The sequence below is a fragment of the Orcinus orca genome, unplaced genomic scaffold (genome assembly GCF_937001465.1).
Source record: "Orcinus orca unplaced genomic scaffold, mOrcOrc1.1 scaffold_50, whole genome shotgun sequence".
NCBI lineage: Eukaryota > Metazoa > Chordata > Mammalia > Artiodactyla > Delphinidae > Orcinus > Orcinus orca.
Genome location: NW_026044104.1, coordinates 146,722 through 290,900, shown reverse-complemented (window position 1 = coordinate 290,900; position 144,179 = coordinate 146,722).

The following is a 144,179-nucleotide window of genomic DNA, read 5'->3' as shown; positions in this document are numbered from 1 at the left end:
TCTCAACTCTCCAGGTTTAAGGGATTCTTCCTTCAGCTAAATCATGCATGTGGAACCCAGAGTATGATCAACCGTGTGATCGGGAGACGTGTTCCAATATGTCTCAGTTCTCATCCCCTGGTACTCCGGTGCAACATTCCAGACACTTTACTAACACTCTCCCGACTTGGAGAGTCAGTGCCTTTAACCTCCTGTTGGGCCCAGTTTGCAATTTCTGCGGAAGATGAACAGGAATAGGGAGAACCAATGAGAGACTAGCTGGAGGTGTCTGGACGGGCAAATTTAACTCTCATTTCCCACCAGGAAGAGGAATTAACCGAAGGCTCAGCGTGCCGTGCTGGAACCAGATTAGGGCCTGAAGCAATCCTGCGGTGTTGCGGCCAGCTCACAAGAAAGCGAGTTGAACAAAGGAGCTCAGGGGCACTGTAATTCACAAACCTGCAGAGTTATAAATGACAGCTATCATCCAAAAATATACTGAAGTAAGGCTGCCAAGAGGACTTGAAAGCGGGGCAGAATTGCAGGAAACCGATTTCAGGAGGTAGACTGGAATTGCATTTAAAGCAGAGGAAAAGAGGCAGGACGTCGACAATGATGCACTTGGCAAAAAGGGCGTATGCGTTTTTTCCTGAATATATTCAGGAAAAAACGCATACGCCCTTTTTGGCCAACCAAGCAAGCTTGCAAAGGAAATCTGCACTACAATGAAGTCTCACTTGCCCCCGGTCAAAAGGACCATCTGAAAAAACTGTAAAATCCAGAAAGGCAGGACAGGCCATGGAGAACTGGGAGCCTTGTTATGCTGATGGGCGGGATGTATATTGCAAACAGCCACTCGGGAGAAGTGTATGGTGTTTCCTGAAACATCTAAAAAACAAAGCAACAGAGCCTATGGCACTTCCACTTATGGCCCTATAGCTTAGGGAAATTAAAATCAAAAAGACACAGCCACCCCTAATTTTCGGACGGCTCCGTTTACAAGAAACTCGTTTACGGAACTAGTTCAATATCGCAGAAAGTGAAAAATGGATAAAGAAATTGTGGTACTTACGTACAATGCAATATCACTCAGCAATGAAATCCATGTCATCAGTCCCGTAGAAACATAATGAGTGGATTCAGGTATCATGATTCTAACTGAAATAAGTCACACAGGAAAAGAAACATCATAAGATATCACTAATACACGGAATGTAAACTTGGCTACACAGGAACTGGATTACAAAAGAGAACAGGGTCTCAAATGTAGAAAACCAACTTATGCTTGCTTAAGGGGAAAGGTGAGTTGGGGTGCTGCATAAAACCAGAGATTGAAATGAGCACAGATAAAGTTCCTTAAGCCAAATATGTAACAGACAAGAGCTACTCCTTGCTCAACGAAATGGACTCAACACCCCATATTAAACGCCTAAGAATGTACCTGACTAGTAAGTATCTTAAAACCTATGGATCGCTATGTCTCCGAAAGAGAATCAAGCGTGTGTACAGGGCCATAAATGCAGCAGTGATAGGATTGGAGAGTTTCCGTGAGCCAATGAAGACCCTTTGAAGTCATATTGCATGGTACCCATTCCATGGGTCTCAACTCTCCACGTTTAAGGGATTCTTCCTTCAGCTAAAGCATGCATGTGGAACCCAGAGTATGATCAACCATGTGATCGGGAGACGTGTTCCAATATGTCTCAGTTCTCGTCCCCTGGTACTCGGGTGCAACATTCCAGACGCTTTACTAACACTCTCCCGACTTGGAGAGTCAGTGCCTTTAACCTCCTGTTTGGCCGAGTTTGCAATTTTAGCGGAAGATGAACAGGAATAGGGAGAACCAATGAGATACTAGCTGGAGGTGTCTGGACGGGCAAATTTAACTCTCATTTCCTACCAGGAAGAGGAATTAACCAAAGGCTCAGCGTGCCGTGCCGGAACCAGATTAGGGCCTGAAGCAATCCTGTGGTGTTGCGGCCAGCTCACAAGAAAGCGAGTTGAAGAAAGGAGCTCAGGGGCACTGTAATTAACAAACCTGCAGAGTTATAAATGACAGCTATCGTCCAAAAATATACTGAAGTAAGGCTGCCAAGAGGACTTGAAAGCGGGGCAGAATTGCAGGAAACCGATTTCAGGAGGTAGACTGGAATTGCATTTAAAGAATAGGAAAAGAGGTAAAACGTCGACAATGATGCACTTGGACAAAAAGTGCGTATGCGTTTTTTCCTGAATATATTCAGGAAAAAACGCATACGCCCCTTTTGGCCAACCAAGCAAGCTTGCAAAGGAAATCTGCACTACAATGAAGTCTCACTTGCCCCTGGTCAAAAGGGCCATCTGAAAAAAGTGTAAAATCCAGAAAGGCAGGACAGGCCATGGAGAACTGGGAGCCTTGTTATGCTGATGGGCGGGATGTAAATTGCCAACAGCCACTAGGGAGAAGTGTATGGTGTTTCCTGAAACATCTAAAAAACAAAGCAACAGAGCCTAGGGCACTTCCACTTATGGTCCTATAGCTTAGGGAAATTAAAATCAAAAAGACACAGCCACCCCAAAGTTTGTGACGGCTCTGTTTACAAGAACCTCGTTTACGGTACAAATGCAATATCGCATAAATCGAAAAATGGATAAAGAAGTTGTGGTACTTACGTACAATTCAATATCACTCAGCAATGAAATCTGTGTCATCAGGCCCGTAGCAGCATAATGAGTGGATTCAGGTATGATGATTCTAACTGAAATAAGTCACACAGAAAAAGAAACATCATAAGATATCACTAATACACGGAATGTAAACTTGGCTATAGAGGAACTGAATTACAAAACAGAACAGGGTCTCAAATTTAGAAAACCAACTTATGCTTGCTTAAGGGGAAAGGTGAGTTGGGGTGCTGCATAAAAACAGAGATTGAAATGAGCACAGATAAAGTTCCTTAAGCCAAATATGTACTAGAGAAGAGCTACTCCTTGCTCAACGAAATGGACTCAAAACCCCATATTAAACGCCTAAGAATGTACCTGACTAGTAAGCATCTTAAAACCTATGGATTGCTATGTCTCCGATAGAGAATCAAGCGTGTGTACAGGGGCATAAACGCAGCAGTGATAGGATTGGAGAGGTTCGGTGAGCAAATGAAGACCCTTTGAAGTCATATTGCAGGGTACCCATTCCACGGGTCTCAACTCTCCAGGTTTAAGGGATTCTTCCTTCAGCTAAATCATGCATGTGGAACCCAGAATATGATCAACCGTGTGATCGGGAGACGTGTTCCAATATGTCTCAGTTCTCATCCCCTGGTACTCCGGTGCAACATTCCAGACGCTTTACTAACACTCTCCCGACTTGGAGAGTCAGTGCCTTTAACCTCCTGTTGGGCCCAGTTTGCAATTTCTGCGGAAGATGAACAGGAATAGGGAGAACCAATGAGAGACTAGCTGGAGGGGTCTGGACGGGCAAATTTAACTCTCATTTCCCACCAGGAAGAGGAATTAACCGAAGGCTCAGTGTGCCGTGCTGGAACCAGATTAGGGCCTGAAGCAATCCTGCAGTGTTGCGGCCAGCTCACAAGAAAGCGAGTTGAACAAAGGAGCTCAGGGGCACTGTAATTCACAAACCTGCAGAGTTATAAATGACAGCTATCATCCAAAAATATACTGAAGTAAGGCTGCCAAGAGGACTTGAAAGCGGGGCAGAATTGCAGGAAACCGATTTCAGGAGGTAGACTGGAATTGCATTTAAAGCAGAGGAAAAGAGGCAGGACGTCGACAATGATGCACTTGGCAAAAAGGGCTTATGCGTTTTTTCCTGAATATATTCAGGAAAAAACGCATAAGCCCTTTTTGGCCAAACAAGCAAGCTTGCAAAGGAAATCTGCACTACAATGAAGTCTCACTTGCCCCCGGTCAAAAGGACCATCTGAAAAAAGTGTAAAATCCAGAAAGGCAGGACAGGCCATGGAGAACTGGGAGCCTTGTTATGCTGATGGGCGGGATGTATATTGCCAACAGCCACTCGGGAGAAGTGTATGGTGTTTCCTGAAACATCTAAAAAACAAAGCAACAGAGCCTATGGCACTTCCACTTATGGCCCTATAGCTTAGGGAAATTAAAATCAAAAAGACACAGCCACCCCTAATTTTCGGACGGCTCCGTTTACAAGAAACTCGTTTACGGAACTAGTTCAATATCGCAGAAAGTGAAAAATGGATAAAGAAATTGTGGTACTTACGTACAATGCAATATCACTCAGCAATGAAATCCATGTCATCAGGCCCGTAGAAGCATAATGAGTGGATTCAGGTATCATGATTCTAACTGAAATAAGTCACACAGGAAAAGAAACATCATAAGATATCACTAATACACGGAATGTAAACTTGGCTACACAGGAACTGGATTACAAAACAGAACAGGGTCTCAAATGTAGAAAACCAACTTATGCTTGCTTAAGGGGAAAGGTAAGTTGGGGTGCTGCATAAAACCAGAGATTGAAATGAGCACAGATAAAGTTCCTTAAGCCAAATATGGAACAGACAAGAGCTACTCCTTGCTCAATGAAATGGACTCAACACCCCATATTAAACGCCTAAGAATGTACCTGACTAGTAAGTATCTTAAAACCTATGGATCGCTATGTCTCTGAAAGAGAATCAAGCGTGTGTACAGGGCCATAAATGCAGCAGTGATAGGATTGGAGAGTTTCCGTGAGCAAATGAAGACCCTTTGAAGTCATATTGCATGGTACCCATTCCATGGGTCTCAACTCTCCACGTTTAAGGGATTCTTCCTTCAGCTAAAGCATGCATGTGGAACCCAGAGTATGATCAACCGTGTGATCGGGAGACGTGTTCCAATATGTCTCAGTTCTCGTCCCCTGGTACTCGGGTGCAACATTCCAGACGCTTTACTAACACTCTCCCGTCTTGGAGAGTCAGTGCCTTTAACCTCCTGTTTGGTCCAGTTTGCAATTTCTGCGGAAGATGAACAGGAATAGGGAGAACCAATGAGAGACTAGCTGGAGGTGTCTGGACGGGCAAATTTAACTCTCATTTCCCACCAGGAAGAGGAATTAACCAAAGGCTCAGCGTGCCGTGCCGGAACCAGATTAGGGCCTGAAGCAATCCTGCGGTGTTGCGGCCAGCTCACAAGAAAGCGAGTTGAAGAAAGGAGCTCAGGGGCACTGTAATTCACAAACCTGCAGAGTTATAAATGACAGCTATCGTCCAAAAATATACTGAAGTAAGGCTGCCAAGAGGACTTGAAAGCGGGGCAGAATTGCAGGAAACTGATTTCAGGAGGTAGACTGGAATTGCACTTAAAGCATAGGAAAAGAGTCAGAACGTCAACAATGATGCACTTGGCCAAAAAGTGCGTATGCGTTTTTTCCTGAATATATTCAGGAAAAAAGGCATAGGCCCTTTTTGGCCAACCAAGCAAGCTTGCAAAGGAAATCTGCACTACAATGAAGTCTCACATCCCACTGGTCAAAAGGGCCATCTGAAAAAAGTGTAAAATCCAGAAAGGCAGGACAGGCCATGGAGAACTGGCAGCCTTGTTATGCTGATGGGCGGGATGTAAATTGCCAACAGCCACTGGGGAGAAGTGTATGGTGTTTCCTGAAACATCTAAAAAACAAAGCAACAGAGCCTAGGGCACTTCCACATATGGTCCTATAGCTAAGGAATATAAAATAAAAAAGACACAGCCACCCCTAAGTTTGGGACAGCTCTGTTTACAAGAAACTCGTTTACGGGACAAGTTCAATATCGCAGAACGTGAAAAATGGATAAAGCAGTTGTGGTACTTACGTACAATGCAATATCACTCAGCAATGAAATCTATGTCATCAGGCCCATAGCAGCATAATGAGTGGATTCAGGTATGATGATTCTAACTGAAATAAGTCACACAGAAAAAGAAACATCATAAGATATCACTAATACACGGAATGTAAACTTGGCTATAGAGGAACTGAATTACAAAACAGAACAGGGTCTCAAATTTAGAAAACCAACTTATGCTTGCTTAAGGGGAAAGGTGAGTTGGGGTGCTGCATAAAAACAGAGATTGAAATGAGCACAGATAAAGTTCCTTAAGCCAAATATGTACTAGACAAGAGCTACTCCTTGCTCAACGAAATGGACTCAACACCCCATATTAAACGCCTAAGAATGTACCTGACTAGTAAGCATCTTAAAACCTATGGATCGCTATGTCTCCGATAGAGAATCAAGCGTGTGTACAGGGGCATAAACGCAGCAGTGATAGGATTGGAGAGGTTCGGTGAGCAAATGAAGACCCTTTGAAGTCATATTGCAGGGTACCCATTCCACGGGTCTCAACTCTCCAGGTTTAAGGGATTCTTCCTTCAGCTAAATCATGCATGTGGAACCCAGAATATGATCAACCGTGTGATCGGGAGACGTGTTCTAATATGTCTCAGTTCTGGTCCCCTGGTACTCGGGTGCAACATTCCAGACGCTTTACTAACACTCTCCCGACTTCGAGAGTCAGTGCCTTTAACCTCCTGTTTGGCCCAGTTTGCAATTTCTGCGGAAGATGAACAGGAATAGGGAGAACCAATGAGAGACTAGCTGGAGGTGTCTGGACGGGCAAATTTAACTCTCATTTCCCACCAGGAAGAGGAATTAACCGAAGGCTCAGCGTGCCGTGCTGGAACCAGATTAGGGCGTGAAGCAATCCTGCGGTGTGGCGGCCAGCTCACTAGAAAGCGAGTTGAAGAAAGGAGCTCAGGGGCACTGTAATTCACAAACCTGCAGAGTTATAAATGACAGCTATCGTCCAAAAATATACTGAAGTAAGGCTGCCAAGAGGACTTGAAAGCGGGGCAGAATTGCAGGAAACCGATTTCAGGAGGTAGACTGGAATTGCAGTTAAAGCATAGGAAAAGAGGCAGAACGTCGACAATGATGCACTTGGCCAAAAAGGGCGTATGCGTTTTTTCCTGAATATATTCAGGAAAAAACGCATACGCCCTTTTTGGCCAACCAAGCAGGCTTGCAAAGGAAATCTGCACTACAATGAAGTCTCACTTCCCCCTGGTCAAAAGGGCCATCTGAAAAAAGTGTAAAATCCAGAAAGGCAGGACAGGCCATGGAGAACTGGGAGCCTTGTTATGCTGATGGGCGGGATGTAAATTGCCAACAGCCACTGGGGAGAAGTGTATGGTGTTTCCTGAAACATCTAAAAAACAAAGCAACAGAGCCTAGGGCACTTCCACTTATGGTCCTATAGCTAAGGAATATAAAATAAAAAAGACACAGCCACCCCTAATTTTGGGACGGCTCTGTTTACAAGAAACTCGTTTACGGGACAAGTTCAATATCGCAGAACGTGAAAAATGGATAAAGCAGTTGTGTTACTTACGTACAATGCAATATCACTCAGCAATGAAATCTATGTCATCAGGCCCATAGCAGCATAATGAGTGGATTCAGGTATGATGATTCTAACTGAAATAAGTCACACAGGAAAAGAAACATCATAAGATATCACTAATACACGGAATGTAAACTTGGCTACACAGGAACTGGATTACAAAAGAGAACAGGGTCTCAAATTTAGAAAACCAACTTATGCTTGCTTAAGGGGAAAGGTGAGTTGGGGTGCTGCATAAAACCAGAGATTGAAATGAGCACAGATAAAGTTCCTTAAGCCCAATATGTAATAGACGAGAGCTACTCCTTGCTCAACGAAATGGACTCAACACCCCATATTAAACGCCTAAGAATGTACCTGACTAGTAAGTATCTTAAAACCTATGGATCGCTATGGCTCCGAAAGAGAATCAAGCGTGTGTACAGGGGCATAAACGCAGCAGTGATAGGATTGGAGAGGTTCGGTGAGCAAATGAAGACCCTTTGAAGTCATATTGCAGGGTACCCATTCCACGGGTCTCAACTCTCCAGGTTTAAGGGATTCTTCCTTCAGCTAAATCATGCATGTGGAACCCAGAGTATGATCAACCGTGTGATCGGGAGACGTGTTCCAATATGTCTCAGTTCTCATCCCCTGGTACTCCGGTGCAACATTCCAGACGCTTTACTAACACTCTCCCGACTTGGAGAGTCAGTGCCTTTAACCTCCTGTTTGGCCCAGTTTGCAATTTCTGCGGAAGATGAACAGGAATAGGGAGAACCAATGAGAGACTAGCTGGAGGTGTCTGGACAGGCAAATTTAACTCTCATTTCCCACCAGGAAGAGGAATTAACCAAAGGCTCAGCATGCCGTGCCGGAACCAGATTAGGGCCTGAAGCAATCCTGCGGTATTGCGGCCAGCTCACAAGAAAGCGAGTTGAAGAAAGGAGCTCAGGGGCACTGTAATTCACAAAACTGCAGAGTTATAAATGACAGCTATCGTCCAAAAATATACTGAAGTAAGGCTGCCAAGAGGACTTGAAAGCGGGGCAGAATTGCAGGAAACCGATTACAGGAGGTAGACTGGAATTGCATTTAAAGCATAGGAAAAGAGGCAGAACGTCGACAATGATGCACTTGGCCAAAAAGTGCGTATGCGTTTTTTCCTGAATATATTCAGGAAAAAACGCATACGCCCTTTTTGGCCAACCAAGCAAGCTTGCAAAGGAAATCTGCACTACAATGATGTCTCACATCCCCCTGGTCAAAAGGGCCATCTGAAAAAAGTGTAAAATCCAGCAAGGCAGGACAGGCCATGGAGAACTGGCAGCCTTGTTATGCTGATGGGCGGGATGTAAATTGCCAACAGCCACTGGGGAGAAGTGTATGGTGTTTCCTGAAACATCTAAAAAACAAAGCAACAGAGCCTAGGGCACTTCCACATATGGTCCTATAGCTAAGGAATATAAAATAAAAAAGACACAGCCACCCCTAAGTTTGGGACGGCTCTGTTTACAAGAAAGTCATTTACGGGACAAGTTCAATATCGCAGAAAGTGAAAAATGGATAAAGCAGTTGTGGTACTTACGTACAATGCAATACCACTCAGCAATGAAATCTATGTCATAAGGCCCATAGCAGCATAATGAGTGGATTCAGGTATGATGATTCTATCTGAAATAAGTCACACAGAAAAAGAAACATCATAAGATATCACTAATACACGGAATGTAAACTTGGCTACACAGGAACTGGATTACAAAACAGAACAGGGTCTTAAATTTAGAAAACCAACTTATGCTTGCTTAAGGGGAAAGGTGAGTTGGGGTGCTGCATAAAACCAGAGATTGAAATGAGCACAGATAAAGTTCCTTAAGCCAAATATGTAATAGACTAGAGCTACTCCTTGCTCAATGAAATGGACTCAACACCCCATATTAAACGCCTAAGAATGTAGCTCTCTAGTAATTATCTTAAAACCTATGGATTGCTATGTCTCCAAAAGAGAATCAAGCGTGTGTACAGGGACATAAACGCAGCAGTGATAGGATTGGAGAGGTTCGGTGAGCAAATGAAGACCCTTTGAAGTCATATTGCATGGTACCCATTCCACGGGTCTCAACTCTCCACGTTTAACGGATTCTACCTTCAGCTAAAGCATGCATGTGGAACCCAGAATATGATCAACCGTGTGATCGGGAGACGTGTTCCAATATGTCTCAGTTCTCGTCCCCTGGTACTCGGGTGAAACATTCCAGATGCTTTACTAACACTCTCCCGACTTGGAGAGTCAGGGCCTTTAACCTCCTCTTTGGCCCAGTTTGCAATTTCTGCGGAAGATGAACAGAAATAGGGAGAACCAATGAGAGACTTGCTGGAGGTGTTTGGACGGGCAAATTTAACTCTCATTTCCCACCAGGAAGAGGAATTAACCAAAGGCTCAGCCTGCGGTGCCAGAACCAGATTAGGGCCTGAAGCAATCCTGCGGTGTTGCGGCCAGCTCACAAGAAAGCGAGTTGAAGAAAGGAGCTCAGGGGCACTGTAATTCACAAACCTGCAGAGTTATAAATGACAGCTATCGTCCAAAAATATACTGAAGTAAGGCTACCAAGAGGACTTGAAAGCGGGGCAGAATTGCAGGAAACCGATTTCAGGAGGTAGACTGGAATTGCATTTAAAGCATAGGAAAAGAGTCAGAACATCGACAATGATGCACTTGGCCAAAAAGGGCGTATGCGTTTTTTCCTGAATATATTCAGGAAAAAACGCATACGCCCTTTTTGGCCAACCAAGCAAGCTTGCAAAGGAAATCTGCACTACAATGAAGTCTCAATTCCCCAGGGTCAAAAGGGCCATCTGAAAAAAGTGTAAAATCCAGAAAGGCAGGACAGGCCATGGAGAACTGGGAGCCTTGTTATGCTGATGGGCAGGATGTAAATTGCGAACAGCCACTCGGGAGAAGTGTATGGTCCTTCCTGAAACATCTAAAAAACAGAGGAACAGAGCCTAGGGCACTTCCACTTATGGTCCTATAGCTTAGGGAAATTAAAATCAAAAAGACACAGCCACCCCAAAGTTTGGGACAGCTCTGTTTACAAGAACCTCGTTTACGGGACAAGTTCAATATCGCAGAAAGTGAAAAATGGATATAGAAGTTTTGGTACTTACGTGCAATGCAATATCACTCAGCAATGAAATCTATGTCATCAGGCCTGTAGCAGCATAATGAGTGGATTCAGGTATGATGATTCTAACTGAAATAAGTCACAAGAAAAAGAAACATCATAAGATATCACTAATACACGGAATGTAAACTTGCTACACAGGAACTGAATTACAAAACAGAATAAGGTCTCAAATTTAGAAAACCAACTTATGCTTGCTTAAGCGGAAAGGTGAGTTGGGGTGCTGCACAAAAACACAGATTGAAATGAGCACAGATAAAGTTCCTTAAGCCAAATATGTAATAGACAAGAGCTACTCCTTGCTCAATGAGATGGACTCAACACCCCATATTAAACGCTTAAGTATGTACCTGACTAGTAAGTATCTTAAAACCTATGGATTGCTATGTCTCCGAAAGAGAATCAAGCATGTGTACAGGGGCAAAAACGCAGCAGTGATATGATTGGAGAGGTTCAGTGAGCAAATGAAGACCCTTTGAAGTCATATTGCATGGTACCTATTCCACGGGTCTCAACTCTCCAGGTTTAAGGGATTCTTCCTTCAGCTAAAACACGCATGTGGAACCCAGAGTATGATCAACCGTGTGATCCTGAGACGTGTTCAAATATGTCTCATTTCTTGTCACCTGGTACTTGGGTGCAACATTCCAGATGCTTCACTAACACTCTCCCGACTTGGAGAGTCAGTGCCTTTAACCTCCTGTTTGGCCCAGTTTGCAATTTCTGCGGAAGATGAACAGGAATAGGGAGAACCAATGAGAGACTAGCTGGAGGTGTCGGGACGGGCAAATTTAACTCTCATTTCCGACCAGGAAGAGGAATTAACCAAAGGCTCAGCATGCCATGGCGGAACCAGATTAGGGCCTGAATCAATCTTGCGGTGTTCCAGGCAGCTCACAAGAAAGCGAGTTGAAGAAAGGAGCTCAGGGGCACTGTAATTCACAAACCTGCAGAGTTATAAATGACAGCTATCATCCAAAAATATACTGAAGTAAGGCTGCAAAGAGGACTTGAAAGCGGGGCAGAATTGCAGGAACCCGATTTCAGGAGGTAGACTGGAATTGCATTTGAAGCATAGGAAAAGAGGCAGAACGTCCACAATGATGCACTTGGACAAAAAGGGCGTATGCGTTTTTTCCTGAATATATTCAGGAGAAAACGCATACGCCCTTTTTGGCCAACCAAGCAAGCTTGCAAAGGAAATCTGCACTACAATGAAGTCTCACTTTCCCCCAGTCAAAAGGGCCATCTGAAAAAAGTGTAAAATCCAGAAAGGCAGGACAGGCCATGGAGAACTGGGAGCCTTGTTATGCTGATGGGCGGGATGTAAATTGCCAACAGCCACTGGAGAGAGGTGTATGGTGTTTCCTGAAACATCTAAAAAACAAAGCAACAGAGCCTAGGGCACTTCCACTTATGGTCCTATAGCTTAGGGAAATTAAAATCAAAAAGACACCGCCACTCCAAAATTTGGGACGGCTCTTTTACAGGAACCTCTTCTTCAGCACAAGTTAAATATGCCAGAGAGCAAATAATGGATAAAGAAGTTGCGGTACTTACGTACAACAGAATACCTCTCAGCAATGAAAACTATGTCACCAGGCCCGTACCAGCATAATGAGTGGATTGAGGCACGGTGATTCTAAGTGAAAAAAGTCACACAGAAAGAGAAACATCATAAGGTATCACTAATACATGGAATGTGAACTTGGTTACACATGAACTGAATTACAAAACAGAACAGGGTCTCATGTTTAGAAAACCAACTTATGCTTGCTTAAGGGGGAAGGTGAGTTGTGGTGCTGCATAAAAGCAGAGTTTGAAATTAGCACAGATACCGTTCCATAAGCTAAATATGTAATAGACAAGACCTACCCCTTGCTCAACAAAATGGACTCAACAATGAGGTATCACCTCACACCTGGTAGAATGGGCATCATCAGAAAATCTACAAACAAAAAATGCTGGAAATGTGTGGAGAAAAGGAACCCTCTTCCACTATTGTTGGGAATATAAATTCATACAGTCACTATGGAGAACAATATGGAGTTTCTTAAGAAACTAACAGTAGAATTACCATATGATACAGCAATCCCAGTTCTGGACATATACCCAGAAAAAACCATAAATCAAAAAGAGACATTCACCGCAATGTTCATTGTATCACTCTTTACAATATCGAGGTAATGGAAGCAACCTAAATGCCCACAGACAGACGAATGCATAAAGCAGTGGTACATATATAAAATGGAATATTACTAAGCCATGAAAAGGAATGAAATTAGGTCATTTGTAGAGACGTCGATGGATCTAGAGACTGTCATACAGAGTGAAGTAAGTCAGAAAGAGAAAAACAAATCTTGTATATTCATGCATATATGTGGAACCTAGAAAAACTGTACAGATTAACCATTTTGCAAGGCATAAATAGAGCAACAGATGTAGACAACAAACGTATGGACAACAAGGGGGGAAAGCTGTTGGGGGGGTGGTGGTGGGAGGAGTTGAGAGACTGGGATTGGCATGTATACATTTATATGTATAAAATAGATAACCAATAAGAACCTGCTGTATAAAAATATAAAATAAAATTCAAAATTAAAAAGAAATAAAAATTAAAAAATACAACAGAAAAAACAATTATTCCCTTCACATACATGTATTTATATGAATAAATTATTTTCATGCTTATATCTGTAAATACAAAAAAGAGGAATAAAATCTACCTTGAACCAAAAACGAAAAAGAGAAAAAAAACACAGAACCCACCAGTTCCACAGAGGAAAACCGTATCAGGGCACTTGCTCCAGTTGTAAACAATTCTGAAGTTGGTCAGTGGTGGGGAATCGTCTCCCATTCAGCCAGCAGCCCCCATGCAACAAGCGTCCTCATTGCAAAGCTGGGGCACCGTGCCGAGGCATCTGTGAGTAAACGTGAGCTGAGCCCCAGGCCAGTTGCTGCTGAACTATTCCCACCCGTCCCAGGTAAAACACCTGAATATATACAAGGACTTGAAAGCCTAGAGGAAGGGCCATAGAGCCACACGAGTGACAGCATACCGGCCGACTTGGTGCCTGCAGGCCAGCCAGGATGGTCCTGGCCCTGGGTGCTCTTCTGGAAGATTTCCATTTCCCTGCCTGAGATACCCGTCCTGTCCCTGCCCCCACTGCTTTTTTCCTTCCTCACCTCTGCCCAGGGAGAAATTCCAGCAGCAGGTATGGGTGACACATCCTCTTCTTTAGCAGGTGGCAGCCTGGCAACTGCTGCAGAAAGTCCAGCAGAGCCCCACTCACACTGGGCCACCCACAAAGCCATGGCCTCTCACTCCCTCCCACCAGCCCAGCCCCGAGACTGCTGACAGGGCAGAGAAAATGGCGTCAGGCATGGCTGCAGGGCCTCTTGCTGCCTGGAGTGGTATTTATATTGATCTCAACCCAGGCACACCTGGGGAGGGCTGGCCGGCACGGTAAGGCTGCCCAGGTCAGCCAATCATCATCCCTCAGGGGCTCACAGTCGCAGAAAATGGAACTTGCTGAACCGGCCAGGTCCAAGGAACAGGTGTGGGCTCCTGAGAGTCAGGATAGACAAGGGGCTGCAGCTTTGGCTTGTTTTCTAATCATTTTATCTGGCCCATGAGTGGGAGACAACTTCAAGAAAACCCTCTCCTAATGAGAGGAACCCAGGAGTCAGGGAGAGGAGGGGTGGGTGGTGGTTGGAGACAGAGGCCTGGTGCCCCGGGTGCAGTGGAAGTCTCTGGAAGACCAGGTGGAGGGAGGCTGCACAGAGTGATGCCCAGGGTCACAGACCTGTCGCAGCTGCTGTTTGTTAGTTCAAGTCCTGCTCTGAGGTGCTCTGTGTCAGCTCTGAGTGACAGGTGAGCTGGGGGTGCTCTGCAATGAGGGCTATGTGCACAGTTCCTGTGTGCCCAGCCCTGCCACGGTACCTGCAAGGGTAGCTCTGTATCCTGGGAGGGGCCTGACCACGAGAGCCCCGTGGGCTGGGGTGGGGGTGGGGTACCTGCCCAGGTGAGCTCCATATTCTGGGATTGGTCTGACCACGAGAGCCCCATGGGCTGCTGGGGACCTGGTAAAGGATGTCAGGACAGTCAGTGAAGCCACCGAGGATATACCTCCAGCTGCTCCTAATTCCTACACCCTGCTGGTCATTCTACCAACCACCAGGACATGGTATTCTGTATTAGTCTTCAATGATGCCTTCTTTTGTATTCCATTAGTCCCAGAGTCACAAGAAATTTTGGCTTGTGAGTGGCAGGACTCAACATACAACTAAAACAATACTTCCGGGCCGTCTTGCCCCAAGGGTGCAAAAATTCCCACACCATCTTTGGGGAAAGCTTAGCTAAAGACCTAAAAGTTCTACCTCTGGGAAAGGAAACCCTCCTTCAGTACGCAGACGACATTCTGATCGCCAGCCCTACTAAGGAGGCCTCTGAACTACCAAGCCAATAAAGGATAGAAGTTGTCCAAGAAAAAGCTCAAATATCACAGACTGCGGTGACCTGCCTGGGCTTCGTTCTCACAGAAGGTCGGAGAAGCCCATCCCAGGAAAGGGAAGAAACCATTTTCAGCCTTACCCCTTTCTAAAACTAGAAGACAGCTTAGGGGTTCCTGGGGAGGCCAGGGTTTTCTGCTTCTGGATCTCTAACTACAGTCTACTAGCTGGGCCTCTATATGAAACACTGAAAGGAAAAGATGATGATCCTTTTGAATAGAATCCAGAAGTGGCCTTTCAAGAATGGAAAGAGCAGTCAATTCAGACCCTTGCCCTGGAACTCCCTAATTTAGCTAAACCCTTTGACCTTTACATTCCCGGTGAAAGGTGAATCGCCATTGGAGAATTAGTGCAAAAACTGGGACCACTTGAAATGGAACAATGCAAGAATGCCATCCAGGTAGGATAAACTACGGGCACCAAGGGGCTTGGCCCACTGCCACATCTGGCCAAGATACTGGCGGTATCTAAAAACCTGGAAATCAGCAGCCCAAAAGGCCACCTCCCTCCTAAGGGAAAAGGACCCCACGTGGTGATCCTAACCACCAACCATGCCCTGAAGTTGCAGGGTTCGCTCCGTGGGCACACCAACCTCGAGTGAGGAGGCCCTCCAACTCCAACATCCAGAGAGATAACCGGGGGCAACAGGGCACCATGACGACTCATGTGAACATCACTTGACCTGGAGTTTCTCTCATAAAACAACAAGAGTGTGTCCCAAAAGAGTAGACTACTGCTTGCAGGACTTACTGCACCCAGAGGGGAGCTAATAATCTTGGCGGGGGAACCGTATATCACACTGTCACCATAGAAAAGCCTACAGACACCGTGATGATGGTGGCCAATGAGACAGGCTGGACTCCTGTTTACTTCAAAAGGCTGTTGACTCAGTGGCCATCATGGTCCTTGATCACCACTGACCCTGGACTGTCTGGGAGTTGAGCGGGCAGGGCTCTGACACCTGGTGCTGTTTGTACGTTAATTCAGGGGCCTAATTGAAGAAAGCGCAGACTACTGGTCAGAGCATCTAGGCTGGCAGAAACGGTCAGCCTAAGGTGGCCGAACAAATGTGGGGCGGGGTGAAACCGGCCCCCACAGCGTCTCTGCACATCTCTTTCCTGGACCCTTAAAGGTCATTAGAATCTATAACACTTCCAATGCTGGTGCTCAGGTGGACGAGCAGGGAGGCAGGGGGCCTGGGGACAATCAACGTCACCTGGAGGCTGCTGGGGAGAAGCTCTGACCCTCGCCCCCGGGTATGAGGGCTCCCAACTCAGCACTCAGCAGTTACAGAAGAAGGGTCTGCACCCTCAGCACTCCAAGAATGAGGAACGGGACAAAAGGCAGAGGAGGGGTTTGTCCCCAGCAAAGCCCATTAAAAATCCCTGGGAGATAAAAATAGAATCTGGGCAATAAAGTCAAGTCTAACCTTTTTTATCCTTTGTGCTTTGTCTAATTTCATGTGCTCCTAGGGTCCCGCATGCAGAGGTTCCACACCCCGCACTTCAGACCAGATTTCCTAGTGCAGAATGGCTGGGACGACACCTCAGCTCCTGGGGCCCAGTGCAGACTCCGCGATATAGAGCCTGAGCTGCAGCCAACCCGGCCCTCGAGAGCTCCGCCCCCTCCCTCCCACTGACTCTGACAGGATCTCTACACAACAGCCCAGCCCACAGCCCACGGGGTAGTGCATGCTCTCACCTCTCCATTCTCTGATCAAAATATAAAGTTTCCTTTGCTTGTGAACCAAACTCAGTCTCGATCTGTTGGCCCCAATGACACTGGGCAGGGGGACACTTGTTGGGGTCCACTCTGGAGGATCAGTAACAGAAATTGAGACTATTGTAACCTCAATGAACAGATGTGTGAGCCAAACTGTAGTTAACATAGAACAGTGTATAAGGCTCGGGTAAAATAAGATGTTTCTAACACTTCCATTTGATATTTCCATCACTTTATTATAAGCAAGTTCAGTGAAAAGGTTTGTCTTATTTGTCAGGTCAATATTAGAGAAACGAAGTGATTTCTTTCCAAGGATGTACATCTAATAATCTTGGTTAAAGCTTCAATCTTGTTTTAAATGCTTTTCCATTGAAAATGATACCTCTCTTTCAGCTCCCCCATTTCTGAGAAGTATAAAATCTTATAATTTATTATTACCAAAGGGGAAAGGTGGGAGGAGGGATAAATTAACAGTTTGGGATTAACACATACACACTGCTATGTATAAAATAGATCATCAACAAGGAACTACTGTATAGCACAGGGAACTACACTCAACATTTTGCAATAACCTATAAGGGGAAATAATCTGGAAAAGAATAGATATTTTTATTGTCATTGTCATCTATCAATGACAGTTAAAGTGTAACCTAAGGGAAGCTGGTGGTGAGTGCTTCTGACCCTGAAGACTTCAATCATCTAAAGTTTGGACTCTGCCTACTTCCCCAGGCCCTTAATGAACATATGTGTAGCCGTAGCTTAAAAAATTCCCCAGTTTGGGTTTCGGGCAGACACTGATTTTGAAAAAGCCCTGGTGTTCTCCTTACATGAATGGGACTCTTCCTACTGCTAAAACATGTCTGTCACACCCAGAGGATGGTATACCGTCTGATCGGGAAGAGTTTGGAAAAGGCATCTCATCTCCTCATCTCCTGGTGCTCAGGTTCACCCCTCCAGCGTCTTTACTAACAGTCTCCCCACTTGGAGATGTCAGCACTGTCAACATCCTGTTGCGTACAGTTTGGAATTTGTCCAGAGGATGAAGCGGAAGGATGAGGAACAATGAGAGACAAGTCCTAGGTGTTCAGACAGGCACATGTCACTCTAATTTCCAATCAGGAAGACGAATTGACCAAAGGCTAGGGTTGCCCATGGAAACAGTATAGGGCTTGAGGAAATCCCGCTGCTTTGTGGCCAGTTCCCATAAACACAAGTTGAACAATGGAACTCAGGGGCAGTAAAATTCACGAAACTGCAGAGTTGAAAATATCCATCACTGAAAAATGTCTTGAGGAAAGTCAGAGAAAAGGACTTGTAAGCAAGGGAGAATGGCAGGAAAGGGATCTGAGGAGGTAGAAAGGACTCGCCATTAAGCACGAGAAAAGGAGCTGAACATTGCCAACATTGCAGTTGGCCAAAAAGGGTGTATGCGTTTTTTTCTGTATATATTCAAGAAAAGACCATACACTTTTTTAGCCAAGCAAACAGGTGGGCACTGGAAGTCAATACTACAAAATATATCACTTCGCATCAGTCAGAAGAGCCATCCTCATAAAGCGTAAACAACAGAAATGCAGGACAGGGCAAGGAGAAGAGGGAGCCCTGTGAGACTTATAGTGGAAATGTATATTGCCAACGGCCATTCTGGAGAAGTGTATTGTGTTTACTAAAGCATCTAAAAAATGAGCTACAGAGCATAGGGCACTTGCACTCATGGGCGTATATCTTGGGAAAAACAAAAATCGAGAGGACACAGGCACCCCAATGTTTACCCCCTCTCTGTTTAAAAGATCCTCGACTAGGATATAACTTAAATGTCTCTGGAGGGAAAAAATGGATAGAGATGTGGTACTTAGGTAGAGTGGAATATTATTCAGCCTGGAAATCAATGAACTATGGCCAGTTGTAACAACTCCGGAGGAGTTACGTATGATCATTCTAAGTGACATAATTCAAAAAGAAAAAGACACATATCATAAGATATCACTTAAAGGTGGAATCCAAAATGGCTACACATGAAATAAATTACAAAACAAAAACATAGTCAAATATGTAGGAAACACGCATAAGGCTGCTAAACGGGAAAGGTGGGGAGGGGTGAGGCATCATCCAGGAGGTTGAAATTAGCAAAGATACCATTCCAAATACCAAACTGATAATCAACAAGGCCCACACGGTAGCTAAAAGAACTGCACTCAGCACACTCAAGTCACCGGAAAAGAATATATACGACTGGTAAGAATCTGAAAAAGAATTTACTGATGTCTCTCTGTACGTGAATCAAGTGGATGTACAGCAGCAAGAAACAGAGCTTTGAAAATCAGCTGTAACCAATATAGTAACAAATTGAAAAAAATAAACGACAGAGAGACAGAGAAAACCTCTTACAACTTTTCCTCAGGGACGGTGATGCAACATGGATTAAACACATCTAGACCCACAGCAGGATGAGACATAAGGTTGGAAACTGTTTGCACTAAGAGAAATGTGAGGTTGGGTGAGGAAATGCACACCCTTTAAAGTAATACTACCTGGTACCCATTCAATGGGTCCCAAATCTGCAGGTTCAAGGGATCTTCCTACAGCTAAAACATGCATGGAAAACCCAGAGGACTGTACACCATGTGATCGGGAGATGTGTCTAAAATGCAGCTCATTTATCCTCTCCTGGTGCTCCTGTTCACCATTCCAGCCACGTTACTTAGAATCTCCCCACTTGGAGAATCAGCACATTTCAACTTCTGTTTCACACATTTTGCAAATTGTGAGGAGGATGAACAGGAAGAGGGGGAACCAATGAGAGAATAGTTGTAGGGGTTTGGACGGGCACATATCACTCTAATTTCCCATTAAGAATAAGAATTGAAAAAAGGCTCAGCCCGCCTCGCCGGAGCCAAAATAGGGCCTGAAGCAATCCTGCGGGTTTGAGGCCAGCTCACAAAAGAGCAACTTAAAAAATGGAGCTCAGGGTCACTGCAATTCACAAACCTGCAGAGTTATAAATGAAAACTAACGTCCAAAACTATGTTGAGGTAAGGCAAAGAAGAGGATCTGAATGCAAGACAGAATTGCAAGAAACAGATTTCAAGAGATAGATTGGACTCGTCTTTAAAGCACATGAAAAGCGGCAGAATTTCGACAATGATGCAGTTGGCCCAAAAGGGCGTATGCGTTTTTCCTGATTATATCCAGGAAAAAACGCATACGCAATTTATGGGCAACGAAGCAAGCAAGCAATGCAAATGTGCACAACAAAGAAGTCTCATTTCCCACCGGTCAAAAGGGCCATCCTAAAAAATTGTAAAAACCAGAAATGCAGGACAGGCCATGGAGAACAGGGAGCCTTTATACGCTGATGGGCAGTGTGTGAACTGCCGAGAGCCACTCTGGAGAAGTGTATGGTGGTTCCTAAATCATCTAAAAAACAGAGCTACAGAGCATAGGACACTTCCAATCATGGGAATATATCTAGGGACGTCTAAAAATCAACAAGACACAAGCACACCACAGTTTAGGGCTACTCTGTTTACAAGAACCTCAACTTCAGTACACCTTAAATATCCCAGGAAAGAGAACAACGGATAAAGAAGATGTGGTACTTATGTACAATGGAATATCTCTTCACCATGAAATCAATGTAATAAGGCTAGTAGAAGGATAAAGAGTGGATTTAGGTCCGATAATACTACTTGAAATAAGTCAAACAGAAAAAGAAACATATCATAAGATATCACTTATAGAGGGAGGGTAAATATGGCTGCACAAGAAATGAATTACAGAACAGAACAGTGTCTCACATGTAGAAAACACACTTATGTCAGCTTAAGGGGAAAGGAGAGGTGGGGTGATGCATAAAACCAGAGTTTGAAATTAGCACAGATACCGTTCAATAAACCAAATAGATATTAGACAAGATCTACACCTTGCTCAATGAACTGGCCTCAACACACCCTATACACCGCAGAGAAATATATCTGAGTAATAAGAATCTTAAAACCCATGTATTGATATATCTCCATAAGGGAATCAAGTGTGTGCAGAGCGGCACAAACACAGCAGTGAAAATGAGCTAAACCCCATTATAGAAATAAATTTTAAAAACAAAACGCAGAAACAATGAAAGAGAAAAATTCTTACAAAATTCGCTCAGGGGCTGTGATGCAACCTGGATTGACCACATATAAACCCACAGCTGGATAAGACATAAAGCTGGACACTTGGGGCTGAGAGGATTGGTGAGCTTTGGTGAGCAACTGCCAAAAGTTTAATGCAATACTTCATGCTACTCATTCCAAGGGTCCCAACACTCCAGGTTGAAGGGAATCTTCCTACAGCTAAACCATGCTTGGGAAACCCAGCGACTGGTATACCATATGATCGGGAAAGGTTTCTAAAACGCACCTCATTTTTCCTCTCCTGGGGCTCCGGATCGACATTCCAGCCGCTTTACTAACAATATCCCCACATGGAGAGTCAATGCCTTTAAGTTCTGGTATCGCACAGTCTGCAGTTAGTGCGGAGGATGAATGGGAATAGGGGGAACCAGTGAGAAACTAGCTGTAGCGGTTTCAATGGGCACATGTCACTCTAATTTCACATCAGTAAGAAGAATAAACCAAAGGCACAGCAAGGTGCCCCAGAAGAAGAATAGGGCCTGAAGGAATCCTGTGGTTATGAGGCAAGATCACAAAAATAAGAGCTGAAAAATGGAGCTAAGGGCCACTGCAATTCAAAAACATGCAGAGTTATAAAGGCCAACTATTTTCAAAAAATATATTGAGGTAAGGCTATGAAGAGGCATTGAAAGCAAGGCACAATTGCAGGAAACCAATTTCAGGAGGTAGACTGGAATTGCATTTAAAGCATAGGAAAAGAGGCAGAACGTCGACAATGATGCACATGGCCAAAAAGGGCGTATGCGTTTTTTCCTGAATATATTCAGGAAAAAACGCATACGCCCTTTTTGGCCAACCAAGCAAGCTTGCAAAGGAAATCTGCACTACAATGAAGTCTCACTTCCACCCGGTCAAAACGGCCATCTGAAAAAAGTGTAAAATCCAGAAAGGCAAGACAGGCCATGGAGAACTGGGAGCCTTGTTATGCTGATGGGCGGGATGCAAATTGCCAACAGCCACTCTGGAGAAGTGTATGGTGTTTCCTGAAACATATAAGAAACAAAGCAATAGAGCCTAGGGCACTTCCCCTTATGGTCCTATAGCTTAGGAAAATTAAAATCAAAAAGACACAGCCACCCCAAAGTTTGGGACGGCTCTGTTTACAAGAACCTCGTTTACGGTACAAGTTCAATATCGCAGAAAGTGAAAAATGAATAAAGAAGTTGTGGTACTTACGTACAATGCAATATCACTCAGCAATGAAATCTATGTCATCAGGCCCGTAGCAGCATAATGAGTGGATTCAGGTATGATGATTCTAACTGAAATAAGTCACAAGAAAAAGAAAAATCATAAGATATCACTAATACACGGAATGTAAACTTGGCTACACAGGAACTGGATTACAAAACAGAACAGGGTCTCAAATTTAGAAAACCAACTTATGCTTGCTTAAGGGGAAAGGTGAGTTGGGGTGCTGCATAAAACCAGAGATTGAAATGAGCACAGATAAAGTTCCTTAAGCCAAATATGGAATAGACAAGAGCTATTCCATGCTCAAAGAAATGGACTCAACACCCCATATTAAACGCCTAAGAATGTACCTGACTAGTAAGTACCTTAAAACCTATGGATTGCTATGTCTCCGAAAGAGAATCAAGCGTGAGTACAGGGGCATAAACGCAGCAGTGATAGGATTGGAGAGGTTCGGTGAGCAAATGAAGACCCTTTGAAGTCATATTGCATGGTACCCATTCCACGGGTCTCAACTCTCCAGGTTTAAGGGATTCTTCCTTCAGCTAAAACATGCATGTGGAACCCAGGGTATGATCAACCATGTGATCAAGAGACGTGTTCCAATATGTCTCAGTTCTCATTCCCTGATACTCGGGTGCAACATTCCAGACACTTTACTAACACTCTCACGACTTAGAGAGTCAGTGCCTTTAACCTCCTGTTTGGCCCAGTTTGCATTTTCTGCGGAAGATGAACAGGAATAGGGAGAACCAATGAGAGACTAGCTGGAGGTGTCTGGACGGGCAAATTTAACTCTCATTTCCCACCAGGAAGAGGAATTAACCAAAGGATCAGCGTGCCATGCCGGAACAAGATTAGGGCCTGAAGCAATCCTGCGGTGTTGCGGCCAGCTCACAAGAAAGCGAGTTGAAGAAAGGAGCTCAGGGGCACTGTAATTCACAAACCTGCAGAGTTATAAATGACAGCTATCGTCCGAAAATATACTGAAGTAAGGCTACCAAGACGACTTGAAAGCGGGGCAGAATTGCAGGAAACCGATTTCAGGAGGTAGACTGGAATTGCATTTAAAGCATAGGAAAAGAGGCAGAACGTCGAGAATGATGCACTTGGCCAAAAAGGGCGTATGCGTTTTTTCCTGAATATATTCAGGAAAAAACGCAAACGCACTTTTTGGCCAACCAAGCAAGCTTGCAAAGGAAATCTGCACTACAATGAAGTCTCACTTCCCCCCGGTCAACAGGGCCATCTGAAAAAACTGTAAAATCCAGAAAGGCAGGACAAGCCATGGAGAACTGGGAGCCTTGTTATGCTGATGGGCGGGATGTAAACTGCCAACAGCCACTCGGGAGAAGTGTATGGTGTTTCCTGAAACATATAAAAAACAAACCAACAGAGCCTAGGGCACTTCCACTTATGGTCCTATAGCTTAGGGAAATTAAAATCAAAAAGACACAGCCACCCCAAAGTTTGGGACGGCTCTGTTTACAAGAACCTCGTTTACTGTACAAGTTCAATATCGCAGAAATTGAAAAATGGATAAAGAAGTTGTGGTACTTACGTACAATGCAATATCACTCAGCAATGAAATCTATGTCATCAGGCCCGTAGCAGCATAATGAGTGGATTCAGGTAGGATGATTCTAACTTAAATAAGTCACACAGAAAAAGAAACATCATAAGATATCACTAATACACGGAATGTAAACTTGGCTACACAGAACTGGATTACAAAACAGAACAGGGTCTCAAATTTAGAAAACCAACTTATGCTTGCTTAAGGGCAAAGGTGAGTTGGGGTGCTGCATAAAACCAGAGATTGAAATGAGCACAGATAAAGTTCTTTAAGCCAAATATGTAATAGACAAGAGCTACTCCTTGCTCAACTAGATGGACTGAACACCCCATATTAAATGCCTAAGAATGTACCTGACTAGTAAGTATCTTAAAACCTATGGATCGCTATGGCTCCGAAAGAGAATCAAGCGTGTGTACAGGGGCATAAACGCAGCAGTGATAGGATTGGAGAGGTTCGGTGAGCAAATGAAGACCCTTTGAAGTCATATTGCATGGTACCCATTCCACGGGTCTCAACTCTCCAGGTATAAGGGATTCTTCCTTCAGCTAAAACATGCATGTGGAACCCAGAGTATGATCAACCGTGTGATCGGGAGACGTGTTCCAATATGTCTCAGTTCTCGTCCCCTGGTACTCGGGTGCAACATTCCAGACGCTTTACTAACACTCTCCCGACTTGGAGAGTCAGGGCCTTTAACCTCCTGTTTGGCCCAGTTTGCAATTTCTGCGGAAGATGAACAAGAATAGGGAGGACCAATGAGAGACTAGCTGGAGGTGTCCGGACGGGCAAATTTAACTCTCATTTCCCACCAGGAAGAGGAGTTAAACAAAAGCTCAGCATGCCCTGCCAGAAGCAGATTAGGGCCTGAAGCAATCCTGCGGTGTTGCGGCCAGCTCACAAGAAAGCGAGTTGAAGAAAGGAGCTCAGGGTCACTGTAATTCACAAACCTGCAGAGTTATAAATGACAGCTATCGTCCAAAAATATACTGAAGTAAGGCTGCCAAGAGGACTTGAAAGCGGGGCAGAATTGCAAGAAACCGATTTCAGGAGGTAGACTGGAATTGCATTTAAAGCATAGGAAAAGAAGCAGAACGTCGAGAATGATGCACTTGGCCAAAAAGGGCGTATGCGTTTTTTCCTGAATATATTCAGGAAAAAACGCATACGCCCTTTTTGGCCAACCAAGCAAGCTTGCAAAGGAAATCTGCACTACAATGAAGTCTCACTTCCCCCCGGTCAAAAGGGCCATCTGAAAAAAGTGTAAAATCCAGAAAGGCAGGACAGGCCATGGAGAACTGGGAGCCTTGTTATGCTGATGGGCGGGATGTACATTGCCAAAAGCCAATCGGGAGAAGTGTATGGTGATTCCTGAAACATCTAAAAAACAAAGCAACAGAGCCTAGGGCACTTCCACTTATGGTCCTACAGCTTAGGGAAATTAAAATCAAAAAGACACAGCCACCCCAAAGTTTGGGACAGCTCTGTTTACAAGAACCTCGATTACGGTACAAGTTCAATAGCGCAGAAAGCGAAAAATGGATAAAGAAGTTGCGGTACTTACATACAATGCAATATCACTCAGCAATGAAATCTATGTCATCAGGCACAGAGCAGCATAATGAGTGGATTCAGGTATGATGATTCTAACTGAAATAAGTCACACAGAAAAAGAAACATCATAAGATATCACTAATACACGGAATATAAACTTGGCTACAAAGTAACTGGATTACAAAACAGAACAGGGTCTCAAATTTAGAAAATCAACTTATGCTTGCTTAAGGGGAAAGGTGAGTTGGGGTGCTACATAAAACCAGAGATTGAAATGAGCACAGATAAAGTTCCTTAAGCCAAATATGTAATAGACAAGAGCTACTCCTTGCTCAACGAAATGGACTCAACACCCCATATTAAACGCCTAAGAATGTACCTGACTAGTAAGTATCTTAAAACCTATGGATTGCTATGTCTCCGAAAGAGAATCAAGCGTGTGTACAGGGGCATAAACGCAGCAGTGATAGGATTGGAGAGGTTCGGGGAGCAAATGAAGACCCTTTGAAGTCATATTGCATGGTACCCATTCCACGGGTCTCAACTCTCCAGGTTTAAGGGATTCTTCCTTCAGCTAAAACATGCATGTGGAACCCAGGGTATGATCAACCGTGTGATCGGGAGACGTGTTCCAATATGTCTCAGTTCTCGTCCCCTGGTACTCGGGTGCAACATTCCAGACGCTTTACTAACACTCTCCAGACTTGGAGAGTCAGTGCCTTTAACCTCCTGTTTGGCACAGTTTGCAATTTCTGCGGAAGATGAACAGGAATAGGGAGAACCAATGAGAGACTAGCTGGAGGTGTCTGGACGGGCAAATTTAACTCTCATTTCCCACCAGGAAGAGGAATTAACCAAAGGATCAGCGTGCCATGCCGGAACAAGATTAGGGCCTGAAGCAATCCTGCGGTGTTGCGGCCAGCTCACAAGAAAGCGAGTTGAAGAAAGGAGCTCAGGGGCACTGTAATTCACAAACCTGCAGAGTTATAAATGACAGCTATCGTCCGAAAATATACTGAAGTAAGGCTACCAAGACGACTTGAAAGCGGGGCAGAATTGCAGGAAACCGATTTCAGGAGGTAGACTGGAATTGCATTTAAAGCATAGGAAAAGAGGCAGAACGTCGAGAATGATGCACTTGGCCAAAAAGGGCGTATGCGTTTTTTCCTGAATATATTCAGGAAAAAACGCATACGCCCTTTTTGGCCAACCAAGCAAGCTTGCAAAGGAAATCTGCACTACAATGAAGTCTCACTTCCCCCCGGTCAAAAGGGCCATCTGAAAAAAGTGTAAAATCCAGAAAGGCAGGACAGGCAATGGAGAACTGGGAGCCTTGTTATGCTGATGGGCGGGATGTAAATTGCCAACAGCCACTTGGGAGAAGTGTATGGTGTTTCCTGAAACATCTAAAAAACAAAGCAACAGAGCCTAGGTCAATTCCACTTATGGTCCTATAGCTTAGGGAAATTAAAATCAAAAAGACACAGCCACACCAAAGTTTGGGACAGCTCTGTTTACAAGAAACTCGTTTACGGGACAAATTCAATATCGCAGAAAATGAAAAATGGATAAAGAAGTTGTGGTACTTACGTACAATGCAATATCACTCAGCAATGAAATCTATGTCATCAGGCCCGTAGCAGCATAATGAGTGGATTCAGGTATGATGATTCTAACTGAAATAAGTCACACAGAAAAAGAAACATCATAAGATATCACTAATACACGGAATGTAAACTTGGCTACACAGGAACTGGATTACAAAACAGAACAGGGTCTCAAATTTAGAAAACCAACTTATGCTTGCTTAAGGGGAAAGGTGAGTTGGGGTGCTGCATAAAACCAGAGATTGAAATGAGCACAGATAAAGTTCCTTAAGCCAAATATGGAATAGACAAGAGCTACTCCTTGCTCAACGAAATGGACTCAACACCCCATATTAAACGTCTAAGAATGTACCTGACTAGTAAGTATCTTAAAACCTATGGATCGCTATGTCTCCGAAAGTGAATCAAGCGTGTGTACAGGGGCATAAACGCAGCAGTGATAGGATTGGAGAGGTTCGGTGAGCAAATGAAGACGCTTTGAAGTCATATTGCATGGTACCCATTCCACGGGTCTCAACTCTCCAGGTTTAAGGGATTCTTCCTTCAGCTAAATCATGCATGTGGAACCCAGAGTATGATCAACCGTGTGATCGGGAGACGTGTTCCAATATGTCTCAGTTCTCGTCCCCTGGTACTCGGGTGCAACATTCCAGACGCTTTACTAACACTCTCCTGACTTGGAGAGTCAGTGCCTTTAACCTCCTGTTTGGCCCAGTTTGCAATTTCTGCGGAAGATGAACAGGAATAGGGAGAACCAATGAGAGACTAGCTGGAGGTGTCTGGACGGGCAAATTTAACTCTCATTTCCCACCAGGAAGAGGAATTAAAAAAAAGCTCAGCGTGCCATGCCGGAACCAGATTAGGGCCTGAAGCAATCCTGCGGTGCTGCGGCCAGCTCACAAGAAAGCGAGTTGAAGAACGAACTCAGGGGCACTGTAATTCACAAACCTGCAGAGTTATAAATGACAGCTATCGTCCACAAATATACTGAAGTAAGGCTGCCAAGAGGACTTGAAATCAGGGCAGGATTGCAGGAAACCGATTTCAGGAGGTAGACTGGAATTGCATTTAAAGCATAGGAAAAGAGGCAGAACGTCCAAAATGATGCACTTGGCCAAAAAGGGCGTAGGCATTTTTTCCTGAATATATTCAGGAAAAGACGCATACGCCCTTTTTGGCCAACCAAGCAAGCTTGCAAAGGAAATCTGCACTACAATGAAGTCTCACTTGCCCCTGGTCAAAAGGGCCATCTGAAAAAAGTGTAAAATCCAGAAAGGCAGGACAGGCCATGGAGAACTGTGAGCCTTGTTATGCTGATGGGCGGGATGTATATTGCCAACAGCCACTCTGGAGAAGTGTATGGTGTTTCCTGAAACATCTAAAAAACAAAGCAACAGAGCCTAGGGCACTTCCACTTATGGTCCTATAGCTTAGGGAAATTAAAATCAAAAACACACAGCCACCCCAAAGTTTGGGACGGCTCTGTTTGCAAGAAACTCTTTTACGGGACAAGTTCAATATTGCAGAAAGTGAAAAATGGATAAAGAAGTTGTGGTACTTACGTACAATGCAATATCACTCAGCAATGAAATCTATGTCATCAGGCCCATAGCAGCATAACGAGTGGATTCAGGTATGATGATTCTAACTGAAATAAGTCACACAGAAAAAGAAACATCATAAGATATCACTAATACACGGAATGTAAACTTGGCTACACAGGAACTGGATTACAAAAGAGAACAGGGTCTCAAATTTAGAAAACCAACTTATGCTTGCTTAAGGGGAAAGGTGAGTTGGGGTGCTGCATAAAACCAGAGATTGAAATGAGCACAGATAAAGTTCCTTAAGCCAAATATGGAATAGACAAGAGCTACTCCTTGCTCAACGAAATGGACTCAACACCCCATATTAAACGCCTAAGAATGTACCTGACTAGTAAGTATCTTAAAACCTATGGATTGCTATGTCTCCGAAAGAGAATCAAGCGTGTGTACAGGGGCATAAACGCAGCAGTGATAGGATTGGAGAGGTTCGGTGAGCAAATGAAGACCCTTAGAAGTCATGTTGCATGGTACCCATTCCACGGGTCTCAACTCTCCAGGTTGAAGGGATTCTTCCTTCAGCTAAAACATGCATGTGTTACCCAGAGTATGATCAACCGTGTGATCAGGAGACGTGTTCCAATATGTCTCAGTTCTCGTCCCCTGGTACTCGGGTGCAACATTCCAGATGCTTTACTAACACTCTCCCGACTTGGAGAGTCAGTGCCTTTAACCTCCTGTTTGGCCCAGTTTGCAATTTCTGCGGAAGATAAACAGGAATAGGGAGAACCAATGAGAGACTAGCTGGATGTGTCTGGATGGACAAATTTAACTCTCATTTCCCACCAGGAAGAGGAATTACCAAAGGCTCAGCGGGCCATGCCAGAACAAGATTAGTGCCTAAAGCAATCCTGCGGTGTTGCGGCCAGCTCACAAGAAAGCGAGTTGAAGAAAGGAGCTCAGGGGCACTGTAATTCACAAACCTGCAGAGTTGTAAATGACAGCTATCGTCCAAAAATATACTGAAGTAAGGCTGCCAAGAGGACTTGAAAGCGGGGCAGAATTGCAGGAAACCGATTTCAGGAGGTGGACTGGAATTGCATTTAAAGCATAGGAAAAGAGTCAGAACGTCCACAATGATGCACTTGGCCAAAAAGGGCGTATGCGTTTTTTCCTGAATATATTCAGGAAAAAGCACATACGCCCTTTTTGGCCAACCAAGCAAGCTTGCAAAGGAAATCTGCACTACAATGAAGTCTCACTTCCCCCCGGTGAAAAGGGCCATCTGAAAAAAGTGTAAAATCCAGAAAGGCAGGACAGGCCATGGAGAACTGGGAGCCTTGTTATGCTGATGGGCGGGATGTAAATTGCAAACAGCCACTTGGGAGAAGTGTATGGTGTTTCCTGAAACATCTAAGAAACAAAGCAACAGAGCCTATGGCACTTCCACTTATGGTCCTATAGCTTAGGGAAATTAAAATCAAAAAGACACAGCCACCCCAAAGTTTGGGACGGCTCTGCTTACAAGACCCTCGTTTACGGTACAAGTTCAATATCGCAGAAAGTGAAAAATGGATAAAGCAGTTGTGGTACTTACGTACAATGCACTATCACTCAGCAATGAAATCTAAGTCATCAGGCCCATAGCAGCATAATGAGTGGATTCAGGTATGATGATTCTAACTGAAATAAGTCACACAGAAAAAGCAACATCATAAGATATCACTAATACACGGAATGTAAACTTGGCTACACAGGAACTGGATTATAAAAGAGAAGAGGGTCTCAAATTTAGAAAACCAACATATGCTTCCTTAAGGGGAAAGGTGAGTTGGGGTGCTGCATGAAACCAGAGATTGAAATGAGCACAGATAAAGTTCCTTAAGCCAAATATGGAATAGACAAGAGCTACACCTTGCTCAATGAAATGGACTCAACACCCCATATTAAACTCCTAAGAATGTAGCTGACTAGTAAGTATCTTAAAAGCTATGGATCGCTATGTCTCCGAAAGAGAATCAAGCGTGAGTACAGGGGCATAAACGCAGCAGTGTTAGGATTGGAGAGGTTCGGTGAGCAAATGAAGACCCTTTGAAGTCATATTGCATGGTACCCATTCCACGGGTCTCAACTCTCCAGGTTTAAGGGATTCTTCCTTCAGCTGAAACATGCATGTGGAACCCAGAGTATGATCAACCGTGTGACCGTGAGACGTGTTCCAATATGTGTCAGTTTTCATCCCCTGGTACTCGGGTGCAACATTCCAGACGCTTTACTAACCCTCTCCCGACTTGGAGAGTCAGTGCCTTTAACCTCCTGTTTGGCCCAGTTTGCAATTTCTGCGGAAGATGAACAGGAATACGGAGAACCGATGAGGGACTAGCTGGAGGTGTCTGGACGGGCAAATTTAACTCTCATTTCCCACCAGGAAGAGGAATTAACCAAAGGCTCAGCGTGCCATGCCGGAACCAGATTAGGGCCTGAAGCAATCCTGGTGGTGTTGCGGCCAGCTCACAAGAAAGCGAGTTGAAGAAAGGAGCACAGGGGCACTGTAATTCACAAACCTGCAGAGTTATAAATGACAGCTATCGTCCAAAAATATACTGAAGTAAGGCTGCCAAGAGGACTTGAAAGCGGGGCAGAATTGCAGGAAACCGATTTCAGGAGGTAGACTGGAATTGCATTTAAAGCATAGGAAAAGAGGCAGAACGTCCACAATGATGCACTTGGCCAAAAACCGCATATGCGTTTTTTCCTGAATATATTCAGGAAAAAACGCATATGCTCTTTTGGGCCAACCAAGCAAGCTTGCAAAAGAAATCTGCACTACAATGAAGTCTCACTTCCCCCTGGTCAAAAGGGCCATCTGAAAAAAGGGTAAAATCCAGAAAGGCAGGACAGACCATGGAGAACTGGGAGCCTTGTTATGCTGATGGGCGGGATGTAAATTGCAAACAGCCACTGAGGAGAAGTGTATGGTGTTTCCTGAAACATCTAAAAAACAAAGCAACAGAGCCTAGGGCACTTCCACTTATGGTCCTATAGCTTAGGGAAATTAAAATCAAAAAGACACAGCCACCCCAAGTTTGGGACGGCTCTGTTTACAAGAACCTCGTTTACGGGACAACTTCAATATTGCAGAAAGTGAAAAATGGATAAAGAAGTTGTGGTACTTACGTACAATGCAATATCACTAAGCAATGAAATCTATGTCATCAGGCCCGTAGCAGCATAATGAGTGGATTCAGGTATGATGATTCTAACTGAAATAAGTCACACAGAAAAAGAAACATCATAAGATATCACTAATACACGGAATGTAAACTTGGCTACACAGGAACTGGATTACATAACAGAACAGGGTCTCAAATTTAGAAAACCAACTTATGCTTGCTTAAGGGGAAAGGTGAGTTGGGGTGCTGCATAAAACCAGAGATTGAAATGAGCACAGATAAAGTTCCTTAAGCCAAATATGGAATAGACAAGAGCTACTCCTTGCTCAACGACATGGACTCAACACCCCATATTAAATGCCAAAGAATGTACCTGACTAGTAAGTATCTTAAAACCTATGGATAGCTATGTCTCCGAAAGAGAATCAAGCGTGTGTACAGGGGCATAAACACAGCAATGATAGGATTGGAGAGGTTCGGTGAGCAAATGAAGACCCTTTGAAGTCATATTGCATGGTACCCATTCCACGGGTCTCAACTCTCCAGGTTTAAGGGATTCTTCCTTCAGCTAAAACATGCATGTGGATCCCAGAGTATGATCAACCATGTGATTCGGAGATGTGTTCCAAAATGTCTCAGTTCTCGTCCCCTGGTACTCGGGTGCAACATTCCAGACGCTTTACTAACACTCTCCCGACTTGGAGAGTCAGTGCCTTTAACCTCCTGTTTGGCCCAGTTTGCAATTTCTGCGGAAGATGAACAGGAATAGGGAGAACCAATGAGAGACCAGCTGGAGGTGTCTGGACGGGCAAATTTAACTCTCATTTCCCACCAGGAAGAGGAATTAACCAAAGGCTCAGCGTGCTGTGCCGGAACTAGATTAGGGCCTGAAGCAATCCTGCGGTGTTGCGGCCAGCTCACAAGAAAGCGAGTTGAAGAAAGGAGCTCAGGGGCACTGTAATTCACAAACCTGCAGAGTCATAAACGACAGCTTTCATCCAAAAATATACTGAAGTAAGTCTGCCAAGAGGACTTGAAAGCGGGGCAGAATGGCAGGAAACCGATTTCAGGAGGTAGACTGGAATTGCATTTAAAGCATAGGAAAAGAGGCAGAACGTCCACAATGATGCACTTGGTCAAAAAGGGCATATGCGTTTTTTCCTGAATATATTCAGGAAAAAACGCATATGCCCTTTTTGGCCAACCAAGCAAGCTTGCAAAGGAATCTGCACTACAATGAAGTCTCACTTCCCCCTGGTCAAAAGGGCCATCTGAAAAAAGTGTAAAATCCAGAAATGCAGGACAGGCCATGGAGAACTGGGAGCCTTGTTTTGCTGATGGGCAGGATGTAAATTGCCAACAGCCACTCGGGAGAAGTGTATGGTGTTTCCTGAAACATCTAAAAAACAAAGCAACAGAGCCTAGGGCTCTTCCACTTACGGTCCTATAACTTAGGGAAATTAAAATCAAAAAGACACAGCCACCCCAAAATCTGGGATGGCTCTGTTTACGAGAACCTCATTTACGGTACAAGTTCAATATCGCAGAAAGTGAAAAATGGGTAAAGAAGATGTGGTACTTACGTACAATGCATTATCACTCAGCAATGAAATCTAAGTCATCAGGCCCATAACAGCATAATGAGTGGATTCAGGTATGATGATTCTAACTGAAATAAGTCACACAGAAAAAGCAACATCATAAGATATCACTAATACACGGAATGTAAACTTGGCTACACAGGAACTGGATTATAAAAGAGAAGAGGGTCTCAAATTTAGAAAACCAACATATGCTTGCTTAAGGGGAAAGGTGAGTTGGGGTGCTGCATGAAACCAGAGATTGAAATGAGCACAGATAAAGTTCCTTAAGCCAAATATGGAATAGACAAGAGCTACTCCTTGCTGAATGAAATGGACTCAACACCCCCTATTAAACGCCTAAGAATGTACCTGACTAGTAAGTATCTTAAAACCTATGGATTGCTATGTCTCCGAAAGAGAATCAAGCGTGAGTACAGGGGCATAAACGCAGCAGTGATAGGATTGGAGAGGTTTGGTGAGCAAATGAAGACCCTTTGAAGTCATATTGCATGGTACCCATTCCACGGGTCTCACCTGTCCAGGTTTAAGGGATTCTTCCTTCAGCTAAAACATGCATGTGGAACCCAGAGTATGATCAACCGTGTGACCGTGAGACGTGTTCCAATATGTCTCAGTTCTCCTCAGCTGGTACTTGGGTGCAACATTCCAGACGCTATATTAACACTCTCCCGACTTGGAGAGTCAGTGCCTTTAACCTCCTGTTTGGCCCAGTTTCCAATTTCTGCGGAAGATGAACAGGAATAGGGAGGACCAATGAGAGACTAGCTGGAGGTGTCTGGCCGGGCAAATTTAACTCTCATTTCCCACCAGGAAGAGGAATTAACCAATGGCTCAGCGTGCCGTGCCGGAAACAGATTAGGGCCTGAAGCAATAGTGCGGTGTTGCGGCCAGCTCACAAGAAAGCGAGTTGAAGAAAGGAGCTCAGGGGCACTGTAATTCACAAACCTGCAGAGTTATAAATGACAGATATCATCCAAAAATATACTGAAGTAAGGCTGCCAAAAGGACCTAAAAGCTGGGCAGAATTGCAGGAAACCGATTTCAGGAGGTAGACTGGAATTGCATTTAAAGCATAGGAAAAGAGGCAGAACGTCCACAATGATGCACTTGGCCAAAAAGGGCGTATGCGTTTTTTCCTGAATATATTCAGGAAAAAACGCATACGCCCTTTTTGGCCAACCAAGCAAGCTTGCAATGGAAATCTTCACTACAATGAAGTCTCACTTCCCCCCGGTCAAAAGGGCCATCTGAAAAAAGTGTAAAATCCAGAAAGGCAGGACAGGCCATGGAGAACTGGGAGCCTTGTTATGCTGATGGGCGGGATGTAAATTGCCAACAGCCACTCGGGAGAAGTGTATGGTGTTTCCTGAAACATCTAAAAAACAAAGCAACAGAGCCTAGGGCAAAGCCACTTATGGTCCTATAGCTTAGGGAAATTAAAATCAAAAAGACACAGCCACCCCAAAGTTTGGGACGGCTCTGTTTACAAGAAACTCGTTTACGGTACAAGTTCAATATCGCAGAAAGTGAAAAATGGATAAAGAAGTTGTGGTACTTACGTACAATGCAATATCACTAAGCAATGAAATCTATGTCATCAGGCCCGTAGCAGCATAATGAGTGGATTCAGGTATGATGATTCTAACTGAAATAAGTCACACAGAAAAAGAAACATCATAAGATATCACTAATACACGGAATGTAAACTTGGCTACACAGGAACTGGATTACATAACAGAACAGGGTCTCAAATTTAGAAAACCAACTTATGCTTGCTTAAGGGGAAAGGTGAGTTGGGGTGCTGCATAAAACCAGAGATTGAAATGAGCACAGATAAAGTTCCTTAAGCCAAATATGGAATAGACAAGAGCTACTCCTTGCTCAACGACATGGACTCAACACCCCATATTAAACGCCTAAGAATGTACCTGACTAGTAAGTATCTTAAAACCTATGGATTGCTATGTCTCCAAAAGAGAATCAAGCATGTGTACAGGGGCATAAACACAGCAGTGATAGGACTGGAGAGGTTCGGTGAGCAAATGAAGACCCTTTGAAGTCATATTGCATGGTACCCATTCCACGGGTCTCAACTCTCCAGGTTTAAGGGATTCTTCCTTCAGCTAAAACATGCATCTGGATCCCAGAGTATGATCAACCATGTGATTCGGAGATGTGTTCCAAAATGTCTCAGTTCTCGTCCCCTGGTACTCGGGTGCAACATTCCAGACGCTTTACTAACACTCTCCCGACTTGGAGAGTCAGTGCCTTTAACCTCCTGTTTGGCCCATTTTGCAATTTCTGCGGAAGATGAACAGGAATAGGGAGAACCAATGAGAGACTAGCTGGAGGTGTCTGGATGGGCAAATTTAACTCTCATTTCCCACCAGGAAGAGGAATTAACCAAAGGCTCAGCGTGCTGTGCCGGAACTAGATTAGGGCCTGAAGCAATCCTGCGGTGTTGTGGCCAGCTCACAAGAAAGCGAGTTGAAGAAAGGAGCTCAGGGGCACTGTAATTCACAAACCTGCAGAGTCATAAACGACAGCTTTCATTCAAAAATATACTGAAGTAAGTCTGCCAAGAGGACTTGAAAGCGGGGCAGAATGGCAGGAAACCGATTTCAGGAGGTAGACTGGAATTGCATTTAAAGCATAGGAAAAGAGGCAGAACGTCCACAATGATGCACTTGGCCAAAAAGGGCGTATGCGTTTTTTCTTGAATATATTCAGGAAAAAACGCATACGCCCTTTTTGGCCAACCAAGCAAGCTTGCAAAGGAATCTGCACTACAATGAAGTCTCACTTTCCCCTGGTCAAAAGGGCCATCTGAAAAAAGTGTAAAATCCAGAAAGGCAGGACAGGCCATGGAGAACTGGGAGCCTTGTTTTGCTGATGGCCGGGATGTAAATTGCCAACAGCCACTCGGGAGAAGTGTATGGTGTTTCCTGAAACATCTAAAAAACAAAGCAACAGAGCCTAGGGCTCTTCCACTTACGGTCCTATAACTTAGGGAAATTAAAATCAAAAAGACACAGCCACCCCAAAGTCTGGGACGGCTCTGTTTACAAGAACCTCATTTACGGTACAAGTTCAATATCGCAGAAAGTGAAAAATAGGTAAAGAAGATGTGGTACTTACGTACAATGCACTATCACTCAGCAATGAAATCTAAGTCATCAGGCCCATAGCAGCATAATGAGTGGATTCAGGTATGATGATTCTAACTGAAATAAGTCACACAGAAAAAGAAACATCATAAGATATCACTAATACACGGAATGTAAACTTGGCTACACAGGAACTGGATTATAAAAGAGAAGAGTGTCTCAAATTTAGAAAACCAACATATGCTTGCTTAAGGGGAAAGGTGAGTTGGGGTGCTGCATGATACCAGAGATTGAAATGAGCACAGATAAAGTTCCTTAAGCCAAATATGGAATAGACAAGAGCTACACCTTGCTCAAGGAAATGGACTCAACACCCCATATTAAACTCCTAAGAATGTAGCTGACTAGTAAGTATCTTAAAACCTATGGATTGCTATGTCTCTGAAAGAGAATCAAGCGTGAGTATAGGGGCATAAACGCAGCAGTGATAGGATTGGAGAGGTTCGGTGAGCAAATGAAGACCCTTTGAAGTCATATTGCATGGTACCCATTCCACGGGTCTCAACTCTCCAGGTTTAAGGGATTCTTCCTTCAGCTGAAACATGCATGTGGAACCCAGAGAATGATCAACCGTGTGACCGTGAGACGTGTTCCAATATGTGTCAGTTTTCATCCCCTGGTACTAGGGTGCAACATTCCAGACGCTTTACTAACCCTCTCCCGACTTGGAGAGTCAGTGCCTTTAACCTCCTGCTTGGCCCAGTTTGCAATTTCTGCGGAAGATGAACAGGAATACGGAGAACCGATGAGAGACTAGCTGGAGGTGTCTGGACGGGCAAATTTAACTCTCATTTCCCACCAGGAAGAGGAATTAACCAAAGGCTCAGCGTGCCATGCCGGAACCCGATTAGGGCCTGAAGCAATCCTGCGGTGTTGCGGCCAGCTCAAAAGAAAGCGAGTTGAAGAAAGGAGCTCAGGGACACTGTAATTCACAAACCTGCAGAGTTATAAATGAGATCTATCGTCCAAAAATATACTGAATTAAGGCTGCCAAGAGGACTTGAAAGCGGGGCAGAATTGCAGGAAACCGATTTCAGGAGGTAGACTGGAATTGCATTTAAAGCATAGGAAAAGAGGCAGAACGTCCACAATGATGCACTTGGCCAAAAACGGCGTATGCGTTTTTTCCTGAATATATTCAGGAAAAAACGCATACGCCCTTTTTGGCCAACCAAGCAAGCTTGCAAAGGAAATCTGCACTACAATGAAGTCACACTTCCACCCGGTCAAAAGGGCCATCTGAAAAAAGTGTAACATCCAGAAAGGCAGGACAGGCCATGGAAAACTGGGAGCCTTGTTATGCTGATGGGCGGGATGTAAGTTGCCAACAGCCACTCTGGAGAAGTGTTAGGTGTTTCCTGAAACATCTAAAAAACAAAGCAACAGAGCCAAGGGCACTTCCACTTATGGTCCTATAGCTTAGGGAAATTAAAATTAAAAAGACACAGCCACCCCAATGTTTGGGACGGCTCTGTTTACAAGAACCTCGTTTACGGTACAAGTTCAATATCGCAGAAAGCGAAAAATGGATAAAGAAGTTGTGGTACTTACGTACAATGCAATATCACTCAGCAATGAAATCTATGTCATCAGGCCCATAGCAGCATAAAGAGTGGATTCAGGTATGATGATTCTAACTGAAATAAGTCACACAGAAAAAGAAACATCATAAGATATCACTAATACACGGAATGTAAACTTGGCTACACAGGAACTGGATTACAAAACAGAAGAGGGTCTCAAATTTAGAAAACCAACATATGCTTGCTTAAGGGGAAAGGTGAGTTGGGGTGCTGCATAAAACCAGAGATTGAAATGAGCACAGATAAAGTTCCTTAAGCCAAATATGGAATAGACAAGAGCTACTCCTTACTCAACGAAATGGACTCAACACCCCATATTAAACGCCTAAGAATGTACCTGACTAGTAAGTATCTTAAAACCTATGGATTGCTATGTCTCTGAAAGAGAATCAAGCGTGAGTACAGGGGCATAAACGCAGCAGTGATAGGATTGGAGAGGTTTGGTGAGCAAATGAAGACCCTTTGAAGTCATATTGCATGGTACCCATTCCACGGGTCTCACCTGTCCAGGTTTAAGGGATTCTTCCTTCAGCTAAAACATGCATGTGGAACCCAGAGTATGATCAACCGTGTGACCGTGAGACGTGTTCCAATATGTCTCAGTTCTCGTCAGCTGGTACTTGGGTGCAACATTTCAGACGCTATATTAACACTCTCCCGACTTGGAGAGTCAGTGCCTTTAAACTCCTGTTTGGCCCAGTTTGCAATTTCTGCGGAAGATGAACAGGAATAGGGAGGACCAATGAGAGACTAGCTGGAGGTGTCTGGCCGGGCAAATTTAACTCTCATTTCCCACCAGGAAGAGGAATTAACCAATGGCTCAGGGTGCCGTGCTGGAAAGAGATTAGGGCCAGAAGCAATAGTGCGGTGTTGCGGCCAGCTCACAAGAAAGCGAGTTGAAGAAAGGAGCTCAGGGGCACTGTAATTCACAAATCTGCAGTGTTATAAATGACAGCTATCATCCAAAAATATACTGAAGTAAGGCTGCCAAGAGGACCTAAAAGCTGGGCAGAATTGCAGGAAACCGATTTCAGGAGGTAGACTGGAATTGCATTTAAAGCATAGGAAAAGAGGCAGAACGTCCACAATGATGCACTTGGCCAAAAAGGGCGTATGCGTTTTTTCCTGAATATATTCAGGAAAAAACGCATACGCCCTTTTTGGCCAACCAAGCAAGCTTGCAAAGGAAATCTGCACTACAATGAAGTCTCACTTCCCCCCGGTCAAAACGGCCAACTGAAAAAAGTGTAAAATCCAGAAAGGCAGGACAGGCCATGGAGAACAGGGAGCCTTGTTATGCTGATGGGCGGGATGTAAATTGCCAACAGCCACTTGGGAGAAGTGTATGGTGTTTCCTGAAACATCTAAAAAACAAAGCAACAGAGCCTAGGGCAATTCCACTTATGGACCTATAGCTTAGGGAAAATAAAATCAAAAAGACACAGCCACCCCTAATTTTGGGATGGCTCTGTTTACAAGAACCTCGTTTACGGGACAAGTTTAATATCACAGAAAGTCAAAAATGGATAAAGAAGTTGTGGTACTTACGTACAATGCAATATCACTCAGCAATGAAATCTATGTCATCAGGCCCGTAGCAGCATAGAGTGGATTCAGGTATGATGATTCTAACTGAAATAAGTCACACAGAAAAAGAAACATCATAAGATATCACTAATACATGGAATGTAAACTTGGCTACACAGGAACTTGATTACAAAAGAGAACAGGGTCTCAAATTTAGAAAACCAACTTATGCTTGCTTAAGGGGAAAGGTGAGTTGGGGTGCTGCATAAAACCAGAGATTGAAATGAGCACAGATAAAGTTCCTTAAGCCAAATATGGAATAGACAAGAGCTACTCCTTGCTCAACGAAATGGACTCAAAACCCCATATTAAACGCCTAATAATGTACTTGACTAGTAAGTATCTTAAAACCTAAGGATTGCTATGTCACTGAAAGACAATCAAGCGTGAGTCCTGGGGCATAAATGCAGCAGTGATAGGATTGGAGAGGTTCGGTGAGCAAATGAAGACCCTATGAAGTCATATTGCATGGTACCCATTCCACGGGTCTCAACTCTCCAGGTTTATGGGATTCTTCCTTCAGCTAAAACATGCATGTGGTACCCAGAGTATGATCAACCGTGTGATCGGGAGACGTGTTCCAATATGTCTCAGTTCTCGTCCCCTGGTACTCGGGTGCAACATTCCAGACGCTTTACTAACACTCTCCTGACTTGGAGCGTCAGTGCCTTTAACCTCCTGTTTGGCCGAGTTTGCAATTTCTGCGGAAGATGAACAGGAATAGGGAGAACCAATGAAAGACTAGCTGGAGGTGTCTGGACGGGCAAATTTAACTCTCATTTCCACCAGGAAGAGGAATTAAGCAAAGGCTCAGCGTGCCATGCCAGAACAAGATTAGGGCCTGAAGCAATCCTGCGGTGTAGCGGCCAGCTTACAAGCAAGTGAGTTGAAGAAAGGAGCTCAGGGGCACTGTAATTCACAAACCTGCAGAGTTATAAATGACAGCTATCGTCCAAAAATATACTGAAGTAAGCCTGCCAAGAGGACTTGAAAGTGGGGCCGAATTGCAGGAAAGCGATTTCCGGAGGTAGACTGGAATTGCATTTAAAGCATAGGAAAAGAGGCAGAACGTCGACAATAATGCACTTGGCCACAAAAAGCGTATGCTTTTTTCCTTGAATATATTCAGGAAAAAACGCATACGCCCTTTTTGGCCAACCTAGCAAGCTTGCAAAGGAAATCTGCACTACAATGAAGTCTCACTTCCCTCCGGTCAAAAGGGCCATCTGAAAAAAGTGTAAAATCCAGAAAGGCACGACAGGCCATGGAGAACTGGGAGCCTTATTATGCTGATGGGCGGGATGTAAATTGCCAACAGCCACTCTGGAGAAGTGTATGGTGTGTCCTGAAACATCTAAAAAACAAAGCAACAGAGCCTAGGGCACATCCACTTATGGTCCTATAGCTTAGGGAAATTAAAATCAAAAAGACACAGCCACCCCAAAATTTGGGATGGCTTTGTTTACAAGAACCTCATTTACGGTACAAGTTGTATATCGCAGAAAGTGAAAAATGGATAAAGAACTTCTGTTACTTACGTACAATGCACTATCACTCAGCAATGAAATCTATGTCATCAGGCCCGTAGCAGCATAATGAGTGGATTCAGGTATGATGATTCTAGCTGAAATAAGTCACACAGAAAAAGAAACATCATAAGATATCACTAATACACGGAATGTAAACTTGGCTACACAGGTACTGAATTACAAAATAGAACAGGCTCTCAAATTTAGGAAACCAACTTATGCTTGCTTAAGGGGAAAGGTGAGTTGGGGTACTGCATAAAACCAGAGATTGAAATGAGCACAGATAAAGTTCCTTAAGCCAAACATGTAATAGACAAGAGCTACTCCTTGCTCAACGAAATGGACTCAACACCCCGTATTAAATGCCTAAGAATGTACCTAACTAGTAAGTATCTAAAACCTATGGATTGCTATATCTCTGAAAGAGAATCAAGCGTGTGTACAGGGGCATAAGCGCAGCAGTGATAGGATTCAAGAGGTTCGGTGAGCAAATGAAGACCCTTTGAGGTCATATTGCATGGTACCCATTCCACGGGTCTCAACACTCCAGGTTTAAGGGATTCTTCCTTCAGCTAAAACATGCGTGCAGAACCCACAGTATGATCAACCGTGTCATCGGGAGACGTGTTCCAATATGTCTCAGTTTTCCTCCCCTGGTACTCGGGTGCAACATTCCAGACGCTTTACTAACACTCTCCCGAGTTGGAGAGTCAGTGCCTTTAACCTCCAGTTTGGCCCAGTTTGAAATTTCTGCGGAAGATGAACAGGAATAGGGACAACCGATGAGAGACTAGCTGGAGGTGTCTGGACGGGCAAATTTAACTCTCATTTCCCACCAGGAAGAGGAATTAACCAAAGGCTCAGCGTGCCATGCCAGAACAAGATTAGGGCCTGAAAAAATCCTGCGGTGTTGCGGCCAGCTCACAAGAAAGCGAGTTGAAGAAAGGAGATCAGGGGCACTGTAATTCACAAACCTGCAGAGTTATAAATGACAGCAATCATCCAAAAATATACTGAAGAATGGCTGCCAAGAGGATTTGAAAGCGGGGCAGAATTGCAGGAAACCGATTTCAGGAGGTAGACTGGCATTGAATTTAAAGCATAGGAAAAGAGACAGAATGTCGACAATGATACACTTGGCCAAAAAGGGCGTATGCGTTTTTTCCTGAATATATTCAGGAAAAAACGCATACGCCCTTTTTGGCCAACCAAGCATGCTTGCAAAGGAAATCTACACTACAATGAAGTCTCACTTCACCCCGGTCAAAAGGGCCATCTGAATAAAGTGTAAAATCCAGAAAGGCAGGACAGGCCATGGAGAAATGGGAGCCTTGTTATGCTGATGGGTGGGATGTAAATTGCCAACAGCCACTCTGGAGAAGTGTATGGTGTTTCCAGAAAGATCTAAAAAACAAAGCAACAGAGCCTAGGGCACTTCCACTTATGGTCCTATAGCTTAGGGAAATTAAAATCAAAAAGACACAGCCACCCCAAAGTTTGGGACGGCTCTGTTTACAAGAACCTCATTTACGGTACAAGTTCAATTTCGCAGAAAGTGAAAAATGGATAAAGAAGTTTTGGTACTTACGTACAATGAAATATCACTCAGCAATGAAATCTGTGTCATCAGGCCCATAGCAGCATAATGAGTGGATTCACGTATGATGATTCTAACTGAAATAAGTCACACAGAAAAAGAAACATAATGAGATATCACTAATACACGGAATGTAAACTTGGCTATACTGGAACTGAATTCCAAAACACAACAGGGTCTCAAATTTAGAAAACCAACTTATGCTTGCTTAAGGGGAAAGGTGAGTTGGGGTGCTGCATAAAACCAGAGATTGAAATGAGCACAGATAAAGTTCCTTAAGCCAAATATGGTATAGACAAGAGCTACTCCTTGCTCAACGAAATGGACTCAACACCCCATATTAAACACCTAAGAATGTACCTGACTAGTAAGTATCTTAAAACCTATGGATTGCTATGTCTCCGGAAGGGAATCAAGCATGTGTACAGGGGCATAAACACAGCAGTGATAGGATTGGAAAGGTTCGGTGAGCAAATGAAGACCCTTTGAAGTCGTATTGCATGGTACCCATTCCACGGGTCTCAACTCTCCAGGTTTAAGGGATTCTTCCTTCAGCTAAAACATGCATGTGGATCCCACAGTATGATCAACCGTGTGATCGGGAGACGTGTTCAAATATGTCTCAGTTCTAGTCCCCTGGTACTCGGGTGCAACATTCCAGACGCTTTACTAACACTCTCCCGACTTGGAGAGTCAGTGCCTTTAACCTCCTGTTTGGCCCAGTTTGCAATTTCTGCGGAAGATGAACAGGAATAGGGAGAACCAATGAGAGAATAGCTGGAGGTGTCTGGACGGGCAAATTTAACTCTCATTTCCGACCAGGAAGAGGAATTCACGAAAGGCTCAGCCTGCCGTGCCGGAACCAGATTAGGGCCTGAAGCATTGCTGCGGTGTTGCGGCCAGCTCACAAGAAAGCGAGTTGAAGAAAGGAGCTCAGGGGCACTGTAATTCACAAACCTGCAGTGTTATAAATGACAGCTATCGTCCACAAATATACTGAAGTAAGGCTGCCAAGAGGACTTGAAATCGGGGCAGAATTGCAGGAAACCGATTTCAGGAGGTAGACTGGAATTGCATTTAACGCATAGGAAAAGAGGCAGAACGTCCACAATAATGCACTTGGCCAAAAAGGGCGTATGCGTTTTTTCCTGAATATATTCAGGAAAAAACGCATACGCCCTTTTTGGCCAACCAAGCAAGCTTGCAAAAGAAATCTGCAGTACAATGAAGTCTCACTTCCCCTCGGTCAAAAGGGCCATCTGAAAAAAGTGTAAAATCCAGAAAGGCAGGACAGGCCCTGGAGAACAGGGAGCCTTGTTATGCTGATGGGCGGGATGTAAATTGCCAACAGCCACTGGGCAGAAGTGTATGGTGTTTCCTGAAACATCTAAAAAACAAAGCAACAGAGCCTAGGGCACTTCCACTTATGGTCCTATAGCTTAGGGAAATTAAAATCAAAAAGACACAGCCACCCCAAATTTTGGTATGGCTCTGTTTACAGGAACCTCTTCTGCAGCACAAGTTAAATATGCCAGAGAGCAAATAATGGATAAAGCAGTTGTGGTACTTACGTACAACAGAATACCTCTCAGCAATGAAAACTATGTCACCAGACCCGTACCAGCATAGTGAGTGGATTGAGGCACGGTGATTCTAAGTGAAAAAAGTCACACAGAAAGAGAAACATCATAAGGTATCACTAATACATGGAATGTGAACTTGGTCACACATGAACTGAATTACAAAACAGAACAGGGTCTCATGTTTAGAAAACCAACTTATGCTTGCTTAAGGGGGAAGGTGAGTTGTGGTGCTGCATAAAAGCAGAGTTGGAAATTAGCACAGATACCGTTCCATAAGCTAAATATGTAATAGACAAGACCTACCCCTTGCTCAACAAAATGGACTCAACAATGAGGTATCACCTCACACCTGGTAGAATGGGCATCATCAGAAAATCTACAAACAAAAAATGCTGGAAATGTGTGGAGAAAAGGAACCCTCTTCCACTATTGTTGGGAATATAAATTGATACAGTCACTATGGAGAACAATATGGAGTTTCTTAAGAAACTAACAGTAGAATTACCATATGATACAGCAATCCCAGTTCTGGACATATACCCAGACAAAACCATAAATCAAAAAGAGACATTCACCGCAATGTTCATTGTATCACTCTTTACAATATCGAGGTAATGGAAGCAACCTAAATGCCCACAGACAGACGAATGCATAAAGCTGTGGTACATATATAAAATGGAATATTACTAAGCCATGAAAAGGAATGAAATTAGGTCATTTGTAGAGACGTCGATGGATCTAGAGACTGTCATACAGAGTGAAGTAAGTCAGAAAGAGAAAAACAAATCTTGTATATTCATGCATATATGTGGAACCTAGAAAAACTGTACAGGTTAACCATTTTGCAAGGCATAAATAGAGCAACAGATGTAGACAACAAACGTATGGACAACAAGGGGGGAAAGCTGTTGGGGGGGTTGGTGGTGGGAGGAGTTGAGAGACTGGGATTGGCATGTATACATTTATATGTATAAAATAGATAACCAATAAGAACCTGCTGTATAAAAATATAAAATAAAATTCAAAATTGAAAAGAAATAAAATTTAAAAAATAAAACAGAAAAAACAATTATTCCCTTCACATACATGTATTTATATGAATAAATTATTTCCATGCTTATATCTGTAAATACAAAAAAGAGGAATAAAATCTACCTTGAACCAAAAACGAAAAAGAGAAAAAAAAACACAGAACCCACCAGTTCCACAGAGGAAAACCGTATCAGGGCACTTGCTCCAGTTGTAAACAATTCTGAAGTTGGTCAGTGGTGGGGAATCGTCTCCCATTCAGCCAGCAGCCCCCATGCAACAAGCGTCCTCATTGCAAAGCTGGGGCACCGTGCCGAGGCATCTGTGAGTAAACGTGAGCTGAGCCCCAGGCCAGTTGCTGCTGAACTATTCCCACCCGTCCCAGGTAAAACACCTGAATATATACAAGGACTTGAAAGCCTAGAGGAAGGGCCATAGAGCCACACGAGTGACAGCATACCGGCCGACTTGGTGCCTGCAGGCCAGCCAGGATGGTCCTGGCCCTGGGTGCTCTTCTGGAAGATTTCCATTTCCCTGCCTGAGATACCCGTCCTGTCCCTGCCCCCACTGCTTTTTTCCTTCCTCACCTCTGCTCAGGGAGAAATTCCAGCAGCAGGTATGGGTGACACATCCTCTTCTTTAGCAGGTGGCAGCCTGGCAACTGCTGCAGAAAGTCCAGCAGAGCCCCACTCACACTGGGCCACCCACAAAGCCGTGGCCTCTCACTCCCTCCCACCAGCCCAGCCCCGAGACTGCTGACAGGGCAGAGAAAATGGCATCAGGCACGGCTGCAGGGCCTCTTGCTGCCTGGAGTGGTATTTATATTGATCTCAAACCAGGCACACCTGTGGAGGGCTGACCGGCACGGTAAGGCTGCCCAGGTCAGCCAATCATCACCCCTCGGGGCTCACAGTTGCAGAAAATGGAACTTGCTGAACCGGCCAGGTCCAAGGAACAGGTGTGGGCTCCTGAGAGTCAGGATAGACAAGGGGCTGCAGCTTTGGCTTGTTTTCTAATCATTTTATCTGGCCCATGAGTGGGAGACAACTTCAAGAAAACCCTCTCCTAATGAGAGGAACCCAGGAGTCAGGGAGAGGAGGGGTGGGTGGTGGTTGGAGACAGAGGCCTGGTGCCCCAGGTGCAGTGGAAGTCTCTGGAAGACCAGGTGGAGGGAGGCCGCACAGAGTGATGCCCAGGGTCACAGACCTGTCGCAGCTGCTGTTTGTTAGTTCAAGTCCTGCTCTGAGGTGCTCTGTGTCAGCTCTGAGCGACAGGTGAGCTGGGGGTGCTCTGCAATGAGGGCTATGTGCACAGTTCCTGTGTGCCCAGCCCTGCCACGGTACCTGCAAGGGTAGCTCTGTATCCTGGGAGGGGCGTGACCACGAGAGCCCCATGGGCTGGGGTGGGGGTGGGGTACCTGCCCAGGTGAGCTCCATATTCTGGGATTGGTCTGACCACGAGAGCCCCATGGGCTGCTGGGGACCTGGTAAATGATGTCAGGACAGTCAGTGAAGCCACCGAGGATATACCTCCAGCTGCTCCTAATTCCTACACCCTGCTGGTCATTCTACCAACCACCAGGACATGGTATTCTGTATTAGTCTTCAATGATGCCTTCTTTTGTATTCCATTAGTCCCAGAGTCACAAGAAATTTTGGCTTGTGAGTGGCAGGCCTCAACATACAACTAAAACAATACTTCCGGGCCGTCTTGCCCCAAGGGTGCAAAAATTCCCACACCATCTTTGGGGAAAGCTTAGCTAAAGACCTAAAAGTTCTACCTCTGGAAAAGGAAACCCTCCTTCAGTACGCAGACGACATTCTGATCGCCAGCCCTACTAAGGAGGCCTCTGAACTACCAAGCCAATAAAGGATAGAAGTTGTCCAAGAAAAAGCTCAAATATCACAGACTGCGGTGACCTGCCTGGGCTTCGTTCTCACAGAAGGTCGGAGAAGCCCATCCCAGGAAAGGGAAGAAACCATTTTCAGCCTTACCCCTTTCTAAAACTAGAAGACAGCTTAGGGGTTCCTGGGGAGGCCACGGTTTGCTCCTTCTGGATCCCTAACTACAGTCTACTAGCTGGGCCTCTATATGAAACACTGAAAGGAAAAGATGATGATCCTTTTGAATAGAATCCAGAAGTGGCCTTTCAAGAATGGAAAGAGCAGTCAATTCAGACCCTTGCCCTGGAACTCCCTAATTTAGCTAAACCCTTTGACCTTTACATTCCCGGTGAAAGGTGAATCGCCATTGGAGAATTAGTGCAAAAACTGGGACCACTTGAAATGGAACAATGCAAGAATGCCATCCAGGTAGGATAAACTACGGGCACAAAGGGGCTTGGCCCACTGCCACATCTGGCCAAGATACTGGCGGTATCTAAAAACCTGGAAATCAGCAGCCCAAAAGGCCACCTCCCTCCTAAGGGAAAAGGACCCCACGTGGTGATCCTAACCACCAACCATGCCCTGAAGTTACAGGGTTCGCTCCGTGAGCACACCAACCTCGAGTGAGGAGGCCTTCCAACTCCAACATCCAGAGAGATAACCGGGGGCAACAGGGCACCATGACGACTCGTGTGAACATCACTTGACCTGGAGTTTCTCTCATAAAACAACAAGAGTGTGTCCCAAAAGAGTAGACTACTGCTTGCAGGACTTACTGCACCCAGAGGGGAGCTAATAATCTTGGCGGGGGAACCATATATCACACCGTCACCATAGAAAAGCCTACAGACACCGTGATGATGGTGGCCAATAAGACCAGCTGGACTCCTGTTTACTTCAAAAGGCTGTTGACTCAGTGGCCATCATGGTCCTTGATCACCACTGACCCTGGACTGTCTGGGAGTTGAGCAGGCAGGGCTCTGACACCTGGTGCTGTTTGTACGTTAATTCAGGGGCCTAATTGAAGAAAGCGCAGACTACTGGTCAGAGCATCTAGGCTGGCAGAAACGGTCAGCCTAAGGTGGCTGAACAAATGTGGGGCGGTGTGAAACCGGCCCCCACAGCGTCTCTGCACATCTCTTTCCTGGACCCTTAAAGGTCATTAGAATCTATAACACTTCCAATGCTGGTGCTCAGGTGGACGAGCAGGGAGGCAGGGGGCCTGGGGCAATCAACGTCACCTGGAGGCTGCTGGGGAGAAGCTCTGACCCTCGCCCCCGGGTATGAGGGCTCCCAACTCAGCACTCAGCAGTTAGAGAAGAAGGGTCTGCACCCTCAGCACTCCAAGAATGAGGAACGGGACAAAAGGCAGAGGAGGGGTTTGTCCCCAGCAAAGCCCATTAAAAATCCCTGGGAGATAAAAATAGAATCTGGGCAATAAAGTCAAGTCTAACCTTTTTTATCCTTTGTGCTTTGTCTAATTTCATGTGCTCCTAGGGTCCCGCATGCAGAGGTTCCACACCCGGCACTTCAGACCAGATTTCCTAGTGCAGAATGGCTGGGACGACACCTCAGCTCCTGGGGCCCAGTGCAGACTCCGCGATATAGAGCCTGAGCTGCAGCCAACCGGGCCCTCGAGAGCTCCGCCCCCTCCCTCCCACTGACTCTGACAGGATCTCTACACAACAGCCCAGCCCACAGCCCACGGGGTAGTGCATGCTCTCACCTCTCCATTCTCTGATCAAAATATAAAGTTTCCTTTGCTTGTGAACCAAACTCAGTCTCGATCTGTTGGCCCCAATGACACTGGGCAGGGGGACACTTGTTGGGGTCCACTCTGGAGGATCAGTAACAGAAATTGAGACTATTGTAACCTCAATGAACAGATGTGTGAGCCAAACTGTAGTTAACATAGAACAGTGTATAAGGCTCGGGTAAAATAAGATGTTTCTAACACTTCCATTTGATATTTCCATCACTTTATTATAAGCAAGTTCAGTGAAAAGGTTTGTCTTATTTGTCAGGTCAATATTAGAGAAACGAAGTGATTTCTTTCCAAGGATGTACATCTAATAATCTTGGTTAAAGCTTCAATCTTGTTTTAAATGCTTTTCCATTGAAAATGATACCTCTCTTTCAGCTCCCCCATTTCTGAGAAGTATAAAATCTTATAATTTATTATTACCAAAGGGGAAAGGTGGGAGGAGGGATAAATTAACAGTTTGGGATTAACACATACACACTGCCATGTATAAAATAGATCATCAACAAGGAAATACTGTATAGCACAGGGAACTACACTCAACATTTTGCAATAACCTATAAGGGGAAATAATCTGGAAAAGAATAGATATTTTTATTGTCATTGTCATCTATCAATGACAGTTAAAGTGTAACCTAAGGGAAGCTGGTGGTGAGTGCTTCTGACCCTGAAGACTTCAATCATCTAAAGTTTGGACTCTGCCTACTTCCCAAGGCCCTTAATGAACATATGTGTAGCCGTAGCTTAAAAAATTCCCCAGTTTGGGTTTCGGGGAGACACTGATTTTGAAAAAGCCCTGGTGTTCTCCTTACATGAATGGGACTCTTCCTACTGCTAAAACATGTCTGTCACACCCAGAGGATGGTATACCGTCTGATCGGGAAGAGTTTGGAAAAGGCATCTCATCTCCTCATCTCCTGGTGCTCGGGTTCACCCCTCCAGCATCTTTACTAACAGTCTCCCCACTTGGAGATGTCAGCACTGTCAACATCCTGTTGTGTACAGTTTGGAATTTGTCCAGAGGATGAAGCGGAAGGATGAGGAACAATGAGAGACAAGTCCTAGGTGTTCAGACAGGCACATGTCACTCTAATTTCCAATCAGGAAGACGAATTGACCAAAGGCTAGGGTTGCCCATGGAAACAGTATAGGGCTTGAGGAAATCCCGCTGCTTTGTGGCCACTTCCCATAAACGCAAGTTGAACAATGGAACTCAGGGGCAGTAAAATTCACGAAACTGCAGAGTTGAAAATATCCATCACTGAAAAATGTCTTGAGGAAAGTCAGAGAAAAGGACTTGTAAGCAAGGGAGAATGGCAGGAAAGGGATCTGAGGAGGTAGAAAGGACTCGCCATTAAGCACAAGAAAAGGAGCTGAACATTGCCAACATTGCAGTTGGCCAAAAAGGGTGTATGCGTTTTTTTCTGTATATATTCAAGAAAAGGGCATACACTTTTTTAGCCAAGCAAACAGGTGGGCACTGGAAGTCAATACTACAAAAGATATCACTTCGCATCAGTCAGAAGAGCCATCCTCATAAAGTGTAAACAACAGAAATGCAGGACAGGGCAAGGAGAAGAGGGAGCCCTGTGAGACTTATAGTGGAAATGTATATTGCCAACGGCCATTCTGGAGAAGTGTATTGTGTTTACTAAAGCATCTAAAAAATGAGCTACAGAGCATAGGGCACTTGCACTCATGGGCGTATATCTTGGGAAAAACAAAAATCGAGAGGACACAGGCACCCCAATGTTTACCCCCTCTCTGTTTAAAAGATCCTCGACTAAGATATAACTTAAATGTCTCTGGAGGGAAAAAATGGATAGAGATGTGGTACTTAGGTAGAGTGGAATATTATTCAGCCTGGAAATCAATGAACTATGGCCAGTTGTAACAACTCCGGAGGAGTTACGTATGATCTTTCTAAGTGACATAATTCAAAAAGAAAAAGACACATATCATAAGATATCACTTAAAGGTGGAATCCAAAATGGCTACACATGAAATAAATTACAAAACAAAAACATAGTCAAATATGTAGAAAACACGCATAAGGCTGCTAAACGGGAAAGGTGGGGAGGGGTGAGGCATCATCCAGGAGGTTGAAATTAGCAAAGATACCATTCCAAATACCAAACTGATAATCAACAAGGCCCACACGGTAGCTAAAAGAACTGCACTCAGCACACTCAAGTCACCGGAAAAGAATATATATGACTGTGAAGAATCTGAAAAAGAATTTACTGATGTCTCTCTGTACGTGAATCAAGTGGATGTACAGCAGCAAGAAACAGAGCTTTGAAAATCAGCTGTAACCAATATAGTAATAAATTGAAAAAAATAAATGACAGAGAGACAGAGAAAACCTCTTCCAACTTTTCCTCAGGGACGGTGATGCAACATGGATTGAACACATCTAGACCCACAGCAGGATGAGACATAAGGCTGGAAACTGTTTGCACTAAGAGAAATATGAGGTTGGGTGAGGAAATGCACACCCTTTAAAGTAATACTACCTGGTACCCATTCAATGGGTCCCAAATCTGCAGGTTCAAGGGATCTTCCTACAGCTAAAACATGCATGGAAAACCCAGAGGACTGTACACCATGTGATCGGGAGATGTGTCTAAAATGCAGCTCATTTATCCTCTCCTGGTGCTCCTGTTCACCATTCCAGCCACGTTACTTAGAATCTCCCCACTTGGAGAATCAGCACATTTCAACTTCTGTTTCACACATTTTGCAAATTGTGAGGAGGATGAACAGGAAGAGGGGGAACCAATGAGAGAATAGTTGTAGGGGTTTGGACGGGCACATATCACTCTAATTTCCCATTAAGAATAAGAATTGAAAAAAGGCTCAGCCCGCCTCGCCGGAGCCAAAATAGGGCCTGAAGCAATCCTGTGGGTTTGAGGCCAGCTCACAAAAGAGCAACTTAAAAAATGGAGCTCAGGGTCACTGCAATTCACAAACCTGCAGAGTTATAAATGAAAACTAACGTCCAAAAATATGTTGAGGTAAGGCAAAGAAGAGGATCTGAATGCAAGACAGAATTGCAAGAAACAGATTTCAAGAGATAGATTGGACTCGTCTTTAAAGCACATGAAAAGTGGCAGAATTTCGACAATGATGCAGTTGGCCCAAAAGGGCGTATGCATTTTTTCCTGATTATATCCAGGAAAAAACGCATACGCACTTTATGGGCAACGAAGCAAGCAAGCAATGCAAATGTGCACAACAAAGAAGTCTCATTTCCCACCGGTCAAAAGGGCCATCCTAAAAATTTGTAAAAACCAGAAATGTAGGACAGGCCATGGAGAACAGGGAGCCTTTATACGCTGATGGGCAGTGTGTGAACTGCCGAGAGCCACTCTGGAGAAGTGTATGGTGGTGCCTAAATCATCTAGAAAACAGAGCTACAGAGCATAGGACACTTCCAATCATGGGAGTATATCTAGGGAAGTCTAAAAATCAACAAGACACAAGCACACCACAGTTTAGGTCTACTCTGTTTACAAGAACCTCAACTTCAGTACACCTTAAATATCCCAGGAAAGAGAACAATGGATAAAGAAGATGTGGTACTTATGTACAATGGAATATCTCTTCACCATGAAATCAATGTAATAAGGCTAGTAGAAGGATAAAGAGTGGATTTAGGTCCGATAATACTACTTGAAATAAGTCAAACAGAAAAAGAAACATATCATAAGATATCACTTATAGAGGGAGGGTAAATATGGCTGCACAAGAAATGAATTACAGAACAGAACAGTGTCTCACATTTAGAAAACACACTTATGTCAGCTTAAGGGGAAAGGAGAGGTGGGGTGATGCATAAAACCAGAGTTTGAAATTAGCACAGATACCGTTCAATAAACCAAATAGATATTAGACAAAATCTACACCTTGCTCAATGAACTGGCCTCAACACACCCTATACACCGCAGAGAAATATATCTGAGTAATAAGAATCTTAAAACCCATGTATTGATATATCTCCATAAGGGAATCAAGTGTGTGCAGAGCGGCACAAACACAGCAGTGAAAATGAGCTAAACCCCATTATAGAAATAAATTTTAAAAACAAAACGCAGAAACAATGAAACAGAGAAAAATTCTTACAAAATTCGCTCAGGGACTGTGATGCAACCTGGATTGACCACATATAAACCCACAGCTGGATAAGACATAAGGCTGGACACTTGGGGCTGAGAGGATTGGTGAGCTTTGGTGAGCAACTGCCAAAAGTTTAATGCAATACTTCATGCTACTCATTCCAAGGGTCCCAAAACTCCAGGTTGAAGGGAATCTTCCTACAGCTAAACCATGCTTGGGAAACCCAGCGACTGGTATACCATATGATCGGGAAAGGTTTCTAAAACACACCTCATTTTTCCTCTCCTGGGGCTCCGGATCGACATTCCAGCCACTTTACTAACAATATGCCCACATGGAGAGTCAATGCCTTTAACTTCTGGTATCGCACAGTCTGCAGTTAGTGCGGAGGATGAATGGAAATAGTTGGAACCAGTGAGAAACTAGTTGTAGCAGTTTCAATGGGCATATGTCACTCTAATTTCACATCAGTAAGAAGAATAAACCAAAGGCACAGCAAGGTGCCCCAGAAGAAGAATAGGTCCTGAAGGAATCCTGTGGTTATGAGGCAAGATCACAAAAATAAGAGCTGAAAAATGGAGCTAAGGGCCACTGCAATTCAAAAACCTGCAGAGTTATAAAGGCCAACTATTTTCAAAAAATATATTGAGATAAGGCTATGAAGAGGCATTGAAAGCAAGGCACAATTGCAGGAAACCGATTTCAGGAGGTAGACTGGAATTGCATTTAAAGCATAGGAAAAGAGGCAGAACGATCACAATGATGCACTTGGCCAAAAAGGGCGTATGCGTTCTTTCCTGAATATATTCAGGAAAAAACGCATACGCCCTTTTTGGCCAACCAAGCAAGCTTGCAAAGGAAATCTGCACTACAATGAAGTCTCACTTCCCCAAGGTCAAAAGGGCCATCTGAAAAAAGTGTAAAATCCAGAAAGGCAGGACAGGCCATGGAGAACTGGGAGCCTTGTTATGCTGATGGGCGGGATGTAAATTGCCAACAGCCACTCTGGAGAAGTGTATGGTGTTTCCTGAAACATCTAAAAAACAAAGCAACAGAGCCTAGGGCACTTCCACTTATAGTCCTATAGCTTAGGGAAATTAAAATCAAAAAGACACAGCCAACCCAATGTTTGGGAGAGCTGTGTTTACAAGAACCTCCTTTACAGTACAAGTTCAATATCGCAGAAAGCGAAAAATGGATAAAGAAGTTGTGGTACTTACGTACAATGTAATATCACTCAACAATGAAATCTATGTCATCAGGCCCGTAGCAGCATAATGAGTGGATTCAGGTATGATGATTCTAACTGAAATAAGTCACACAGAAAAAGAAACATCATAAGATATCACTAATACATGGAATGTAAACTTGGCTACACAGGAACTGAATTCCAAAACAGAACAGGGTCTCAAATTTAGAAAACCAGCTTATGCTTGCTTAAGGGGAAAGGTGAGTTGCGGTGCTGCATAAAACCAGAGATTGAAATGAGCACAGATAAAGTTCCTTAAGCCAAATATGGAATAGAGAAGAGCTACTCCTTGCTCAACGAGATGGACTCAACACCCCGTATTAAACGCCTAAGAATGTACCTGACTAGTAAGTATCTTAAAACCTATGGATTGCTATGTCTCCGAAAGAGAATCAAGCATGTGTACAGGGCCATAAACGCAGCAGTGATAGGATCGGAGAGGTTTGGTGAGCAAATGAAGACCCTTTGAAGTCATATTGCATGGTACCCATTCCACGGGTCTCAACTCTCCAGGTTTAAGGGATTCTTCTTTCAGGTAAAACATGAATGTGGAACCCAGAGTATGGTCAACCGTGTGATTGGGAGACATGTTCATATATGTCTCAGTTCTCGTCCTCTGGTACTCGGGTGCAACATTCCAGACGCTTTACTAACGCTCTCCCGACTTGGAGAGTCAGTGCCTTTAACCTCCTGTTTGGACCAGTTTGAAATTTCCGCGGAAGATGAACAGGAATAGGGAGAACCAATGAGAGACTAGCTGGAGTTGTCTGGACGGGCAAATTTAACTCTCATTTCCCACCAGGAAGAGGAATTAACCAAAGGCTCAGCGTGCCATGCCGGAACAAGATTAGGGCCTTAAGCAATCCTACGGTGTTGCGGCCAGCTCACAAGAAAGCGAGTTGAAGAAAGGAGCTCAGGGGCACTGTAATTCACAAACCTGCAGAGTTATAAATGACAGCTATCGTCCAAAAATATACTGAAGTAAGGCTGCCAAGAGGACTTGAAAGCAGGGCAGAATTGCAGGAAACCGATTTCCGGAGGTAGACTGGAATTGCATTTAAAGCATAGGAAAAGAGGGAGAACGTCGACAATGATGCACTTGGCCAAAAAGGGCGTATACGTTTTTCCCTGAATATATTCAGGAAAAAACGCATACGCCCTTTTTGGCCAACCAAGCAAGCTTGCAAAGGAAATCTGCACTACAATGAAGTCTCACTTCCCCCCGGTCAAAAGGGCCATCTGAAAAAAGTGTAAAATCCAGAAAGGCAGGACAGGCCATGGAGAACTGGGAGCCTTGTTATGCTGATGGGCGGGATGTAAATGGCCAACAGCCACTCGGGAGAAGTGTATGGTGTTTCCTGAAACATCTAAAAAACAAAGCAACAGAGCCTAGGTCAATTCCACTTATGGTCCTATAGCTTAGGGAAATTAAAATCAAAAAGACACAGCCACCCCAAAGTTTGGGACGGCTCTGTTTACAAGAACCTCGTTTACGGAACAAGTTCAATATCGCAGAAAGTGAGAAATGGATAAACAAGAAGTGGTACGTACGTACAATGCAATATCACTCAGCAATGAAATCTATGTCATGAGGCCCGTAGCAGCATAATGAGTGGATTCAGGTATGATGATTCTAACTGAAATAAGACACACAGAAAAAGAAATATCATAAGATATCACTAATACACGGAATGTAAACTTGGCTACACAGGAACTGGATTACAAAACAGAACAGGGTCTCAAATTTAGAAAACCAACTTATGCTTGCTTAAGGGGAAAGGTGAGTTGGGGTGCTGCATAAAACCAGAGATTGAAATGAGCACAGATAAAGTTCCTTAAGCCAAATATGTAATAGACAAGAGCTACTCCTTGCTCAACGAAATGGACTCAGCACCCCATATTAAACGCCTAAGAATGTACCTGACTAGTAAGTATCTTTAAACCTATGGATTGCTATGTCTCTGAAAGAGAATCAAGCATGTGTACAGGGGCATATATGCAGCAGTGATAGAACTGGAGAGGTTCGGTGAGCAAATGAAGACCCTTTGAAGTCATATTGCATGGTACCCATTCCACGGGTCTCAAGTCTCAAGGTTTAAGGGATTCTTCCTTCAGCTAAATCATGCATGTGGAACCCAGAGTATGATCAACCGTGTGATCGGGAGACGTGTTCAAATATGTCTCAGTTCTCGTCCCCTGGTACTCGGGTGCAACATTCCAAACGCTTTAGTAACACTCTCCTGACTTGGAGAGTCAGTGCCTTTAACCTCCTGTTTGGCCCAGTTTGCAATTTCTGCGGAAGATGAACAGGAATAGGGAGGACCAATGAGAGACTAGCTGGAGGTGTCTGGACGGGCAAATTTAACTCTCATTTCCCACCAGGAAGAGGAATTAACCAAAGGCTCAGCATGCCGTGCCGGAACCAGATTAGGGCCTGAAGCAATCCTGCGGTGTTGCGGCCAGCTCACAAGAAAGCGAGTTGAAGAAAGGCGCACGGGGCACTGTAATTCACAAACCTGCAGAGTTATAAATGACAGCTATCATCCAAAAATATACTGAAGTAAGGCTGCCAAGAGGACTTGAAAGCGGAGCAGAATTGCAGGAAGCCGATTTCAAGAGGTAGAATAGAATTGCATTTAAAGCATAGGAAAAGAGGCAGAATGTCGACAATGAGGCACTTGGCCAAAAAGGGCGTATGCGTTTTTTCCTGAATATATTCAGGAATAAACGCATACGCCCTTTTTGGCCAACCAAGCAAGCTTGCAAAGGAAATCTGCACTACAATGAAGTCTCACTTCCCCAAGGTCAAAAGGGCCATCTGAATAAAGTGTAAAATCCAGAAAGGCAGGACAAGCCATGGAGAAATGGGAGCCTTGTTATGCTGATGGGCGGGATGTAAATTGCCAACAGCCACTCTGGAGAAGTGTATGGTGTTTCCTGAAACATCTAAAAAACAAAGCAACAGAGCCTAGGGCACTTCAACTTATGGTACTATAGCTTAGGGAAATTAAAATCAAAAAGACACAGCCACCCCAAAATTTGGGATGGCTCTGTTTACAAGAACCTCATTTACGGTACAAATTCAATTTCGCAGAAAGTGAAAAATGGATAAAGAAGTTGTTGTACTTACGTACAATGCAATATCACTCAGCAATGAAATCTATGTCATCAGGCCCATAGCAGCATAATGAGTGGATTCAGGTATGATGATTCTAACTGAAATAAGTCACACAGAAAAAGAAACATCATAAGATATCACTAATACACGGAATGTAAACTTGGCTATACTGGAACTGAATTCCAAAACACAACAGGGCCTCAAATTTAGAAAAACAACTTATGCTTGCTTAAGGGGAAATGTGAGTTGGGGTGCTGCATAAAACCAGAGATTGAAATGAGCACAGATAAAGTTCCTTCAGCCAAATATGTAATAGACAAGAGCTACTCCTTGCTCAACGAAATGGACTCAACACCCCATATTAAACACTTAAGAATGTACCTGACTAGTAAGTATCTTAAAACCTATGGATTGCTATGACTCCGAAAGGGAATCAAGCATGTGTACAGGGGCATAAACGCAGCAGTGATAGGATTGGACAGGTTCGGTGAGCAAATGAAGACCCTTTGAAGTCATATTGCATGGTACCCATTCCACGGGTCTCAACTGTCCAGGTTTAAGGGATTCTTCCTTCAGCTAAAACATGCATGTGGATCCCAGAGTATGATCAACCATGTGATCGGGAGATGTGTTCAAATATGTCTCAGTTCTCGTCCCCTGGTACTCGGGTGCAACATTCCAAACACTTTAGTAACACTCTCCCGACTTGGAGAGTCAGTGCCTTTAACCTCCTGTTTGGCCCAGTTTGCAATTTCTGCGGAAGATGAACAGGAATAGGGAGGACCAATGAGAGACTAGCTGGAGGTGTCTGGACGGGCAAATTTAACTCTCATTTCCCACCAGGAAGAGGAATTAACCAAAGGCTCAGCGTGCCGTGCCGGAACCAGATTAGGGCCTGAAGCAATCCTGCGGTTTTTCAGCCAGCTCACAAGAAAGCGAGTTGAAGAAAGGAGCTCAGGGGCACTGTAATTCACAAACCTGCAGAGTTATAAATGACAGCTATCGTCCAAAAATATACTGAAGTAAGGCTGCCAAGTGGACTTGAAAGCGGGGCAGAATTGCAGGAAACCGATTTCAGGAGGTAGACTGGAATTGCATTTAAAGCATAGGAAAAGAGGCAGAACGTCCACAATGATGCAAAGGAAATCTGCTCTACAATGAAGTCTCACTTCCCCCCGGTCAAAAGGGCCATTTCAAAAAAGTGTAAAATCCAGAAAGGCAGGACAGGCCATGGAGAACAGGGAGCCTTGTTATGCTGATGGGCGGGATGTAAATTGCCAACAGCCACTCGGGAGAAGTGTATGGTGTTTCCTGAAACATCTAAAAAACAAAGCAACAGAGCCTAGGGCACTTCCACTTATGGTCCTATAGCTTAGGGAAATTAAAATCAAAAAGACAGAGCCACCCCAAAATTTGGTACGACTCTGTTTACAGGAACCTCTTCTGCAGCACAAGTTAAATATGCCAGAGAGCAAATAATGGATAAAGAAGTTGCGGTACTTACGTACAACAGAATACCTCTCAGCAATGAAAACTATGTCACCAGGCCCATACCAGCATAATGAGTGGATTGAGGCACGGTGATTCTAAGTGAAAAAAGTCACACAGAAAAAGAAACATCATAAGTTACCACTAATACATGGAATGCGAACTTGGCTACACATGAACTGAATTACAAAACCGAACAGGGTCTCATGTTTAGAATACCAACTTATGCTTGCTTAAGGGGGAATGTGAGTTGGGGTGCTGCATAAAACCTGTGTTTGAAATTAGCACAGATACCGTTCCATAAGCTAAATATGTAATAGACAAGATCTACCCCTTGCTCAAGGAAATGGACTCAACAATGAGATATCACCTCACACCTGGTAGAATGGGCATCATCAGAAAATCTACAAACAAAAAATGCTGGAAAGCGTGTGGAGAAATGGAACCCTCTTCCACTATTGTTGGGAATATAAATTGATACAGTCACTATGGAGAACAATATGGAGTTTCTTCAGAAACTAACAGTAGAATTACCATATGATACAGCAATCCCAGTTCTGGACATATACCCAGACAAAACCATAAATCAAAAAGAGACATTCACCGCAATGTTCATTGCCTCACTCTTTACAATATCGAGGTAATGGAAGCAACCTCAATGCCCACAGACAGACGAATGCATAAAGCTGTGGTACATATATAAAATGGAATATTACTAAGCCATGAAAAGGAATGAAATTGGGTCATTTGTAGAGACGTTGATGGATCTAGAGACTGTCATACAGGGTGAAGTAAGTCAGAAAGAGAAAAACAAATCTTGTATATTCATGCATATATGTGGAACCTAGAAAAACTGTACAGGTTAACCATTTTGCAAGGCATAAATAGAGCAACAGATGTAGACAACAAACGTATGGACAACAAGGGGGGAAAGCTGTTGGGGGGGTGGTGGTGGGAGGAGTTGAGAGACTGGGATTGGCATGTATACATTTATATGTATAAAATAGATAACCAATAAGAACCTGCTGTATAAAAATATAAAATAAAATTCAAAATTAAAAAGAAATAAAATTTAAAAAAAAAACAGAAAAAACAATTATTCCCTTCACATACATGTATTTATATGAATAAATTATTTCCGTGCTTATATCTGTAAATACAGAAAAGAGGAATAAAATCTACCTTGAACCAAAAACGAAAAAGAGAAAAAAAAACACAGAACCCACCAGTTCCACAAAGGAAAACCGTATCAGGGCACTTGCTCCAGTTGTAAACAATTCTGAAGTTGGTCAGTGGTGGGGAATCGTCTCCCATTCAGCCAGCAGCCCCCACGCAACAAGCGTCCTCATTGTAAAGCTGGGGCACCGTGCCGAGGCATCTGTGAGTAAACGTGAGCTGAGCCCCAGGCCAGTTGCTGCTGAACTATTCCTACCCGTCCCAGGTAAAACACCTGAATATATACAAGGACTTGAAAGCCTAGAGGAAGGGCCATAGAGCCACACGAGTGACAGCATGCCGGCCGACTTGGTGCCTGCAGGCCAGCCAGGATGGTCCTGGCCCTGGGTGTTCTTCTGGAAGATTTCCATTTCCCTGCCTGAGATACCCGTCCTGTCCCTGCCCCCACTGCTTTTTTCCTTCCTCACCTCTGCCCAGGGAGAAATTCCAGCAGCAGGTATAGGTGACACATCCTCTTCTTTAGCAGGTGGCAGCCTGGCAACTGCTGCAGAAAGTCCAGCAGAGCCCCACTCACACTGGGCCACCCACAAAGCCGTGGCCTCTCACTCCCTCCCACCAGCCCAGCCCCGAGACTGCTGACAGGGCAGAGAAAATGGCGTCAGGCACGGCTGCAGGGCCTCTTGCTGCCTGGAGTGGTATTTATATTGATCTCAACCCAGGCACACCTGGGGAGGGCTGGCCGGCACGGTAAGGCTGCCCAGGTCAGCCAATCATCACCCCTCAGGGGCTCACAGTGGCAGAAAATGGAACTTGCTGAACCGGCCAGGTCCAAGGAACAGGTGTGGGCTCCTGAGAGTCAGGATAGACAAGGGGCTGCAGCTTTGGCTTGTTTTCTAATCATTTTATCTGGCCCATGAGTGGGAGACAACTTCAAGAAAACCCTCTCCTAATGAGAGGAACCCAGGAGTCAGGGAGAGGAGGGGTGGGTGGTGGTTGGAGACAGAGGCCTGGTGCCCCGGGTGCAGTGGAAGTCTCTGGAAGACCAGGTGGAGGGAGGCCGCACAGAGTGATGCCCAGGGTCACAGACCTGTCGCAGCTGCTGTTTGTTAGTTCAAGTCCTGCTCTGAGGTGCTCTGTGTCAGCTCTGAGCGACAGGTGAGCTGGGGGTGCTCTGCAATGAGGGCTATGTGCACGGTTCCTGTGTGCCCAGCCCTGCCACGGTACCTGCAAGGGTAGCTCTGTATCCTGGGAGGGGCCTGACCACGAGAGCCCTGTGGGCTGGGGTGGGGGTGGGGTACCTGCCCAGGTGAGCTCCATATTCTGGGATTGGTCTGACCACGAGAGCCCCATGGGCTGCTGGGGACCTGGTAAAGGATGTCAGGACAGTCAGTGAAGCCACCGAGGATATACCTCCAGCTGCTCCTAATTCCTACACCCTGCTGGTCATTCTACCAACCACCAGGACATGGTATTCTGTATTAGTCTTCAATGATGCCTTCTTTTGTATTCCATTAGTCCCAGAGTCACAAGAAATTTTGGCTTGTGAGTGGCAGGACTCAACATACAACTAAAACAATACTTCCGGGCCGTCTTGCCCCAAGGGTGCAAAAATTCCCACACCATCTTTGGGGAAAGCTTAGCTAAAGACCTAAAAGTTCTACCTCTGGAAAAGGAAACCCTCCTTCAGTACGCAGACGACATTCTGATCGCCAGCCCTACTAAGGAGGCCTCTGAACTACCAAGCCAATAAAGGATAGAAGTTTTCCAAGAAAAAGCTCAAATATCACAGACTGCGGTGACCTGCCTGGGCTTCGTTCTCACAGAAGGTCAGAGAAGCCCATCCCAGGAAAGGGAAGAAACCATTTTCAGCCTTACCCCTTTCTAAAACTAGAAGACAGCTTAGGGGTTCCTGGGGAGGCCAGGGTTTGCTGCTTCTGGATCCCTAACTACAGTCTACTAGCTGGGCCTCTATATGAAACACTGAAAGGAAAAGATGATGATCCTTTTGAATAGAATCCAGAAGTGGCCTTTCAAGAATGGAAAGAGCAGTCAATTCAGACCCTTGCCCTGGAACTCCCTAATTTAGCTAAACCCTTTGACCTTTACATTCCCGGTGAAAGGTGAATCGCCATTGGAGAATTAGTGCAAAAACTGGGACCACTTGAAATGGAACAATGCAAGAATGCCATCCAGGTAGGATAAACTACGGTCACCAAGGGGCTAGGCCCACTGCCACATCTGGCCAAGATACTGGCGGTATCTAAAAACCTGGAAATCAGCAGCCCCAAAGGCCACCTCCCTCCTAAGGGAAAAGGACCCCACGTGGTGATCCTAACCACCAACCATGCCCTGAAGTTGCAGCGTTCGCTCTGTGGGCACACCAACCTCGAGTGAGGAGGCCTTCCAACTCCAACATCCAGAGAGATAACCGGGGGCAACAGGGCACCATGACGACTCGTGTGAACATCACTTGACCTGGAGTTTCTCTCATAAAACAACAAGAGTGTGTCCCAAAAGAGTAGACTACTGCTTGCAGGACATACTGCACCCAGAGGGGAGCTAATAATCTTGGCGGGGGAACCGTATATCACACTGTCACCATAGAAAAGCCTACAGACACCGTGATGATGGTGGCCAATGAGACAGGCTGGACTCCTGTTTACTTCAAAAGGCTGTTGACTCAGTGGCCATCATGGTCCTTGATCACCACTGACCCTGGACTGTCTGGGAGTTGAGCGGGCAGGGCTCTGACACCTGGTGCTGTTTGTACGTTAATTCAGGGGCCTAATTGAAGAAAGCGCAGACTACTGGTCAGAGCATCTAGGCTGGCAGAAACGGTCAGCCTAAGGTGGCCGAACAAATGTGGGGCGGGGTGAAACCGGCCCCCACAGCGTCTCTGCACATCTCTTTCCTGGACCCTTAAAGGTCATTAGAATCTATAACACTTCCAATGCTGGTGCTCAGGTGGACGAGCAGGGAGGCAGGGGGCCTGGGGACAATCAACGTCACCTGGAGGCTGCTGGGGAGAAGCTCTGACCCTCGCCCCCGGGTATGAGGGCTCCCAACTCAGCACTCAGCAGTTACAGAAGAAGGGTCTGCACCCTCAGCACTCCAAGAATGAGGAACGGGACAAAAGGCAGAGGAGGGGTTTGTCCCCAGCAAAGCCCATTAAAAATCCCTGGGAGATAAAAATAGAATCTGGGCAATAAAGTCAAGTCTAACCTTTTTTATCCTTTGTGCTTTGTCTAATTTCATGTGCTCCTAGGGTCCCGCATGCAGAGGTTCCACACCCCGCACTTCAGACCAGATTTCCTAGTGCAGAATGGCTGGGACGACACCTCAGCTCCTGGGGCCCAGTGCAGACTCCGCGATATAGAGCCTGAGCTGCAGCCAACCCGGCCCTCGAGAGCTCCGCCCCCTCCCTCCCACTGACTCTGACAGGATCTCTACACAACAGCCCAGCCCACAGCCCACGGGGTAGTGCATGCTCTCACCTCTCCATTCTCTGATCAAAATATAAAGTTTCCTTTGCTTGTGAACCAAACTCAGTCTCGATCTGTTGGCCCCAATGACACTGGGCAGGGGGACACTTGTTGGGGTCCACTCTGGAGGATCAGTAACAGAAATTGAGACTATTGTAACCTCAATGAACAGATGTGTGAGCCAAACTGTAGTTAACATAGAACAGTGTATAAGGCTCGGGTAAAATAAGATGTTTCTAACACTTCCATTTGATATTTCCATCACTTTATTATAAGCAAGTTCAGTGAAAAGGTTTGTCTTATTTGTCAGGTCAATATTAGAGAAACGAAGTGATTTCTTTCCAAGGATGTACATCTAATAATCTTGGTTAAAGCTTCAATCTTGTTTTAAATGCTTTTCCATTGAAAATGATACCTCTCTTTCAGCTCCCCCATTTCTGAGAAGTATAAAATCTTATAATTTATTATTACCAAAGGGGAAAGGTGGGAGGAGGGATAAATTAACAGTTTGGGATTAACACATACACACTGCTATGTATAAAATAGATCATCAACAAGGAACTACTGTATAGCACAGGGAACTACACTCAACATTTTGCAATAACCTATAAGGGGAAATAATCTGGAAAAGAATAGATATTTTTATTGACATCATCTATCAATGACAGTTAAAGTGTAACCTAAGGGAAGCTGGTGGTGAGTGCTTCTGACCCTGAAGACTTCAATCATCTAAAGTTTGGACTCTGCCTACTTCCCAAGGCCCTTAATGAACATATGTGTAGCCATAGCTTAAAAAATTCCCCAGTTTGGGTTTCGGGGAGACACTGATTTTGAAAAAGCCCTGGTGTTCTCCTTACATGAATGGGACTCTTCCTACTGCTAAAACATGTCTGTCACACCCAGAGGATGGTATACCGTCTGATCGGGAAGAGTTTGGAAAAGGCATCTCATCTCCTCATCTCCTGGTGCTCGGGTTCACCCCTCCAGCGTCTTTACTAACAGTCTCCCCACTTGGAGATGTCAGCACTGTCAACATCCTGTTGTGTACAGTTTGGAATTTGTCCAGAGGATGAAGCGGAAGGATGAGGAACAATGAGAGACAAGTCCTAGGTGTTCAGACAGGCACATGTCACTCTAATTTCCAATCAGGAAGACGAATTGACCAAAGGCTAGGGTTGACCATGGAAACAGTATAGGGCTTGAGGAAATCCCGCTGCTTTGTGACCACTTCCCATAAACGCAAGTTGAACAATGGAACTCAGGGGCAGTAAAATTCACGAAACTGCAGAGTTGAAAATATCCATCACTGAAAAATGTCTTGAGGAAAGTCAGAGAAAAGGACTTGTAAGCAAGGGAGAATGGCAGGAAAGGGATCTGAGGAGGTAGAAAGGACTCGCCATTAAGCACAAGAAAAGGAGCTGAACATTGCCAACATTGCAGTTGGCCAAAAAGGGTGTATGCGTTTTTTTCTGTATATATTCAAGAAAAGGGCATACACTTTTTTAGCCAAGCAAACAGGTGGGCACTGGAAGTCAATACTACAAAAGATATCACTTCGCATCAGTCAGAAGAGCCATCCTCATAAAGTGTAAACAACAGAAATGCAGGACAGGGCAAGGAGAAGAGGGAGCCCTGTGAGACTTATAGTGGAAATGTATATTGCCAACGGCCATTCTGGAGAAGTGTATTGTGTTTACTAAAGCATCTAAAAAATGAGCTACAGAGCATAGGGCACTTGCACTCATGGGCGTATATCTTGGGAAAAACAAAAATCGAGAGGACACAGGCACCCCAATGTTTACCCCCTCTCTGTTTAAAAGATCCTCGACTAGGATATAACTTAAATGTCTCTGGAGGGAAAAAATGGATAGAGATGTGGTACTTAGGTAGAGTGGAATATTATTCAGCCTGGAAATCAATGAACTATGGCCAGTTGTAACAACTCCGGAGGAGTTACGTATGATCTTTCTAAGTGACATAATTCAAAAAGAAAAAGACACATATCATAAGATATCACTTAAAGGTGGAATCCAAAATGGCTACACATGAAATAAATTACAAAACAAAAACATAGTCAAATATGTAGAAAACACGCATAAGGCTGCTAAACGGGAAAGGTGGGGAGGGGTGAGGCATCATCCAGGAGGTTGAAATTAGCAAAGATACCATTCCAAATACCAAACTGATAATCAACAAGGCCCACACGGTAGCTAAAAGAACTGCACTCAGCACACTCAAGTCACCGGAAAAGAATATATACGACTGGTAAGAATCTGAAAAAGAATTTACTGATGTCTCTCTGTACGTGAATCAAGTGGATGTACAGCAGCAAGAAACAGAGCTTTGAAAATCAGCTGTAACCAATATAGTAATAAATTGAAAAAAATAAACGACAGAGAGACAGAGAAAACCTCTTACAACTTTTCCTCAGGGACGGTGATGCAACATGGATTGAACACATCTAGACCCACAGCAGGATGAGACATAAGGCTGGAAACTGTTTGCACTAAGAGAAATGTGAGGTTGGGTGAGGAAATGCACACCCTTTAAAGTAATACTACCTGGTACCCATTCAATGGGTCCCAAATCTGCAGGTTCAAGGGATCTTCCTACAGCTAAAACATGCATGGAAAACCCAGAGGACTGTACACCATGTGATCGGGAGATGTGTCTAAAATGCAGCTCATTTATCCTCTCCTGGTGCTCCTGTTCACCATTCCAGCCACGTTACTTAGAATCTCTCCACTTGGAGAATCAGCACATTTAAATTTCTGTTTCACACATTTTGCAAATTGTGAGGAGGATGAACGGGAAGAGGGGGAACCAATGAGAGAATAGTTGTAGGGGTTTGGACGGGCACATATCACTCTAATTTCCCATTAAGAATAAGAATTGAAAAAAGGCTCAGCCCGCCTCGCCGGAGCCAAAATAGGGCCTGAAGCAATCCTGTGGGTTTGAGGCCAGCTCACAAAAGAGCAACTTAAAAAATGGAGCTCAGGGTCACTGCAATTCACAAACCTGCAGAGTTATAAATGAAAACTAACGTCCAAAAATATGTTGAGGTAAGGCAAAGAAGAGGATCTGAATGCAAGACAGAATTGCAAGAAACAGATTTCAAGAGATAGATTGGACTCGTCTTTAAAGCACATGAAAAGTGGCAGAATTTCGACAATGATGCAGTTGGCCCAAAAGGGCGTATGCATTTTTTCCTGATTATATCCAGGAAAAAACGCATACGCACTTTATGGGCAACGAAGCAAGCAAGCAATGCAAATGTGCACAACAAAGAAGTCTCATTTCCCACCGGTCAAAAGGGCCATCCTAAAAATTTGTAAAAACCAGAAATGTAGGACAGGCCATGGAGAACAGGGAACCTTTATACGCTGATGGGCAGTGTGTGAACTGCCGAGAGCCACTCTAGAGAAGTGTATGGTGGTGCCTAAATCATCTAGAAAACAGAGCTACAGAGCATAGGACACTTCCAATCATGGGAGTATATCTAGGGAAGTCTAAAAATCAACAAGACACAAGCACACCACAGTTTAGGTCTACTCTGTTTACAAGAACCTCAACTTCAGTACACCTTAAATATCCCAGGAAAGAGAACAATGGATAAAGAAGATGTGGTACTTATGTACAATGGAATATCTCTTCACCATGAAATCAATGTAATAAGGCTAGTAGAAGGATAAAGAGTGGATTTAGGTCCGATAATACTACTTGAAATAAGTCAAACAGAAAAAGAAACATATCATAAGATATCACTTATAGAGGGAGGGTAAATATGGCTGCACAAGAAATGAATTACAGAACAGAACAGTGTCTCACATTTAGAAAACACACTTATGTCAGCTTAAGGGGAAAGGAGAGGTGGGGTGATGCATAAAACCAGAGTTTGAAATTAGCACAGATACCGTTCAATAAACCAAATAGATATTAGACAAAATCTACACCTTGCTCAATGAACTGGCCTCAACACACCCTATACACCGCAGAGAAATATATCTGAGTAATAAGAATCTTAAAACCCATGTATTGATATATCTCCATAAGGGAATCAAGTGTGTGCAGAGCGGCACAAACACAGCAGTGAAAATGAGCTAAACCCCATTATAGAAATAAATTTTAAAAACAAAACGCAGAAACAATGAAAGAGAGAAAAATTCTTACAAAATTCGCTCAGGGGCTGTGATGCAACCTGGATTGACCACATATAAACCCACAGCTGGATAAGACATAAGGCTGGACACTTGGGGCTGAGAGGATTGGTGAGCTTTGGTGAGCAACTGCCAAAAGTTTAATGCAATACTTCATGCTACTCATTCCAAGGGTCCCAAAACTCCAGGTTGAAGGGAATCTTCCTACAGCTAAACCATGCTTGGGAAACCCAGCGACTGGTATACCATATGATCGGGAAAGGTTTCTAAAACACACCTCATTTTTCCTCTCCTGGGGCTCCGGATCGACATTCCATCCACTTTACTAACAATATGCCCACATGGAGAGTCAATGCCTTTAACTTCTGGTATCGCACAGTCTGCAGTTAGTGCGGAGGATGAATGGGAATAGGGGGAACCAGTGAGAAACAAGCTATAGCGGTTTCAATGGGCACATGTCACTCTAATTTCACATCAGTAAGAAGAATAAACCAAAGGCACAGCAAGGTGCCCCAGAAGAAGAATAGGTCCTGAAGGAATCCTGTGGTTATGAGGCAAGATCACAAAAATAAGAGCTGAAAAATGGAGCTAAGGGCCACTGCAATTCAAAAACCTGCAGAGTTATAAAGGCCAACTATTTTCAAAAAATATATTGAGATAAGGCTATGAAGAGGCATTGAAAGCAAGGCACAATTGCAGGAAACCGATTTCAGGAGGTAGACTGGAATTGCATTTAAAGCATAGGAAAAGAGGCAGAACGATCACAATGATGCACTTGGCCAAAAAGGGCGTATGCGTTTTTTCCTGAATATATTCAGGAAAAAACGCATACGCCCTTTTTGGCCAACCAAGCAAGCTTGCAAAGGAAATCTGCACTACAATGAAGTCTCACTTCCCCAAGGTCAAAAGGGCCATCTGAAAAAAGTGTAAAATCCAGAAAGGCAGGACAGGCCATGGAGAACTGGGAGCCTTGTTATGCTGATGGGCGGGATGTAAATTGCCAACAGCCACTCTGGAGAAGTGTATGGTGTTTCCTGAAACATCTAAAAAACAAAGCAACAGAGCCTAGGGCACTTCCACTTATAGTCCTATAGCTTAGGGAAATTAAAATCAAAAAGACACAGCCAACCCAAAGTTTGGGACAGCTGTGTTTACAAGAACCTCCTTTACAGTACAAGTTCAATATCGCAGAAAGCGAAAAATGGATAAACAAGAAGTGGTACGTACGTACAATGCAATATCACTCAGCAATGAAATCTATGTCATCAGGCCCATAGCAGCATAATGAGTGGATTCAGGTATGATGATTCTAACTGAAATAAGTCACACAGAAAAAGAAACATCATAAGATATCACTAATACACGGAATGTAAACTTGGCTATACTGGAACTGAATTCCAAAACACAACAGGGCCTCAAATTTAGAAAAACAACTTATGCTTGCTTAAGGGGAAATGTGAGTTGGGGTGCTTCATAAAACCAGAGATTGAAATGAGCACAGATAAAGTTCCTTCAGCCAAATATGTAATAGACAAGAGCTACTCCTTGCTCAACGAAATGGACTCAACACCCCATATTAAACACTTAAGAATGTACCTGACTAGTAAGTATCTTAAAACCTATGGATTGCTATGACTCCGAAAGGGAATCAAGCATGTGTACAGGGGCATAAACGCAGCAGTGATAGGATTGGACAGGTTCGGTGAGCAAATGAAGACCCTTTGAAGTCATATTGCATGGTACACATTCCACGCGTCTCAATTCTCCAGGTTTAAGGGATTCTTCCTTCAGCTAAAACATGCATGTGGATCCCAGAGTATGATAAACCGTGTGATCGGGAGACGTGTTCAAATATGTCTCAGTTCTCGTCCCCTGGTACTCGGGTGCAACATTCCAAACGCTTTAGTAACACTCTCCTGACTTGGAGAGTCAGTGCCTTTAACCTCCTGTTTGGCCCAGTTTGCAATTTCTGCGGAAGATGAACAGGAATAGGGAGGACCAATGAGAGACTAGCTGGAGGTGTCTGGACGGGCAAATTTAACTCTCATTTCCCACCAGGAAGAGGAATTAACCAAAGGCTCAGCATGCCGTGCCGGAACCAGATTAGGGCCTGAAGCAATCCTGCGGTGTTGCGGCCAGCTCACAAGAAAGCGAGTTGAAGAAAGGCGCACGGGGCACTGTAATTCACAAACCTGCAGAGTTATAAATGACAGCTATCATCCAAAAATATACTGAAGTAAGGCTGCCAAGAGGACTTGAAAGCGGAGCAGAATTGCAGGAAGCCGATTTCAAGAGGTAGAATAGAATTGCATTTAAAGCATAGGAAAAGAGGCAGAACGTCGACAATGAGGCACTTGGCCAAAAAGGGCGTATGCGTTTTTTCCTGAATATATTCAGGAATAAACGCATACGCCCTTTTTGGCCAACCAAGCAAGCTTGCAAAGGAAATCTGCACTACAATGAAGTCTCACTTCCCCAAGGTCAAAAGGGCCATCTGAATAAAGTGTAAAATCCAGAAAGGCAGGACAAGCCATGGAGAAATGGGAGCCTTGTTATGCTGATGGGCGGGATGTAAATTGCCAACAGCCACTCTGGAGAAGTGTATGGTGTTTCCTGAAACACCTAAAAAACAAAGCAACAGAGCCTAGGGCACTTCAACTTATGGTACTATAGCTTAGGGAAATTAAAATCAAAAAGACACAGCCACCCCAAAATTTGGGATGGCTCTGTTTACAAGAACCTCATTTACGGTACAAATTCAATTTCGCAGAAAGTGAAAAATGGATAAAGAAGTTGTTGTACTTACGTACAATGCAATATCACTCAGCAATGAAATCTATGTCATCAGGCCCATAGCAGCATAATGAGTGGATTCAGGTATGATGATTCTAACTGAAATAAGTCACACAGAAAAAGAAACATCATAAGATATCACTAATACACGGAATGTAAACTTGGCTATACTGGAACTGAATTCCAAAACACAACAGGGCCTCAAATTTAGAAAAACAACTTATGCTTGCTTAAGGGGAAATGTGAGTTGGGGTGCTGCATAAAACCAGAGATTGAAATGAGCACAGATAAAGTTCCTTCAGCCAAATATGTAATAGACAAGAGCTACTCCTTGCTCAACGAAATGGACTCAACACCCCATATTAAACACTTAAGAATGTACCTGACTAGTAAGTATCTTAAAACCTATGGATTGCTATGACTCCGAAAGGGAATCAAGCATGTGTACAGGGGCATAAACGCAGCAGTGATAGGATTGGACAGGTTCGGTGAGCAAATGAAGACCCTTTGAAGTCATATTGCATGGTACCCATTCCACGGGTCTCAACTGTCCAGGTTTAAGGGATTCTTCCTTCAGCTAAAACATGCATGTGGATCCCAGAGTATGATCAACCATGTGATCGGGAGATGTGTTCAAATATGTCTCAGTTCTCGTCCCCTGGTACTCGGGTGCAACATTCCAAACACTTTAGTAACACTCTCCCGACTTGGAGAGTCAGTGCCTTTAACCTCCTGTTTGGCCCAGTTTGCAATTTCTGCGGAAGATGAACAGGAATAGGGAGGACCAATGAGAGACTAGCTGGAGGTGTCTGGACGGGCAAATTTAACTCTCATTTCCCACCAGGAAGAGGAATTAACCAAAGGCTCAGCGTGCCGTGCCGGAACCAGATTAGGGCCTGAAGCAATCCTGCGGTTTTTCAGCCAGCTCACAAGAAAGCGAGTTGAAGAAAGGAGCTCAGGGGCACTGTAATTCACAAACCTGCAGAGTTATAAATGACAGCTATCGTCCAAAAATATACTGAAGTAAGGCTGCCAAGTGGACTTGAAAGCGGGGCAGAATTGCAGGAAACCGATTTCAGGAGGTAGACTGGAATTGCATTTAAAGCATAGGAAAAGAGGCAGAACGTCCACAATGATGCAAAGGAAATCTGCTCTACAATGAAGTCTCACTTCCCCCCGGTCAAAAGGGCCATTTCAAAAAAGTGTAAAATCCAGAAAGGCAGGACAGGCCATGGAGAACTGGGAGCCTTGTTATGCTGATGGGCGGGATGTAAATTGCCAACAGCCACTCGGGAGAAGTGTATGGTGTTTCCTGAAACATCTAAAAAACAAAGCAACAGAGCCTAGGGCACTTCCACTTATGGTCCTATAGCTTAGGGAAATTAAAATCAAAAAGACAGAGCCACCCCAAAATTTGGTACGACTCTGTTTACAGGAACCTCTTCTGCAGCACAAGTTAAATATGCCAGAGAGCAAATAATGGATAAAGAAGTTGCGGTACTTACGTACAACAGAATACCTCTCAGCAATGAAAACTATGTCACCAGGCCCATACCAGCATAATGAGTGGATTGAGGCACGGTGATTCTAAGTGAAAAAAGTCACACAGAAAAAGAAACATCATAAGTTACCACTAATACATGGAATGCGAACTTGGCTACACATGAACTGAATTACAAAACCGAACAGGGTCTCATGTTTAGAAAACCAACTTATGCTTGCTTAAGGGGGAATGTGAGTTGGGGTGCTGCATAAAACCTGTGTTTGAAATTAGCACAGATACCGTTCCATAAGCTAAATATGTAATAGACAAGATCTACCCCTTGCTCAAGGAAATGGACTCAACAATGAGATATCACCTCACACCTGGTAGAATGGGCATCATCAGAAAATCTACAAACAAAAAATGCTGGAAAGCGTGTGGAGAAATGGAACCCTCTTCCACTATTGTTGGGAATATAAATTGATACAGTCACTATGGAGAACAATATGGAGTTTCTTCAGAAACTAACAGTAGAATTACCATATGATACAGCAATCCCAGTTCTGGACATATACCCAGACAAAACCATAAATCAAAAAGAGACATTCACCGCAATGTTCATTGCCTCACTCTTTACAATATCGAGGTAATGGAAGCAACCTCAATGCCCACAGACAGACGAATGCATAAAGCTGTGGTACATATATAAAATGGAATATTACTAAGCCATGAAAAGGAATGAAATTGGGTCATTTGTAGAGACGTTGATGGATCTAGAGACTGTCATACAGGGTGAAGTAAGTCAGAAAGAGAAAAACAAATCTTGTATATTCATGCATATATGTGGAACCTAGAAAAACTGTACAGGTTAACCATTTTGCAAGGCATAAATAGAGCAACAGATGTAGACAACAAACGTATGGACAACAAGGGGGGAAAGCTGTTGGGGGGGTGGTGGTGGGAGGAGTTGAGAGACTGGGATTGGCATGTATACATTTATATGTATAAAATAGATAACCAATAAGAACCTGCTGTATAAAAATATAAAATAAAATTCAAAATTAAAAAGAAATAAAATTTAAAAAAAAAACAGAAAAAACAATTATTCCCTTCACATACATGTATTTATATGAATAAATTATTTCCGTGCTTATATCTGTAAATACAGAAAAGAGGAATAAAATCTACCTTGAACCAAAAACGAAAAAGAGAAAAAAAAACACAGAACCCACCAGTTCCACAAAGGAAAACCGTATCAGGGCACTTGCTCCAGTTGTAAACAATTCTGAAGTTGGTCAGTGGTGGGGAATCGTCTCCCATTCAGCCAGCAGCCCCCACGCAACAAGCGTCCTCATTGTAAAGCTGGGGCACCGTGCCGAGGCATCTGTGAGTAAACGTGAGCTGAGCCCCAGGCCAGTTGCTGCTGAACTATTCCTACCCGTCCCAGGTAAAACACCTGAATATATACAAGGACTTGAAAGCCTAGAGGAAGGGCCATAGAGCCACACGAGTGACAGCATGCCGGCCGACTTGGTGCCTGCAGGCCAGCCAGGATGGTCCTGGCCCTGGGTGTTCTTCTGGAAGATTTCCATTTCCCTGCCTGAGATACCCGTCCTGTCCCTGCCCCCACTGCTTTTTTCCTTCCTCACCTCTGCCCAGGGAGAAATTCCAGCAGCAGGTATAGGTGACACATCCTCTTCTTTAGCAGGTGGCAGCCTGGCAACTGCTGCAGAAAGTCCAGCAGAGCCCCACTCACACTGGGCCACCCACAAAGCCGTGGCCTCTCACTCCCTCCCACCAGCCCAGCCCCGAGACTGCTGACAGGGCAGAGAAAATGGCGTCAGGCACGGCTGCAGGGCCTCTTGCTGCCTGGAGTGGTATTTATATTGATCTCAACCCAGGCACACCTGGGGAGGGCTGGCCGGCACGGTAAGGCTGCCCAGGTCAGCCAATCATCACCCCTCAGGGGCTCACAGTGGCAGAAAATGGAACTTGCTGAACCGGCCAGGTCCAAGGAACAGGTGTGGGCTCCTGAGAGTCAGGATAGACAAGGGGCTGCAGCTTTGGCTTGTTTTCTAATCATTTTATCTGGCCCATGAGTGGGAGACAACTTCAAGAAAACCCTCTCCTAATGAGAGGAACCCAGGAGTCAGGGAGAGGAGGGGTGGGTGGTGGTTGGAGACAGAGGCCTGGTGCCCCGGGTGCAGTGGAAGTCTCTGGAAGACCAGGTGGAGGGAGGCCGCACAGAGTGATGCCCAGGGTCACAGACCTGTCGCAGCTGCTGTTTGTTAGTTCAAGTCCTGCTCTGAGGTGCTCTGTGTCAGCTCTGAGCGACAGGTGAGCTGGGGGTGCTCTGCAATGAGGGCTATGTGCACGGTTCCTGTGTGCCCAGCCCTGCCACGGTACCTGCAAGGGTAGCTCTGTATCCTGGGAGGGGCCTGACCACGAGAGCCCTGTGGGCTGGGGTGGGGGTGGGGTACCTGCCCAGGTGAGCTCCATATTCTGGGATTGGTCTGACCACGAGAGCCCCATGGGCTGCTGGGGACCTGGTAAAGGATGTCAGGACAGTCAGTGAAGCCACCGAGGATATACCTCCAGCTGCTCCTAATTCCTACACCCTGCTGGTCATTCTACCAACCACCAGGACATGGTATTCTGTATTAGTCTTCAATGATGCCTTCTTTTGTATTCCATTAGTCCCAGAGTCACAAGAAATTTTGGCTTGTGAGTGGCAGGACTCAACATACAACTAAAACAATACTTCCGGGCCGTCTTGCCCCAAGGGTGCAAAAATTCCCACACCATCTTTGGGGAAAGCTTAGCTAAAGACCTAAAAGTTCTACCTCTGGAAAAGGAAACCCTCCTTCAGTACGCAGACGACATTCTGATCGCCAGCCCTACTAAGGAGGCCTCTGAACTACCAAGCCAATAAAGGATAGAAGTTTTCCAAGAAAAAGCTCAAATATCACAGACTGCGGTGACCTGCCTGGGCTTCGTTCTCACAGAAGGTCAGAGAAGCCCATCCCAGGAAAGGGAAGAAACCATTTTCAGCCTTACCCCTTTCTAAAACTAGAAGACAGCTTAGGGGTTCCTGGGGAGGCCAGGGTTTGCTGCTTCTGGATCCCTAACTACAGTCTACTAGCTGGGCCTCTATATGAAACACTGAAAGGAAAAGATGATGATCCTTTTGAATAGAATCCAGAAGTGGCCTTTCAAGAATGGAAAGAGCAGTCAATTCAGACCCTTGCCCTGGAACTCCCTAATTTAGCTAAACCCTTTGACCTTTACATTCCCGGTGAAAGGTGAATCGCCATTGGAGAATTAGTGCAAAAACTGGGACCACTTGAAATGGAACAATGCAAGAATGCCATCCAGGTAGGATAAACTACGGTCACCAAGGGGCTAGGCCCACTGCCACATCTGGCCAAGATACTGGCGGTATCTAAAAACCTGGAAATCAGCAGCCCCAAAGGCCACCTCCCTCCTAAGGGAAAAGGACCCCACGTGGTGATCCTAACCACCAACCATGCCCTGAAGTTGCAGCGTTCGCTCTGTGGGCACACCAACCTCGAGTGAGGAGGCCTTCCAACTCCAACATCCAGAGAGATAACCGGGGGCAACAGGGCACCATGACGACTCGTGTGAACATCACTTGACCTGGAGTTTCTCTCATAAAACAACAAGAGTGTGTCCCAAAAGAGTAGACTACTGCTTGCAGGACATACTGCACCCAGAGGGGAGCTAATAATCTTGGCGGGGGAACCGTATATCACACTGTCACCATAGAAAAGCCTACAGACACCGTGATGATGGTGGCCAATGAGACAGGCTGGACTCCTGTTTACTTCAAAAGGCTGTTGACTCAGTGGCCATCATGGTCCTTGATCACCACTGACCCTGGACTGTCTGGGAGTTGAGCGGGCAGGGCTCTGACACCTGGTGCTGTTTGTACGTTAATTCAGGGGCCTAATTGAAGAAAGCGCAGACTACTGGTCAGAGCATCTAGGCTGGCAGAAACGGTCAGCCTAAGGTGGCCGAACAAATGTGGGGCGGGGTGAAACCGGCCCCCACAGCGTCTCTGCACATCTCTTTCCTGGACCCTTAAAGGTCATTAGAATCTATAACACTTCCAATGCTGGTGCTCAGGTGGACGAGCAGGGAGGCAGGGGGCCTGGGGACAATCAACGTCACCTGGAGGCTGCTGGGGAGAAGCTCTGACCCTCGCCCCCGGGTATGAGGGCTCCCAACTCAGCACTCAGCAGTTACAGAAGAAGGGTCTGCACCCTCAGCACTCCAAGAATGAGGAACGGGACAAAAGGCAGAGGAGGGGTTTGTCCCCAGCAAAGCCCATTAAAAATCCCTGGGAGATAAAAATAGAATCTGGGCAATAAAGTCAAGTCTAACCTTTTTTATCCTTTGTGCTTTGTCTAATTTCATGTGCTCCTAGGGTCCCGCATGCAGAGGTTCCACACCCGGCACTTCAGACCAGATTTCCTAGTGCAGAATGGCTGGGACGACACCTCAGCTCCTGGGGCCCAGTGCAGACTCTGCGATATAGAGCCTGAGCTGCAGCCAACCCGGCCCTCGAGAGCTCCGCCCCCTCCCTCCCACTGACTCTGACAGGATCTCTACACAACAGCCCAGCCCACAGCCCACGGGGTAGTGCATGCTCTCACCTCTCCATTCTCTGATCAAAATATAAAGTTTCCTTTGCTTGTGAACCAAACTCAGTCTCGATCTGTTGGCCCCAATGACACTGGGCAGGGGGACACTTGTTGGGGTCCACTCTGGAGGATCAGTAACAGAAATTGAGACTATTGTAACCTCAATGAACAGATGTGTGAGCCAAACTGTAGTTAACATAGAACAGTGTATAAGGCTCGGGTAAAATAAGATGTTTCTAACACTTCCATTTGATATTTCCATCACTTTATTATAAGCAAGTTCAGTGAAAAGGTTTGTCTTATTTGTCAGGTCAATATTAGAGAAACGAAGTGATTTCTTTCCAAGGATGTACATCTAATAATCTTGGTTAAAGCTTCAATCTTGTTTTAAATGCTTTTCCATTGAAAATGATACCTCTCTTTCAGCTCCCCCATTTCTGAGAAGTATAAAATCTTATAATTTATTATTACCAAAGGGGAAAGGTGGGAGGAGGGATAAATTAACAGTTTGGGATTAACACATACACACTGCTATGTATAAAATAGATCATCAACAAGGAACTACTGTATAGCACAGGGAACTACACTCAACATTTTGCAATAACCTATAAGGGGAAATAATCTGGAAAAGAATAGATATTTTTATTGACATCATCTATCAATGACAGTTAAAGTGTAACCTAAGGGAAGCTGGTGGTGAGTGCTTCTGACCCTGAAGACTTCAATCATCTAAAGTTTGGACTCTGCCTACTTCCCAAGGCCCTTAATGAACATATGTGTAGCCATAGCTTAAAAAATTCCCCAGTTTGGGTTTCGGGGAGACACTGATTTTGAAAAAGCCCTGGTGTTCTCCTTACATGAATGGGACTCTTCCTACTGCTAAAACATGTCTGTCACACCCAGAGGATGGTATACCGTCTGATCGGGAAGAGTTTGGAAAAGGCATCTCATCTCCTCATCTCCTGGTGCTCGGGTTCACCCCTCCAGCGTCTTTACTAACAGTCTCCCCACTTGGAGATGTCAGCACTGTCAACATCCTGTTGTGTACAGTTTGGAATTTGTCCAGAGGATGAAGCGGAAGGATGAGGAACAATGAGAGACAAGTCCTAGGTGTTCAGACAGGCACATGTCACTCTAATTTCCAATCAGGAAGACGAATTGACCAAAGGCTAGGGTTGACCATGGAAACAGTATAGGGCTTGAGGAAATCCCGCTGCTTTGTGGCCACTTCCCATAAACGCAAGTTGAACAATGGAACTCAGGGGCAGTAAAATTCACGAAACTGCAGAGTTGAAAATATCCATCACTGAAAAATGTCTTGAGGAAAGTCAGAGAAAAGGACTTGTAAGCAAGGGAGAATGGCAGGAAAGGGATCTGAGGAGGTAGAAAGGACTCGCCATTAAGCACAAGAAAAGGAGCTGAACATTGCCAACATTGCAGTTGGCCAAAAAGGGTGTATGCGTTTTTTTCTGTATATATTCAAGAAAAGGGCATACACTTTTTTAGCCAAGCAAACAGGTGGGCACTGGAAGTCAATACTACAAAAGATATCACTTCGCATCAGTCAGAAGAGCCATCCTCATAAAGTGTAAACAACAGAAATGCAGGACAGGGCAAGGAGAAGAGGGAGCCCTGTGAGACTTATAGTGGAAATGTATATTGCCAACGGCCATTCTGGAGAAGTGTATTGTGTTTACTAAAGCATCTAAAAAATGAGCTACAGAGCATAGGGCACTTGCACTCATGGGCATATATCTTGGGAAAAACAAAAATCGAGAGGACACAGGCACCCCAATGTTTACCCCCTCTCTGTTTAAAAGATCCTCGACTAGGATATAACTTAAATGTCTCTGGAGGGAAAAAATGGATAGAGATGTGGTACTTAGGTAGAGTGGAATATTATTCAGCCTGGAAATCAATGAACTATGGCCAGTTGTAACAACTCCGGAGGAGTTACGTATGATCTTTCTAAGTGACATAATTCAAAAAGAAAAAGACACATATCATAAGATATCACTTAAAGGTGGAATCCAAAATGGCTACACATGAAATAAATTACAAAACAAAAACATAGTCAAATATGTAGAAAACACGCATAAGGCTGCTAAACGGGAAAGGTGGGGAGGGGTGAGGCATCATCCAGGAGGTTGAAATTAGCAAAGATACCATTCCAAATACCAAACTGATAATCAACAAGGCCCACACGGTAGCTAAAAGAACTGCACTCAGCACACTCAAGTCACCGGAAAAGAATATATACGACTGGTAAGAATCTGAAAAAGAATTTACTGATGTCTCTCTGTACGTGAATCAAGTGGATGTACAGCAGCAAGAAACAGAGCTTTGAAAATCAGCTGTAACCAATATAGTAATAAATTGAAAAAAATAAACGACAGAGAGACAGAGAAAACCTCTTACAACTTTTCCTCAGGGACGGTGATGCAACATGGATTGAACACATCTAGACCCACAGCAGGATGAGACATAAGGCTGGAAACTGTTTGCACTAAGAGAAATGTGAGGTTGGGTGAGGAAATGCACACCCTTTAAAGTAATACTACCTGGTACCCATTCAATGGGTCCCAAATCTGCAGGTTCAAGGGATCTTCCTACAGCTAAAACATGCATGGAAAACCCAGAGGACTGTACACCATGTGATCGGGAGATGTGTCTAAAATGCAGCTCATTTATCCTCTCCTGGTGCTCCTGTTCACCATTCCAGCCACGTTACTTAGAATCTCTCCACTTGGAGAATCAGCACATTTAAATTTCTGTTTCACACATTTTGCAAATTGTGAGGAGGATGAACGGGAAGAGGGGGAACCAATGAGAGAATAGTTGTAGGGGTTTGGACGGGCACATATCACTCTAATTTCCCATTAAGAATAAGAATTGAAAAAAGGCTCAGCCCGCCTCGCCGGAGCCAAAATAGGGCCTGAAGCAATCCTGTGGGTTTGAGGCCAGCTCACAAAAGAGCAACTTAAAAAATGGAGCTCAGGGTCACTGCAATTCACAAACCTGCAGAGTTATAAATGAAAACTAACGTCCAAAAATATGTTGAGGTAAGGCAAAGAAGAGGATCTGAATGCAAGACAGAATTGCAAGAAACAGATTTCAAGAGATAGATTGGACTCGTCTTTAAAGCACATGAAAAGTGGCAGAATTTCGACAATGATGCAGTTGGCCCAAAAGGGCGTATGCATTTTTTCCTGATTATATCCAGGAAAAAACGCATACGCACTTTATGGGCAACGAAGCAAGCAAGCAATGCAAATGTGCACAACAAAGAAGTCTCATTTCCCACCGGTCAAAAGGGCCATCCTAAAAATTTGTAAAAACCAGAAATGTAGGACAGGCCATGGAGAACAGGGAACCTTTATACGCTGATGGGCAGTGTGTGAACTGCCGAGAGCCACTCTAGAGAAGTGTATGGTGGTGCCTAAATCATCTAGAAAACAGAGCTACAGAGCATAGGACACTTCCAATCATGGGAGTATATCTAGGGAAGTCTAAAAATCAACAAGACACAAGCACACCACAGTTTAGGTCTACTCTGTTTACAAGAACCTCAACTTCAGTACACCTTAAATATCCCAGGAAAGAGAACAATGGATAAAGAAGATGTGGTACTTATGTACAATGGAATATCTCTTCACCATGAAATCAATGTAATAAGGCTAGTAGAAGGATAAAGAGTGGATTTAGGTCCGATAATACTACTTGAAATAAGTCAAACAGAAAAAGAAACATATCATAAGATATCACTTATAGAGGGAGGGTAAATATGGCTGCACAAGAAATGAATTACAGAACAGAACAGTGTCTCACATTTAGAAAACACACTTATGTCAGCTTAAGGGGAAAGGAGAGGTGGGGTGATGCATAAAACCAGAGTTTGAAATTAGCACAGATACCGTTCAATAAACCAAATAGATATTAGACAAAATCTACACCTTGCTCAATGAACTGGCCTCAACACACCCTATACACCGCAGAGAAATATATCTGAGTAATAAGAATCTTAAAACCCATGTATTGATATATCTCCATAAGGGAATCAAGTGTGTGCAGAGCGGCACAAACACAGCAGTGAAAATGAGCTAAACCCCATTATAGAAATAAATTTTAAAAACAAAACGCAGAAACAATGAAAGAGAGAAAAATTCTTACAAAATTCGCTCAGGGGCTGTGATGCAACCTGGATTGACCACATATAAACCCACAGCTGGATAAGACATAAGGCTGGACACTTGGGGCTGAGAGGATTGGTGAGCTTTGGTGAGCAACTGCCAAAAGTTTAATGCAATACTTCATGCTACTCATTCCAAGGGTCCCAAAACTCCAGGTTGAAGGGAATCTTCCTACAGCTAAACCATGCTTGGGAAACCCAGCGACTGGTATACCATATGATCGGGAAAGGTTTCTAAAACACACCTCATTTTTCCTCTCCTGGGGCTCCGGATCGACATTCCATCCACTTTACTAACAATATGCCCACATGGAGAGTCAATGCCTTTAACTTCTGGTATCGCACAGTCTGCAGTTAGTGCGGAGGATGAATGGGAATAGGGGGAACCAGTGAGAAACAAGCTATAGCGGTTTCAATGGGCACATGTCACTCTAATTTCACATCAGTAAGAAGAATAAACCAAAGGCACAGCAAGGTGCCCCAGAAGAAGAATAGGTCCTGAAGGAATCCTGTGGTTATGAGGCAAGATCACAAAAATAAGAGCTGAAAAATGGAGCTAAGGGCCACTGCAATTCAAAAACCTGCAGAGTTATAAAGGCCAACTATTTTCAAAAAATATATTGAGATAAGGCTATGAAGAGGCATTGAAAGCAAGGCACAATTGCAGGAAACCGATTTCAGGAGGTAGACTGGAATTGCATTTAAAGCATAGGAAAAGAGGCAGAACGATCACAATGATGCACTTGGCCAAAAAGGGCGTATGCGTTTTTTCCTGAATATATTCAGGAAAAAACGCATACGCCCTTTTTGGCCAACCAAGCAAGCTTGCAAAGGAAATCTGCACTACAATGAAGTCTCACTTCCCCAAGGTCAAAAGGGCCATCTGAAAAAAGTGTAAAATCCAGAAAGGCAGGACAGGCCATGGAGAACTGGGAGCCTTGTTATGCTGATGGGCGGGATGTAAATTGCCAACAGCCACTCTGGAGAAGTGTATGGTGTTTCCTGAAACATCTAAAAAACAAAGCAACAGAGCCTAGGGCACTTCCACTTATAGTCCTATAGCTTAGGGAAATTAAAATCAAAAAGACACAGCCAACCCAAAGTTTGGGACAGCTGTGTTTACAAGAACCTCCTTTACAGTACAAGTTCAATATCGCAGAAAGCGAAAAATGAATAAAGAAGTTGTGGTACTTACGTACAATGTAATATCACTCAACAATGAAATCTATGTCATCAGGCCCGTAGCAGCATAATGAGTGGATTCAGGTATGATGATTCTAACTGAAATAAGTCACACAGAAAAAGAAACATCATAAGATATCACTAATACATGGAATGTAAACTTGGCTAAACAGGAACTGAATTCCAAAACAGAACAGGGTCTCAAATTTAGAAAACCAGCTTATGCTTGCTTAAGGGGAAAGGTGAGTTGCGGTGCTGCATAAAACCAGAGATTGAAATGAGCACAGATAAAGTTCCTTAAGCCAAATATGGAATAGAGAAGAGCTACTCCTTGCTCAACGAGATGGACTCAACACCCCGTATTAAACGCCTAAGAATGTACCTGACTAGTAAGTATCTTAAAACCTATGGATTGCTATGTCTCCAAAAGAGAATCAAGCATGTGTACAGGGCCATAAACGCAGCAGTGATAGGATCGGAGAGGTTCGGTGAGCAAATGAAGACCCTTTGAAGTCATATTGCATGGTACCCATTCCACGGGTCTCAACTCTCCAGGTTTAAGGGATTCTTCTTTCAGGTAAAACATGAATGTGGAACCCAGAGTATGATCAACCATGTGATTGGGAGACATGTTCATATATGTCTCAGTTCTCGTCCTCTGGTACTCGGGTGCAACATTCCAGACGCTTTACTAACGCTCTCCCGACTTGGAGAGTCAGTGCCTTTAACCTCCTGTTTGGCCCAGTTTGAAATTTCCGCGGAAGATGAACAGGAATAGGGAGAACCAATGAGAGACTAGCTGGAGTTGTCTGGACGGGCAAATTTAACTCTCATTTCCCACCAGGAAGAGGAATTAACCAAAGGCTCAGCGTGCCATGCCGGAACAAGATTAGGGCCTTAAGCAATCCTACGGTGTTGCGGCCAGCTCACAAGAAAGCGAGTTGAAGAAAGGAGCTCAGGGGCACTGTAATTCACAAACCTGCAGAGTTATAAATGACAGCTATCGTCCAAAAATATACTGAAGTAAGGCTGCCAAGAGGACTTGAAAGCAGGGCAGAATTGCAGGAAACCGATTTCAGGAGGTAGACTGGAATTGCATTTAAAGCATAGGAAAAGAGGGAGAACGTCGACAATGATGCACTTGGCCAAAAAGGGCGTATGCGTTTTTCCCTGAATATATTCAGGAAAAAACGCATACGCCCTTTTTGGCCAACCAAGCAAGCTTGCAAAGGAAATCTGCACTACAATGAAGTCTCACTTCCCCCCGGTCAAAAGGGCCATCTGAAAAAAGTGTAAAATCCAGAAAGGCAGGACAGGCCATGGAGAACTGGGAGCCTTGTTATGCTGATGGGCGGGATGTAAATGGCCAACAGCCACTCGGGAGAAGTGTATGGTGTTTCCTGAAACATCTAAAAAACAAAGCAACAGAGCCTAGGTCAATTCCACTTATGGTCCTATAGCTTAGGGAAATTAAAATAAAAAAGACACAGCCACCCCAAAGTTTGGGACGGCTCTGTTTACAAGAACCTCGTTTACGGAACAAGTTCAATATCGCAGAAAGTGAAAAATGGATAAAGAAGTTGTGGTACTTACGTACAATGCAATATCACGCAGCAATGAAATCTATGTCATGAGGCCCGTAGCAGCATAATGAGTGGATTCAGGTATGATGATTCTAACTGAAATAAGACACACAGAAAAAGAAATATCATAAGATATCACTAATACACGGAATGTAAACTTGGCTACACAGGAACTGGATTACAAAACAGAACAGGGTCTCAAATTTAGAAAAGCAACTTATGCTTACCTAAGGCGAAAGGTGAGTTGGGGTGCTGCATAAAACCAGAGATTGAAATGAGCACAGATAAAGTTCCTTAAGCCAAATATGTAATAGACAAGAGCTACTCCTTGCTCAAAAAAAGGACTCAACACCCCATATTAAACGCCTAAGAATGTACCTGACTAGTAAGTATCTTAAAACCTATGGATTGCTATGTCTCCAAAAGAGAATCAAGCGTGTGTACAGGGGCATAAACGCAGCAGTGATAGGATTGGAGAGGTTCAGTGAGCAAATGAAGACCCTTTGAAGTCATATTGCATGGTACCCATTCCACGGGTCTCAGCTCTCCAGGTTTAAAGGATTCTTCCTTCAGCTGAAACATGCATGTGGAACCCAGAGTATGATCAACCGTGTGATCAGGAGACGTGTTCAAATATGTCTCAGTTCTCGTCCCCTGGTACTCGGGTACAACATTCCAGACGCTTTACTAACACTCTCCCGTCTTGGAGAGTCAGTGCCTTTAACCTCCTGTTTGGTCCAGTTTGCAATTTCTGCGGAAGATGAACAGGAATAGGGAGAACCAATGAGAGACTAGCTGGAGGTGTCTGGATGGGCAAATTTAACTCTCATTTCCCACCAGGAAGAGGAATTAACCAAAGGCTCAGCGAGCCGTGCCAGAACCAGATTAGGGCCTGAAGCAATCCTGCGGTGTTGCGGCCAGCTCACAAGAAAGCGAGTTGAAGAAAGGAGCTCAGGGGCACTGTAATTCACAAACCTGCAGAGTTATAAATGAGAGCTATCGTCCAAAAATATACTGAATTAAGGCTGCCAAGAGGACTTGAAAGTGGGGCAGAATTCCAGGAAACCGATATCAGGAGGGCGACTGGAATTGCATTTAAAGCATAGGAAAAGAGGCAGAACGTCGACAATGATGCACTTGGCCAAAAAGGGCGTATGTGTTTTATCCTGAATATATTCAGGAAAAAACGCATACGCCCTTTTTGGCCAAACAAGCAAGCTTGCAAAGGAAATCTGCACTACAATGAAGTCTCACTTCCCCTGGAAAAAAGGGCCATCTGAAAAAAGTGTAAAATCCAGAAAGGCAGGACAGGCCATGGAGAACTGGGAACCTTGTTATGCTGATGGGCGGGACGTAAATTGCCAACAGCCACTCTGGAGAAGTGTATGGTGTTTCCTGAAACATCTAAAAACAAAGTAACAGAGCCTAGGGCACTTCCACTTATGGTCCTATAGCTTAGGGAAATTAAAATCAAAAAGACACAGCCACCCCAAAGTTTGGGACTGCTCTGTTTACAAGAACCTCGTTTACGGTACAAGTTCAATATCGCAGAAAGTGAGAAATGGAGAAACAAGAAGTGGTACGTACGTACAATGCAATATCACTCAGCAATGAAATCTATGTCATGAGGCCCGTAGCAGCATAATGAGTGGATTCAGGTATGATGATTCTAACTGAAATAAGACACACAGAAAAAGAAATATCATAAGATATCACTAATACACGGAATGTAAACTTGGCTACACAGGAACTGGATTACAAAACAGAACAGGGTCTCAAATTTAGAAAACCAACTTATGCTTGCTTAAGGGGAAAGGTGAGTTGGGGTGCTGCATAAAACCAGAGATTGAAATGAGCACAGATAAAGTTCCTTAAGCCAAATATGTAATAGACAAGAGCTACTCCTTCCTCAACGAAATGGACTCAACACCCCATATTAAACGCCTAAGAATGTACCTGACTAGTAAGTATCTTAAAACCTATGGATTGCTATGTCTCTGAAAGAGAATCAAGCATGTGTACAGGGGCATATATGCAGCAGTGATAGAATTGGAGAGGTTCGGTGAGCAAATGAAGACCCTTTGAAGTCATATTGCATGGTACCCATTCCACGGGTCTCAAGTCTCAAGGTTTAAGGGATTCTTCCTTCAGCTAAATCATGCATGTGGAACCCAGAGTATGATCAACCGTGTGATCGGGAGACGTGTTCAAATATGTCTCAGTTTTCATCCCCTGGTACTCGGGTGCGACATTCCAGACGCTTTACTAACACTCTCCCGACTTGGAGAGTCAGTGCCTTTAACCTCCTGTTTGGCCCAGTTTGCAATTTCTGCAGAAGATAAACAGGAATAGGGAGAACCAATGAGAGACTAGCTGCAGGTGTCTGGACGGGCAAATTTAACTCTCATTTCCCACCAGGAAGAGGAATTAACCAAAGGCTCAGCATGCCGTGCCGGAACCAGATTAGGGCCTGAAGCAATCCTGCGGTGTTGCGGCCAGCTCACAAGAGAGCGAGTTGAAGAAAGGCGCATGGGGCACTGTAATTCACAAACCTGCAGAGTTATAAATGACAGCTATCGTCCAAAAATATACTGAAGTAAGGCTGCCAAGAGGACTTGAAAGCGGAGCAGAATTGCAGGAAGCCGATTTCAAGAGGTAGAATAGAATTGCATTTAAAGCATAGGAAAAGAGGCAGAACGTCGACAATGAGGCACTTGGCCAAAAAGGGCGTATGCGTTTTTTCCTGAATATATTCAGGAATAAACGCATACGCCCTTTTTGGCCAACCAAGCAAGCTTGCAAAGGAAATCTGCACTACAATGAAGTCTCACTTCCCCAAGGTCAAAACGGCCATCTGAATAAAGTGTAAAATCCAGAAAGGCAGGACAAGCCATGGAGAAATGGGAGCCTTGTTATGCTGATGGGCGGGATGTAAATTGCCAACAGCCACTCGGGAGAAGTGTATGGTGTTTCCTGATACATCTAAAAAACAAAGCAACAGAGCCTAGGGCACTTCTACTTATGGTCCTATAGCTTAGGGAAATTAAAATCAAAAAGACACAGCCACCCCAAAATTTGGGATGGCTCTGTTTACAAGAACCTCATTTACGGTACAAATTCAATTTCGCAGAAAGTGAAAAATGGATAAAGAAGTTGTTGTACTTACGTACAATGCAATATCACTCAGCAATGAAATCTATGTCATCAGGCCCATAGCAGCATAATGAGTGGATTCAGGTATGATGATTCTAACTGAAATAAGTCACACAGAAAAAGAAACATCATAAGATATCACTAATACACGGAATGTAAACTTGGCTATACTGGAACTGAATTCCAAAACACAACAGGGCCTCAAATTTAGAAAAACAACTTATGCTTGCTTAAGGGGAAATGTGAGTTGGGGTGCTGCATAAAACCAGAGATTGAAATGAGCACAGATAAAGTTCCTTCAGCCAAATATGTAATAGACAAGAGCTACTCCTTGCTCAACGAAATGGACTCAACACCCCATATTAAACACTTAAGAATGTACCTGACTAGTAAGTATCTTAAAACCTATGGATTGCTATGACTCCGAAAGGGAATCAAGCATGTGTACAGGGGCATAAACGCAGCAGTGATAGGATTGGACAGGTTCGGTGAGCAAATGAAGACCCTTTGAAGTCATATTGCATGGTACACATTCCACGCGTCTCAATTCTCCAGGTTTAAGGGATTCTTCCTTCAGCTAAAACAGGCATGTGGATCCCAGAGTATGATCAACCGTGTGATCGGGAGACGTGTTCAAATATGTCTCAGTTCTCGTCCCCTAGTACTCGGGTGCAACATTCCAAACGCTTTAGTAACACTCTCCCGACTTGGAGAGTCAGTGCCTTTAACCTCCTGTTTGGCCCAGTTTGCAATTTCTGCGGAAGATGAACAGGAATAGGGAGGACCAATGAGAGACTAGCTGGAGGTGTCTGGACGGGCAAATTTAACTCTCATTTCCCACCAGGAAGAGGAATTAACCAAAGGCTCAGCATGCCGTGCCGGAACCAGATTAGGGCCTGAAGCAATCCTGCGGTGTTGCGGCCAGCTCACAAGAAAGCGAGTTGAAGAAAGGCGCACGGGGCACTGTAATTCACAAACCTGCAGAGTTATAAATGACAGCTATCATCCAAAAATATACTGAAGTAAGGCTGCCAAGAGGACTTGAAAGCGGAGCAGAATTGCAGGAAGCCGATTTCAAGAGGTAGAATAGAATTGCATTTAAAGCATAGGAAAAGAGGCAGAACGTCGACAATGAGGCACTTGGCCAAAAAGGGCGTATGCGTTTATTCCTGAATATATTCAGGAATAAACGCATACGCCCTTTTTGGCCAACCAAGCAAGCTTGCAAAGGAAATCTGCACTACAATGAAGTCTCACTTCCCCAAGGTCAAAAGGGCCATCTGAATAAAGTGTAAAATCCAGAAAGGCAGGACAAGCCATGGAGAAATGGGAGCCTTGTTATGCTGATGGGCGGGATGTAAATTGCCAACAGCCACTCGGGAGAAGTGTATGGTGTTTCCTGAAACATCTAAAAAACAAAGCAACAGAGCCTAGGGCACTTCAACTTATGGTACTATAGCTTAGGGAAATTAAAATCAAAAAGACACAGCCACCCCAAAATTTGGGATGGCTCTGTTTACAAGAACCTCATTTACGGTACAAATTCAATTTCGCAGAAAGTGAAAAATGGATAAAGAAGTTGTTGTACTTACGTACAATGCAATATCACTCAGCAATGAAATCTATGTCATCAGGCCCATAGCAGCATAATGAGTGGATTCAGGTATGATGATTCTAACTGAAATAAGTCACACAGAAAAAGAAACATCATAAGATATCACTAATACACGGAATGTAAACTTGGCTATACTGGAACTGAATTCCAAAACACAACAGGGCCTCAAATTTAGAAAAACAACTTATGCTTGCTTAAGGGGAAATGTGAGTTGGGGTGCTGCATAAAACCAGAGATTGAAATGAGCACAGATAAAGTTCCTTCAGCCAAATATGTAATAGACAAGAGCTACTCCTTGCTCAACGAAATGGACTCAACACCCCATATTAAACACTTAAGAATGTACCTGACTAGTAAGTATCTTAAAACCTATGGATTGCTATGACTCCGAAAGGGAATCAAGCATGTGTACAGGGGCATAAACGCAGCAGTGATAGGATTGGACAGGTTCGGTGAGCAAATGAAGACCCTTTGAAGTCATATTGCATGGTACCCATTCCACGGGTCTCAACTCTCCAGGTTTAAGGGATTCTTCCTTCAGCTAAAACATGCATGTGGATCCCAGAGTATGATCAACCGTGTGATCGGGAGACGTGTTCAAATATGTCTCAGTTCTCGTCCCCTGGTACTCGGGTGCAACATTCCAAACACTTTAGTAACACTCTCCCGACTTGGAGAGTCAGTGCCTTTAACCTCCTGTTTGGCCCAGTTTGCAATTTCTGCGGAAGATGAACAGGAATAGGGAGGACCAATGAGAGACTAGCTGGAGGTGTCTGGACGGGCAAATTTAACTCTCATTTCCCACCAGGAAGAGGAATTAACCAAAGGCTCAGCGTGCCGTGCCGGAACCAGATTAGGGCCTGAAGCAATCCTGCGGTTTTTCAGCCAGCTCACAAGAAAGCGAGTTGAAGAAAGGAGCTCAGGGACACTGTAATTCACAAACCTGCAGAGTTATAAATGACAGCTATCGTCCAAAAATATACTGAAGTAAGGCTGCCTAGAGGACTTGAAAGCGGGGCAGAATTGCAGGAAACCGATTTCAGGAGGTAGACTGGAATTGCATTTAAAGCATAGGAAAAGAGGCAGAACGTCCACAATGATGCAAAGGAAATCTGCTCTACAATGAAGTCTCACTTCCCCCCGGTCAAAAGGGCCATTTCAAAAAAGTGTAAAATCCAGAAAGGCAGGACAGGCCATGGAGAACAGGGAGCCTTGTTATGCTGATGGGCGGGATGTAAATTGCCAACAGCCACTCGGGAGAAGTGTATGGTGTTTCCTGAAACATCTAAAAAACAAAGCAACAGAGCCTAGGGCACTTCCACTTATGGTCCTATAGCTTAGGGAAATTAAAATCAAAAAGACAGAGCCACCCCAAAATTTGGTACGACTCTGTTTACAGGAACCTCTTCTGCAGCACAAGTTAAATATGCCAGAGAGCAAATAATGGATAAAGAAGTTGCGGTACTTACGTACAACAGAATACCTCTCAGCAATGAAAACTATGTCACCAGGCCCATACCAGCATAATGAGTGGATTGAGGCACGGTGATTCTAAGTGAAAAAAGTCACACAGAAAAAGAAACATCATAAGTTACCACTAATACATGGAATGCGAACTTGGCTACACATGAACTGAATTACAAAACCGAACAGGGTCTCATGTTTAGAAAACCAACTTATGCTTGCTTAAGGGGGAATGTGAGTTGGGGTGCTGCATAAAACCTGTGTTTGAAATTAGCACAGATACCGTTCCATAAGCTAAATATGTAATAGACAAGATCTACCCCTTGCTCAAGGAAATGGACTCAACAATGAGATATCACCTCACACCTGGTAGAATGGGCATCATCAGAAAATCTACAAACAAAAAATGCTGGAAAGCGTGTGGAGAAATGGAACCCTCTTCCACTATTGTTGGGAATATAAATTGATACAGTCACTATGGAGAACAATATGGAGTTTCTTCAGAAACTAACAGTAGAATTACCATATGATACAGCAATCCCAGTTCTGGACATATACCCAGACAAAACCATAAATCAAAAAGAGACATTCACCGCAATGTTCATTGCCTCAGTCTTTACAATATCGAGGTAATGGAAGCAACCTCAATGCCCACAGACAGACGAATGCATAAAGCTGTGGTACATATATAAAATGGAATATTACTAAGCCATGAAAAGGAATGAAATTGGGTCATTTGTAGAGACGTTGATGGATCTAGAGACTGTCATACAGGGTGAAGTAAGTCAGAAAGAGAAAAACAAATCTTGTATATTCATGCATATATGTGGAACCTAGAAAAACTGTACAGGTTAACCATTTTGCAAGGCATAAATAGAGCAACAGATGTAGACAACAAACGTATGGACAACAAGGGAGGAAAGCTGTTGGGGGGGTGGTGGTGGGAGGAGTTGAGAGACTGGGATTGGCATGTATACATTTATATGTATAAAATAGATAACCAATAAGAACCTGCTGTATAAAAATATAAAATAAAATTCAAAATTAAAAAGAAATAAAATTTAAAAAAAAAACAGAAAAAACAATTATTCCCTTCACATACATGTATTTATATGAATAAATTATTTCCGTGCTTATATCTGTAAATACAGAAAAGAGGAATAAAATCTACCTTGAACCAAAAACGAAAAAGAGAAAAAAAAACACAGAACCCACCAGTTCCACAAAGGAAAACCGTATCAGGGCACTTGCTCCAGTTGTAAACAATTCTGAAGTTGGTCAGTGGTGGGGAATCGTCTCCCATTCAGCCAGCAGCCCCCACGCAACAAGCGTCCTCATTGTAAAGCTGGGGCACCGTGCCGAGGCATCTGTGAGTAAACGTGAGCTGAGCCCCAGGCCAGTTGCTGCTGAACTATTCCTACCCGTCCCAGGTAAAACACCTGAATATATACAAGGACTTGAAAGCCTAGAGGAAGGGCCATAGAGCCACACGAGTGACAGCATGCCGGCCGACTTGGTGCCTGCAGGCCAGCCAGGATGGTCCTGGCCCTGGGTGTTCTTCTGGAAGATTTCCATTTCCCTGCCTGAGATACCCGTCCTGTCCCTGCCCCCACTGCTTTTTTCCTTCCTCACCTCTGCCCAGGGAGAAATTCCAGCAGCAGGTATAGGTGACACATCCTCTTCTTTAGCAGGTGGCAGCCTGGCAACTGCTGCAGAAAGTCCAGCAGAGCCCCACTCACACTGGGCCACCCACAAAGCCGTGGCCTCTCACTCCCTCCCACCAGCCCAGCCCCGAGACTGCTGACAGGGCAGAGAAAATGGCGTCAGGCACGGCTGCAGGGCCTCTTGCTGCCTGGAGTGGTATTTATATTGATCTCAACCCAGGCACACCTGGGGAGGGCTGGCCGGCACGGTAAGGCTGCCCAGGTCAGCCAATCATCACCCCTCAGGGGCTCACAGTGGCAGAAAATGGAACTTGCTGAACCGGCCAGGTCCAAGGAACAGGTGTGGGCTCCTGAGAGTCAGGATAGACAAGGGGCTGCAGCTTTGGCTTGTTTTCTAATCATTTTATCTGGCCCATGAGTGGGAGACAACTTCAAGAAAACCCTCTCCTAATGAGAGGAACCCAGGAGTCAGGGAGAGGAGGGGTGGGTGGTGGTTGGAGACAGAGGCCTGGTGCCCCGGGTGCAGTGGAAGTCTCTGGAAGACCAGGTGGAGGGAGGCCGCACAGAGTGATGCCCAGGGTCACAGACCTGTCGCAGCTGCTGTTTGTTAGTTCAAGTCCTGCTCTGAGGTGCTCTGTGTCAGCTCTGAGCGACAGGTGAGCTGGGGGTGCTCTGCAATGAGGGCTATGTGCACGGTTCCTGTGTGCCCAGCCCTGCCACGGTACCTGCAAGGGTAGCTCTGTATCCTGGGAGGGGCCTGACCACGAGAGCCCTGTGGGCTGGGGTGGGGGTGGGGTACCTGCCCAGGTGAGCTCCATATTCTGGGATTGGTCTGACCACGAGAGCCCCATGGGCTGCTGGGGACCTGGTAAAGGATGTCAGGACAGTCAGTGAAGCCACCGAGGATATACCTCCAGCTGCTCCTAATTCCTACACCCTGCTGGTCATTCTACCAACCACCAGGACATGGTATTCTGTATTAGTCTTCAATGATGCCTTCTTTTGTATTCCATTAGTCCCAGAGTCACAAGAAATTTTGGCTTGTGAGTGGCAGGACTCAACATACAACTAAAACAATACTTCCGGGCCGTCTTGCCCCAAGGGTGCAAAAATTCCCACACCATCTTTGGGGAAAGCTTAGCTAAAGACCTAAAAGTTCTACCTCTGGAAAAGGAAACCCTCCTTCAGTACGCAGACGACATTCTGATCGCCAGCCCTACTAAGGAGGCCTCTGAACTACCAAGCCAATAAAGGATAGAAGTTTTCCAAGAAAAAGCTCAAATATCACAGACTGCGGTGACCTGCCTGGGCTTCGTTCTCACAGAAGGTCAGAGAAGCCCATCCCAGGAAAGGGAAGAAACCATTTTCAGCCTTACCCCTTTCTAAAACTAGAAGACAGCTTAGGGGTTCCTGGGGAGGCCAGGGTTTGCTGCTTCTGGATCCCTAACTACAGTCTACTAGCTGGGCCTCTATATGAAACACTGAAAGGAAAAGATGATGATCCTTTTGAATAGAATCCAGAAGTGGCCTTTCAAGAATGGAAAGAGCAGTCAATTCAGACCCTTGCCCTGGAACTCCCTAATTTAGCTAAACCCTTTGACCTTTACATTCCCGGTGAAAGGTGAATCGCCATTGGAGAATTAGTGCAAAAACTGGGACCACTTGAAATGGAACAATGCAAGAATGCCATCCAGGTACGATAAACTACGGTCACCAAGGGGCTAGGCCCACTGCCACATCTGGCCAAGATACTGGCGGTATCTAAAAACCTGGAAATCAGCAGCCCCAAAGGCCACCTCCCTCCTAAGGGAAAAGGACCCCACGTGGTGATCCTAACCACCAACCATGCCCTGAAGTTGCAGCGTTCGCTCTGTGGGCACACCAACCTCGAGTGAGGAGGCCTTCCAACTCCAACATCCAGAGAGATAACCGGGGGCAACAGGGCACCATGACGACTCGTGTGAACATCACTTGACCTGGAGTTTCTCTCATAAAACAACAAGAGTGTGTCCCAAAAGAGTAGACTACTGCTTGCAGGACATACTGCACCCAGAGGGGAGCTAATAATCTTGGCGGGGGAACCGTATATCACACTGTCACCATAGAAAAGCCTACAGACACCGTGATGATGGTGGCCAATGAGACAGGCTGGACTCCTGTTTACTTCAAAAGGCTGTTGACTCAGTGGCCATCATGGTCCTTGATCACCACTGACCCTGGACTGTCTGGGAGTTGAGCGGGCAGGGCTCTGACACCTGGTGCTGTTTGTACGTTAATTCAGGGGCCTAATTGAAGAAAGCGCAGACTACTGGTCAGAGCATCTAGGCTGGCAGAAACGGTCAGCCTAAGGTGGCCGAACAAATGTGGGGCGGGGTGAAACCGGCCCCCACAGCGTCTCTGCACATCTCTTTCCTGGACCCTTAAAGGTCATTAGAATCTATAACACTTCCAATGCTGGTGCTCAGGTGGACGAGCAGGGAGGCAGGGGGCCTGGGGACAATCAACGTCACCTGGAGGCTGCTGGGGAGAAGCTCTGACCCTCGCCCCCGGGTATGAGGGCTCCCAACTCAGCACTCAGCAGTTACAGAAGAAGGGTCTGCACCCTCAGCACTCCAAGAATGAGGAACGGGACAAAAGGCAGAGGAGGGGTTTGTCCCCAGCAAAGCCCATTAAAAATCCCTGGGAGATAAAAATAGAATCTGGGCAATAAAGTCAAGTCTAACCTTTTTTATCCTTTGTGCTTTGTCTAATTTCATGTGCTCCTAGGGTCCCGCATGCAGAGGTTCCACACCCGGCACTTCAGACCAGATTTCCTAGTGCAGAATGGCTGGGACGACACCTCAGCTCCTGGGGCCCAGTGCAGACTCTGCGATATAGAGCCTGAGCTGCAGCCAACCCGGCCCTCGAGAGCTCCGCCCCCTCCCTCCCACTGACTCTGACAGGATCTCTACACAACAGCCCAGCCCACAGCCCACGGGGTAGTGCATGCTCTCACCTCTCCATTCTCTGATCAAAATATAAAGTTTCCTTTGCTTGTGAACCAAACTCAGTCTCGATCTGTTGGCCCCAATGACACTGGGCAGGGGGACACTTGTTGGGGTCCACTCTGGAGGATCAGTAACAGAAATTGAGACTATTGTAACCTCAATGAACAGATGTGTGAGCCAAACTGTAGTTAACATAGAACAGTGTATAAGGCTCGGGTAAAATAAGATGTTTCTAACACTTCCATTTGATATTTCCATCACTTTATTATAAGCAAGTTCAGTGAAAAGGTTTGTCTTATTTGTCAGGTCAATATTAGAGAAACGAAGTGATTTCTTTCCAAGGATGTACATCTAATAATCTTGGTTAAAGCTTCAATCTTGTTTTAAATGCTTTTCCATTGAAAATGATACCTCTCTTTCAGCTCCCCCATTTCTGAGAAGTATAAAATCTTATAATTTATTATTACCAAAGGGGAAAGGTGGGAGGAGGGATAAATTAACAGTTTGGGATTAACACATACACACTGCTATGTATAAAATAGATCATCAACAAGGAACTACTGTATAGCACAGGGAACTACACTCAACATTTTGCAATAACCTATAAGGGGAAATAATCTGGAAAAGAATAGATATTTTTATTGACATCATCTATCAATGACAGTTAAAGTGTAACCTAAGGGAAGCTGGTGGTGAGTGCTTCTGACCCTGAAGACTTCAATCATCTAAAGTTTGGACTCTGCCTACTTCCCAAGGCCCTTAATGAACATATGTGTAGCCATAGCTTAAAAAATTCCCCAGTTTGGGTTTCGGGGAGACACTGATTTTGAAAAAGCCCTGGTGTTCTCCTTACATGAATGGGACTCTTCCTACTGCTAAAACATGTCTGTCACACCCAGAGGATGGTATACCGTCTGATCGGGAAGAGTTTGGAAAAGGCATCTCATCTCCTCATCTCCTGGTGCTCGGGTTCACCCCTCCAGCGTCTTTACTAACAGTCTCCCCACTTGGAGATGTCAGCACTGTCAACATCCTGTTGTGTACAGTTTGGAATTTGTCCAGAGGATGAAGCGGAAGGATGAGGAACAATGAGAGACAAGTCCTAGGTGTTCAGACAGGCACATGTCACTCTAATTTCCAATCAGGAAGACGAATTGACCAAAGGCTAGGGTTGACCATGGAAACAGTATAGGGCTTGAGGAAATCCCGCTGCTTTGTGGCCACTTCCCATAAACGCAAGTTGAACAATGGAACTCAGGGGCAGTAAAATTCACGAAACTGCAGAGTTGAAAATATCCATCACTGAAAAATGTCTTGAGGAAAGTCAGAGAAAAGGACTTGTAAGCAAGGGAGAATGGCAGGAAAGGGATCTGAGGAGGTAGAAAGGACTCGCCATTAAGCACAAGAAAAGGAGCTGAACATTGCCAACATTGCAGTTGGCCAAAAAGGGTGTATGCGTTTTTTTCTGTATATATTCAAGAAAAGGGCATACACTTTTTTAGCCAAGCAAACAGGTGGGCACTGGAAGTCAATACTACAAAAGATATCACTTCGCATCAGTCAGAAGAGCCATCCTCATAAAGTGTAAACAACAGAAATGCAGGACAGGGCAAGGAGAAGAGGGAGCCCTGTGAGACTTATAGTGGAAATGTATATTGCCAACGGCCATTCTGGAGAAGTGTATTGTGTTTACTAAAGCATCTAAAAAATGAGCTACAGAGCATAGGGCACTTGCACTCATGGGCGTATATCTTGGGAAAAACAAAAATCGAGAGGACACAGGCACCCCAATGTTTACCCCCTCTCTGTTTAAAAGATCCTCGACTAGGATATAACTTAAATGTCTCTGGAGGGAAAAAATGGATAGAGATGTGGTACTTAGGTAGAGTGGAATATTATTCAGCCTGGAAATCAATGAACTATGGCCAGTTGTAACAACTCCGGAGGAGTTACGTATGATCTTTCTAAGTGACATAATTCAAAAAGAAAAAGACACATATCATAAGATATCACTTAAAGGTGGAATCCAAAATGGCTACACATGAAATAAATTACAAAACAAAAACATAGTCAAATATGTAGAAAACACGCATAAGGCTGCTAAACGGGAAAGGTGGGGAGGGGTGAGGCATCATCCAGGAGGTTGAAATTAGCAAAGATACCATTCCAAATACCAAACTGATAATCAACAAGGCCCACACGGTAGCTAAAAGAACTGCACTCAGCACACTCAAGTCACCGGAAAAGAATATATACGACTGGTAAGAATCTGAAAAAGAATTTACTGATGTCTCTCTGTACGTGAATCAAGTGGATGTACAGCAGCAAGAAACAGAGCTTTGAAAATCAGCTGTAACCAATATAGTAATAAATTGAAAAAAATAAACGACAGAGAGACAGAGAAAACCTCTTACAACTTTTCCTCAGGGACGGTGATGCAACATGGATTGAACACATCTAGACCCACAGCAGGATGAGACATAAGGCTGGAAACTGTTTGCACTAAGAGAAATGTGAGGTTGGGTGAGGAAATGCACACCCTTTAAAGTAATACTACCTGGTACCCATTCAATGGGTCCCAAATCTGCAGGTTCAAGGGATCTTCCTACAGCTAAAACATGCATGGAAAACCCAGAGGACTGTACACCATGTGATCGGGAGATGTGTCTAAAATGCAGCTCATTTATCCTCTCCTGGTGCTCCTGTTCACCATTCCAGCCACGTTACTTAGAATCTCTCCACTTGGAGAATCAGCACATTTAAACTTCTGTTTCACACATTTTGCAAATTGTGAGGAGGATGAACGGGAAGAGGGGGAACCAATGAGAGAATAGTTGTAGGGGTTTGGACGGGCACATATCACTCTAATTTCCCATTAAGAATAAGAATTGAAAAAAGGCTCAGCCCGCCTCGCCGGAGCCAAAATAGGGCCTGAAGCAATCCTGTGGGTTTGAGGCCAGCTCACAAAAGAGCAACTTAAAAAATGGAGCTCAGGGTCACTGCAATTCACAAACCTGCAGAGTTATAAATGAAAACTAACGTCCAAAAATATGTTGAGGTAAGGCAAAGAAGAGGATCTGAATGCAAGACAGAATTGCAAGAAACAGATTTCAAGAGATAGATTGGACTCGTCTTTAAAGCACATGAAAAGTGGCAGAATTTCGACAATGATGCAGTTGGCCCAAAAGGGCGTATGCATTTTTTCCTGATTATATCCAGGAAAAAACGCATACGCACTTTATGGGCAACGAAGCAAGCAAGCAATGCAAATGTGCACAACAAAGAAGTCTCATTTCCCACCGGTCAAAAGGGCCATCCTAAAAATTTGTAAAAACCAGAAATGTAGGACAGGCCATGGAGAACAGGGAACCTTTATACGCTGATGGGCAGTGTGTGAACTGCCGAGAGCCACTCTAGAGAAGTGTATGGTGGTGCCTAAATCATCTAGAAAACAGAGCTACAGAGCATAGGACACTTCCAATCATGGGAGTATATCTAGGGAAGTCTAAAAATCAACAAGACACAAGCACACCACAGTTTAGGTCTACTCTGTTTACAAGAACCTCAACTTCAGTACACCTTAAATATCCCAGGAAAGAGAACAATGGATAAAGAAGATGTGGTACTTATGTACAATGGAATATCTCTTCACCATGAAATCAATGTAATAAGGCTAGTAGAAGGATAAAGAGTGGATTTAGGTCCGATAATACTACTTGAAATAAGTCAAACAGAAAAAGAAACATATCATAAGATATCACTTATAGAGGGAGGGTAAATATGGCTGCACAAGAAATGAATTACAGAACAGAACAGTGTCTCACATTTAGAAAACACACTTATGTCAGCTTAAGGGGAAAGGAGAGGTGGGGTGATGCATAAAACCAGAGTTTGAAATTAGCACAGATACCGTTCAATAAACCAAATAGATATTAGACAAAATCTACACCTTGCTCAATGAACTGGCCTCAACACACCCTATACACCGCAGAGAAATATATCTGAGTAATAAGAATCTTAAAACCCATGTATTGATATATCTCCATAAGGGAATCAAGTGTGTGCAGAGCGGCACAAACACAGCAGTGAAAATGAGCTAAACCCCATTATAGAAATAAATTTTAAAAACAAAACGCAGAAACAATGAAAGAGAGAAAAATTCTTACAAAATTCGCTCAGGGGCTGTGATGCAACCTGGATTGACCACATATAAACCCACAGCTGGATAAGACATAAGGCTGGACACTTGGGGCTGAGAGGATTGGTGAGCTTTGGTGAGCAACTGCCAAAAGTTTAATGCAATACTTCATGCTACTCATTCCAAGGGTCCCAAAACTCCAGGTTGAAGGGAATCTTCCTACAGCTAAACCATGCTTGGGAAACCCAGCGACTGGTATACCATATGATCGGGAAAGGTTTCTAAAACACACCTCATTTTTCCTCTCCTGGGGCTCCGGATCGACATTCCATCCACTTTACTAACAATATGCCCACATGGAGAGTCAATGCCTTTAACTTCTGGTATCGCACAGTCTGCAGTTAGTGCGGAGGATGAATGGGAATAGGGGGAACCAGTGAGAAACAAGCTATAGCGGTTTCAATGGGCACATGTCACTCTAATTTCACATCAGTAAGAAGAATAAACCAAAGGCACAGCAAGGTGCCCCAGAAGAAGAATAGGTCCTGAAGGAATCCTGTGGTTATGAGGCAAGATCACAAAAATAAGAGCTGAAAAATGGAGCTAAGGGCCACTGCAATTCAAAAACCTGCAGAGTTATAAAGGCCAACTATTTTCAAAAAATATATTGAGATAAGGCTATGAAGAGGCATTGAAAGCAAGGCACAATTGCAGGAAACCGATTTCAGGAGGTAGACTGGAATTGCATTTAAAGCATAGGAAAAGAGGCAGAACGATCACAATGATGCACTTGGCCAAAAAGGGCGTATGCGTTTTTTCCTGAATATATTCAGGAAAAAACGCATACGCCCTTTTTGGCCAACCAAGCAAGCTTGCAAAGGAAATCTGCACTACAATGAAGTCTCACTTCCCCAAGGTCAAAAGGGCCATCTGAAAAAAGTGTAAAATCCAGAAAGGCAGGACAGGCCATGGAGAACTGGGAGCCTTGTTATGCTGATGGGCGGGATGTAAACTGCCAACAGCCACTCTGGAGAAGTGTATGGTGTTTCCTGAAACATCTAAAAAACAAAGCAACAGAGCCTAGGGCACTTCCACTTATAGTCCTATAGCTTAGGGAAATTAAAATCAAAAAGACACAGCCAACCCAAAGTTTGGGACAGCTGTGTTTACAAGAACCTCCTTTACAGTACAAGTTCAATATCGCAGAAAGCGAAAAATGGATAAAGAAGTTGTGGTACTTACGTACAATGTAATATCACTCAACAATGAAATCTATGTCATCAGGCCCGTAGCAGCATAATGAGTGGATTCAGGTATGATGATTCTAACTGAAATAAGTCACACAGAAAAAGAAACATCATAAGATATCACTAATACATGGAATGTAAACTTGGCTACACAGGAACTGAATTCCAAAACAGAACAGGGTCTCAAATTTAGAAAACCAGCTTATGCTTGCTTAAGGGGAAAGGTGAGTTGCGGTGCTGCATAAAACCAGAGATTGAAATGAGCACAGATAAAGTTCCTTAAGCCAAATATGGAATAGAGAAGAGCTACTCCTTGCTCAACGAGATGGACTCAACACCCCGTATTAAACGCCTAAGAATGTACCTGACTAGTAAGTATCTTAAAACCTATGGATTGCTATGTCTCCAAAAGAGAATCAAGCATGTGTACAGGGCCATAAACGCAGCAGTGATAGGATCGGAGAGGTTCGGTGAGCAAATGAAGACCCTTTGAAGTCATATTGCATGGTACCCATTCCACGGGTCTCAACTCTCCAGGTTTAAGGGATTCTTCTTTCAGGTAAAACATGAATGTGGAACCCAGAGTATGATCAACCGTGTGATTGGGAGACATGTTCATATATGTCTCAGTTCTCGTCCTCTGGTACTCGGGTGCAACATTCCAGACGCTTTACTAACGCTCTCCCGACTTGGAGAGTCAGTGCCTTTAACCTCCTGTTTGGCCCAGTTTGAAATTTCCGCGGAAGATGAACAGGAATAGGGAGAACCAATGAGAGACTAGCTGGAGTTGTCTGGACGGGCAAATTTAACTCTCATTTCCCACCAGGAAGAGGAATTAACCAAAGGCTCAGCGTGCCATGCCGGAACAAGATTAGGGCCTTAAGCAATCCTACGGTGTTGCGGCCAGCTCACAAGAAAGCGAGTTGAAGAAAGGAGCTCAGGGGCACTGTAATTCACAAACCTGCAGAGTTATAAATGACAGCTATCGTCCAAAAATATACTGAAGTAAGGCTGCCAAGAGGACTTGAAAGCAGGGCAGAATTGCAGGAAACCGATTTCAGGAGGTAGACTGGAATTGCATTTAAAGCATAGGAAAAGAGGGAGAACGTCGACAATGATGCACTTGGCCAAAAAGGGCGTATGCGTTTTTCCCTGAATATATTCAGGAAAAAACGCATACGCCCTTTTTGGCCAACCAAGCAAGCTTACAAAGGAAATCTGCACTACAATGAAGTCTCACTTCCCCCCGGTCAAAAGGGCCATCTGAAAAAAGTGTAAAATCCAGAAAGGCAGGACAGGCCATGGAGAACTGGGAGCCTTGTTATGCTGATGGGCGGGATGTAAATGGCCAACAGCCACTCTGGAGAAGTGTATGGTGTTTCCTGAAACATCTAAAAAACAAAGCAACAGAGCCTAGGGCACTTCCACTTATGGTCCTATAGCTTAGGGAAATTAAAATCAAAAAGACACAGCCACCCCAAAGTTTGGGACGGCTCTGTTTACAAGAACCTCGTTTACGGTACAATTTCAATATCGCAGAAAGTGAGAAATGGAGAAACAAGAAGTGGTACGTACGTACAATGCAATATCACTCAGCAATGAAATCTATGTCATGAGGCCCGTAGCAGCATAATGAGTGGATTCAGGTATGATGATTCTAACTGAAATAAGACACACAGAAAAAGAAATATCATAAGATATCACTAATACACGGAATGTAAACTTGGCTACACAGGAACTGGATTACAAAACAGAACAGGGTCTCAAATTTAGAAAACCAACTTATGCTTGCTTAAGGGGAAAGGTGAGTTGGGGTGCTGCATAAAACCAGAGATTGAAATCAGCACAGATAAAGTTCCTTAAGCCAAATATGGAATAGACCAGAGCTACTCCTTGCTCAAGGAAATGGACTCAACACCCCATATTAAACACCTAAGAATGTACCTGACGAGTAAGTATTTTAAAACCTATGGATTGCTATGTCTCTGAAAGTGAATCAAGCGTGTGTACAGGGGCATAAACACAGCAGTGATAGGATTGGAGAGGTTCGGTGAGCAAATGAAGACCCTTTGAAGTCATATTGCATGGTACCCATTCCACGGGTCTCAACTCTCCAGGTTTAAGGCATTCTTCCTTCAGCTAAAACATGCATGTGGAACCCAGAGTATGATCAACCATGTGATCGGGAGACGTGTTCAAATATGTCTCAGTTTTCATCCCCTGGTACTCCGCTGCAACATTCCAGACGCTTTACTAACACTCTCCCGACTTGGAGAGTCAGTGCCTTTAACCTCCTGTTTAGCCCAGTTTGCAATTTCTGCGGAAGATAAACAGGAATAGGGAGAACCAATGAGAGACTAGCTGGAGGTGTCTGGACGGGCAAATTTAACTCTCATTTCCCACCAGGAATAGGAATTAACCAAAGGCTCAGCGTGCCATGCCGGAACCAGATTAGGGCCTGAAGCAATCCTGCGGTGTTGAGGCCAGCTCACAAGAAAGCGAGTTGAAGAAAGGAGCTCAGGGGCACTGTAATTCACAAACCTGCAGAGTTATAAATGACAGCTATCGTCCAACAATATACTGAAGTAAGGCTGCCCAGAGGACTTGAAAGTGGGGCAGAATTGCAGGAAACCGATTTCAGGAGGTAGACTGGAATTGCATTTAAAGCATAGGAAAAGAGGCAGAACTTCGACAATGATGCACTTGGCCAAAAAGGGCGTATGCGTTTTTTCCTGAATATATTCAGGAAAAAACGCATACGCACTTTTTGGCTAACCAAGCAAGATTGCAATGGAAATATGCACTACAATGAAGTCTCACTTCCTGCCAGACAAAAGGGCCATTTGAAAAAAGTGTAAAACCCAGAAAGGCAGGACAGGCCATGGAGAACTGGGAGCCTTGTTATGCTGATGGGCGGGATGTAAATTGCCAACAGCCACTCCGGAGAATTGTATGGTGTTTCCTGAAACATCTAAGAAACAAAGCAACAGAGCCTAGGGCACTTCCACTTATGGTCCTATAGCTTAGGGAAATTAAAATCAAAAAGACAGAGCCACCCCAAAGTTTGGGACGGCTCTGTTTACAAGAACCTCGTTTACGGTACAAGTTCAATATCGCAGAAAGTGAAAAATGGGTAAAGAATTTGTGGTACTTACGTACAATGCAATATCACTCAGCAATGAAATCTATGTCAACAGGCCTGTAGCAAAAAATGAGTGGGTTCAGGTATGATGATTCTAACTGAAATAAGTCACACAGAAAAAGAAACATCATAAGATATCACTAATACACGGAATGTAAACTTGGCTACACAGGAACTGAATTACAAAACAGAACAGGGTCTCAAATTTAGAAAAACCAACTTATGCTTGCTTAAGGGGAAAGGTGAGTTGGGGTGCTGCATAAAACCAGAGATTGAAATGAGCACAGATAAAGTTCCTTAAGCCAAATATGTAATAGACAAGAGCTACTCCTTGCTCAACGAAATGGATTCAACACCCCATATTAAACGCCTAAGAATGTACCTGACTAGTAAGTATCTTAAAACCTGTGGATTGCTATGTCTCGGAAAGAGAATCAAGCGTCTGTACAGGGGCATAAACGCAGCAGTGATAGGATTGGAGAGGTTCGGTGAGCAAATGAAGACACTTTGAAGTCATATTGCATGGTACCCATTCCACGGGTCTCAACGCTACAGGTTTAAGGGATTCTTCCTTCAGCTAAATCATGCATGTGGAACCCAGAGTATGATCAACCGTGTGATCGGGAGACGTGTTCCAATATGTCTCAGTTCTCGTCCCCTGGTACTCGGGTGCAACATTCCAGACGCTTTACTAACACTCTCCCAACTTGGAGAGTCAGTGCCTTTAACCTCCTGTTTGGCCCAGTTTGCAATTTCTGCGGAAGATGAACAGGAATAAGGAGAAACGATGAGAGACTAGCTGGAGGTGTCTGGACGGGCAAATTTCACTCTCATTTCCCACCAAGAAGAGGAATTAACCAAAGGCTCAACGTGCCGTGCCGGAAACAGATTAGGGCCTGAAGCAATAATGCGGTGTTGCGGCCAGCTCACAAGAAAGCGAGTTGAAGAAAGGAGCTCAGGGGCACTGTAATTCACAAACCTGCAGAGTTATAAATGACAGCAATCATCCAAAAATATACTGAAGAATGGCTGCCAAGAGGATTTGAAAGCGGGGCAGAATTGCAGGAAACCGATTTCAGGAGGTAGACAGGTATTGCATTTAAAGCATAGGAAAAGAGGCAGAATGTCGACAATGATACACTTGGCAAAAAAGGGCGTATGCGTTTTTTCCTGAATATATTCAGGAAAAAACGCATACGCCATTTTTGGCCAACCAAGCATGCTTGCAAAGGAAATCTACACTACAATGAAGTCTCACTTCCCCCCGGTCAAAAGGGCCATCTGAAAAAAGTGTAAAATCCAGAAAGGCAGGACAGGCCATGGAGAACTGGGAGACTTGTTATGCTGATGGGCGGGATGTAAATTGCCAACAGCCACTCGGGAGAAGTGTATGGTGTTTCCTGAAACATGTAAAAAACAAAGCAACAGAGCCTAGGGCACTTCCACTTATGGTCCTATAGCTTAGGGAAATTAAAATCAAAAAGACACAGCCACCCCAAAGTTTGGGATGGCTCTTTTTACAAGAACCTCGTTTACGGTACAAGTTCAATGTCACAGAAAGGAAAAAATGGATAAAAGAAGTTGTGGTACTTACGTACAATGCAATATCACTCAGCAATGAAATCTATGTCATCAGGCCCGTAGCAGCATAATGAGTGGATTCAGGTATGATGATTCTAACTGAAATAAGTCACACAGAAAAAGAAACATCATAAGATATCACTAATACACGGAATGTAAACTTGGCTACACAGGCACTGGATTACAAAAGAGAACAGGGTCTCAAATTTAGAAAACCAACTTATGCTTGCTTAAGGGGAAAGGTGAGTTGGGGTGCTGCATAAAACCAGAGATTGAAATGAGCACAGATAAAGTTCCTTAAACCAAATATGTAATAGACAAGTGCTACTCCTTGCTCAACGAAATGGACTCAACACCCCATATTAAACGCCTAATAATGTACCTGACTAGTAAGTATCTTAAAACCTATGGATTGCTATGTCTCCGAAAGAGAATCAAGCGTGTGCACAGGGGCTTAAACGCAGCAGTGATAGGATTGGAGAGGTTCCGTGAGCAAATGAAGACCCTTTGAAGTCATATTGCATGGTACCCATTCCACGGGTCTCAACTCTCCAGGTTTAAGGGATTCTTCCTTCAGCTGAAACATGCATGTGGAACCCAGAGTATGATCAACCGTGTGATCGGGAGACGTGTTCAAATATGTCTCAGTTTTCGTTCCCTGGTACACGGGTGCAACATTCCAGACGCTTTACTAACACTCTCCCGACTTGGAGAGTCAGTGCCTTTAACCTCCTGTTTGGCCCAGTTTGCAATTTCTGCGGAAGATGAACAGGAATAGGGAGAACCAATGAGAGACTAGCTGGAGGTGTCTGAACGGGTAAATTTAACTCTCATTTCCCACCAGGAAGAGGAATTAATGAAAGGCTCAGCCTGCCGTACCAGAACAAGTTTAGGGCCTGAAGCAATCCTGCGGTGTTGCGGCCAGCTCACAAGAAAGCGAGTTGAAGAAAGGAGCTCAGGGGCACTGTAATTCACAAACCTGCAGAGTTACAAATGACAGCTATAGTCCAAAAATATACTGAAGTAAGGATGCCAAGAGGTCTTGAATGCGGGGCAGAAATGCAGGAAACCGATTTCAGGAGGTAGACTGGAATTGCATTTAAAGCATAGGAAAAGAGGCAGAACGTCGACAATGATGCACTTGGCCAAAAAGGGCATATGTGTTTTTTCCTGAATATATTCAGGAAAAAACGTATATGCCCTTTTTGGCCAACCAAGCAAGCTTGCAAAGGAAATCTGCACTACAATGAAGTCTCACTTCCCCCCTGTCAAAAGGGCCATCTGAAATAAGTGTAAAATCCAGAAAGGCAGGACAGGCATGGAGAACTGGGAGCCTATTTATGCTGATGGGCGGGATGTAACTTGCCAACAGCCACTCGGGAGAAGTGTATGGTGTTTTCTGAAACATCTAAAAAACAAAGCAACAGAGCCTACGGCACTTCCACTTATGGTCCTATAGCTTAGGGAAATTAAAATCAAAAAGACACAGCCACCCCAAAGTTTGGGACGGCTCTGTTTACAAGAACCTCGTTTACGGTACAAGTTCAATAGCACAGAAAGCGAAAAATGGATAAAGTAGTTGTGGTACTTACATACAATGCAATATCACTCAGCAATGAAATCTATGTCATCAGGCCCAGAGCAGCATAAGGAGTGGATTCAGGTATGATGATTCTAACTGAAATAAGTCACACAGAAAAAGAAACATCATAAGATATCACTAATACACGGAATGTAAACTTGGCTATACTGGAACTGAATTCCAAACCACAACAGGGTCTCAAATTTAGAAAACCAACTTATGCTTGCTTAAGGGGAAAGGTGAGTTGGGGTGCTGCATAAAACCAGAGATTGAAATGAGCACAGATAAAGTTCCTTAAGCCAAATATGGAATAGACAAGAGCTACTCCTTGCTCAACGAAATGGACTCAACACCCCCTATTAAACGCCTAAGAATGTACCTGACTAGTAAGTATCTTAAAACCTATGGATTGCTATGTCTCCGAAAGACAATCAAGCATGTGTACAGGGTCATAAACGCAGCAGTGATAGGATTGGAGAGGTTTGGTGAGCAAATGAAGACCCTTTGAAGTCATGTTGCATGGTACCCATTCCACGGGTCTCAACTCTCCAGGTTTAAGGGATTCTTCCTTCAGCTAAACATGCATGTGGAACCCAGACTATGATCAACCGTGTAATCGTGAGTCATGTTCAAATATGTCTCAGCTCTCATCCCCTGGTACTCGGGTGCAACATTCTAGACGCTTTACTAACACTCTCCCGACTTGGAGAATCAGTGCCTTTAACCTCCTGTTTGGCCCAGTTTGCAAATTCCGCGGAAGATGAACAGGAATACGGAGAACCAATGAGAGACTAGCTGGAGGTGTCTGGACGGGCAAATTTCACTCTCATTTCCCACCAGGAAGAGGAATTAAGCAAGGGCTCAGCGTGCCGTGCCGGAAACAGATTAGGGCCTGAAGCAATAGTGCGGTGTTGCGGCCAGCTCACAAGAAAGCGAGTTGAAGAAAGGAGCTCAGGGTCACTGTAATTCACAAACCTGCAGAGTTATAAATGACAGCTATCGTCCAAAAATATACTGAAGTAAGGCTGTCAAGAGCACTTGAAAGTGGGGCAGAATTGCAGGAAACCGATTTCAGGAGGTAGACTGGATTTGCAGGTAAAGCATAGGAAAAGAGGCAGAACGTCCACAATGTTGCACTTGGCCAAAAAGGGCGTATGCGTTTTTTCCTGAATATATTCAGGAAAAAACGCATACGCCCTTTTTGGCCAACCAAGCAAGCTTCCAAAGGAAATCTGCACTACAATATAGTCTCACTTCCCCCCGGTCAAAAGGGCCATTTGAAAAAAGTGTAAAATCCAGAAAGGCAGGACAGGCCATGGAGAACTGGGAGACTTGTTATGCTGATGGGCGGGATGTAAATTGCCAACAGCCACTCGGGAGAAGTGTATGGTGTTTCCTGAAACATGTAAAAAACAAAGCAACAGAGCCTAGGGCACTTCCACTTATGGTCCTATAGCTTAGGGAAATTAAAATCAAAAAGACACAGCCACCCCAAAGTTTGGGATGGCTCTTTTTACAAGAACCTCGTTTACGGTACAAGTTCAATGTCACAGAAAGCAAAAAATGGATAAAAGAAGTTGTGGTACTTACGTACAATGCAATATCACTCAGCAATGAAATCTATGTCATCAGGCCCGTAGCAGCATAATGAGTGGATTCAGGTATGATGATTCTAACTGAAATAAGTCACACAGAAAAAGAAACATCATAAGATATCACTAATACACGGAATGTAAACTTGGCTACACAGGCACTGGATTACAAAAGAGAACAGGGTCTCAAATTTAGAAAACCAACTTATGCTTGCTTAAGGGGAAAGGTGAGTTGGGGTGCTGCATAAAACCAGAGATTGAAATGAGCACAGATAAAGTTCCTTAAACCAAATATGTAATAGACAAGTGCTACTCCTTGCTCAACGAAATGGACTCAACACCCCATATTAAACGCCTAATAATGTACCTGACTAGTAAGTATCTTAAAACCTATGGATTGCTATGTCTCCGAAAGAGAATCAAGCGTGTGCACAGGGGCTTAAACGCAGCAGTGATAGGATTGGAGAGGTTCCGTGAGCAAATGAAGACTCTTTGAAGTCATATTGCATGGTACCCATTCCACGGGTCTCAACTCTCCAGGTTTAAGGGATTCTTCCTTCAGCTGAAACATGCATGTGGAACCCAGAGTATGATCAACCGTGTGATCGGGAGACGTGTTCAAATATGTCTCAGTTTTCGTTCCCTGGTACACGGGTGCAACATTCCAGACGCTTTACTAACACTCTCCCGACTTGGAGAGTCAGTGCCTTTAACCTCCTGTTTGGCCCAGTTTGCAATTTCTGCGGAAGATGAACAGGAATAGGGAGAACCAATGAGAGACTAGCTGGAGGTGTCTGAACGGGTAAATTTAACTCTCATTTCCCACCAGGAAGAGGAATTAATGAAAGGCTCAGCCTGCCGTACCAGAACAAGTTTAGGGCCTGAAGCAATCCTGCGGTGTTGCGGCCAGCTCACAAGAAAGCGAGTTGAAGAAAGGAGCTCAGGGGCACTGTAATTCACAAACCTGCAGAGTTACAAATGACAGCTATAGTCCAAAAATATACTGAAGTAAGGATGCCAAGAGGTCTTGAATGCGGGGCAGAAATGCAGGAAACCGATTTCAGGAGGTAGACTGGAATTGCATTTAAAGCATAGGAAAAGAGGCAGAACGTCGACAATGATGCACTTGGCCAAAAAGGGCATATGTGTTTTTTCCTGAATATATTCAGGAAAAAACGCATATGCCCTTTTTGGCCAACCAAGCAAGCTTGCAAAGGAAATCTGCACTACAATGAAGTCTCACTTCCCCCCTGTCAAAAGGGCCATCTGAAATAAGTGTAAAATCCAGAAAGGCAGGACAGGCATGGAGAACTGGGAGCCTATATATGCTGATGGGCGGGATGTAACTTGCCAACAGCCACTCGGGAGAAGTGTATGGTGTTTTCTGAAACATCTAAAAAACAAAGCAACAGAGCCTAGGGCACTTCCACTTATGGTCCTATAGCTTAGGGAAATTAAAATCAAAAAGACACAGCCACCCCAAAGTTTGGGACGGCTCTGTTTACAAGAACCTCGTTTACGGTACAAGTTCAATAGCACAGAAAGCGAAAAATGGATAAAGTAGTTGTGGTACTTACATACAATGCAATATCACTCAGCAATGAAATCTATGTCATCAGGCCCAGAGCAGCATAAGGAGTGGATTCAGGTATGATGATTCTAACTGAAATAAGTCACACAGAAAAAGAAACATCATAAGATATCACTAATACACGGAATGTAAACTTGGTTACACAGGAACTGAATTACAAAACAGAACAGGGTCTCAAATTTAGGAAACAAGCTTATGCTTGCTTAAGGGGAAAGGTGAGTTGGGGTGCTGCATAAAACCAGAGATTGAAATGAGCACAGATAAAGTTCCTTAAGCCAAATATGTAATAGACAAGAGCTACTCCTTGCTCAACGAAATGGACTCAACACCCCATATTAAACGCCTAAGAATGTACCTGACTAGTAAGTATCTGAAAACCTATGGATTGCTATGTCTCCGAAAGAGTATCAAGCGTGTGTACAGGGGCATAAAAGCAGCACTGATAGGATTGGAGAGGTTCAGTGAGCAAATGAAGACCCTTTGAAGTCATAGTGCATGGTACCCATTCCACGGGTCTCAACTCTCCAGGTTTAAGGGATTCTTCCTTCAGCTAAAACACGCATGTGGAACCCAGAGTATGATCAACCGTGTGATCGGGAGACGTGTTCAAATATGTCTCAGTGTTCGTCCCCTGGTACTCGGGTGCAACATTCCAGACGCTTTACTAACACTCTCCCGACTTGGAGAGTCAGTGCCTTTAACCTCCTGTTTGGCCCAGTTTGCAATTTCTGCAGCAGATGAACAGGAATAGGGAGAACCAATGAGAGACTAGCTGGAGGTGTCTGGACGGGCGAATTTAACTCTCATTTCCCACCAGGAAGAGGAATTAACCAAAGGCTCAGCATACCGTGCCGGAACCAGATTAGGACCTGAAGCAATCCTGCGGTGTTGCGGCCAGCTCACAAGAAAGCGAGTTGAAGAAAGGAGCTCACGGGCACTGTAATTCACAAACCTGCAGAGTAATAAATGACATCTATCGTCCAAAAATATACTGAAGTAAGGCTGCCAAGAGGACTTGAAAGCGGGGCAGAATTGCAGGAAACCGATTTCAGGAGGTAGACTGGAATTGCAGTTAAAGCATAGGAAAACAGGCAGAGCGTCCACAATAATGCAATTGGCCAAAAAGTGCGTATGCGTTTTTTCCTGAATATATTCAGGAATAAACGCATACGCCCTTTTTGGCCAACCAAGCAAGCTTGCAAAGGAAATCTGCACTACAATGAAGTCTCACTTCCCCCTGGTCAAAAGGGCCATGTGAAAAAAGTGTAAAATCCAGAAAGGCAGGACAGCCCATGGAGAACTGGGAACCTTGTTATGCTGATGGGCGGGATTTAAATTGCCAACAGCCACTCGGGAGAAGTGTATGGTGTTTCCTGAAACATCTAAAAAACAAAGCAACACAGCCTAGGGCACTTCCACTTATCCTATAGCTTAGGTAAATTAAAATCAAAAAGACACAGCCACCCCAAAATTTGGGACCGCTTTGTTTACAAGAACCTCATTTACGGTACAAGTTCAATATCGCAAAAGCGAAAAATGGATAAAGAAGTTGTGGTACTTACGTACAATGCAATATCACTCAGCAATGAAATCTATGTCATCAGGCCCATAGCAGCATAATGAGTGGATTCAGGTATGATGATTCTAACTGAAATAAGTCACACAGAAAAAGAAATATCATAAGATATCACTAATACACGGAATGTAAACTTGGCTACACAGGAACTGGATTACAAAACAGAACAGGCTCTCAAATTTAGAAAACCAACTTATGCTTGCTTAAGGGCAAAGGTGAGTTGGGGTGCTGCATAAAACCAGAGATTGAAATGAGCACAGATAAAGTTCCTTAAGCCAAATATGGAATAGACAAGAGCTACTCCTTGCTCAACGAAATGGACTCAACACCCCCTATTAAACGCCTAAGAATGTACCTGACTAGTAAGTATCTTAAAACCTATGGATTGCTATGTCTCCGAAAGAGAATCAAGCATGTGTACAGGGTCATAAACGCAGCAGTGATAGGATTGGAGAGGTTTGGTGAGCAAATGAAGACCCTTTGAAGTCATATTGCATGGTACCCATTCCACGGGTCTCAAGTCTCCAGGTTTAAGGGATTCTTCCTTCAGCTAAACATGCATGTGGAACCCAGACTATGATCAACCGTGTAATCGTGAGTCATGTTCAAATATGTCTCAGCTCTCATCCCCTGGTACTCGGGTGCAACATTCTAGACGCTTTACTAACACTCTCCCGACTTGGAGAATCAGTGCCTTTAACCTCCTGTTTGGCCCAGTTTGCAAATTCCGCGGAAGATGAACAGGAATAGGGAGAACCAATGAGAGACTAGCTGGAGGTGTCTGGACGGGCAAATTTCACTCTCATTTCCCACCAGGAAGAGGAATTAAGCAAAGGCTCAGCGTGCCGTGCCGGAAACAGATTAGGGCCTGAAGCAATAGTGCGGTGTTGCGGCCAGCTCACAAGAAAGCGAGTTGAAGAAAGGAGCTCAGGGGCACTGTAATTCACAAACCTGCAGAGTTATAAATGACAGCTATCGTCCAAAAATATACTGAATTAAGGCTGCCAAGAGGACTTGAAAGTGGGACAGAATTGCAGGAAACCGATTTCAGGAGGTAGACTGGAATTGCATTTAAAGCATAGGAAAAGAGGCAGAACGTCCACAATGATGCACTTGGCCAAAAAGGGCGTATGCGTTTTTTCCTGAATATATTCAGGAAAAAACGCATACGCCCTTTTTGGCCAACCAAGCAAGCTTGCAAAGGAAATCTGCACTACAATGAAGTCTCACTTCCCCCCGGTCAAAAGGGCCATTTGAAAAAAGTGTAAAATCCAGAAAGGCAGGACAGGCCATGGAGAACTGGGAGACTTGTTATGCTGATGGGCGGGATGTAAATTGCCAACAGCCACTCGGGAGAAGTGTATGGTGTTTCCTGAAACATGTAAAAAACAAAGCAACAGAGCCTAGGGCACTTCCACTTATGGTCCTATAGCTTAGGGAAATTAAAATCAAAAAGACACAGCCACCCCAAAGTTTGGGATGGCTCTTTTTACAAGAACCTCGTTTACGGTACAAGTTCAATGTCACAGAAAGGAAAAAATGGATAAAAGAAGTTGTGGTACTTACGTACAATGCAATATCACTCAGCAATGAAATCTATGTCATCAGGCCCGTAGCAGCATAATGAGTGGATTCAGGTATGATGATTCTAACTGAAATAAGTCACACAGAAAAAGAAACATCATAAGATATCACTAATACACGGAATGTAAACTTGGCTACACAGGCACTGGATTACAAAAGAGAACAGGGTCTCAAATTTAGAAAACCAACTTATGCTTGCTTAAGGGGAAAGGTGAGTTGGGGTGCTGCATAAAACCAGAGATTGAAATGAGCACAGATAAAGTTCCTTAAGCCAAATATGTAATAGACAAGTGCTACTCCTTGCTCAACGAAATGGACTCAACACCCCATATTAAACGCCTAATAATGTACCTGACTAGTAAGTATCTTAAAACCTATGGATTGCTATGTCTCCGAAAGAGAATCAAGCGTGTGCACAGGGGCTTAAACGCAGCAGTGATAGGATTGGAGAGGTTCCGTGAGCAAATGAAGACCCTTTGAAGTCATATTGCATGGTACCCATTCCACGGGTCTCAACTCTCCAGGTTTAAGGGATTCTTCCTTCAGCTGAAACATGCATGTGGAACCCAGAGTATGATCAACCGTGTGATCGGGAGACGTGTTCAAATATGTCTCAGTTTTCGTTCCCTGGTACACGGGTGCAACATTCCAGACGCTTTACTAACACTCTCCCGACTTGGAGAGTCAGTGCCTTTAACCTCCTGTTTGGCCCAGTTTGCAATTTCTGCGGAATATGAACAGGAATAGGGAGAACCAATGAGAGACTAGCTGGAGATGTCTGGACGGGTAAATTTAACTCTCATTTCCCACCAGGAAGAGGAATTAATCAAAGGCTCAGCCTGCCGTACCAGAACAAGTTTAGGGCCTGAAGCAATCCTGCGGTGTTGCGGCCAGCTCACAAGAAAGCGAGTTGAAGAAAGGAGCTCAGGGGCACTGTAATTCACAAACCTGCAGAGTTACAAATGACAGCTATAGTCCAAAAATATACTGAAGTAAGGATGCCAAGAGGTCTTGAATGCGGGGCAGAAATGCAGGAAACCGATTTCAGGAGGTAGACTGGAATTGCATTTAAAGCATAGGAAAAGAGGCAGAACGTCGACAATGATGCACTTGGCCAAAAAGGGCATATGTGTTTTTTCCTGAATATATTCAGGAAAAAACGCATATGCCCTTTTTGGCCAACCAAGCAAGCTTGCAAAGGAAATCTGCACTACAATGAAGTCTCACTTCCCCCCTGTCAAAAGGGCCATCTGAAATAAGTGTAAAATCCAGAAAGGCAGGACAGGCATGGAGAACTGGGAGCCTATTTATGCTGATGGGTGGGATGTAACTTGCCAACAGCCACTCGGGAGAAGTGTATGGTGTTTTCTGAAACATCTAAAAAACAAAGCAACAGAGCCTACGGCACTTCCACTTATGGTCCTATAGCTTAGGGAAATTAAAATCAAAAAGACACAGCCACCCCAAAGTTTGGGACGGCTCTGTTTACAAGAACCTCGTTTACGGTACAAGTTCAATAGCACAGAAAGCGAAAAATGGATAAAGTAGTTGTGGTACTTACATACAATGCAATATCACTCAGCAATGAAATCTATGTCATCAGGCCCAGAGCAGCATAAGGAGTGGATTCAGGTATGATGATTCTAACTGAAATAAGTCACACAGAAAAAGAAACATCATAAGATATCACTAATACACGGAATGTAAACTTGGCTATACTGGAACTGAATTCCAAACCACAACAGGGTCTCAAATTTAGAAAACCAACTTATGCTTGCTTAAGGGGAAAGGTGAGTTGGGGTGCTGCATAAAACCAGAGATTGAAATGAGCACAGATAAAGTTCCTTAAGCCAAATATGGAATAGACAAGAGCTACTCCTTGCTCAACGAAATGGACTCAACACCCCCTATTAAACGCCTAAGAATGTACCTGACTAGTAAGTATCTTAAAACCTATGGATTGCTATGTCTCCGAAAGACAATCAAGCATGTGTACAGGGTCATAAACGCAGCAGTGATAGGATTGGAGAGGTTTGGTGAGCAAATGAAGACCCTTTGAAGTCATGTTGCATGGTACCCATTCCACGGGTCTCAACTCTCCAGGTTTAAGGGATTCTTCCTTCAGCTAAACATGCATGTGGAACCCAGACTATGATCAACCGTGTAATCGTGAGTCATGTTCAAATATGTCTCAGCTCTCATCCCCTGGTACTCGGGTGCAACATTCTAGACGCTTTACTAACACTCTCCCGACTTGGAGAATCAGTGCCTTTAACCTCCTGTTTGGCCCAGTTTGCAAATTCCGCGGAAGATGAACAGGAATACGGAGAACCAATGAGAGACTAGCTGGAGGTGTCTGGACGGGCAAATTTCACTCTCATTTCCCACCAGGAAGAGGAATTAAGCAAAGGCTCAGCGTGCCGTGCCGGAAACAGATTAGGGCCTGAAGCAATAGTGCGGTGTTGCGGCCAGCTCACAAGAAAGCGAGTTGAAGAAAGGAGCTCAGGGGCACTGTAATTCACAAACCTGCAGAGTTATAAATGACAGCTATCGTCCAAAAATATACTGAAGTAAGGCTGCCAAGAGCACTTGAAAGTGGGGCAGAATTGCAGGAAACCGATTTCAGGAGGTAGACTGGAATTGCATGTAAAGCATAGGAAAAGAGGCAGAACGTCCACAATGTTGCACTTGGCCAAAAAGGGCGTATGCGTTTTTTCCTGAATATATTCAGGAAAAAACGCATACGCCCTTTTTGGCCAACCAAGCAAGCTTCCAAAGGAAATCTGCACTACAATGAAGTCTCACTTCCCCCCGGTCAAAAGGGCCATTTGAAAAAAGTGTAAAATCCAGAAAGGCAGGACAGGCCATGGAGAACTGGGAGACTTGTTATGCTGATGGGCGGGATGTAAATTGCCAAAAGCCACTCGGGAGAAGTGTATGGTGTTTCCTGAAACATGTAAAAAACAAAGCAACAGAGCCTAGGGCACTTCCACTTATGGTCCTATAGCTTAGGGAAATTAAAATCAAAAAGACACAGCCACCCCAAAGTTTGGGATGGCTCTTTTTACAAGAACCTCGTTTACGGTACAAGTTCAATGTCACAGAAAGGAAAAAATGGATAAAAGAAGTTGTGGTACTTACGTACAATGCAATATCACTCAGCAATGAAATCTATGTCATCAGGCCCGTAGCAGCATAATGAGTGTATTCAGGTATGATGATTCTAACTGAAATAAGTCACACAGAAAAAGAAACATCATAAGATATCACTAATACACGGAATGTAAACTTGGCTACACAGGCACTGGATTACAAAAGAGAACAGGGTCTCAAATTTAGAAAACCAACTTATGCTTGCTTAAGGGGAAAGGTGAGTTGGGGTGCTGCATAAAACCAGAGATTGAAATCAGCACAGATAAAGTTCCTTAAACCAAATATGTAATAGACAAGTGCTACTCCTTGCTCAACGAAATGGACTCAACACCCCATATTAAACGCCTAATAATGTACCTGACTAGTAAGTATCTTAAAACCTATGGATTGCTATGTCTCCGAAAGAGAATCAAGCGTGTGCACAGGGGCTTAAACGCAGCAGTGATAGGATTGGAGAGGTTCCGTGAGCAAATGAAGACCCTTTGAAGTCATATTGCATGGTACCCATTCCACGGGTCTCAACTCTCCAGGTTTAAGGGATTCTTCCTTCAGCTGAAACATGCATGTGGAACCCAGAGTATGATCAACCGTGTGATCGGGAGACGTGTTCAAATATGTCTCAGTTTTCGTTCCCTGGTACACGGGTGCAACATTCCAGACGCTTTACTAACACTCTCCCGACTTGGAGAGTCAGTGCCTTTAACCTCCTGTTTGGCCCAGTTTGCAATTTCTGCGGAAGATGAACAGGAATAGGGAGAACTAATGAGAGACTAGCTGGAGGTGTCTGGACGGGTAAATTTAACTCTCATTTCCCACCAGGAAGAGGAATTAATCAAAGGCTCAGCCTGCCGTACCAGAACAAGTTTAGGGCCTGAAGCAATCCTGCGGTGTTGCGGCCAGCTCACAAGAAAGCGAGTTGAAGAAAGGAGCTCAGGGGCACTGTAATTCACAAACCTGCAGAGTTACAAATGACAGCTATAGTCCAAAAATATACTGAAGTAAGGATGCCAAGAGGTCTTGAATGCGGGGCAGAAATGCAGGAAACCGATTTCAGGAGGTAGACTGGAATTGCATTTAAAGCATAGGAAAAGAGGCAGAACGTCGACAATGATGCACTTGGCCAAAAAGGGCATATGTGTTTTTTCCTGAATATATTCAGGAAAAAACGCATATGCCCTTTTTGGCCAACCAAGCAAGCTTGCAAAGGAAATCTGCACTACAATGAAGTCTCACTTCCCCCCTGTCAAAAGGGCCATCTGAAATAAGTGTAAAATCCAGAAAGGCAGGACAGGCATGGAGAACTGGGAGCCTATTTATGCTGATGGGTGGGATGTAACTTGCCAACAGCCACTCGGGAGAAGTGTATGGTGTTTTCTGAAACATCTAAAAAACAAAGCAACAGAGCCTAGGGCACTTCCACTTATGGTCCTATAGCTTAGGGAAATTAAAATCAAAAAGACACAGCCACCCCAAAGTTTGGGACGGCTCTGTTTACAAGAACCTCGTTTACGGTACAAGTTCAATAGCACAGAAAGCGAAAAATGGATAAAGTAGTTGTGGTACTTACATACAATGCAATATCACTCAGCAATGAAATCTATGTCATCAGGCCCAGAGCAGCATAAGGAGTGGATTCAGGTATGATGATTCTAACTGAAATAAGTCACACAGAAAAAGAAACATCATAAGATATCACTAATACACGGAATGTAAACTTGGTTACACAGGAACTGAATTACAAAACAGAACAGGGTCTCAAATTTAGGAAACAAGCTTATGCTTGCTTAAGGGGAAAGGTGAGTTGGGGTGCTGCATAAAACCAGAGATTGAAATGAGCACAGATAAAGTTCCTTAAGCCAAATATGTAATAGACAAGAGCTACTCCTTGCTCAACGAAATGGACTCAACACCCCATATTAAACGCCTAAGAATGTACCTGACTAGTAAGTATCTGAAAACCTATGGATTGCTATGTCTCCGAAAGAGTATCAAGCGTGTGTAAAGGGGCATAAAAGCAGCACTGATAGGATTGGAGAGGTTCAGTGAGCAAATGAAGACCCTTTGAAGTCATAGTGCATGGTACCCATTCCACGGGTCTCAACTCTCCAGGTTTAACGGATTCTTCCTTCAGCTAAAACACGCATGTGGAACCCAGAGTATGATCAACCGTGTGATCGGGAGACGTGTTCAAATATGTCTCAGTGTTCGTCCCCTGGTACTCGGGTGCAACATTCCAGACGCTTTACTAACACTCTCCCGACTTGGAGAGTCAGTGCCTTTAACCTCCTGTTTGGCCCAGTTTGCAATTTCTGCAGCAGATGAACAGGAATAGGGAGAACCAATGAGAGACTAGCTGGAGGTGTCTGGACGGGCGAATTTAACTCTCATTTCCCACCAGGAAGAGGAATTAACCAAAGGCTCAGCATACCGTGCCGGAACCAGATTAGGACCTGAAGCAATCCTGCGGTGTTGCGGCCAGCTCACAAGAAAGCGAGTTGAAGAAAGGAGCTCACGGGCACTGTAATTCACAAACCTGCAGAGTAATAAATGACATCTATCGTCCAAAAATATACTGAAGTAAGGCTGCCAAGAGGACTTGAAAGCGGGGCAGAATTGCAGGAAACCGATTTCAGGAGGTAGACTGGAATTGCAGTTAAAGCATAGGAAAACAGGCAGAGCGTCCACAATAATGCAATTGGCCAAAAAGTGCGTATGCGTTTTTTCCTGAATATATTCAGGAATAAACGCATACGCCCTTTTTGGCCAACCAAGCAAGCTTGCAAAGGAAATCTGCACTACAATGAAGTCTCACTTCCCCCTGGTCAAAAGGGCCATGTGAAAAAAGTGTAAAATCCAGAAAGGCAGGACAGCCCATGGAGAACTGGGAACCTTGTTATGCTGATGGGCGGGATTTAAATTGCCAACAGCCACTCGGGAGAAGTGTATGGTGTTTCCTGAAACATCTAAAAAACAAAGCAACACAGCCTAGGGCACTTCCACTTATCCTATAGCTTAGGTAAATTAAAATCAAAAAGACACAGCCACCCCAAAATTTGGGACCGCTTTGTTTACAAGAACCTCATTTACGGTACAAGTTCAATATCGCAAAAGCGAAAAATGGATAAAGAAGTTGTGGTACTTACGTACAATGCAATATCACTCAGCAATGAAATCTATGTCATCAGGCCCATAGCAGCATAATGAGTGGATTCAGGTATGATGATTCTAACTGAAATAAGTCACACAGAAAAAGAAATATCATAAGATATCACTAATACACGGAATGTAAACTTGGCTACACAGGAACTGGATTACAAAACAGAACAGGCTCTCAAATTTAGAAAACCAACTTATGCTTGCTTAAGGGCAAAGGTGAGTTGGGGTGCTGCATAAAACCAGAGATTGAAATGAGCACAGATAAAGTTCCTTAAGCCAAATATGGAATAGACAAGAGCTACTCCTTGCTCAACGAAATGGACTCAACACCCCCTATTAAACGCCTAAGAATGTACCTGACTAGTAAGTATCTTAAAACCTATGGATTGCTATGTCTCCGAAAGACAATCAAGCATGTGTACAGGGTCATAAACGCAGCAGTGATAGGATTGGAGAGGTTTGGTGAGCAAATGAAGACCCTTTGAAGTCATATTGCATGGTACCCATTCCACGGGTCTCAACTCTCCAGGTTTAAGGGATTCTTCCTTCAGCTAAACATGCATGTGGAACCCAGACTATGATCAACCGTGTAATCGTGAGTCATGTTCAAATATGTCTCAGCTCTCATCCCCTGGTACTCGGGTGCAACATTCTAGACGCTTTACTAACACTCTCCCGACTTGGAGAATCAGTGCCTTTAACCTCCTGTTTGGCCCAGTTTGCAAATTCCGCGGAAGATAAACAGGAATAGGGAGAACCAATGAGAGACTAGCTGGAGGTGTCTGGACGGGCAAATTTCACTCTCATTTCCCACCAGGAAGAGGAATTAAGCAAAGGCTCAGCGTGCCGTGCCGGAAACAGATTAGGGCCTGAAGCAATAGTGCGGTGTTGCGGCCAGCTCACAAGAAAGCGAGTTGAAGAAAGGAGCTCAGGGGCACTGTAATTCACAAACCTGCAGAGTTATAAATGACAGCTATCGTCCAAAAATATACTGAATTAAGGCTGCCAAGAGGACTTGAAAGCGGGACAGAATTGCAGGAAACCGATTTCAGGAGGTAGACTGGAATTGCATTTAAAGCATAGGAAAAGAGGCAGAACGTCCACAATGATGCACTTGGCCAAAAAGGGCGTATGCGTTTTTTCCTGAATATATTCAGGAAAAAACGCATACGCCCTTTTTGGCCAACCAAGCAAGCTTGCAAAGGAAATCTGCACTACAATGAAGTCTCACTTCCCCCCGGTCAAAAGGGCCATTTGAAAAAAGTGTAAAATCCAGAAAGGCAGGACAGGCCATGGAGAACTGGGAGACTTGTTATGCTGATGGGCGGGATGTAAATTGCCAACAGCCACTGGGGAGAAGTGTATGGTGTTTCCTGAAACATGTAAAAAACAAAGCAACAGAGCCTAGGGCACTTCCACTTATGGTCCTATAGCTTAGGGAAATTAAAATCAAAAAGACACAGCCACCCCAAAGTTTGGGATGGCTCTTTTTACAAGAACCTCGTTTACGGTACAAGTTCAATGTCACAGAAAGGAAAAAATGGATAAAAGAAGTTGTGGTACTTACGTACAATGCAATATCACTCAGCAATGAAATCTATGTCATCAGGCCCATAGCAGCATAATGAGTGGATTCAGGTATGATGATTCTAACTGAAATAAGTCACACAGAAAAAGAAACATCATAAGATATCACTAATACACGGAATGTAAACTTGGCTACACAGGCACTGGATTACAAAAGAGAACAGGGTCTCAAATTTAGAAAACCAACTTATGCTTGCTTAAGGGGAAAGGTGAGTTGGGGTGCTGCATAAAACCAGAGATTGAAATCAGCACAGATAAAGTTCCTTAAACCAAATATGTAATAGACAAGTGCTACTCCTTGCTCAACGAAATGGACTCAACACCCCATATTAAACGCCTAATAATGTACCTGACTAGTAAGTATCTTAAAACCTATGGATTGCTATGTCTCCGAAAGAGAATCAAGCGTGTGCACAGGGGCTTAAACGCAGCAGTGATAGGATTGGAGAGGTTCCGTGAGCAAATGAAGACCCTTTGAAGTCATATTGCATGGTACCCATTCCACGGGTCTCAACTCTCCAGGTTTAAGGGATTCTTCCTTCAGCTGAAACATGCATGTGGAACCCAGAGTATGATCAACCGTGTGATCGGGAGACGTGTTCAAATATGTCTCAGTTTTCGTTCCCTGGTACACGGGTGCAACATTCCAGACGCTTTACTAACACTCTCCCGACTTGGAGAGTCAGTGCCTTTAACCTCCTGTTTGGCCCAGTTTGCAATTTCTGCGGAATATGAACAGGAATAGGGAGAACCAATGAGAGACTAGCTGGAGGTGTCTGGACGGGTAAATTTAACTCTCATTTCCCACCAGGAAGAGGAATTAATCAAAGGCTCAGCCTGCCGTACCAGAACAAGTTTAGGGCCTGAAGCAATCCTGCGGTGTTGCGGCCAGCTCACAAGAAAGCGAGTTGAAGAAAGGAGCTCAGGGGCACTGTAATTCACAAACCTGCAGAGTTACAAATGACAGCTATAGTCCAAAAATATACTGAAGTAAGGATGCCAAGAGGTCTTGAATGCGGGGCAGAAATGCAGGAAACCGATTTCAGGAGGTAGACTGGAATTGCATTTAAAGCATAGGAAAAGAGGCAGAACGTCGACAATGATGCACTTGGCCAAAAAGGGCATATGTGTTTTTTCCTGAATATATTCAGGAAAAAACGCATATGCCCTTTTTGGCCAACCAAGCAAGCTTGCAAAGGAAATCTGCACTACAATGAAGTCTCACTTCCCCCCTGTCAAAAGGGCCATCTGAAATAAGTGTAAAATCCAGAAAGGCAGGACAGGCATGGAGAACTGGGAGCCTATTTATGCTGATGGGCGGGATGTAACTTGCCAACAGCCACTCGGGAGAAGTGTATGGTGTTTTCTGAAACATCTAAAAAACAAAGCAACAGAGCCTAGGGCACTTCCACTTATGGTCCTATAGCTTAGGGAAATTAAAATCAAAAAGACACAGCCACCCCAAAGTTTGGGACGGCTCTGTTTACAAGAACCTCGTTTACGGTACAAGTTCAATAGCACAGAAAGCGAAAAATGGATAAAGTAGTTGTGGTACTTACATACAATGCAATATCACTCAGCAATGAAATCTATGTCATCAGGCCCAGAGCAGCATAAGGAGTGGATTCAGGTATGATGATTCTAACTGAAATAAGTCACACAGAAAAAGAAACATCATAAGATATCACTAATACACGCAATGTAAACTTGGTTACACAGGAACTGAATTCCAAAACACAACAGGGTCTCAAATTTAGAAAACCAACTTATGCTTGCTTAAGGGGAAAGGTGAGTTGGGGTGCTGCATAAAACCAGAGATTGAAATGAGCACAGATAAAGTTCCTTAAGCCAAATATGTAATAGACAAGAGCTACTCCTTGCTCAACGAAATGGACTCAACACCCCATATTAAACGCCTAAGAATGTACCTGACTAGTAAGTATCTGAAAACCTATGGATTGCTATGTCTCCGAAAGAGTATCAAGCGTGTGTACAGGGGCATAAAAGCAGCACTGATAGGATTGGAGAGGTTCAGTGAGCAAATAAAGACCCTTTGAAGTCATAGTGCATGGTACCCATTCCACGGGTCTCAACTCTCCAGGTTTAAGGGATTCTTCCTTCAGCTAAAACACGCATGTGGAACCCAGAGTATGATCAACCGTGTGATCGGGAGACGTGTTCAAATATGTCTCAGTGTTCGTCCCCTGGTACTCGGGTGCAACATTCCAGACGCTTTACTAACAGTCTCCCGACTTGGAGAGTCAGTGCCTTTAACCTCCTGTTTGGCCCAGTTTGCAATTTCTGCAGAAGATGAACAGGAATAGGGAGAACCAATGAGAGACTAGCTGGAGGTGTCTGGACGGGCGAATTTAACTCTCATTTCCCACCAGGAAGAGGAATTAACCAAAGGCTCAGCATACCGTGCCGGAACCAGATTAGGACCTGAAGCAATCCTGCGGTGTTGCGGCCAGCTCACAAGAAAGCGAGTTGAAGAAAGGAGCTCACGGGCACTGTAATTCACAAACCTGCAGAGTAATAAATGACATCTATCGTCCAAAAATATACTGAAGTAAGGCTGCCAAGAGGACTTGAAAGCGGGGCAGAATTGCAGGAAACCGATTTCAGGAGGTAGACTGGAATTGCAGTTAAAGCATAGGAAAACAGGCAGAGCGTCCACAATAATGCAATTGGCCAAAAAGTGCGTATGCGTTTTTTCCTGAATATATTCAGGAATAAACGCATACGCCCTTTTTGGCCAACCAAGCAAGCTTGCAAAGGAAATCTGCACTACAATGAAGTCTCACTTCCCCCTGGTCAAAAGGGCCATGTGAAAAAAGTGTAAAATCCAGAAAGGCAGGACAGCCCATGGAGAACTGGGAACCTTGTTATGCTGATGGGCGGGATTTAAATTGCCAACAGCCACTCGGGAGAAGTGTATGGTGTTTCCTGAAACATCTAAAAAACAAAGCAACACAGCCTAGGGCACTTCCACTTATCCTATAGCTTAGGTAAATTAAAATCAAAAAGACACAGCCACCCCAAAATTTGGGACCGCTTTGTTTACAAGAACCTCATTTACGGTACAAGTTCAATATCGCAAAAGCGAAAAATGGATAAAGAAGTTGTGGTACTTACGTACAATGCAATATCACTCAGCAATGAAATCTATGTCATCAGGCCCATAGCAGCATAATGAGTGGATTCAGGTATGATGATTCTAACTGAAATAAGTCACACAGAAAAAGAAATATCATAAGATATCACTAATACACGGAATGTAAACTTGGCTACACAGGAACTGGATTACAAAACAGAACAGGCTCTCAAATTTAGAAAACCAACTTATGCTTGCTTAAGGGCAAAGGTGAGTTGGGGTGCTGCATAAAACCAGAGATTGAAATGAGCACAGATAAAGTTCCTTAAGCCAAATATGGAATAGACAAGAGCTACTCCTTGCTCAACGAAATGGACTCAACACCCCCTATTAAACGCCTAAGAATGTACCTGACTAGTAAGTATCTTAAAACCTATGGATTGCTATGTCACCGAAAGAGAATCAAGCATGTGTACAGGGTCATAAACGCAGCAGTGATAGGATTGGAGAGGTTTGGTGAGCAAATGAAAACCCTTTGAAGTCATATTGCATGGTACCCATTCCACGGGTCTCAACTCTCCAGGTTTAAGGGATTCTTCCTTCAGCTAAACATGCATGTGGAACCCAGACTATGATCAACCGTGTAATCGTGAGTCATGTTCAAATATGTCTCAGCTCTCATCCCCTGGTACTCGGGTGCAACATTCTAGACGCTTTACTAACACTCTCCCGACTTGGAGAATCAGTGCCTTTAACCTCCTGTTTGGCCCAGTTTGCAAATTCCGCGGAAGATGAACAGGAATAGGGAGAACCAATGAGAGACTAGCTGGAGGTGTCTGGACGGGCAAATTTCACTCTCATTTCCCACCAGGAAGAGGAATTAAGCAAAGGCTCAGCGTGCCGTGCCGGAAACAGATTAGGGCCTGAAGCAATAGTGCGGTGTTGCGGCCAGCTCACAAGAAAGCGAGTTGAAGAAAGGAGCTCAGGGGCACTGTAATTCACAAACCTGCAGAGTTATAAATGACAGCTATCGTCCAAAAATATACTGAATTAAGGCTGCCAAGAGGACTTGAAAGCGGGACAGAATTGCAGGAAACCGATTTCAGGAGGTAGACTGGAATTGCATTTAAAGCATAGGAAAAGAGGCAGAACGTCCACAATGATGCACTTGGCCAAAAAGGGCGTATGCGTTTTTTCCTGAATATATTCAGGAAAAAACGCATACGCCCTTTTTGGCCAACCAAGCAAGCTTGCAAAGGAAATCTGCACTACAATGAAGTCTCACTTCCCCCCGGTCAAAAGGGCCATTTGAAAAAAGTGTAAAATCCAGAAAGGCAGGACAGGCCATGGAGAACTGGGAGACTTGTTATGCTGATGGGCGGGATGTAAATTGCCAACAGCCACTCGGGAGAAGTGTATGGTGTTTCCTGAAACATGTAAAAAACAAAGCAACAGAGCCTAGGGCACTTCCACTTATGGTCCTATAGCTTAGGGAAATTAAAATCAAAAAGACACAGCCACCCCAAAGTTTGGGATGGCTCTTTTTACAAGAACCTCGTTTACGGTACAAGTTCAATGTCACAGAAAGGAAAAAATGGATAAAAGAAGTTGTGGTACTTACGTACAATGCAATATCACTCAGCAATGAAATCTATGTCATCAGGCCCGTAGCAGCATAATGAGTGGATTCAGGTATGATGATTCTAACTGAAATAAGTCACACAGAAAAAGAAACATCATAAGATATCACTAATACACGGAATGTAAACTTGGCTACACAGGCACTGGATTACAAAAGAGAACAGGGTCTCAAATTTAGAAAACCAACTTATGCTTGCTTAAGGGGAAAGGTGAGTTGGGGTGCTGCATAAAACCAGAGATTGAAATGAGCACAGATAAAGTTCCTTAAGCCAAATATGTAATAGACAAGTGCTACTCCTTGCTCAACGAAATGGACTCAACACCCCATATTAAACGCCTAATAATGTACCTGACTAGTAAGTATCTTAAAACCTATGGATTGCTATGTCTCCGAAGGAGAATCAAGCGTGTGCACAGGGGCTTAAACGCAGCAGTGATAGGATTGGAGAGGTTCCGTGAGCAAATGAAGACCCTTTGAAGTCATATTGCATGGTACCCATTCCACGGGTCTCAACTCTCCAGGTTTAAGGGATTCTTCCTTCAGCTGAAACATGCATGTGGAACCCAGAGTATGATCAACCGTGTGATCGGGAGACGTGTTCAAATATGTCTCAGTTTTCGTTCCCTGGTACACGGGTGCAACATTCCAGACGCTTTACTAACACTCTCCCGACTTGGAGAGTCAGTGCCTTTAACCTCCTGTTTGGCCCAGTTTGCAATTTCTGCGGAATATGAACAGGAATAGGGAGAACCAATGAGAGACTAGCTGGAGGTGTCTGGACAGGTAAATTTAACTCTCATTTCCCACCAGGAAGAGGAATTAATCAAAGGCTCAGCCTGCCGTACCAGAACAAGTTTAGGGCCTGAAGCAATCCTGCGGTGTTGCGGCCAGCTCACAAGAAAGCGAGTTGAAGAAAGGAGCTCAGGGGCACTGTAATTCACAAACCTGCAGAGTTACAAATGACAGCTATAGTCCAAAAATATACTGAAGTAAGGATGCCAAGAGGTCTTGAATGCGGGGCAGAAATGCAGGAAACCGATTTCAGGAGGTAGACTGGAATTGCATTTAAAGCATAGGAAAAGAGGCAGAACGTCGACAATGATGCACTTGGCCAAAAAGGGCATATGTGTTTTTTCCTGAATATATTCAGGAAAAAACGCATATGCCCTTTTTGGCCAACCAAGCAAGCTTGCAAAGGAAATCTGCACTACAATGAAGTCTCACTTCCCCCCTGTCAAAAGGGCCATCTGAAATAAGTGTAAAATCCAGAAAGGCAGGACAGGCATGGAGAACTGGGAGCCTATTTATGCTGATGGGCGGGATGTAACTTGCCAACAGCCACTCGGGAGAAGTGTATGGTGTTTTCTGAAACATCTAAAAAACAAAGCAACAGAGCCTAGGGCACTTCCACTTATGGTCCTATAGCTTAGGGAAATTAAAATCAAAAAGACACAGCCACCCCAAAGTTTGGGACGGCTCTGTTTACAAGAACCTCGTTTACGGTACAAGTTCAATAGCACAGAAAGCGAAAAATGGATAAAGTAGTTGTGGTACTTACATACAATGCAATATCACTCAGCAATGAAATCTATGTCATCAGGCCCAGAGCAGCATAAGGAGTGGATTCAGGTATGATGATTCTAACTGAAATAAGTCACACAGAAAAAGAAACATCATAAGATATCACTAATACACTCAATGTAAACTTGGTTACACAGGAACTGAATTCCAAAACACAACAGGGTCTCAAATTTAGAAAACCAACTTATGCTTGCTTAAGGGGAAAGGTGAGTTGGGGTGCTGCATAAAACCAGAGATTGAAATGAGCACAGATAAAGTTCCTTAAGCCAAATATGTAATAGACAAGAGCTACTCCTTGCTCAACGAAATGGACTCAACACCCCATATTAAACGCCTAAGAATGTACCTGACTAGTAAGTATCTTAAAACCTATGGATTGCTATGTCTCCGAAAGAGTATCAAGCGTGTGTACAGGGGCATAAAAGCAGCACTGATAGGATTGGAGAGGTTCAGTGAGCAAATAAAGACCCTTTGAAGTCATAGTGCATGGTACCCATTCCACGGGTCTCAACTCTCCAGGTTTAAGGGATTCTTCCTTCAGCTAAAACACGCATGTGGAACCCAGAGTATGATCAACCGTGTGATCGGGAGACGTGTTCAAATATGTTTCAGTGTTCGTCCCCTGGTACTCGGGTGCAACATTCCAGACGCTTTACTAACACTCTCCCGACTTGGAGAGTCAGTGCCTTTAACCTCCTGTTTGGCCCAGTTTGCAATTTCTGCAGAAGATGAACAGGAATAGGGAGAACCAATGAGAGACTAGCTGGAGGTGTCTGGACGGGCGAATTTAACTCTCATTTCCCACCAGGAAGAGGAATTAACCAAAGGCTCAGCATACCGTGCCGGAACCAGATTAGGACCTGAAGCAATCCTGCGGTGTTGCGGCCAGCTCACAAGAAAGCGAGTTGAAGAAAGGAGCTCACGGGCACTGTAATTCACAAACCTGCAGAGTAATAAATGACATCTATCGTCCAAAAATATACTGAAGTAAGGCTACCAAGAGGACTTGAAAGCGGGGCAGAATTGCAGGAAACCGATTTCAGGAGGTAGACTGGAATTGCATTTAAAGCATAGGAAAACAGGCAGAACGTCCACAATAATGCAATTGGCCAAAAAGTGCGTATGCGTTTTTTCCTGAATATATTCAGGAATAAACGCATACGCCCTTTTTGGCCAACCAAGCAAGCTTGCAAAGGAAATCTGCACTACAATGAAGTCTCACTTCCCCCTGGTCAAAAGGGCCATGTGAAAAAAGTGTAAAATCCAGAAAGGCAGGACTGCCCATGGAGAACTGGGAACCTTGTTATGCTGATGGGCGGGATTTAAATTGCCAACAGCCACTAGGGAGAAGTGTATGGTGTTTCCTGAAACATCTAAAAAACAAAGCAACAGAGCCTAGGGCACTTCCACTTATCCTATAGCTTAGGTAAATTAAAATCAAAAAGACACAGCCACCCCAAAGTTTGGGACGGCTCTGTTTACAAGAAGCTCTTTTACGGGACAAGTTCAATATCGCAGAAAGTGAAAAATGGATAAAGAAGTTGTGGTACTTACATACAATGGAATATCAGTCAGCAATGAAATCTATGTCATCAGGCCCGTAGCAGCATAATGAGTGGATTCAGGTATGATGATTCTAACTGAAATAAGTCACACAGAAAAAGAAACATCATAAGATATCACTAATACACGGAATGTAAACTTGGCTACACAGGAACTGGATTTCAAAAGAGAACAGGGTCTCAAATTTAGAAAACCAACTTATGCTTGCTTAAGGGGAAAGGTGAGTTGGGGTGCTGCATAAAACCAGAGATTGAAATGAGCACAGATAAACTTCCTTAAGCCAAATATGGAATAGACAAGAGCTACTCCTTGCTCAACGAAATGGACTCAACACCCCATATTAAACGCCTAAGTATGTACCTGACTAGTAAGTATCTTAAAACCTATGGATCGCTATGTCTCCGAAAGAGAATCAAGCGTGTGTACAGGGGCATAAACGCAGCAGTGATAGGATTGGAGAGGTTCGGTGAGCAAATGAAGACCCTTTGAAGTCATATTGCATGGTACCCATTCCACGGGTCTCAACTCTCCAGGTTTAAGGGATTCTTCCTTCAGCTAAAGCATGCATGTGGAACCCAGAGTATGATCAACCGTGTGATCGGGAGATGTGTTCAAATATGTCTCAGTTCTCGTCCCCTGGTACTCGGGTGCAACATTCCAGACGCTTTACTAACACTCTCCCGACTTGGAGAGTCAGTGCCTTTAACCTCCTGTTTGGCCCAGTTTGCAATTTCTGCGGAAGATGAACAGGAATATGGAGGACCAATGAGAGACTAGCTGGAGGTGTCTGGACGGGCAAATTTAACTCTCATTTCCCACCAGGAAGAGGGATTAACCAAAGGCTCAGCGTGCCATGCCGGAACCAGATTAGGGCCTGAAGAAATCCTGCGGTGTTGCGGCCAGCTCACAAGAAAGCGAGTTGAAGAAAGGAGCTCAGGGGCACTGTAATTCACAAACCTGCAGAGTTATAAATGACAGCTATCGTCCAAAAATATACTGAAGTAAGGCTGCCACGAGGACTTGAAAGCGGGGCAGAATTGCAGGAAACCGATTTCAGGAGGTACACTGGAACTGCATTTAAAGCATAGGAAAAGAGGCAGAAAGTCCACAATGATGCACTTGGCCAAAAAGGGCGTATGCGTTTTTTCCTGAATATATTCAGGAAAAAACGCATACACGCTTTTTGGCCAACCAAGCAAGCTTGCAAAGGAAATCTGCACTACAATGAAGTCTCACTTCCCCATGGTCAAAAAGGCCATGTGAAAAAAGTGGAAAATCCAGAAAGGCAGGACAGGCCATGGAGAACTGGGAGCCCAGTTATGCTGATGGGCAGGATGTAAATTGCCAACAGCCACTCGGGAGAAGTGTATGGTGTTTCCTGAAACATCTAAAAAACAAAGCAACAGAGCCTAGGGCACTTCCACTTATGTTCCTATAGCTTAGGGAAATTAAAATCAAAAAGACACAGCCACCCTAAAGTTTGGGACAGCTCTGTTTACAAGAACCTGGTTTATGGTACAAGTTCAATATCGCAGAACGTGAAAAATGGATAAAGAAGTTGTGGTACTTACGTACAATGCAATATCACTCAGCAATGAAATCTATGTCATCAGGACTATAGCAGAAAATGAGTGGGTTCAGGTATGATGATCTAACTGAAATAAGTCACACAGAAAAAGAAACATCATAAGATATCACTAATACACGGAATGTAAACTTGGCTACACAGGAACTGGATTACAAAACAGAACAGGGTCTCAAATTTAGAAAACCAACTTATGCTTGCTTAAGGGGAAAGGAGAGTTGGGGTGCTGCATAAAACCAGAGATTGAAATGAGCACAGATAAAGTTCCTTAAGCCAAATATGTAATAGACAAGAGCTACTCCTTGCTCAACGAAATGGACTCAACACCCCATATTAAACGCCTAAGAATGTACCTGACTAGTAAGTGTCTTAAAACCTATGGATCGCTATGTCTCCGAAAGAGAATCAAGCGTGTGTACAGGGGCATAAACGCAGCAGTGATAGGATTGGAGAGGTTCAGTGAGCAAATGAAGACCCCTTGAAGTCATATTGCATGGTAGCCATTCCACGGGTCTCAACGCTCCAGGTTTAAGGGATTCTTCCTTCAGCTAAATCATGCATGTGGAACCCAGAGTATGATCAACCGTGTGATCGGGAGACGTGTTCAAATATGTCTCAGTTTTCGTTCCCTGGTACACGGGTGCAACATTCCAGACGCTTTACTAACACTCTCCCGACTTGGAGAGTCAGTGCCTTTAACCTCCTGTTTGGCCCAGTTTGCAATTTCTGCGGAAGATGAACAGGAATAGGGAGAACCAATGAGAGACTAGCTGGAGGTGTCTGGACGGGTAAATTTAACTCTCATTTCCCACCAGGAAGAGGAATTAATCAAAGGCTCAGCCTGCCGTACCAGAACAAGTTTAGGGCCTGAAGCAATCCTGCGGTGTTGCGGCCAGCTCACAAGAAAGCGAGTTGAAGAAAGGAGCTCAGGGGCACTGTAATTCACAAACCTGCAGAGTTACAAATGACAGCTATAGTCCAAAAATATACTGAAGTAAGGATGCCAAGAGGTCTTGAATGCGGGGCAGAAATGCAGGAAACCGATTTCAGGAGGTAGACTGGAATTGCATTTAAAGCATAGGAAAAGAGGCAGAACGTCGACAATGATGCACTTGGCCAAAAAGGGCATATGTGTTTTTTCCTGAATATATTCAGGAAAAAACGCATATGCCCTTTTTGGCCAACCAAGCAAGCTTGCAAAGGAAATCTGCACTACAATGAAGTCTCACTTCCCCCCTGTCAAAAGGGCCATCTGAAATAAGTGTAAAATCCAGAAAGGCAGGACAGGCATGGAGAACTGGGAGCCTATTTATGCTGATGGGCGGGATGTAACTTGCCAACAGCCACTCGGGAGAAGTGTATGGTGTTTTCTGAAACATCTAAAAAACAAAGCAACAGAGCCTAGGGCACTTCCACTTATGGTCCTATAGCTTAGGGAAATTAAAATCAAAAAGACACAGCCACCCCAAAGTTTGGGACGGCTCTGTTTACAAGAACCTCGTTTACGGTACAAGTTCAATATTGCAGAAAGTGAAAAATGGATAAAGAAGTTGTGGTACTTACGTACAATGCAATATCACTCAGCAATGAAATCTATGTCATCAGGCCCAGAGCAGCATAAGGAGTGGATTCAGGTATGATGATTCTAACTGAAATAAGTCACACAGAAAAAGAAACATCATAAGATATCACTAATACACGCAATGTAAACTTGGTTACACAGGAACTGAATTCCAAAACACAACAGGGTCTCAAATTTAGAAAACCAACTTATGCTTGCTTAAGGGGAAAGGTGAGTTGGGGTGCTGCATAAAACCAGAGATTGAAATGAGCACAGATAAAGTTCCTTAAGCCAAATATGTAATAGACAAGAGCTACTCCTTGCTCAACGAAATGGACTCAACACCCCATATTAAACGCCTAAGAATGTACCTGACTAGTAAGTATCTTAAAACCTATGGATTGCTATGTCTCCGAAAGAGTATCAAGCGTGTGTACAGGGGCATAAACGCAGCAGTGATAGGATTGGAGAGGTTCGGTGAGCAAATGAAGACCCCTTGAAGTCATATTACATGGTAGCCATTCCACGGGTCTCAACGCTCCAGGTTTAAGGGATTCTTCCTTCAGCTAAATCATGCATGTGGAACCCAGAGTATGATCAACCGTGTGATCGGGAGACGTGTGCAAATATGTCTCAGTTTTCGTCCCCTGATACTCGGGTGCAACATTCCAGACGCTTTACTAACACTCTCCCGACTTGGAGAGTCAGTGCCTTTAACCTCCTGTTTGGCCCAGTTTGCAATTTCTGCGGAAGATGAACAGGAATAGGGAGGACCAATGAGAGACTAGCTGGAGGTGTCTGGACGGGCAAATTTAACTCTCATTTCGCACCAGGAAGAGGAATTAACCAAAGGCTCAGCGTGCCGTGCCGGAACCAGATTAGGGCCTGAAGCAATCCTGCGGTGTTGCGGCCAGCTCACAAGAAAGCGAGATGAAGAAAGGAGCTCACGGGCACTGTAATTCACAAACCTGCAGAGTTATAAATGACAGCTATCGTCCAAAAATATACTGAAGTAAGGCTGCCAAGAGGACTTGAAAGCGGGGCAGAATAGCAGGAAACCGATTTCAGGAGGTAGACTGGAATTGCATTTAAAGCATAGGAAAAGAGGCAGAACGTCGACAATGATGCACTTGGCCAAAAACGGCGTATGCGTTTTTTCCTGAATATTTTCAGGAAAAAAAGCATACGCCCTTTTTGGCCAACCAAGCAAGCTTGCAAAGGAAATCTGCACTACAATGAAGTCTCACTTCCCCCCGGTCAAAAGGGCCATCTGAAAAAAGTGTAAAATCCAGAAATGCAGAACAGGCCATGGAGAACTGGGAACCTTGTTTTGCTGATGGGCGGAATGTAAATTGCCAACAGCCACTCGGGAGAAGTGTATGGTGTTTCCTGAAACATCTAAAAAACAAAGCAACAGAGCCTAGGGCACTTCCACTTATGGTCCTATAGCTTAGGGAAATTAAAATCAAAAAGACACAGCCACCCCAAAGTTTGGGACGGCGCTGTTTACAAGAACCTCGTTTACGGTACAAGTTCAATATTGCAGAAAGTGAAAAATGGATAAAGAAGTTGTGGTACTTACGTACAATGCAATATCACTCAGCAATGAAATCTATGTCATCAGGCCCGTAGCAGCATAATGAGTGGATTCAGGTATGATGATTCTAACTGAAACAAGTCACACAGAAAAAGAAACATCATAAGATACCACTAATACACGGAATGTAAACTTGGCTACACAGGAACTGGATTACAAAACAGAACAGGGTCTCAAATTTAGAAAACCAACTTATGCTTGCTTAAGGGGAAAGTTGAGTTGGCGTGCTGCATAAAACCAGAGATTGAAATGAGCACAGATAAAGATCCTTAAGCCAAATATGGAATAGACAAGAGCTACTCCTTGCTCAACGAAATGGACTCTACACCCCATATTAAACGCCTAAGAATGTACCTGACTAGTAAGTATCTTAAAACCTATGCATCGCTATGTCTCCGAAAGAGAATCCAGCGTGTGTACAGGGGCATATATGCAGCAGTGATAGAATTGGAGAGGTTCGGTGAGCAAATGAAGACCCTTTGAAGTCATATTGCATGGTACCCATTCCACGGGTCTCAAGTCTCAAGGTTTAAGGGATTCTTCCTTCAGCTAAATCATGCATGTGGAACCCAGAGTATGATGAACCATGTGATCGGGAGACGTGTTCAAATATGTCTCAGTGTTCGTCCCCTGGTACTCGGGTGCGACATTCCAGACGCTTTACTAACACTCTCCCGACTTGGAGAGTCAGTGCCTTTAACCTCCTGTTTGGCCCAGTTTGCAATTTCTGCAGAAGATAAACAGGAATAGGGAGAACCAATGAGAGACTAGCTGGAGGTGTCTGGACGGGCAAATTTAACTCTCATTTCCCACCAGGAAGAGGAATTAACCAAAGGCTCAGCATGCCGTGCCGGAACCAGATTAGGGCCTGAAGCAATCCTGCGGTGTTGCAGCCACCTCACAAGAAAGCGAGTTGAAGAAAGGCACTCGGGGCACTGTAATTCACAAACCTGCAGAGTTATACATGACAGCTATCGTCCAAAAATATACTGAAGTAAGGCTGCCAAGAGGACTTGAAAGCGGAGCAGAATTGCAGGAAGCCGATTTGAAGAGGTAGAGTAGAATTGCATTTAAAGCATAGGAAAAGAGGCAGAACGTCGACAATGAGGCACTTGGCCAAAAAGGGCGTATGCGTGTTTTCCTGAATATATTCAGGAATAAACGCATACGCCCTTTTTGGCCAACCAAGCAAGCTTGCAAAGGAAATCTGCACTACAATGAAGTCTCACTTCCCCAAGGTCAAAAGGGCCATCTGAATAAAGTGTAAAATCCAGAAAGGCAGGACAGGCCATGGAGAAATGGGAGCCTTGTTATGCTGATGGGCGGGATGTAAATTGCCAACAGCCACTCGGGGGAAGTGTATGGTGTTTCCTGAAACATCTAAAAAACAAAGAAACAGAGCCTAGGCCACTTCCACTTATGGTCCTATAGCTTAGGGAAATTAAAATCAAAAAGACACAGCCACCCCAAAGTTTGGGATGGCTCTGTTTACAAGAACCTCATTTACGGTAGAAATTCAATTTCGCAGAAAGTGAAAAATGGATAAAGAAGTTGTGGTACTTACGTACAATGCAATATCACTCAGCAATGAAATCTATGTCATCAGGCCCATAGCAGCATAATGAGTGGATTCAGGTATGATGATTCTAACTGAAATAAGTCACACAGAAAAAGAAACATAATAAGATATCACTAATACACGGAATGTAAATTTGGCTATACTGGAACTGAATTCCAAAACACAACAGGGCCTCAAATTTAGAAAAACAACTTATGCTTGCTTACGGGGAAATGTGAGTTGGGGTGCTGCATAAAACCAGAGATTGAAATGAGCACAGATAAAGTTCCTTAAGCCAAATATGTAATAGACAAGAGCTACTCCTTGCTCAACGAAATGGACTCAACACCCCATATTTAACACCTAAGAATGTACCTGACTAGTAAGTATCTTAAAACCTATGGATTGCTATGACTCCGAAAGGGAATCAAGCATGTGTACAGGGGCATAAACGCAGCAGTGATAGGATTTGAGAGGTTCGGTGAGCAAATGAAGACCCTTTGAAGTCATATTGCATGGTACACATTCCACGGGTCTCAATTCTCCAGGTTTAAGGGATTCTTCCTTCAGCTAAAACATGCATGTGGATCCCAGAGTATGATCAACCGTGTGATCGGGAGACGTGTTCAAATATGTCTCAGTGTTCGTCCCCTGGTACTCGGGTGCAACATTCCAGACGCTTTACTAACACTCTCCCGACTTGGAGAGTCAGTGCCTTTAACCTCTTGTTTGGCCCAGTTTGCAATTTCTGCGGAAGATGAACAGGAATAGGGAGGACCAATGAGAGACTAGCTGGAGGTGTCTGGACGGGCAAATTTAACTCTCATTTCCCACCAGGAAGAGGAATTAACCAAAGGCTCAGCGTGCCGTGCCGGAACCAGATTAGGGCCTGAAGCAATCCTGCGGTGTTGCGGCCAGCTCACAAGAAAGCGAGTTGAAGAAAGGAGCTCAGGGGCACTGTAATTCACAAACCTGCAGAGTTATAAATGACAGCTATCGTCCAAAAGTATACTGAAGTAAGGCTGCCAAGAGGACTTGAAAGCGGGGCAGAATTGCAGGAAACCGATTTCAGGAGGTAGACTGGAATTGCATTTAAAGCATAGGAAAAGAGGCAGAACGTCCACAATGATGCAAAGGAAATCTGCACTACAATGAAGTCTCACTTCCCCCCGGTCAAAAGGGCCATTTGAAAGAAGTGTAAAATCCAGAAAGGCAGGACAGGCCATGGAGAACAGGGAGCCTTGTTATGCTGATGGGCGGGATGTAAATTGCCAACAGCCACTCGGGAGAAGTGTATGGTGTTTCCTGAAACATCTAAAAAACAAAGCAACAGAGCCTAGGGCACTTCCACTTATGGTCCTATAGCTTAGGGAAATTAAAATCAAAAAGACACAGCCACCCCAAAATTTGGTACGGCTCTGTTTACAGGAACCTCTTCTGCAGCACAATTAAATATGCCAGAGAGCAAATAATGGATAAAGAAGTTGCGGTACTTACGTACAACAGAATACCTCTCAGCAATGAAAACTATGTCACCAGGCCCGTACCAGCATAATGAGTGGATTGAGGCACGGTGATTCTAATTGAAAAAAGTCACACAGAAAAAGAAACATCATAAGATACCACTAATACATGGAATGCGAACTTGGCTACACATGAACTGAATTACAAAACCGAACAGGGTCTCATGTTTAGAAAACCAACTTATGCTTGCTTAAGGGGGAATGTGAGTTGGGGTGCTGCATAAAACCTGTGTTTGAAATTAGCACAGATACCGTTCCATAAGCTAAATATGTAATAGACAAGATCTACCCCTTGCTCAAGGAAATGGACTCAACAATGAGATATCACCTCACACCTGGTAGAATGGGCATCATCAGAAAATCTACAAACAAAAAATGCTGGAAAGCGTGTGGAGAAATGAAACCGTCTTCCACTATTGTTGGGAATATAAATTGATACAGTCACTATGGAGAACAATATGGAGTTTCTTCAGAAACTAACAGTAGAATTACCATATGATACAGCAATCCCAGTTCTGGACATATACCCAGACAAAACCATAAATCAAAAAGAGACATTCACCGCAATGTTCATTGCCTCACTCTTTACAATATCGAGGTAATGGAAGCAACCTAAATGCCCACAGACAGACGAATGCATAAAGCTGTGGTACATATATAAAATGGAATATTACTAAGCCATGAAAAGGAATGAAATTGGGTCATTTGTAGAGACGTCGATGGATCTAGAGAGTGTCATACAGGGTGAAGTAAGTCAGAAAGAGAAAAACAAATCTTGTATATTCATGCATATATGTGGAACCTAGAAAAACTGTACAGGTTAACCATTTTGCAAGGCATAAATAGAGCAACAGATGTAGACAACAAACATATGGACAACAAGGGGGGAAAGCTGTTGGGGGGGTGGTGGTGGGAGGAGTTGAGAGACTGGGATTGGCATGTATACATTTATATGTATAAAATAGATAACCAATAAGAACCTGCTGTATAAAAATATAAAATAAAATTCAAAATTAAAAAGAAATAAAATTTAAAAAAAAAACAGAAAAAACAATTATTCCCTTCACATACATGTATTTATATGAATAAATTATTTCCATGCTTATATCTGTAAATACAAAAAAGAGGAATAAAATCTACCTTGAACCAAAAACGAAAAAGAGAAAAAAAACACAGAACCCACCAGTTCCACAGAGGAAAACCGTATCAGGGCACTTGCTCCAGTTGTAAACAATTCTGAAGTTGGTCAGTGGTGGGGAATCGTCTCCCATTCAGCCAGCAGCCCCCACGCAACAAGCGTCCTCATTGCAAAGCTGGGGCACCGTGCCGAGGCATCTGTGAGTAAACGTGAGCTGAGCCCCAGGCCAGTTGCTGCTGAACTATTCCCACCCGTCCCAGGTAAAACACCTGAATATATACAAGGACTTGAAAGCCTAGAGGAAGGGCCATAGAGCCACACGAGTGACAGCATGCCGGCCGACTTGGTGCCTGCAGGCCAGCCAGGATGGTCCTGGCCCTGGGTGTTCTTCTGGAAGATTTCCATTTCCCTGCCTGAGATACCCGTCCTGTCCCTGCCCCCACTGCTTTTTTCCTTCCTCACCTCTGCCCAGGGAGAAATTCCAGCAGCAGGTATAGGTGACACATCCTCTTCTTTAGCAGGTGGCAGCCTGGCAACTGCTGCAGAAAGTCCAGCAGAGCCCCACTCACACTGGGCCACCCACAAAGCCGTGGCCTCTCACTCCCTCCCACCAGCCCAGCCCCGAGACTGCTGACAGGGCAGAGAAAATGGCGTCAGGCACGGCTGCAGGGCCTCTTGCTGCCTGGAGTGGTATTTATATTGATCTCAACCCAGGCACACCTGGGGAGGGCTGGCCGGCACGGTAAGGCTGCCCAGGTCAGCCAATCATCACCCCTCAGGGGCTCACAGTGGCAGAAAATGGAACTTGCTGAACCGGCCAGGTCCAAGGAACAGGTGTGGGCTCCTGAGAGTCAGGATAGACAAGGGGCTGCAGCTTTGGCTTGTTTTCTAATCATTTTATCTGGCCCATGAGTGGGAGACAACTTCAAGAAAACCCTCTCCTAATGAGAGGAACCCAGGAGTCAGGGAGAGGAGGGGTGGGTGGTGGTTGGAGACAGAGGCCTGGTGCCCCGGGTGCAGTGGAAGTCTCTGGAAGACCAGGTGGAGGGAGGCCGCACAGAGTGATGCCCAGGGTCACAGACCTGTCGCAGCTGCTGTTTGTTAGTTCAAGTCCTGCTCTGAGGTGCTCTGTGTCAGCTCTGAGCGACAGGTGAGCTGGGGGTGCTCTGCAATGAGGGCTATGTGCACAGTTCCTGTGTGCCCAGCCCTGCCACGGTACCTGCAAGGGTAGCTCTGTATCCTGGGAGGGGCCTGACCACGAGAGCCCCGTGGGCTGGGGTGGGGGTGGGGTACCTGCCCAGGTGAGCTCCATATTCTGGGATTGGTCTGACCACGAGAGCCCCATGGGCTGCTGGGGACCTGGTAAAGGATGTCAGGACAGTCAGTGAAGCCACCGAGGATATACTTCCAGCTGCTCCTAATTCCTACACCCTGCTGGTCATTCTACCAACCACCAGGACATGGTATTCTGTATTAGTCTTCAATGATGCCTTCTTTTGTATTCCATTAGTCCCAGAGTCACAAGAAATTTTGGCTTGTGAGTGGCAGGACTCAACATACAACTAAAACAATACTTCTGGGCCGTCTTGCCCCAAGGGTGCAAAAATTCCCACACCATCTTTGGGGAAAGCTTAGCTAAAGACCTAAAAGTTCTACCTCTGGAAAAGGAAACCCTCCTTCAGTACACAGACGACATTCTGATCGCCAGCCCTACTAAGGAGGCCTCTGAACTACCAAGCCAATAAAGGATAGAAGTTGTCCAAGAAAAAGCTCAAATATCACAGACTGCGGTGACCTGCCTGGGCTTCGTTCTCACAGAAGGTCAGAGAAGCCCATCCCAGGAAAGGAAAGAAACCATTTTCAGCCTTACCCCTTTCTAAAACTAGAAGACAGCTTAGGGGTTCCTGGGGAGGCCAGGGTTTGCTGCTTCTGGATCCCTAACTACAGTCTACTAGCTGGGCCTCTATATGAAACACTGAAAGGAAAAGATGATGATCCTTTTGAATAGAATCCAGAAGTGGCCTTTCAAGAATGGAAAGAGCAGTCAATTCAGACCCTTGCCCTGGAACTCCCTAATTTAGCTAAACCCTTTGACCTTTACATTCCTGGTGAAAGGTGAATCGCCATTGGAGAATTAGTGCAAAAACTGGGACCACTTGAAATGGAACAATGCAAGAATGCCATCCAGGTAGGGTAAACTACGGTCACCAAGGGGCTTGGCCCACTGCCACATCTGGCCAAGATACTGGCGGTATCTAAAAACCTGGAAATCAGCAGCCCCAAAGGCCACCTCCCTCCTAAGGGGAAAGGACCCCACGTGGTGATCCTAACCACCAACCATGCCCTGAAGTTGCAGGGTTCGCTCTGTGGGCACACCAACCTCGAGTGAGGAGGCCTTCCAACTCCAACATCCAGAGAGATAACCGGGGGCAACAGGGCACCATGACGACTCGTGTGAACATCACTTGACCTGGAGTTTCTCTCATAAAACAACAATAGTGTGTCCCAAAAGAGTAGACTACTGCTTGCAGGACATACTGCACCCAGAGGGGAGCTAATAATCTTGGCGGGGGAACCGTATATCACACTGTCACCATAGAAAAGCCTACAGACACCGTGATGATGGTGGCCAATGAGACAGGCTGGACTCCTGTTTACTTCAAAAGGCTGTTGACTCAGTGGCCATCATGGTCCTTGATCACCACTGACCCTGGACTGTCTGGGAGTTGAGCGGGCAGGGCTCTGACACCTGGTGCTGTTTGTACGTTAATTCAGGGGCCTAATTGAAGAAAGCGCAGACTACTGGTCAGAGCATCTAGGCTGGCAGAAACGGTCAGCCTAAGGTGGCCGAACAAATGTGGGGCGGGGTGAAACCGGCCCCCACAGCGTCTCTGCACATCTCTTTCCTGGACCCTTAAAGGTCATTAGAATCTATAACACTTCCAATGCTGGTGCTCAGGTGGACGAGCAGGGAGGCAGGGGGCCTGGGGACAATCAACGTCACCTGGATGCTGCTGGGGAGAAGCTCTGACCCTCGCCCCCGGGTATGAGGGCTCCCAACTCAGCACTCAGCAGTTACAGAAGAAGGGTCTGCACCCTCAGCACTCCAAGAATGAGGAACGGGACAAAAGGCAGAGGAGGGGTTTGTCCCCAGCAAAGCCCATTAAAAATCCCTGGGAGATAAAAATAGAATCTGGGCAATAAAGTCAAGTCTAACCTTTTTTATCCTTTGTGCTTTGTCTAATTTCATGTGCTCCTAGGGTCCCGCATGCAGAGGTTCCACACCCGGCACTTCAGACCAGATTTCCTAGTGCAGAATGGCTGGGACGACACCTCAGCTCCTGGGGCCCAGTGCAGACGCCGCGATATAGAGCCTGAGCTGCAGCCAACCCGGCCCTCGAGAGCTCCGCCCCCTCCCTCCCACTGACTCTGACAGGATCTCTACACAACAGCCCAGCCCACAGCCCACGGGGTAGTGCATGCTCTCACCTCTCCATTCTCTGATCAAAATATAAAGTTTCCTTTGCTTGTGAACCAAACTCAGTCTCGATCTGTTGGCCCCAATGACACTGGGCAGGGGGACACTTGTTGGGGTCCACTCTGGAGGATCAGTAACAGAAATTGAGACTATTGTAACCTCAATGAACAGATGTGTGAGCCAAACTGTAGTTAACATAGAACAGTGTATAAGGCTCGGGTAAAATAAGATGTTTCTAACACTTCCATTTGATATTTCCATCACTTTATTATAAGCAAGTTCAGTGAAAAGGTTTGTCTTATTTGTCAGGTCAATATTAGAGAAACGAAGTGATTTCTTTCCAAGGATGTACATCTAATAATCTTGGTTAAAGCTTCAATCTTGTTTTAAATGCTTTTCCATTGAAAATGATACCTCTCTTTCAGCTCCCCCATTTCTGAGAAGTATAAAATCTTATAATTTATTATTACCAAAGGGGAAAGGTGGGAGGAGGGATAAATTAACAGTTTGGGATTAACACATACACACTGCTATGTATAAAATAGATCATCAACAAGGAACTACTGTATAGCACAGGGAACTACACTCAACATTTTGCAATAACCTATAAGGGGAAATAATCTGGAAAAGAATAGATATTTTTATTGACATCATCTATCAATGACAGTTAAAGTGTAACCTAAGGGAAGCTGGTGGTGAGTGCTTCTGACCCTGAAGACTTCAATCATCTAAAGTTTGGACTCTGCCTACTTCCCAAGGCCCTTAATGAACATATGTGTAGCCATAGCTTAAAAAATTCCCCAGTTTGGGTTTCGGGCAGACACTGATTTTGAAAAAGCCCTGGTGTTCTCCTTACATGAATGGGACTCTTCCTACTGCTAAAACATGTCTGTCACACCCAGAGGATGGTATACCATCTGATCGGGAAGAGTTTGGAAAAGGCATCTCATCTCCTCATCTCCTGGTGCTCGGGTTCACCCCTCCAGTGTCTTTACTAACAGTCTCCCCACTTGGAGATGTCAGCACTGTCAACATCCTGTTGCGTACAGTTTGGAATTTGTCCAGAGGATGAAGCGGAAGGATGAGGAACAATGAGAGACAAGTCCTAGGTGTTCAGACAGGCACATGTCACTCTAATTTCCAATCAGGAAGACGAATTGACCAAAGGCTAGGGTTGACCATGGAAACAGTATAGGGCTTGAGGAAATCCCGCTGCTTTGTGGCCACTTCCCATAAACGCAAGTTGAACAATGGAACTCAGGGGCAGTAAAATTCACGAAACTGCAGAGTTGAAAATATCCATCACTGAAAAATGTCTTGAGGAAAGTCAGAGAAAAGGACTTGTAAGCAAGGGAGAATGGCAGGAAAGGGATTTGAGGAGGTAGAAAGGACTCGCCATTAAGCACAAGAAAAGGAGCTGAACATTGCCAACATTGCAGTTGGCCAAAAAGGGTGTATGCGTTTTTTTCTGTATATATTCAAGAAAAGGGCATACACTTTTTTAGCCAAGCAAACAGGTGGGCACTGGAAGTCAATACTACAAAAGATATCACTTCGCAGCAGTCAGAAGAGCCATCCTCATAAAGCGTAAACAACAGAAATGCAGGACAGGGCAAGGAGAAGAGGGAGCCCTGTGAGACTTATAGTGGAAATGTATATTGCCAACGGCCATTCTGGAGAAGTGTATTGTGTTTACTAAAGCATCTAAAAAATGAGCTACAGAGCATAGGGCACTTGCACTCATGGGCGTATATCTTGGGAAAAACAAAAATCGAGAGGACACAGGCACCCCAATGTTTACCCCCTCTCTGTTTAAAAGATCCTCGACTAGGATATAACTTAAATGTCTCTGGAGGGAATAAATGGATAGAGATGTGGTACTTAGGTAGAGTGGAATATTATTCAGCCTGGAAATCAATGAACTATGGCCAGTTGTAACAACTCCGGAGGAGTTACGTATGATCTTTCTAAGTGACATAATTCAAAAAGAAAAAGACACATATCATAAGATATCACTTAAAGGTGGAATCCAAAATGGCTACACATGAAATAAATTACAAAACAAAAACATAGTCAAATATGTAGAAAACACGCATAAAGCTGCTAAACGGGAAAGGTGGGGAGGGGTGAGGCATCATCCAGGAGGTTGAAATTAGCAAAGATACCATTCCAAATACCAAACTGATAATCAACAAGGCCCACACGGTAGCTAAAAGAACTGCACTCAGCACACTCAAGTCACCGGAAAAGAGTATATACGACTGGTAAGAATCTGAAAAAGAATTTACTGATGTCTCTCTGTACGTGAATCAAGTGGATGTACAGCAGCAAGAAACAGAGCTTTGAAAATCAGCTGTAACCAATATAGTAATAAATTGAAAAAAATAAACGACAGAGAGACAGAGAAAACCTCTTACAACTTTTCCTCAGGGACGGTGATGCAACATGGATTGAACACATCTAGACCCACAGCAGGATGAGACATAAGGCTGGAAACTGTTTGCACTAAGAGAAATGTGAGGTTGGGTGAGGAAATGCACACCCTTTAAAGTAATACTACCTGGTACCCATTCAATGGGTCCCAAATCTGCAGGTTCAAGGGATCTTCCTACAGCTAAAACATGCATGGAAAACCCAGAGGACTGTACACCATGTGATCGGGATATGTGTCTAAAATGCAGCTCATTTATCCTCTCCTGGTGCTCCTGTTCACCATTCCAGCCACGTTACTTAGAATCTCTCCACTTGGAGAATCAACACATTTAAACTTCTGTTTCACACATTTTGCAAATTGTGAGGAGGATGAACGGGAAGAGGGGGAACCAATGAGAGAATAGTTGTAGGGGTTTGGACGGGCACATATCACTCTAATTTCCCATTAAGAATAAGAATTGAAAAAAGGCTCAGCCCGCCTCGCCGGAGCCAAAATAGGGCCTGAAGCAATCCTGTGGGTTTGAGGCCAGCTCACAAAAGAGCAACTTAAAAAATGGAGCTCAGGGTCACTGCAATTCACAAACCTGCAGAGTTATAAATGAAAACTAACGTCCAAAAATATGTTGAGGTAAGGCAAAGAAGAGGATCTGAATGCAAGACAGAATTGCAAGAAACAGATTTCAAGAGATAGATTGGACTCGTCTTTAAAGCACATGAAAGTGGCAGAATTTCGACAATGATGCAGTTGGCCCAAAAGGGCGTATGCGTTTTTTCCTGATTATATCCAGGAAAAAACGCATACGCACTTTATGGGCAACGAAGCAAGCAAGCAATGCAAATGTGCACAACAAAGAAGTCTCATTTCCCACCGGTCAAAAGGGCCATCCTAAAAAATTGTAAAAACCAGAAATGCAGGACAGGCCATGGAGAACAGGGAGCCTTTATACGCTGATGGGCAGTGTGTGAACTGCCGAGAGCCACTCTGGAGAAGTGTATGGTGGTG